Raw genomic sequence first — 144179 nt, 5'->3', positions numbered from 1 at the left:
CACCTGAGCTGCTTAGCTGGAGTTAATTTGTCAGGCTGTTGTAGCCCAAATTTATGATTAGTTGGTTGTTGTACAATCAAACACTTTCAAGTTGTACATCATGTCTCCTCTAAATCTGGGTAACAGTTTTGAGAAATAAATAATTTAAAAGAAGACCTAATTTCAGCCACCCTACACTAGCCTGTTTCTCTTCATGTAATTGGTCACATGCGTAAGTATTTCTTTAGTGATTGACAACATCCTGTATCAAAATATTTGGCAAAAAAAGAAGGATGAGGTATTTTGATTCAAATTGTATTTCTTGTACAAAATGCACAAACTTAACAGTTCTTCCTGGGAGGTGATATTGTCACATGAGGGGCAGCGGATACTGCTGTGAAGAACACTCATTGGCTGGCTTGTGTGGGGTTTTAAGCAAAATATTAAAATTTTTTTACCTTAGCTGCCTCATCAATAAAATGGGTAGTGTAAGCACTGTCTTTGACACATAGTTAAAGCTCAGGAACAGTAAAGAAACAACTTTTGAAAGAAATTTTTTTTTCTTTTTTAATCCTCACCTGAGGATATTTTTCCACTGCTTTTTCAGAGAGACTGGAAGGGAGAGAAGGGAGAGAAAAACATTGATGTGAGAGAGACACATCAATTGTTTGCCTCCCGCACGTGCCCCTCTTGCACATGCTCACCGGAGATCGAGCCTACAATTGAGGTTCGTGCCCTTGGCCGGAACCAAACCTGGGACCCTTTAGTCTGCAGTACTGTGCTCTAGCCACTGACCCAAACTGGCTAGGCCCTGAAAGAAATTTAAAGTTGCATGAGACATAGGCATGAACATAGCATCCATTTCACTAATATTCCGTTACCAAATGAGGTGCAGTGATATAATGAAAAGACACAACAGCAGCTGTTTTTTCATTGAGATGGGAAACATGGTTTGTTTTTTCCATCACATAGCTATGGGTTGGTTAGAAGAAAGAATGGGGAGATTTCAGCAAATAATAATCCAAATGTCTGAATAAAATTTGCAAAAACAATTGAATTTTCTTCCTGAGCACTGGAAGTGGTGTGGGCAGTTGGGCACTAAGGAGCAGCCGTGATTTTCTGCTCTGTTACTACAACAGCAACAAAACACGATGGTGGAAGGCAATGCCAAGTGACAATCCTCATTTCCTTCCTCGGGGACACAAAAAAACATCCATTTATTAAGTCTTTAAAAACTGTAACCACAGATTGCAGCAATAAGACACTACAGAGAAAAGATTTGTTGGGTTGAGCCAACCGTATGTGGCAACCCAATGAAAGATGGTTCCCGTATGGAGGAGTGACAGGCCAGTCCCTGGGAAAAGCCAGATGAACAAAGAGCTCTCATTTACCTCGGAAATGCTGACATGAGTGAGTTCTCCTCAGCCGACTGGCAAGTGCCCTGAAAAGGGAAGATTAATACAAGTAGGGAATATGAACTCTCTCTAGCAAGCTATATCCATTTTCTGCCTGGGGAGAGCTCTGAGTAATGGCTGGCCACTGACCTTGGATTAGGAGGACGGGGGTGAGTTCTGCCCCAGTTCCTACCCCTGCTTCCCAATTCTTTCCATCTTGGCTTAACATAAAGTGAAGTCTCTTTTGTGCAACATCCCTGGGCAAGAGCTAGTTCACCTAAATTCATTTTACCAAAAACTGAGTCTTGCCCATTTAAATTTCAAGCATTTATTGATGTCAAGTTTAACAATTTTTTAGGTAGAAATCTTTTCAAAATGATTGTCCGACCTCCCTGCCTTCTCAGCATGTACTGAACCTCAGTAGGTGGCAGGGAGACGAGTGCGGAGCACACCATGAGCACTGCAGCACCCCATGCTTATTGCTTCATTCATTCATTTCTGTTTATAATTCAAGGACCTCGATGTGAATATTACCGACAAAGGGATGAGTGCAGAGTCAGGTAAGGTGGAAGATAAAGTTGGGGAAATACAAAGGGCTGTGCTTTTTTAGTATCTGTGGCTGTGATTTCTGTCCCCCCCCCCCCCCTTTCACCATTGGCTATTAATGGTCATTTCTTGGCCCTGTTCTCTACACGACATGGCTCATTCAGGCTCCACGTGCTCCCTCAATGACAGACTTGTGCATACAACTTGTGCAGACTTGTGCATACTAGAAAGCTCCACAAAGATATTGAATCCTTAACTCAACCAAACACTCCCAGACACAGCACTCGCTCTAATTACCAACCCTCTTCCTCCCTCTCTGCCTTCTGTCAACAAAGGAAACCCATCATCTAGTTGCTGAAGCCTCAAACCTTGGAGTCACCCTTGACAGCCTTCTCTCCTCACTCCCTGTAAGCGCTACCTTCAAATTTATACAGCAGCTGGCCACTTCTTACCTCCACTGACTGCTGCCACCTTGGTCCAACACACTCCTCTCTCCTAGGCAACTGGAAAGCTTCCTCCCCAGCCGCCCATTCCTGTCTTTGTCTTCCTGTTCTCAACACGTAAGCCAGAGCAACCCTTCTCATCATGTTACTCTTCACAGTCAAACACCCTTCAGTGACCTGTAAGGCCCAAGAAATCTAGATCCCCATGACCTCTCTGACCTTGTCTCCTTATATTCTTCCTCCTGTTCTTTCAGCTTCACCCACCACCCAAGGCCCCTTGCTGTTCCTCATACAAGCCTGACACATTTCTGCCTTGCGGCCTTCGCACTTGCTATTTCTTCTGTCTAGAATGCTATTCGCCTAGATATGCACAAACCCTTACTCAGGTCCTCAGTCTCAGATCCTTCCTCAGATACTACTTTCTAGCAAAGGTCTACTCTCTTTCTCTCCTTAATCGCCTTTATTTTAAATTTATTACTAATATAAGGTATATTTTGCTTCCATGTTTTTTGTGTGTTTTTTTATTCCAACTAGAACGTTAGCTCTATGGGAACAGGAACATTTTTTCTATCTGGTGCACTAATATATTCCTAGCACTCCCCAACCCCTGAAAGTACCTGGAACATAGTTAAGCATAAATAAATATTTGTTAAATGAAGATGTATTTTTTTACTGTAGTCATTGAGCCTACTTCTAGAAATATAGTGTAGTGATTATGAGCATGGATTTCAAAGTCAAACTAATAAAGATTCAAAACCCTGTGCTAACCCAATTTTTAGCTCTGTGTCCTTGGGCAAAGTATTAAGTGTGGTATAGATAAAAACTGTTCTAAATGCAGTTTTATCATCTGTAAGATGGGTATTTACAAAAGGGTGTGTAACACAGTGTGCCATAAATCAGCAAACTGCAATCACTCAGTGCACTTGAGCTTTGAGAGTTATCCCACAGCTGCCATCTCCAAGCAGGCCTCTGTCTTCTGTTATCTGTGCACATTCCCAGTCCTCTCCCTAACTCCAGTCTTACCCTAACTCCAGTGTCTTCTACACATTAGGGCCAGGGTAGTCTTCAAATTATAAATCTGTTAAGAACTTCCCAAAATTCTCTCCTGCAAAAATGTAAGAAGCAAACCGGCAATCGATGGTCAAAATCTGCTTTGCCAGAACTCTGGAAATTCACCCAAGGCTTGCAGTAATCAGGAAATTTTTCATTCACTGTAAATGGCTAACTCGGTAAGAACAGTGAGCTCTATGATGTTCTAACTCACTCTGTTCCATCTCCACACCTTCAGTCCCATGGTTGCTCTTTGCACCAAGCTCTGTACAGAAAGCTCTAGTTGTACCAATTCATGTAACCCTCATGCCCACTAAGGTAAAATCTTATTTTACAGGTTTTTTAAAATAAGTCTCAGTGAGGTTAAGTAACTTGTTGTGGTCACACAGCCTGGAAGTGGCAGGGAAGGCAGGACGTGGCCCCAGGGAGTCTGATTCCAATACCTCCACCTTCCCCATTAGACAAATCTGTGTGGAGACCACTCACTGTGTGTGCCTTTATAATACCTGTGAGCTGTATGAAGTGTTCATTAGCTACATAAATGCCTTTTCAGCAAACGATAAGAATTACATTAATTATAACAATAATAGGGGTCATCATGTATTATGTGCTACGTATGTCTCTGTCCTTCACACACTCACAGTTGTACAGGTGGGCAAAAGTAGGTTTACAGTTGTAAGCAAAAGAGCTTATTCTTGTATTATTTACTAATTATTGTATTATTTATTTGTATTACAACTATAAACCTCTTTTTGCCAATCCCTGTATAACATAGTCTTCCAGCCACAGTGGATAATTCATTAAACTTATCCAATTGAAAAGTCCTGTGGCCCCTTAAAAAGTCATTAGAGAGAAGTTATCAGAGTCCACGCGCTGTCATGCATCATTTCCAGTTTTCCATTTGTGGGTGGCATGACTCCCATCACCCTCTGTCCTCATTCACCAACGGGCCACAGGTAGCTTTTAATGGACCTGTTTAATGCCACACCAATAGGTGGCGCCCAAGTAGCCATTTAAAAAAATGGATCATCTGTGAGTTGGCAGATTTGTCGTGTGTTCAGTAACTTTTAAAAACCCGAATATGTTATATAAACATATCCCTGTAGCCGTACAGGGCTGAGAGGTCCCTCCCTTACTAAGAAGTCATATGGTGTTAGAGTCCATTGTGTTTCCTAACCTTGGTGTGGCATTCTGGAACAGACTTAAAACTTTGGAACAGACTTAAAACAGTATTTCACAAGAAGAAACAATTCTATTATATCCTAAATTTTAAGAGCTTTTAACTTTGCCTTTTTTCTCCTCTTGTAATGGGTCGTGTCGTTGGGCATGGAAATTAACTGGGGGGAAGGATAGTGCCCTTTGTTTGCTAATGTTCTTTCCTTTTACTCATTATTGGGAAACGTAATTCTTTAATAGATGATGTTTACTGTTCTATGTTAACCTCTCTTAAGGCTCTGGTGAGCATGACAAATGTGTGGATTAGGACTTTTCAGTTTTCATTGAAAAGATAAAACATTCATATATTAAATTTGTATTTTAATCAAGTTTTCCCACATGAGGCCTTTAATCTTTTAGTGTTGTCATTGACAAATATGAATCTCCCGTTTTCCCGCAGTGCTGCCAGTCCCCTCTATGATGCCCTGTGCAATAGAGCTGGTGTGCGTGCATCCCAGCAGTGCCCACTTCTAATGCAGTGACCTTCATAGTTCAGAAAAGCAAGGGGTGCTGCTCCTGAATCAGACTCCTCTCCAGAAGGAACTACTCGGGACACGTCAAGGATTGCAAATGGACTTCCTGTCTCAGTAATATGTCATGGAAAGTTCTGAGCTGTGAAACAGCCTGTCCTTTTATCTTCAAAGCTTGAAAGCTCTTGGATCTAAGAAGGAAATAGCTTATTTGGGTTGAAAAAGACAATTTGATTTTAAGATGGTTAAACAAGGGGTTACCAAAAATTAAAACCAAACAACTTTAAACCTAATAAGAAACCCACGTGTTTATAAATCTGTTGGTAACTCATTGATGTCACCTAAAAACCAGGCATCCTATTGTTGGAAATTGCCATACTGAGGTGCAAAATGGGTGAGGCCAGAGGGAGCCTTATTAGAGGTTCTGATAAAACAAGTTGGGAAAATATATTTTGGAATCGGACTATAAACCATGAGAGAACAGCAGCATGGTCCAAAGTTATCTTATAAGCACACACAGCCCACAAACCCACCAGTGTCTTTCCAGGTTACTGCCTACAAAGCCAACAGGCATTTCACTAATCACCATCGTCTGACAGGACTCTGACAGATAGGTTTAACCATAGTGATTTAAAATATTATTATTATTTGGTTATTAAGTGACTAATTGTGTGACCTTAGGCAAGATGCCCAAACTTTCTAAGCCTCAGTTTCTTAATATGGGAAATAGGTTAAATAATTCTTTTTATGCAGGGTTGTTGATAGAGGTTAGCAATAACACAGGTGAAGTACCTAGCACAGTACCTGGTACACAGCGAGCACCCAACACACAGAACTAATTGCTATGACTTTTTCTTATTTGTAATTAGGGTGTGAAGATAAGGAATTTGAGGAAAATGAATATCAATGGTCCTTTTAAAAGGAATGCCCCACAGCTGAGGTAGTTTCTCTCTAAAATGCTGCTCACAGTATCCTATCTTTTTAGATTCTGAGACTATACAAGAGTGTGCATATGTGTGCTATATCACTGTCTTTTAAAATGTGTTGGAATCACATGTTTAAAGGAAAAGCTAGCTCTACTGGTTTCCAGATCCGAATGTAAGGAGCTTCGAAGTCGCCACTCCATCCTAACAAGTAAAAAGCTGAACAGACTGAAAATCAACAATTCTTCTCGGATCCATAGGAGAGGCGGGGACACAGGGTAAACTGCTACCCCTCAAGACTGGAGAGACAGACAGGCAGGTACCAGATGGGGGACTAGAGCAGAGACTTGAGGGCAGAAAGCTCTGTAAAGACCTGAAGTATGATTGACTAATTGCTGGGGGTTCAGTACAGACAAGTGTGAGAGTTAAATATCCAGGGGATCCAGTAGTGGGGGCCTCCACAATGTGAGATTTACCTCCAGGAACTTGACCAGGTTCTACAATAAATATTAGAGAAAAATTTCCATGGGCTTCCAGCAGGAGAGGGAAAAGAGGACCATTTTGAAATATTCCACAGCACTCTGTTCTTCTTAACAAGACTGCCCTCAGGGAAGACTCCTTACCAGAGCCTAACTTGCTACGGTTTATCAGAGCCTAACTGACCTGGGAAAGGAATATACCCGACTCCAGCACACTCTTGCGATCCTTTCCCACCTAAAGGAAGAGAAAAAATCTGAGAAACACTTGTGAAGCTCACAGTTCAGAGGCACAAGCTCACTAAAGGCAGACACCTGGTCAGGATAGTGGGATGCTTCCTCTCCCCCACAACCTCACAGCCACATCACTAAAGGTCTACTTACAGCAGTTTCTCTTACCTGGTACATCATGTTTAGCTATCAAGAAAAAATTCCATGGCATACCAAAAGGTCAAAAACACAATTTGAAGAGACAGAGCAAGCATCACACATGGCAGGAATGTTGCAATTCTCAGAACAGGAAATTAAAACAACTATGGTTAATATGCTAACGGCTCTAATAGATAAAGTAGACAGCATACAAGAACAGATGGGCAATGTCAGCAAAGAGAAAGAAATACTGAGAAAGGAACCAAAAAGAAAGGCTAGAGATAAACACTGTAACAGAATAAAGAGTGCTTTTGATGGGCTTATTAGTAGACTGGACATGGCTGAGGACACATCAATAAAAATCTCTGAGCCCGGCCGGGCGTGGCTCAGCGGTTAAGCGTCGACCTAGGATCCAGGCGATCGGGGTTAGATTCCCGGTCAGGGCACATGCCCGGGTTGCAGGCTGCAGCCAATCAATGACTCTCTCATCACTGATGTTTCTGTCTCTCTCTCTCCCTCTCCTTTCCACTCTCTGAAATCAATAAAGATATATTAAAAAAAAAAAAGTCTCTGAAACTGAAAAGCAAAGAGAACAAAGGCTAAACATAGAAGACTACCCTACATGTAACAGGAATTCCAAAAGGAGAAGAAGAGAGAAAGAAACAGAAGAAATATTTGAAACAATGATTTAGTTTCCCCAAAATTAATGTCAGACACCAAATCACAGATCCAGGAAGTTCAGAGAATACCAAGCAGGATAAATGCCCAAAAAACGATCTCGGTATATCATTTTCAAATTACAGAAAATCAAAGATAAAGAAAAAGCCCTGAAAGAAGCCAGAGGGAAAAAACACCATACCTATAGAAAAACAAAGAATTACATCAAACTTCTCAGACCCAAGAAGAGAGTGGAGTGAAATATTTAAAGTATCAAGAGAAAAAGCCACCCAAATTCAAATGGTACAGCCACCTAGGAAAACAGTTTGGTAATTTCTTACAAGACTAAACATACTGTTACCATAAGATCCAGCAATCATGCTCCTTGGTATTTACCCAAATGAGTCGAAAATTTATGTCCACACAAACACCTGCACATGGATGCTTACAGAAGCTTTATTTATAATCACCAAAACTTGGGAGCAACCAGATGTCCTTCAGGAGGTGAATGGACAATTAAACTGTGGTACATCCAGACAATGGAACATTATTCAGCGCTAAAAAGAAATGAGCTATCAAGCTATGAATAAACAAGGAGGAAACGTAAATGCATATCACTAAGTGAAAGAAGCCAATCTGAAAAGGCTACATACTGTATTGATTCCAAGTATAGGAAATTCTGGAAAAGGTAAAACTATGGAGATAGTAAAAAGATCAGGCGTTACCAGGGGTTGGTAGAGAGGGATAAATAGGCTAAGCACAGATGATTTTTAGGACGGTGAAAATATTCTGTGTGACACTATAATGATAGAAGCATTTCATTATACATTTGTCTAAACCCACTAGGATGTACACTAGGAGTGAACCCTAAGGTAAACTATGGATTTGGGGTGATAACAACGTACCAATGTAGTTCATTTTTGGTAAAAAAAAAAAAAAAAAGTGAACAGAAAGCACCTCTCTGTTGAGTGATGTTGATAATGGGGGGGGAGGCAGGAAGTATATGGGAAATCTCTGTACCTCCCTCTCAGTTTTATTGTAAAACTAAAACTGCTTTCATTTAAAATAAATAAATAAAAATAATTTTTTAAAAAAAGGAAAGGATACCTTTAGATAAGACAGTTTGTAATTGAAGCCACTGTGTGAAATTATTTCTGGAGAACTGTCAATACGATATGCCATCTATTTCTACAAATAAAAGACGTAGGCAGTGAAAGTGAATAGTCAAAAAATACGTAAGAATCTATTTTAAAAGGTTTAAAAAAACAACTACAAAGCAATGAAGTCTGGGAGAAAGCTTGGTCCAAAGACATGCTTAGACCAAGACATGCTGTTGTGGCTGAGCGCAACCCTTAGCTAAGATGAAGGCAAAATGAGAAACATCACCAGCTGCACAGCTTCCATTACTAAGTAAAAGGATCCCCGTGGACATATGAGAACTGAACCCTGAAAGGAACCAATCATATACAGGTCTTTATAGAAGAGTGATTTAAATTTTTTTTTCCTTTTTACTGAATTTATTGGGGCGACACTGGTTAACAAAATTATACAGGTTTTGTTACCAGGGGGAGAAGGCCTCATCTCCCCCAGTTGCTAGTGGGAGTGGGGTTCTTGGGGTACCACTGGAATAAGCATTTCCAGAGGCCCCCACAGGAGGATGAGATATGGTAGAACACTTTATTTCCATGGACTTATATCCCTGATTTTCCAAAGTCCCATTTCCGTTTGTCCAGTCATAGAAGAAGTGTAGTTGGGGCTTCAGTAGAGCTAAAATCAGAGCCAATGTCCAGAGTTTCCTTTCCATGTTGCAGCGGGTCCAGTTCAGCATCAGGCTAGCTGTAGTCCATTAGTCCATTGTGTGTGGGGGTCCACATAGCCATGGGCCAAATGGGCAAATGCAAGAGAATGAAGAGAGTGTGCCCAGAGCAAAAAGAGTCCCAAAAGCACAAGAGATCGAGCTCCTTTGTTCAGGGGATTATGTATTTAAAATCTTCAAGTACTTGCAGTGGCCATACCCATTCTGGCCAATCATCTCTGTGCCCAGGTGTGACTGACAGGCAAGTATCTTCCCTATGTCACCCCAACTTTATGAGGCATGCATCTATCTTCCCTTTCTTGGGTCCCTCCCCCAGTGTTTTGCAGGGAACATGTCTATAATGTCTGGCCTTCCATGCTCCTTTCCTGTTATTAATAACTAGTTAATTACAACAGTATCAGTTTCAGGTGCACACTCCACAACACATAATCTGTACACTGTACTGTGTGTTCACCACCCCAAGTCAAGTCTCCTTCCATCATTATTTATTCCCCCTTTACTCTCCTCTACCTCCTGCCAACCCTGCCAATCACCACACTGTCCGTGGCATGGACCATCTTTAAAAGCCAAGGGTACAATGGATTTGTAGTTCTTCGATGGGATTTCTGGGGGGAACTAATGCAATATAGCCTGGATTTGACCTGATATATGAGATATCTATAAAAAGGGCTGATAAATTAGAAGTTTAGTTCTTGGCTTGTCTGCCCTGGGCTCAGGAAGTAGGGAATGGCTTGATGTGCTGTGAATGAATGATTCTCTACTAGACATGCTCCCATTATACCACGGTTTTCATAACTTTATGCCTTTGAAAATGCTGTTGCAACTGCCTAGAAGGTTCTTTCCCACTCTGTCTACCAATTAAACTCCCTCTCATCCTTAAGACTCTAGCCCATTGCTAGTCAAGTTAGTGTCTTCCTCTCTATGTGGCTGTAGCTGTGATTATACGCACATAACACAGATATTGGTGGTGTGTGTTTATGAATCCACCTCCCCCCGTGGAGGGCAGGGAACATGTTCCACTCTTCTTTGCATCCCCTGGGGGATGTGCAGAACGGTATAGATACCGTTCAATAAGTGCTTGATTAATTAACTGAATGCCTAGCTAATTAACCATAATGGAAAACTTCGTTACTACAGGATCTGTCCAGGACGCCGCTTTGGAATCCCTGCCCCAAGTGAGGATGAAGTTACTTTAGTCTGGCTCATCCTAGAGGCGGGTCAGCATGATTCATAGACCCGTGTTATGCCTTTTCCAACACCTGTCTGTAGAATGAAGTTTCCCCTAAGGGTTCTTCAGATTCCTTCTGGGCACAGAGGCCACCGGCCGAACAATGCTGGCCAGTGTCAGGCAGCGAAAGTGTCAGAGATTAGACACTAGACCCAAAAGAGGGAGACTGCATAACCTTTTATAGGCATGAAAGGGCTGTTTGACCAGCCAGCATGAATGACTTTTAGTATAAAGCTGAGCTGGCTTCTGGGTCAGGGCTTCATCCAGAGTGAGCCCAGGACTCTGGGTGCACTTTGCCATCTCACCTCTCCCTGCACTCTCCCTTTCACAGAGCCACCCTGCCTCTTCACCTGTGCTCGAGGGGTTTCCTCTATCTGGAATTATCTGCTCCACTCCTACCCACTCCACAATCTACTGGTGAACATCTACTCATCTTTTAAAAGGCAGATCAGGCATCACCTTCCAAAGAAAGCCTCTTCTGACCCCCACCACTCCCAGGCCCCAGGAGGCACTGACTCTTCCATGCCCTCCTATCACAGCACCTATCACACCATCGCTGCATTTGTGGGATGAATCTGCAGAGATCCCTGCTGTGAGCCCGGGGCAATTAGGGACAAAGAGCCAGGTCCTCCCATCATCACAGAGAATAGTCTCAGGCCAAGCTGGAGACAAGAGCCTCAGATGCAGCACAGACGGTCTGCGTGTACACAGCAAACAGGGTTCTGAAGGTGGGTTGTGCGATCCTGCTGAGTGTGGACCCTCAAAGGCCCATGTGTGAGCCAGCGTGGCTGGCAGCCAGGGAGGCAGGCTCTCTGAGGGGGGTGATGCAGCCACCCTGTGGTTTTCAGGCCTTGCTCAGGAATTTGTCTGCTCTCAATGGTGACATACAGCTTTGAAGTACATCTTTCTTCCCTTTTCTGCTAGAGAAAGGAAACTAACTTGGAACAGGAGAACGCTGCAAATTAAACTGTCTTCCCTGCAAGGAATGCAAACATCCTTGGCAGGGTGCAGAGGCCACCTGTGGTTAAGAAGGAGCGATGATGGCTCAACCCTGAGAGATCCGGAGCCACAAGGAGCCACAGGAAAACTCCTCAGATCCTGAGTCAGTTCACAAAAGAGATTAAGAATTAGAGAAAATGGTACCAACTGTTTCTTTCATTTCTTCTATTAAAACTTGTTCTTCAAAAGTCAGTCATCTGCTCCAGGAGTTGATATTCAGTTCCACATTTTAAGGGAAGAGAACCCTTTTAAAAAATTAGTCAGAAAAGCCTCTGGAATTCCCTCCCTCTCCCTGAAACCTGGTTTTGATTTTAGCTTTCCTGTTCAGGCTGGGTGGCCAGGCACGCTAAGCACAACACAACAGCACACTTCTACAATTACAGAACCCAGTTTTTAAAAGCTGGCTTAGCTTTTAAAGATCAATTTAGCAAAATAATAAATACATAGCACTTACTAAGGGCTAGACTCTGTTCATATGCTATATATGAATTAATTCATTTAATCTTCCCAACAATGCTGAAGGACTCTTATGATGTCCGTTTTCTAGATAAGGACCTGAGGCTGAGAGGGTCACCACTTGCCCTGGGTCCCACAGCTAGAGACTGAACGCTGGGGTTTCCAGCCAAGCAGCAGCTGGGCTCCAGAACGTACGCTTTTAACCACTAGGCTCCCCCACCCTCAGCTAAAGGCCACATGGTGAGGTGTGCAGGACATAAAGGATGGTCACTGACCATAGTGGGCTTATAGAAAAGCTAAATTGGGTTTCTGGAGGGAGTATCTATGGGCACAGATGAATGAGGGCAAAGAAGGAGAAGCTGAAGCACCCAGTGGGGACTCAAAGAGGCTGCTGCATGGATGGGCGATGACTGAGAGCAGCCAGAGGGCCATATGGATGGGTCCAAGAGAACAACGAGGGTAAAAACTAAAGAGAGCCATAAGGCAAGCAAATACCTAGATGTATGGTAGGCAGTTAGATAGGCACGCACAGAGCAAGGACAATGGGCCAGGTACAGAGGGTCACCAGGGCGGAAAGCCCCAGGTGCCTAGCAATGGACAATTGTAGGAAGGGTCTTCATTCCCAGGGTGACCTTTCCTCCCCTAGTATATTACTGGTCATGCAGTTTGGACCCCTTGACCTTTCATATCGCTGGTCATTCGGTTTGGGCCCACTGACCTCTCCTCCCTAGAGATAACATCGAGGCCTCGGTTGTATTTCAGGTTCATGCCCAAAAGCAGCAAAACCAGACCAGTGACACTAAGGCTGATCTCAGGACCAGTTGCATTGAATAATGACTCCCTGCCCTGGCGCTGACCAATTAATAAGTGGAGACCTAGACCCTGAAAGGACACACGTAGAAATTTGCTGAATATTCTATTGAGGTTACCCTGAAACCTCCCCTAAAATCTCCACCCTTAAAACCCTTAGGACAGGATCCAGAGTGCTCTCTTTCTTGGGAGCACATCCTCACTTTTCCCTTCCCCCCTCCCCCTCCCCCTTCCTCCAGGCCTGTTACCTTGACTTTTCTCACTTTTAAGCTCCAAGGCCCTTCCTTTGCCTCTATAACTTGTTTTCTAAGCCCATTTCTTCTACAAATCACTTCTACCTCTGTGATTTTCTAAATAAATGTTCTCTTATAGTTTGAGTCTTGGCTCTAAATTCTTTCCTGGCCAGAACTCAAGTACTGAGGTTGCTGATCCCAGGTCCTGTCTGACCCCACTGGTCTAACACCTGGTGCCGTTCCCACAGCCACCAAGAGATGCATCCAAAACTGAGGATACGGACAAGTGCAGAAGCCAATGAGGGGCCGGGAGACCAACGTGGACAAGGAACAAGGGCTAAGGTCCCATGGGGACAGGCAGTGGGGTGGCCCAGCTGAGCCTCCTGGTATGTGGTTGATGCAGATACCTGAAGGCCACAGGGCTGTGAGGAAGAGGCCTGTGTTAGGGAGTGTCCTGGTAAAATGACCACAGACATTTGAAGCTGGCTTACTAGCAGTAAAAATGGCACTGCAGATGAACCAGAATGGACTCATCAGGAAACGTTTGGCTGGACCCCACAGCTCCCTTGGGTGGGAGGCGACAATTCTGTTTCTCCCTAAAAGGCACCAGGGGGAAATTTCCCTTCAGTAATCACAGTCTCACTTGCTCAGAGACCTTCTTCCCTGAGGGTACGGATGGCTTAGAGCAAGCCTGCCACCATGTCACACCCTATAAATTTTGAACACTAAGTAAAAACTAAGCTACAGAATGAAAGCACAGAGGTCATTAGCAAAGTAGCAATGATCTTGTCATGTCACTGTGGAGATTTGCCAAGTAAATAATTTCCTTTCCAGCCACCAAGTATCATGATACAACCAAGATTTCAATTTCTTCCTGACTGGTCTCTCAGATTTATGTTCAATCATGTGATGGGCCCTCTTACTGCTTTTCTCTGCATTACTTAATCAAATGGCGTGCAGGTTGACCCTGGCATGTCTTAAAGTTGGGGTTATTTATTGCTATGGTTGCTTGTGTAGGGTCATTCTGGGGCCTAATCTGCATACGTTTCTCAGGAAAGCTGAGAAGTGATTTGCACACAAACCCCCAGGTTTCTTGGGAGGGGCTGTGAAGAGGACAGTGGAGCAGCTGAAGGACAGATTCCCCACATTTAGGGCCCAGCTACCCAAGGGGAGACTCTAGTCAAATCCCAAAAGAGGGCACTCTGGGAAAGTGAGTTCCCACACCCCCTCAAGTCAGGAGTGAGCCAGTCAACATGTGCTCTGCTTCAGAGGGTATCTCGGTTGGTTTGGTCTATCCTGGTGCCATGAGTTGCCATAGTCCCCCAGCTCCTGTGAGGTCCTTCCTAGAGAGGTGTACTTGAGAGCCAGACTGCAACTCCAATGGACTTCCACAACACTCCTTTAACCCCTCTTGGGGTCACCACTTGCCCTGGGTCTCACAGCTAGAGAGACAGAAAGCTGGGGAGTGCAGTCAGGCAGGAGCTGGGCTCCAGAATGCATACTTTTAGATTTTTAAAATATAATTCTCTTATCTATCTTTTCCACATATACTGAGCACTATATAATTTTTGCTTCAACCATCAAAAATGTTTTAAGAAACTCATGAGAAGTAGGATAGTCTATTTGCCCCTATTTTTACCCATTCTGATGTTTTTTTCCTTTTTGAAATTCCAAGCCTCCTTTATTATCATTTCCTTTATGTATAGAGAACTTTTTTTAGCCATGCTAAAAGGACAGGTTTACTAGCAACAAAATCTCTTAGTTTCAAGGAAATCTATTTTAATGTCCTATAAAAAGTCACAACTTCCATATTATTTTAGTTCTTATAGTTTTCCTTTGTTTGTATGTACAATTTTATTGCTAGAAATGTGCACATATCCAGCAAAATGTATGTTTCTTGTGCTACTCTTAAAAAGAGTATTTTGTATTGTCTTCTTTTAATAAACTTTTACCTAAGACCTAAAAAATGAAAAAGCTCTTAATTTTTCTTTGTCTGAGAATGTCTTTATTTCCCCTTCATTATTTTCTTATTTATTTTTATTTTCTTATTTTTTTTAATCCTCACTGGAGGATATTTTTTCCATTGCTTTTTCAGAGAGAGTGGAAGGGAGAAAGAGAGAGAAACATCGATTGGTTGCCTCTTGCATGTGCCCTGACAGGGGCCAGGGATCGAGCCTGCAACCAAGGTACATGCCCTTGGCCAGGTACTGAACCCGGAACCCTTCAGTACGCGGGCCGATGCTCTAACCACTGAGCTAAACCATCCAGGGCTCTCCTTTATTCTTGAAAGATATTTTTGCTGGCTATGGATTGGTGGTTGACAATTTTGTTCTTTCAAAACTTCAAAAATGTTATGCCACGTTCCTCTGGCCTCCATGGTTTCGGATGAGAAACCTGTCATTTGAATTGGTGTTTGCCTATAAACTGCGTTATTTTCCTCTGGCTGCTTTCAAGATTTATTTTGGGGGGGGGGCAGGGAGGAGTATCTTTTAGCTTTTAAAAGTTTAATTATGCTATGTCTTTGCATGGGCTTCAGACCACTTGGGTTTATCAGACCACTTAGCCTCTTGAGCCTATAGATGTGTGGCTCAATCCCACTGATACCTTCCCTACAAAAGTACAGACCACCTCCCACTGCCTCATTGCCTCCCAGGGTGAGTGTGATCTCTGTTTCCTACAGGAGGGAAGTGGAGGGCTGACTCACACTGCACTGCAGGGTTGGTGCAGAGGCTCAGCCCCTTGCTGGGCCCTGCTGGCACCAGGAAAAAGGAGGAGAGGAACCAGCATGCTAGTTAGCCCTGCCCGCTACTCCATTCTGCCTCTTTGATCCCAGTTAAGTGTGAGGCTCAACTAGCTACTGGACTCCACTGACACTACCCTGACAGGAAAATTGAAGCACTGCCTGCTCCCACTGCACAGAAGATGTGAGATCAACTACCCACTCGGACCACAACCACCACCCAGTGGGGGAGTTAGAGCACCACCTGCCTCCACCAAGTTGATGAGGGAAGATTAGGCCTTGCTCTACGGAGCAGAGAAACTGGAGTCCTACCTCTGGCTGCTGCAGAGTGGAGGGCTGTGGTAGGGCATCAGCCCCTTGTTCAGCCCCACCAAAACTCCAGGGTGGGGATGTGGTATTTCCACTGGTGTTTGGTGGAAGTAGGGTGAGTATTGTCAAAAAGATTTCTGTTGTTAGATCATCCCTTTCTCAGTTTTTTTGGCTATAGGGAGCAGGCTTATGTTGAAGATATTTTTGGGTCTCTGCCTGCTGGCAATCGCAGGTTGGAGGCTCATGTAGAACCCTGTCTAAAATATACAGAGGCAATAAAGAAACCCAGGGGACCTACCAGTGTATTGTTCCTCTAGCCGAAGACTCTGGGGAGTCTGCCTTCTTTCTGCCTTTCAGAATCTCCTTTGGAGTGTGTGCTGTGTTATGTCCATGGTCTTTTCATTTTAAGAGGGAAGAGCAGGGAGGAACTGGAAGTCTGATTATGTCTGGCATGTTTAGGAGAGCTCAGGAATGTTCCAAAGGACTATGTTTCCTTTTGGGGTGACAGGCAATCTCAGAGTTTCCTCATGATCAACTGAGTGAAGAAGCTGCTGAGAGACAGAGCAGCGAGCTTGCCAAAAGGTTGCAGTGACACGGAAGAGAAAGTTTTTATTGCTTTAAACATAATGCCTTTCCCACAGATTAAAACCCTGCAAACTGAGCCAGCTTCACAACGCAAACTACAACTTTACAGGGCACAGTTCGCTTCCCATGTTGGACAGGTACGTTTGCTCATTATATTTATTACTCAGTAGGCTGCCCAAGGTACTTAATAAAACCCACCATGAGCACCGTACTTAAGCCAACATTTCTAGAACCTAAATTCTAACATTTCCTAACTGTGGCTTTTTAAGACATTGTCTTCAAAGGCCCTTTATGAAGCATAGCGTACACAAGGCAGGATGGCTGCACCCAGGCAGGCTGGAGCAGCGTGCGTGGTGAACTGAAATGGGCTTTCCAGGGAATGTGGTGAGAAGACACCAAATCAATAAGATGCCCATTGAAAGGAAGACTTTGATATGCTGCAAGGAACAGTGACTTTTATCCCCAATTTCTGACATCTCTTTTGACGTGAAGTTTTTAAACATCTGTTTCTGAAGCAGAGCAGGAAATCGCTAAGCAGCCACAATTCTTTGGTTGTGTCTCATGGCAACTACAGGCTGTCTGCACTTTTTTAAATCCTACCAGGAAATCTTTCTTTTTCCTTTTAAACTAGTTCAAAGCAGAGCATTTAATGGGCATTTCTATGTAGGGAGAGTTGGAGAGGCCACTCTTACAAATGGTGTCATGAGATGAGTCATAGTCAAGGATGTGATTCTGTTCTCGGCAGGGTTATGAATGGGGCTGCTTTATTAGCAAACCTGGGGTGGGGTGGAGAACCACCTGACTCTGCACCAGTCTCATAGAAAAAGCAAACTGCAAATGTATTTCTCAGGTACCTCCCTTCTGGGCACCTCTTTGAAACAAGAATAACTGTTCTGGCCCTTTGTTTGATTGAATGGCTTTTGGAACTGTTTCCAATGGCTGTTGTGTGCTTCAGTGGCCATGGATTAGACAGAGAGGGCATGGGGGGTGCATGCCTGTGCAGTAGAGGGAGGTCAAGATAGGCTCTTTTTTCTTGATGAAATATATGAGGTGTCATACGGTGGAGCAAACTGAGAATACCAGGTATGCCCACATCAGAATCTAATGTGCTGTTACCATGGAGACCAGAGCTCCCCCAGCAATGTAGGGCCTCTATTTCCCTTTCTGAGGAGCTTACGTCTCCAACAGGAACAAGTGTTTTGACACACAAAGGAAGTAAGTCTTGAAGGCAAGACTTCAGCAATTTCTAGTTTCTTTCACCTTGATTTTTCCTGGAGAGTTTTCTCCCTCTCTACTATGGCTCCTATCTGAGCTAAGGCCTTGATGAACTAATAACAACAGGGGCATCTATTCAGATGGTACTTTGTGTTACACATACCGCATCCACCCTTTGGAGTGCTTTATCTACACTTTACAAATGAGGAAAACAAGGCTTCAAGACAACAGAACACTTTCCCGAAGTCGTGAATCTCATGAACATCTGCCACGCTGGAGCCCGAGCCCAGGCCCCTCTGAGTTCAGCCTGCACACTTAACTTCCCACCGAAGGGCGATGAACTCACTGCATCTGGAGCATGTCTTTTCAAAGGATCATCAAAGATTTTTGTCCTCTCTGGGCTTTTCTGAACAAATCCACAGTGTAATCAGAGATGGGACTGGATTAAACTGAGAAGCGAAAGGAAAAGGATGTGAAGTTCCTGCTTTAAAACAGCCAAGTAGTGACTTCCGGGCAGGATGTGCCACGGCCAGAGAGGACGAATGGCTATGGCTCACCGAGCATCTGCCTGCGTCGCTTATTCTTCTGTCCAGTGTGTATTTAGGCCTACTATATGTCAAGCACCGCTGCAAGTCCCATGGATAGACAAAATGAACCAAGCACACAAAAGTCCCTGACTGTGGGGGCTCCCCAAACTCCCCAGTTTGTGTCTGTGTCAGGCACTTGGCCCTGTGAACTCAGAAAAGAATAAAACATGGTCCTTACTCTGGAGTTTACAATTAAGGCACCAAGACAGATGCACAAATAACCTAACTGTAATGCAGTGATAATCCTCGACTCCGGAGACACATGAAGTACTGTGGATGGGAGATTATTGGGTGAGCATGAGGGTCCCAAGGTTTCTCTCACTAGCCTTAGACAACTATAGCCCCCCTCAAGACATCCCAGCTCCACTGACCTGCCTGGGGGTCCCCCAAGAGCCTCATGACAATCTTCTGATAAGCTGGAACCCCTTGCGCAGCACATATTAGCATAGGCCTGTGCCATGTAGTGACTGTTACACCAGGCCTCCCTGACATGTGCATCAGGCACTTGGTACTAGGTACAGGACTTCGCACCTGTCCTGACATTTCACTTCTTTACATTTCATTTTGCTCATCCCAGCTCTTCCTTCCACCTACTGAGCTCTTTTTAAATGTTGTTTCAATAATCTTAAATATAACCTGTCCTCCTCAGCTTTGAGTCATCTAGAAATTTGTCATCTTTCTCTTCACCTTCTATGAAAGCACTTGGAGAGCAGGGTCAAGTACAAGGCCCTCTAGTGTGGTATTAAAGCCCTTCCCAGTCCAGCATAGGTTCACTAATAAATACCCTCTTCTGTAGTCACTCAACCAGCCAACGACCCACATAACCACCATCCAGGTTACATTTCTCTACTCTGTCCATCAGGGCATCATGGCAGATGCTGTCAAATGTCTTGGCAAAGATTCTTCTTCTATCCCCAAGGTGGATGGATAGATGCCTGTGCATTCCCACGTCCCCCCCCCATCCCCTCCCCCCCCACACACACCCCTATCTTGGTAGAGGTTGGAGTGATTGCAATTGCTTTGAAATTGAACATGTAAGATGAGAATATCGAACTGTCTTGCTCTAGCCATGCCAGTAAACTCAAGCTCAAATCTGCTGTTTACACCTGGGTCTTGCTGCAACGGTGCCAAGCTGTCAGTCAAACACGAACTAAACCTTACAACTTCTCCACTTTGCTTTATTAATCTTTGAGTAGAGGTGCATGGTATCAGAGCAACACATGAACAGAAGTCAGTTGCAGCATTAAATAAAATGTATAGCAAAGTAAATCTAGTACATTTTAATAAAATATATGGCTATGATTGTGCTATATGATAATTAAATAGGAAGGATAAGACATTCACAACAATTTAAATACCTTTCTTACACAGTAAAAAAAAAAAAAAAAATCCCTGTGAGTGAGGACTCAGTAAAGAGAGGTCCTAAAAAAAAGGAAGGAATATGACGGAAATAGGGCCATCTAATAAGATTGGGTTGGGGTGGGGGGGTTGCTCTCCTTTAAGCCAAGAATCTCCAAGGACTGCAGTCCTTCCAATCCCTGCCTGTGGCTGGAGATACGAGCTAGGAATTTGGGCAGGGAGAACAAAGTCTGAGAATATTTGTTCAGTTCTTCTAAGAGAACAGATACTAAAGAATTCTAAAACTCAAAAATCAACTCCACCAGGGTCTAGGGAGTATCACTAAGTTGAAAGGTCGTGTCTCCTTCCCACACAGCAAGTGGCAGGGGGAGAGCTGGCTTTCCTACGCAAGTGCTATTTACCAGAAGGCAAAGAGCTAGATGACTGGATTTGAATTATCTAGGAAGCTTACTGAAAATTCAGACACCTAGATCACTCCAAAACCTACCAAACAGTGGGTCTCCAGGGAGGGGTTTAGGCATGTGTATTTTTAAAAGCTCCGTAAGTGGCCCGCTAATCACCCTAGTTGATTATCTAGAAACTTTATGTACATAAACCTTGTACCTTAGGGTCATGAGAAATTGCAGCCAAAGAGAGAGGAAGGATTGGGGAAAGCAAGCTGAAGAAATGTTACAGTGTCTGCATGTATGATAAAATTCAATAGATTTCTTTCCTAACTCTATCTCTTAGGGAACAGGCACTCTGATGGAGCTGGTGGGTGGAGGATTATTTTGATGCAATATGAAGGCTAGTGGGATATTAAAACATGACATTGTAGAAAAACAAAGGGAACTGGGCACTTGATGTGCAGGAAGATGTTTTAGGAGGCGAGAGGAGATGAAAAAACAGAAAGAGGCCTTTTCAAAATTTAGTTGGACTGATTTTGCCTCCAGTCACCAAATACAAAACAGTTTTCAATAAACTCCTTTTAGGTGTGTCCTTCCCTCCTTTCTTCCCCTTTCATTGCCATAGGCTAACAGTGGAAACTGTCCAGGGAGGGGGTGCTTTCTCCCCTATGGCACCACCATACATGCCACCTCACCTCAACCATACTGGCAGCCCTATGAGAAATCGTCTACTTGTATGACCAATGTTGTCTCAGACAATGACAAATGCAAACAAGTATTTAAATTGCTGTGGTCACAGATGTAAGAGATCATAGAATGTAAAATCTGACTGTTAACCAAGAATTGTACAGTCACCCATAGGTGCTTGCCTGTGAGCTCCCCTCGGAGAAGGATTACACTGCACATTTGGGGCTTGCCAGGGCACAGTGGTCATCCCACCTCTGTCCTTTTGGATCTCATTTGTAAGCCTCTCATGCAATAAGCTAACCATCTTCTCCCTAAAGTAGTGGCGGCTCCTATTTTGCCTCTTCCTATTGTCACCCAGCCACAGTCCCCAACATGGGAGCTCTTCCAGTAACTTCCATCTATTTTATCACTTGTTTCATTGGTCATGACCTTGGGATCTGAAATCTCTGAAAAGCAGAAGTGAAGTGCTGGTAAAGTCAGTGGCTGAATAAAGGTTGCCCACATTTCCCACGAAGTGCTATGTTTTGTTATTTTTATCAGTTGAGCATTGTGAGGACATCGGAAGCCCACTGAATATCAAGTACCTACTGTCCCCAAACAAAGGCCAAAAGAAACAGACCACATACTATATACAGGTGTTTTTTAAAATCAAATTAGCACAAGGTTCAGACTGTTTATAAAACAGACACCATCTGCCTTGGCAGGTACTGGGACTTACTCTAGTACTAACCAGCTCTCAGTGTTCTACTGTTACTATATGATGAACTTAAATCCATTGCCTCTAATACATATGTGGCTTGTAAGAAACTGATAAAAACTGAGCCAGTTTTGCTTCAAAGACTGACCACTCAGGTTCTGCTTTATTTCTATCTCCCAGAAGGGGTATAACTTCACTAACAGTAAAAGTGTTTTCTTTTGCAATGAGCAAAGCAGTAATTCTGCTCTAACAATTTCACACATGGACGTTGTAGAGACTGGAGTGGAATCCTGTTTTATGACCGTGGCAAATCACCTCTCTATATCTCAGTTCCTCTACTAGAAAAGTAAGACCCTAAATGTCTGCCCAGCCCTAAAGCTTTCCAGCCTTCCAATTCTAAAACTTATAAATAAGAAAAAATGAAAATTAAAAACAGAAAGCCAAACCCAGTCAGCCAGAGTGATGAGTGCGTATGAGATACACAGTTGCATGGGTGGAGGCTACTGTGGTAGTATATTACTGTTCCCAATATTACTGAACCCCCTCCCTGGGAGAGGATTCTACATTTCTACCCACTGCCATGTGACATCTTGCAGAGGAAGAATATTTCCCAGTTCTACTGACAATGGGTTTGGCTATATGACTTCTTTTGGCCAATAGAATACAACAGAAATGATGTGTGAGACATCTGAAGAGGCATTTTAAGGGCCTTTGAATGCTCCCGAGCCCTCTTGCTCCTTTCCCTATGCCATGAGAACAGAGGCTAATGAAGGTAACAGGAATCTCAAAATGATACAGTGCAGGGAGTAGAATCACAGCCAAAGCACATGTACACAACAGATACACCTTTGCTATTATTGCAAGGCACTGAAATGCTGGGGTTATTTCATTATCCCAGTCTTACCTAGAGAAAGGTGACTAATCCACCACTCTCCATATATGATAAACACTCAAAGAATGACAAGGATGGCTTGGCTATTGTGTGCTCTTAGAGTGAAAGCTCCCAGTGGCAGCAGCCTTATAATTCAGACAGTACCGAAAAGAACAGAAATACACAACTATTCAAATACGTGGAACCAGCTGCCTCCCACAGGAATTTGGAGCTGATATGACACTGCCACTATGGTCATGTCCTCAATACACCATATAACTCAATGGAGTTCAAGGTGGTGAAGAGGGACCTGGACTTGTCATCCAGAGGCCCCAGGCTGCACCCTGCCTGCTGAATCCTTTGGGTCTGCAGGAAACTTTGATCCGAGTCCTGGAGTCAAGTCATGTGATCTATGAAATCTCATAGTTCTCCATTCAGAGAGGTCATCCTCCAGCCCAGACTGTGCATATATATACACATGTACATATATATATGTGAATGTTCATCTAAATGAAAACACAGTATTTAAAAATTCCTCATAGAGCCCTAGCAGGTTTTGCTCAGTGGTTGGAGTGTCGGCCCTCGGACTGAAGGATTCCAGGTTTGATTCTGGAAAAGGGCATGTACCTCGTTGCAGGCTGGATCGCTGGCCCCGGTCAGGGCATGTGCGGGAGGCAACCAATCGATGTGTCTCTCTCACGTCAATGTTTCTCTGTCTCCTCTCTCTCTTTCTTCCCCCCTCCCACTCTCTCTGAAAAGCAATGCAAAAAATATCCTCAGGTGAGGATTAAAAAAAAATTCCTCATAGAACACATGGATTCTCTAGCTCAAGATGAGAAATACTGGATTACGTGATCTATAAGGTTCCCTCCAGCTCTGAAATAGATCCGTCTTAAAGCGTTACCTAATCTGGACACAATTTCCCTCACCATTAGATGGCACATATCAACTTGATGCAGAAAATTAGGGCAGAAAAACAGATGAATTTTCCAAGGGAACTGACAGGATAATTTAGGTAGGATGAACATGGTTATAAGGCAAACCTGTCCCTACTTATCAGTCTTTGTTCAGAGTGATGTATGTATATGCCACTTTAAGAGAAAAAAATCAGAGATTAGATTTACAGTCTGTGAACATAGTGAAAATAAAGAGCTCAGATCTATTTTTTCATCTTTCTATAGCCTGAGGGCAATAGCTAAAGGAAATTACTATAAAGTGTAATGCAAAATAGGCTGTATGAATTTCAATCTGAAATGTGAAGTTAATATTCAACTGCAAATGAAGAAGCGCCTTTGATTTATGAAGTAGGCTTGTTCATAGGAGGAAAAACGCAATCCTATAGACACTTGTAGGAGGGCTAACGGACCGCAGGAGGACCTGGAAGATGGAGGGGTTCACGCACTGAGGAGACACTATGGGGGCAGAGCCACACCACCAGCCAGTGTGTGGAAATGACACAACTGAGGGGAGCGAGCCATTGAGTCTGGTAGCCACATCCCTCCTGAGAAAGCAGGCAAAGCAGCTTATCCACAGCTCAATAACCAGTCATCACAATGAGGTAACTTTAAGGTATGAAAAAGGAAAAGGAAGTGAGGTTTTGCATTTATTTAGACCACGGCCACAGACCAGACATCCAATTTTGCTCTGGGCTTTCTGCTTCGAAGCTGATTTCAAACGCAAGTGTGGCCATCATCCAGTAGTGGATCTGCGTCCTCACGTTAGTGTTCTTCAGAACAGCTTCGCTTAAAGGGTCACAAAGAAGAAATGAGACCAGTGTGATTCAGTCTTACTGCCTACTGGTCTGTGGGCACCTACAGTATGAATGCAAAGCCCTGTGGAGGAGGCAATGATGAGGGTGCTCTCTGCCCTCGCAGGGCTCGCGATCTGGTGAAGAAACAGCTGTAAGAGAACTCATTCCAATAAAAGGCAACCACAACTCTAATACAAGTCACCCGGATGGTGGTGACTGCTGCCTCCACCTGAACTAGCATTCCCTCTCTCGCCACCTGGTGAGCGCCTCTTCATGCTTCAGAACACAGCTGACACCACCTCTTCTGTGAAGTCCTCTTTGTCCTTCCCTCCTCCACACCACTTCTCAGCTACACACCCACTGCTACCAATTCACATACAGGCCCTGGCAAAAGTAGGTTTATAGTTGTCCATATGGAAAATGATACAACAATAAATAAATAATAAGACAAGAATAAACTCTGTGTTTCACACACACACAACTGTAAACCTACAGTGGCCTGTTTCAGGGCTCTCTCTACCAGGATGAGGTCTCAAGGCAGGGGCTAGGCCTAGAATCTGCTGAGCAGTCAATACGTTAAACTGAGTTTACAAAGGTCTAAATGAGAGACCCACATTAATGAATATTTGTGTAAGATTCAAATTAGAATAGATGGAAAAATGAGTCCTGGCTAGCCCTTCCAGACCCCGTCCTGCACAACACGCCATGGATTACACAGAAAACCCTGGGGCCTCTCCTCTGTGGAACCGGAGACCCTGATACCATGCACAGCTTTCTCTTTCTTGTGAAAAGTAAATGGGACTGACAAATATAACCCTGGTCTGTGCTTCTGAATGAAGGTACACAAAGCTGCGTGACCCTCTCTAGATGTACACGTTTCTGCAATGAGGAAAGACAGTGTGCGGTTTGTAAATTCCCTATTTAAAGTGCATAGTTTTTGAGAAATTATGCTGCTTTCTTGTTTCTATTGTAAATAGGGAGACATTTGATCCTTAGTGTGCCAAATAAGGCAAGAACGTTCCAATTGCAGGCTACCACCAAGCTCCATGTTTTTGGTTCAGGGAAGGTACTAAAAGAAGTGAGAACATAGGCCCTCCTCCTCCTGCCGCTCCTACCTGGGCTGAACAACGCCACACAGCCCTCACTGGCACTGGGCAGAACACTGTGCGCACGTCTCTGCCATGCCCGCCAGGAGAGTCATGCCAGTTCTGAGAATCAGATCTTCTGGGTGACTGAAGAACCTCCCCTTTGGCAAAGGCTGAAAGCTGTGTGGGTACTGCCTACATATAGTTCAGACTGTATCTGTCATGGACTAAAGTGTACAGACACTTTGATCTATTTCTGGGGTCCTAAGATTTGTCACATTGCAATAAAAGAGTGGTCCCTAATTTGGGAGGTCCAAAACCCCTAGAGTCAAAAATGGATCACTGCAAATCAAACTGACCCTATTCATATGCCTGGAAAGGGTTAGAAATACTACCCATCACTGCATCTAATTCCAGAGGGACTGACAAGGAGCCGGGGTAGGCATCCAGAGCTGCTTTATTTGCAGAAAGAAAGGGGAAAACCCACACAAGGTTGAAATACCTAACCTGCAATGAGTTGGTAACTGGCTTTCCAAGGTGTCTGGGTAAAGGAGGAAGCCTTGATGTGTAGTGTGTTCTGAGTCCAGGTGTATATACTCTCATCATGGCCCATTTCAAGCTATCTACAGTTCAAAGACTGGCAACACTCTTGAGTGTTCAACCTGGCTGTGGAAAAGCCCATTAGGTACCAGCTCAAGCACCCATTGCAGCTACCACTTACTGAGCATTATTGTGGAACCAGAAAGTGATGAGCGCTTTCAACTCAGTATCTCATTTCATCTTCCCAAGAGTTCTATAAGGAAGATACTATTATTTATTTGCCTGTCCATTTTAAGGTGAGATAACAGAGGCATAGAAAGGGTAAGTAACAGCCAAAGTCACCCAGTTTGGACGTGGTGGAGCTGGAGCTAGAATCCAGGTTTCTGACTATGGAGCAGAAGTTCTCACAAAACCGTAACACCTCTTATGACCCAATAAACAGATCACTTATTTAAATAGCTACAGATCTCAAGCCAAAGAGCAGGAATGGCCTGGCAGGGCGTGGCTCAGTGGTTGAGCGTCGACCTAGGATCCAGGCGATCGGGGTTCGATTCCCAGTCAGGGCACATGCCCGGGTTGCGGGCTCAATCCCCAGACGGGGGCATGCAGGAGGCAGCTGATCAATGACGACTCTCTCATAATTGATGTTTCTATCTCTCTCTCTCTCCCTCTCCTTTCCTCTCTCTGAAATCAATAAAGATATATTTTTAAAATAAAGGAAAAAAAGAGCAGGAATTATGCTTTGACCAGAGTACACACAGTCCAAATAAGACCAAACACTGGTTCATGTCCATCCTCTCCAGTCAGTCACACAATATCCCCCTTCCAAGCTGACGCTCATACCTGTTAATAACTGAGGGTCTCTATTCCACTCTTGTTCCTCCCTTAAGAGTTCCACTCATCTAACTGAAGGACTTTACTTCTCCATGAACACGGAGATGCCAGCAAGCAGCAGTACCACCTTAGGTGGCTGACAGCTGTCTGAAGGTCCCACCCAATGCCAGGAGAACGACACGACCTGGTCCTCCCCAGGGCATGTTCTGATAAGCTGGAGAGACTGTTGTGGACACTGGTACAGGAATCACTGAAAACTGAGGAGGAAGAAAAGAACAGTGACATATTCCTATCATATCTAAAAGTCGGGATTTTAAGACTGAGGAGAAATGAAAACTCACAAGAGGAATTAAACTAGTCCTATGTGATTCAAGACTAGCACATCCAGACTCAACAGAACCAGGGAACAACCAGGAAGGACTGAGAATTGGAGCTCGGGGCATATGAAGCTCAGGGAGGCAGGAGGAGGGCAGGCTCTGTCTCTGACCTGAGGGTTCATTCCCATTTTCCCCTCATTTTGTTGCGCAAAATGAGTCTCATTAAAAAGTCCAATATGTGCAACTTAAACTCGAAACCATTTTTCTATGTGTTTAAAATTTTCTAAATGAAGAGGTCCAGTTGGTTTTGAAACTATTCATATAAAATGCACCTTCCAATTAATCTGCAAGAATTGACATCAGGGAAGATGCAAATTTAACAAAGTTAAATGAAAACTTCTATAGAATTAGTGAGAATGATTAAAAATGAATTATAATTGCACCAATGATTTCTTTCTTCTACTTGGATCTACATACCTTTATAAAGTAACTTTTTCACCTACAACAGTCATTAAAACTAAGCTAAACCGCCATCCCTTAGCCCAAAGTTTGAAAGCATATTTAATCTCAAAACAAATAGGATGCATACTTTTTTGAGGGCATTTCGTACCAATGAAATTTTTCAGTGTTTTCACATTACCAGTCTTTACATTTTCTAATTTTGTGAATATTTTTATAAATGACATACAAATACGACTGTAAATTACAAATATTCTGTAAACTATCAATATAGTAACAGTGTAAAACTCACAAACATGATGGAGTGGCACCATTACAGAAGTCTGTGGAGCACTGTCCCAAGCTGTAGTACAACCAACGCAGTCCTGCCCTATAAGTGGAGAGACATGAAGTCGAGAGCCATGATGGACTTTTAGGCCAAGGGCTTTTGGGAGACAGATGTTAAGAGGAGGCATTGATTTGATTTCTATAAATACTACTTTTTTAAAATGACCTTACATAATTTTGTGAGCATATACTACTTTTTTAAAATGATCTTACATAATTTTGTGAGCATATTTCCTTTGTAAAGTAATTATTATATGGAAAAATACAAAGTAAAGGGTTAAAAGTCTCCCTCATGGAAGAGGTTTTTCTATTTGGTTTAAATTTAAAAAATTTAGCTGCTAATTTTTATTTTTATTTTTTCTAAGAAGTGCTGCATTAGTTTTGTTTACATAATTTTTTTAGGTCTGTGGTCACATAGTCAAAGTATAAAGTGCTCTGAAAATATATATTTTAAAATGTATTAACTAAATCTGTTAGTTCTGGAACTCCTACTTCATAAAATACACTTGAAAAGTAGGTATTTCCGAAGTAGAAACAAATTTCAAATGCTTAATCCAGTTTGTTACAGTCATCTACTGTCACAGGCACATACTAAGTGACACTGTCACTTATTAGAATGCTTTGCTCTTGTTCAGGGGCTTTGCTCAATTTAACCCTGATACATTTATTATTGAAATGTTCATCCTGGTTAAAAAAAAAAATGCTAAAAATTGTTTTAATACGATTCATAGTTTTCTTCTGTAGATATCATTAGGTAAATATTTTTCCATTTAGAAGATAATTGGTGAGAAAAAAAAATGTGCACAGAGTTTATGACTACATGACCTTGATTTCTCCACAATATTTATGGCAATACTTCCAATATTCTAATATTTATGGTATAAATTTCATAATCACCTCAAATTCAACATCATTAGAATTTGAAGACCATGATTACAAAAATATATGTTATCAGAAATCAGTTAATCTATACTTTCTGCTGATTTATCATCCTTCATAAAATGGAACTGTTGGTGGCAGCAAGAACGGCCCCAGGTGTTAGGCAGGTGGGGTCAGACTAGACCTCTGTTTAGCAACCTTCATACTTGAGTTCTGGCTAAGAAAGAATTCAGAGCCAAGACTCAAACTATAAGAGAAAGTTTACTGAGAAAGTCACAGAGATAGAAGAAGTGAACTATAGAATAAATGGGCTCAGGAAACAAGTTACAGAGGCAAAAGAAGGGCCCTTAGAGCTTAGGGGACAGAAGGTAAAAGTAACACACCTGAGGGGAAGCAAGAGAGGGGAAAGGCGCTGGTGTGTTCCCAGGAGAAAGAGCTGCTAGCTGTTAATTTTTAAAAGGAATTCATGCCCGGGCCGGGCATGGCTCAGCGGTTGAGCGTCGACCTAGGATCCAGGCAATCGGGGTTCGATTCCTGGTCAGGGCACATGCCCGGGTTGCGGGCTCGATCAATGACTCTCTCATCATTGATGTTTCTATCTCTCTCTTTCCCTCGCCTTTCCTCTCTCTGAAATCAATAAAGATATATTTTTTAAAAAAAAAGAAAAAGGAATTCATCTATCATAAAAGCTCTTTCTAAAATATTGAGTTTATAGCACTGACAAAATCTATAAAAATTGGTATACCTTGAAAAGTACAGAAAAGATGTTTTCATTGCTTAATAACCCCACACGAAAATTGAAGGGAAAAAATGATTGTTTCCATCAAGAATAGGAACTGAACAGGTTATTTCTTGTGATTAGCAAATACGTATTTCACACAATTCCCTAATGAGAATCCAAGAAAAATATTCATGTCCTTCTAATGTGAATATTTCTGAATGCAGTTTCTAGCTGCCCTGAGCAAACTCCATTCTTTTGTTGTTATGCTCCTGCAAATCCTTTCCAGAGTCTCTGTGGTGTGTGACACTCTGTCCAATTAGTTGTCAGCATATTTCCTTTTACCTTCATTGAAATGACCTTACTTTTTCTAAGGAGATTTCATACAATCAACCTGTTCAATTAAAATTTTAAAAAGCTGTTCTCAAAACCTACTGCTAACCAACAGAAACCTACTAAACTAAATCTCAGGTGAAAAACATTTCTGAAGAGAGATGAGAACAATTATAGCCATTTCACAATAAATTAATTAAATCCAGAATACAGTAATATCGTTAGAATTAATAAGTAGAGGTAAAAACAACAAAGATAACCTATAAGAATTTAAACATTTTTATGAGTGTATACATCTATATCTGAATGTGTACAAAAATATGTAAATATATTTCACATACATGACAGATCCCCAATAAGTAATTTAGTTTAATATGTTTGATCAACCCACATTTGTCACCTGTGCTATGAATGTGGGAGGACAGTATTACATGTCAGTGCACTGTTTTCAAGAGAGCACACTTATTACAAGCTCTTAGCCTTGAAGAAAAACAAATGAAGCTAGTTCTTACAGTAAATGGAGAATAATTTATTATAGTACATTCAAAAATAGATTAGCTTTTGAAATATGGGCTCTGCATTGTAAACTGAACTAAAACATTTTATTCACATTTATCTTTGGGGGGAAAAGTTTTGATTGGGAAAAAGGCTTTTAAAGGCTGGCAGAATTCATGAGAAGGGTTCCTACGGCTTTTTGGAAACCAAACTGTTCTTAAAAAATAACTTTGATAAGTTTTGTGCAAATGAATCAGGAACATATGGATTAAGTTCTCCTTAAAATACACAAGGGTTTAAAAATTAGAGAAAATATGCTTGGTATAAAGTATGTTTGAAAGATGTTACTAAATATATTTCAAAATGTTTGAAAAATAGCTTAAAATCGTTTGCAAATCCCAAGTGAAGCTTGATTCACCCATCTCTAATTTCATAATAATCACTAACACTATAGTTTAGGATTTATGTTATAGAATACAGGAGTCATCCCAAATTTAGTTATTTGTTTAAAGAAGGTGCTAATTGAAAGCATTTTGACATTGTAAACTATACTCCACTCTGGGGTAGTGCTTCAAATACAGACATCAAACCCAGGGCCAAGAATACTGGGGCTACTCTCCTGGTAATTGATGGTGACTATACACATAGCTCTGGACCTGTCACCAGTGGACAGAGACTATAGAGAATCTTACTAATAAAAATAACTGTTAGAGCTCTATGTCACTTAAGTTGGTGGTGGAAACTCTCAGAATGACTGGCTCATTCCATAAAGCCTGCCCTGGAAATAAGTGTGTATTTACACTCAAACACAGCAAATGGCAGCAATACCCCCAACTTCACTTTAATCCCAGAATACAAGAAATACTATTTTTTCCCTATCATTATGACCATAAATACTGTAACCGAATATATCATAGTCATCTGCTAAAAGATTCCTGGTAAAAAGGCATTTCAGGAAAGGGAAGGTAAAGAGTGATTAATAACCTCAGAAAAATGAGTGAATATAACATATTTCAAGAACTGAGTACTTTTGCACTTAACATTGTTGAAAGTAATCTTGGAATATGCAAAGGAAGAGGCTCGGGAACAAAACTGACCTAGGTTCCATTCCTTCTTCCACGTCTTAAGAGTAAAATGACTAGAGCAAGTCACTCTCTAAGTCTCAGTTTTCTCTTCTGCAAAAAGAGAAAACAGTAAATACATCTTAGAGCTAACATATGAATTTAATAAAACAAAATAAAGTCTCTAGCACACAGCAATCATTATAAATGTTAGTTCAAACACTATGTGTCAATTTATCTTATTACTTCTTATCCCTAACTATCATCAACTTGGGTAGTCTGCATTATGCTTCAAAGGCTTAAAGTTCCATAATAAGCATTTTGCCCCCTGGCTCGCTTTCCTTACACCTTATCTGTAGCATTCTTCAAGATCAGAAATAGATTTAAGTCCTGTTTCCCAGTTCAGAATGTGATCTTAAACACACACCTTAAAATCTACCTGGGTTCAGTCCCTTCACCTACAAGATGAGGGGCCTGAACCAAGTCATTTGCTCCCAATTTCAGGTCTCAATACCCTGAAGCTCTCAAAACTTACATGAAAGGTCCTGAGAAGATCTTAGAAAAATTAAAATTAGGGAAGAGTTGGCTATAACCCTTTTCTGATCATAAACATAAGCAGCAGGGACTGAACACGTCTGTTCCTCTCCTTTGATGCCCTTTCCTGCCTGTTCTGGTATCACAGGCGCTATGGCTGCGAACAAGAAGCTGGGAGATCCCAGGTGAATCCCCTCGTCTGTCCAGATGCAGCTGACTGTTGATAGTCGGGAGGAAGGAAAGCCATTGGCACCGGCCTCCAGCATCTGAGCCTGCGCTGATTGAATTAGCCAGCTGAGACGTGAGTCCACCCAGCCTTTGACTGTCCATTTGAAAGGCAGCAGCTGCTGCTGGCCAGGCAAATCTCTTATCTCATAATTTCCAACTAAATACCTGGATTCTCTGGGCAAATACTCAACACTCAAGTATGTTCTGCCACAGGAGCCAGTGACCATGTCACATTACTAGGAAGCACTGGCCATATGCATTGGAGAAAGGAGAAAGGACTGGAGAGTAGGAAAGCTCTAGCCACAAATGTTTCCTATTTTTGTACCTAATAAATTTTGTACGTAATTCTTTTCCTTTATACCTATAAGTCATCAAGTCTTCATTAATGGTCACAGCAAGAAAAAAAGGGTAGGGCAATGAAATTATTGTCAGGTGTCTTCAAGCAATAAATATTATACAACTACATGACAACATAATTATGCATAAATCTCTACTTCATACTTGGTCTACCTGGAACACTTCGGGAAACCAAAAATAAAGCTAACAGGCCACAGAAAGCCTAGAGAAATGACACAAAGCACTAAAACTCAAACAATAAACTTCCCAAGCACTCCACATCCCCAAACAGTTGTACTCCTAATTTACTCATAATTCTAACAAGTATTTTCACAATGAAGACTGGAGGTAGGAACCCAGCTTGTGTGGTTGAGCGCTGACCCATGAACCAGGAGGTCACGGTTCAATTCAGAGTCAGGGCACATGCCAGGGTTGTGGGCTCTCTCCCCTGTTGGGGGCCTGCAGGAGGCAGCCAATCAATGACTCTCTTTCATCATTGATGTTTCTCTCTCTCTCTCTCCCTCTCCCTTCCTCTCTCTGAAATCAATAAAAACATTTTTTAAAAAAGACTGGAGGTAGGAAATTGGAAAAGATATAAAGGTTAAACAGCCCAATAAAGAAGAGTAAAAATATAAAAGCAAACACCAAAACTCAAAGACCATTTAGTGACACGCAGAAAAGCCCTGCTACCCTCCACTAGCTGCTGAGGGTGGCATATCATGGGGGTTACTCTGAATCAGAAAGAAAAGGTTAAGTTCAAACTATTTTACAAAGTCAGGGGAAAAGTGTGATACATTTTCTCAGGGTTTCAATAAAAATAAATTAAAAATAGATAAGCATACGAAAATATGCTCAACATTAGCTCATTAGAGACCTGGAAATTAAAACAGCAATGAGATGCCACTGCACACCTATCAGAATGGAAAACCAGAACACCAAGAGCACCAAATGCTGGGGAGGACGTGGAGCAGCAGGAACTCTCCCTCATTGCTGCTGGCAGTGGAAATGGTACAGCCACTATGGGAGACAGTTTGGCATTTTCTTAAAAATTTTACACATTCTTACCATACATCCCAGCAACTGCACTACTGAGTATTACTGAAATTGAGAAGGTCCACACAAAAACCTGCACATGAATGTTCGTAGCAGTTTTATTCCTGATTGCTAAAACTTGAAAGCAACCAAGATATCCTTTAGTAGGTGAACAAATAAACAAACTAGCACACTCTTGTGATGGAATATTTTCCATGGTAAAAAGAATGGACTATCAAGCTGCAAAAAGCAATGAAAAAACCTAAAATGCATATTGCTAAGTGAAAGAAGCCTATCTAAAAGGGCTATTTACCATATGATTCCAACTATATGACATTCTGGAAAAGGCAAATTATAGAGACAGTAAAAGATCAGTGGTTGCCATAGGTTAGGAGGAGGGGGGAAAATGAATGGGCAAGCACAGGATTTTAAGGCAGTGAAACTGTTCTATGTGACACTATAATGGTTGATATGTGACACTATGCTTTTGTTAAAGCCCACTGAGCTTTGACAACAAAGAGTGAACCTTAATGTAAACTATGAACTTTAGTAATAACCATGTGTCAATATGGATTCAATATGTAGTAGAAATGTACCACACCAAAGCAAGATATAACAAAAGGGGAAACTAGAGGGGTGACTGGAGGGGTGGCGGGGAAAAGTGTACAAGAACTCTCTTCACTGTTTAATTTTTCTGTAAACCTAAAATTGCTCAAAAATAAACAAATAAAGTCTGCAAATTTAAAAAACAGTTTTGGGGACTCATAAAATCGGAGAGTCATCTGGAAAATTCACCATATGGGACATCCATTTTGCAATGGTGTTACACAAATAACATAAGTATATTTATTAGACCAGTCAGAATAGCTGAAAAGCCATTCATCTTACCTGCATCGACCTTGAAATTAGGTGTATAATATGTGGCAAATATAAAATATAAGATTTATAATATGTGATTTTATAAAAACTAAAATTTGGGGAGTCATGGTTTACTAGGGCAGGATTTATTACTCCCACTGGTGACCAGTTAAGTGGGCCAGTAACTGTACATCAAATATGAACCACAAATAAAACACCAACAAGCAACACTCTAAAAATTTATTAACAAATTACAATCTGTGCACAAACACAACTAAGCTCATGAAACTAGCAAAGTAGCAGCACAAAATGTAAGGAAAATCACATATAATAAATACAATTTAGAAACAACTTTTTCTTTAAATTAAATTCAAAATACTGGGAAACAAACACTGAAACAAAAATCTCAAACACTTACAAACCATCATAACATGTAGTGAAGCGATCTCACTGGACACAGTCCATATCATGAGCACTGAAGGGACTCTGCTCCGTCCACCATCTGAATGTGTGTGTTCGAGAAGTGCTTAGGTTCTTAGAGAATGGAAACAAGTTAGGTTCCTAGACTTAATGTTGCATGTTAGCTTGTTTATGAAGCTGTGAGAAACTAGGGGATGTGACGAGGCTGGCCGTAACAAAGATGGGAAGGATAATTCAAACATTTCACAGAAGCTTAATTTGGAATATGTGGCTTTGCCAGAGAAAGAAAAACAAATATTTTAAATAAAAATTTCAGGGTAAAAAAAAAAGTTAATAGGAGGAGGGAAAGAAGAGAAACAAAGAAACGCTTAAACACACAAATCTGTGTGGAGGATGAAATGAATTTAAATAGTTTCCATTCCTTCCCACCTAAAACTAAGTAAGCCTGGTTAACTGAGGTAGACTCTGGAAATAACATGTGCAAAGACTCAGGTTTTCCAAAGGGCAATATTTAGTCATTTCAGAGGTTGTAAAACAAAAGTGCATTTTATAGTTTTAAACATAAAATCAAATGAGAGCCCTTTTACTGGAGGAAAACCTCTATTAATTTCCTACATGTTGTGCCAAATTTCCAAATGTACAAAACCTATACACTGCTCAAGACAAAGCAGTATCCAGGTTATTTATACACATATATAAAATAAGGTCAATCAATAAATGAGAAAGGTAAAATAAAAAGAATAAATTTTATGACATTACCTTAATATTTCTTCTGTTTTATTAATGAGTCACCTGGAAATTTAGAAATGTTTAAGCTAAAGAGTTGTCTGGAACCTAATAAAAATTCAAAGAATTATTGTTAATTTGTGAATGTTTAAAAACATATTATCTTAGGAATTTCATTTTTAAAATATTAATATAGTTCCCACATAAAGAAACAATATTAAAAGTAAATGTCCTTAAAAAGTAAATATGTATGAAAAACCTAATTAAAAGTATAAATAAGTAAACATAGTCATTATAACAGAGTTTTTAGTTTTTCCTGAAAAAATAATTATTGGAGATGAGAACAAAACATTTGGAGTTTATTTTTATCTCCTAACATTCCTCCAACTGTAACTCCTACTTCTTTTCTATTGTGACAGATTCTGAGATTCACATAAATATTATGTGCATCACAAATTAAGTGGTATGCAAAAAATACTATACAATGAAAAAGTTAAGGAACAAAAGATACAAAAATATTAAAATTAATTACTATTGTTTCCTCATACAAGTTAACATGGCCATTTCTTGGAAAAGGCCAGCAAATATCCTTAATGCTTTATGCCTATCATATAGGTCATATCCTAAGGTATTTATCATCAATAAGATCAAAGGAAGAGTGGAAATCTACTATTATGCAAAAAAGATTCAATAATCAAGACAATACTGAAGGAGCCAGAGCCTGCACCACATGAAATACCTGCCTAAGTCCTTTACTGATCTCAAGTTAGGGTGGGGAAGTGAAGCATAACCATTGTCAACTGGTTCCTTTTTTATGACTCACACCATGAATTCAACAGTGTACATAGAAACTCCCTAGGAAGGAATTCAAACTCAAGCTGCTCCAAACCTAAAGACTATCAATAATTTCATATTCAATAGAGTCAGACCACATGTAGCAAAGTGACAATTATATTGTACAATTGGGCTGTGTACACACATTTTTCCTGAGGTATCTGTATGTTCGTTCATAGTAGATTCACCAGATACTTGCCTGCTCACTTTTTGAGTAATTAGTGATTTTAGCATATTTCTTTTCTTTAAATCCTCACCCAAGGATATGGATTTTTTTATTATTATTATTGATTTTTAGAGATGGGGGCGGAGAGAGAGAGAAACATTGATGTGAGAAAGAAACATCAATCGGTTGCCTCCTGAATGCACCTTGACCAGGTATTGAATCTGCAATATTTTTAGTGTAAAGAATGACGCTCCAACTAACTGAGCCACCTGGCCAGGGCCAGCCAACTTTTTGACAGTCAAATATTACATCATAAAAACTAAAATCTCGGAAATTCAGATAAAGCCCCTCATTATGCAGCTAGACCACATGTGCATTGTCTTCCAAGCTGTCCTGGTATTTCTAGAGACTGAGGTCAGAGCCCAGGTGAGTCTGGTCACTCTACAATGCCTATGCTGCTACTGACCAGAAGACAAAGTCTGTGATGTCATTATCTATTGTCTACTTGCATTACTAGAAGGTTTCAGCCTCCATTAAAGAGCTACTTGTCTAGTATATGTCATCAATAATAATTCCTTTAAAAAATAAGAAATTATGCCTGGCTGGCATAACTCAGTGGTTGAGTATCGACCTAGGATCCAGAAGATCGAGGTTTGATTCCCGGTCAGGGCACATGTCCAGGTAGCAGGCTTGATCCCCAGTCGGGGGCATGCAGGAAGCAGATCAATGACTCTCTCACCATTGATGTTTTTTCTCTCACCCTCTCCCTTCCTCTCTCTGAAATCAATAAAGATATATTTAAAAAAAAGAAATTTTGAGAGTAAAATGTTTACAGACAACATATAACATGTTCACATGTCTACCATAATTACATGTGTACATGTTTATAATAAACATGTAGCTTAGAAAATGACAAAAATGATTAATAAAAATAGCCAGATCTGTAAATTATATTATTCTAATAAATGGGTATCAGTTCTAACTTTAAAACAGATTTAAAGAAAGAAAAAGAGAAAACCTTTTACCTATTATCTTTCCAAAGCACACCCAGATTACTGTGCCTCTCCATTTATGATCCGAATTAGTTTCATTAGCTGGAGCCAAAAGCTATACTGTGTAGCTATGGGAAGTACTCAGAAGGATCTGTGCTGCCTGGTTCAACTCTGTAAACACAGAGCCCCCACCTGGGCTCTTGTACACGCCCAAAGCAAGTCTGCTGAATGCAGGAACTATCTGATCAGGTGTCTGCAAGACAGAAGTGCACAAACTGAGTCCTAACAATGTAGTGCTCCAGAACCCAAAATACTCATGCTTTCAGATGAATTAAAGGATCAAAACTTTCTAATTTGATAATGCAGCATAGGAAAAAATAAAACACAACAATGCTCTCATTCTGGGTAAGGCAACACTGTCTGGCAATAAAGATGGTATGCACACAATGTATTGCCAAGGCCAGAGAGAACACCTGAGGGGTCTCTTCAGGGTGGTTCAAGGAGTTGAAGATATTCACATCCACTGACGGAGCAAAATGAGAAACAAAGAAAATAACAAAGCACACCTGACTCACTTAACCTGGTAAAGATAAGTTTCTGGGAAACTTAAGTTTCCAAATACTGCTTAACTAATAATTTTTTTTAAATCACAATTACCATGAAGAATTTCTTTAAAAGTGAAATCTATGCCAAGACAAGTAACACAAAATCTAGAAAAATGCAGTAGCTAATCAACTAAAGTATACAAACAAGTTCTAGCAATCAAAACAATAATGTTTTAATGAATGCCCCTAGGACTGTAGGAAAAAAAAGTTACTGGATGGCTATAGTTTGCAAGATTATCTTAGTGGGATTATTTCTTTAATTAAAAACAAAAGAAACATGTCCCAAATAAAAGAACAGAACTCCAGAAAAAGAACTAAACAAAATGGAGACAAGTAATCTACTACATGCAAGAGTTCAAAACACTGGTTATAAGGATGCTCAATGAACTTAGGGGAAGAGTAGATGAAATAAAGAATAATTTACAGGGAATTAACAGTAGAATAGATGAAGCCAAAAATCAAATCAGTGACTTGGAGTATAAAGACGCAAAGAAACACCCAGTCAGAACAGCAAAAAGATAAAAGAATCCAAAAAAATGTGACAGTGTAAGGAGCCTCTGGGACAACTTCAAGCGTACCAACATTCACATCATGGTGAGGCAAAACAAGAGAGAGAGCAAGAAACTGAAAACCAATTAATGACATAAAGCTTCCCTAACCTGGTGAAGAAAATAGACATACAAGTCCAGGAAGCAGAGAGAATCTCAAACAAGATGAACCCAAAGAGACCCATACAAAACCCATCATAATTAAAATGCAAAAGGTTAAAGACAAAGGGAAAATCTTAAAAGAAGAGAAAATCACTTAGTTAACTACAAGGGAGCTCCCATAAGACTGTCAAGATGATTTCTCAACAGAAACTTTGCAGGCCAGAAGAAAGTGGCAAGAAATATTCAAAGTAATGAAAACCAAGGATCTACAACCAAGAATACTCCACCCAACAAAGGTATCATTTAGAATAGGACATATAAAGAGCTTCCCAGACAAGAAAAAGCTAAAGAAGTTCACCACCACCAAACCATTATTACATGAAATGTTAAAGGGACACGGAGGGAGAGAGGGAGGGAGAAAGGATGGGGGAGGGGAGGGAGAGGGGAAAAAGAGGAAGGAATGGGGGAGGGGGTGGGGAGAGGGAGGGGGAAGGGGGAGGAGGAGGAAAAGAAAGAAGAAGGAAGAAGATCAAAAATATGAACAATAAAATGGCAATAAATATATATCTATCAACAATCAAATCTAAAAAACAAAATAAACAAGCAGAATAGAAAGATACTCATAGATACAGAGAACAAACTGATGGTTGCCAGATGGGAGGGGGGTTGGAGGGATGGGTGGAAAAGGTGAAGGGATTAAGAAATACAGATTGGTAGTTACAAAATAGTCCTGTACAACATAGGGAATATAGTCAATAATATTCTAATTACTATGTATGGTGTCAGATGGGTACAAGATTTATCAAGATGATCACTAAGTTATATAAAGTCTAATCACTGTGGTGTACACCTGAAACTAATATAATATTGCATGTCAACTGTAACTGAAAAATAAAAATGACTTAAAATAAATAAAAAGAAAAAAAATAGAAAGAAAAAAATGAATGAAAGGAAACTTCTCTCATCTCAAATTTTAAAATTAAATTCAATTAAAATAAAATCACAATTTTAAAATCTTAAAAAATTTATGATTTTAACTCATAATCTATGCCTCAGAGGAAAGGGGGTAACTTACAGCATCAGATGAATACTGGAGTTTAGAGTCAGACTTACATTACCTGAAAATTACATCGTTCTTAGTAGGGAAAAAAAAATTCAAGATACTAAGAGGCTTTTTTTTTAAAGTGTCTAATGAGTTGTATTATTTTTAGTTTTAAACCAGTAGGTGCTCCTCAAAATTGGGAATTCAGGATATTATCAAATACAAATTTTAAAAGCTTGACCATCAAACCATAGACTGCCCAATCAAACTAGGATAAATGCAATTTTAAACAAAAGTAATTTTAATTTTTAACATCAGGAAACTCACTCTACTTGTGATTAGATATATGTCACCTACTTTTTCTGGATTCCTTCTGTCTAATTTCTGCTGAACTGAATGAGCATGGCAGATTTCTATCCTAATCTTCTTACCATGTGTACAAGTTCTCAACCTTGACAAAGAACAATTTCAAAATTTTCAAATGAACATCATTCATTATGCACAATGTTATTTTGTTAAATAAGCTGTCTGGAAAACTATAAATTTTGTTTTGTTTGTTTTGCACTAGCCACAAGAGATGAATACAAAAGTCAAATTATGAAAGTCAGAATATAAAAGCAAAATTCAACAAAAATCAAACAGTTTTGAAGCTGAAAAAAATAACAGGCTTCTCTGTTTGACCACATTGAAAGAAAAGTGAAAACAAACTTAAAGGTCTAGAATGAAGAAATGCATCATATCATAATATTCTCCCCACCCTTCCAATATGAAATATGAGAAGTGCCAGCCAAAAATACTAAAGACCAGAGAAACAACCTGGCAAAATGACTCAAAAACCAAAAGCATGAGATATTCTTGCCCAGAGCTGAAGAAATGACTAAGTAGCTAGTAGAAGAAATGGTGGGAGAAGGAAGGTTAAAATTCAAACCATGTGATAGACTCTAACAGTAAATAGCTGAATCACAGAGGTTTAACTAGCAAATTCATTATTTAATCCAAAACTATCATTCCTAACAACAAATAATGAATATGACACAAACTCAGTTTTGATGTTAAAAGTCAACGTATGTAGGTCAACAAATGCAAGTGAGAAACAGAGGTCTTTCTAAATCTTTTGTAAACAAGTCTCCACAATAGCACACTGATCCCTTTCCTCTGCGGCCCTGACACCCTGGTTTTGGGGTGCAATATAATGCATGAGGCTCTCTATGTAAGCTTCTTATTTTCCAACTACATTTATACTCTTGGTTTTAGATTGTTTGCCTTTAAGTGAAAATCTCTCCAATGAAAAGTTCCAAACCTATTTTTTTTAAATGCAGAAATGTCTTCACATTTTATAAACAAAAATACCAGAAATGGAAGAGCTGACAGAAATTCAAGCGGATCCAAATTCTACCATCCATTTTTCATACTTCTCCAAGTCTGCAGCAGAGACAGACTTGGCAATTTTCTTAAGAGCCAACTCAAAGTCTCCTTTGGTAACAGGCATCTGAAGCTCCTCCTTAGAAAGTGCACGGATCTCTTCTGGACTTAAGCCATTGATGCGCCGTCTCATTGCCATTAAGGATGCATCCCTAAAAATGTGCCAAAGTCAGTGAATACTTAGTGTTGCAAATGCTGTAAACACTTTCAGTAATAACAAAGTGAAATGGAAGTATTCGAAAGATCATGTTGTATGATTTTATGATGCTGCATAGAATTTTCTATCTCAGAGACATCCTGAAAGTTCAGGAAAGATTAAAACAGGATGCAAAGGACTTAAACATAAAATGTATTGTTATGTACCCTAAGAGTCCACGTTGTACTCAGGTAATACTGAATTTTATTTTCCCTACTTGCTCCTCAAAGACAGGCAAGAAGTTTAGAAAACTGAAGCAGAATTTTGAAATACTGAATTGTACACTTGGAAATGAACATATGGCTAAATATTAAGATAATTCAAATCTTATACCAATTTGTCTACAATCTAATCAGAGGAGGTAAAGCCAGGAACCTCTCTCTCTAGAATATGAATTTATCTGCATATAGTGGATATGGAATTCCCTTCTTGGATAATTTGTAGGCCACTAAAAGGATAACAAATCTGCCCAGCTGGTATGGCTCAGTGGTTGAGCATCAACCCATGAACCAGGAGGTCACAGTTCCATTCCTGGTCAGGGTACATGCTGGGGTTGTAGGTTCAGTCCCCAGTAGGGGGAGTGCATGAGGCAGCTGATAGATGATTCTCTCTCATCATTAATGTTTCTATTTCTCTCTCCCTCTCCCTTCCTCTCTCTGAAATTAAAAAACAAACAAACATTAAAAGAATAACAAATCTGACTTCTCCAGATAGTATGTTTAGCTCCATTCTGATCACTTGTAAATCACTATGAAGGTTTTGAAAAAAAACAGACAATTAGTGCTCATGAAAAAGCTATTAGAATGTCAAGCCAACCAAAACTTCAAATTCTTATATATTTTACTATAGTGATAATAGAAACTATTGTGAGTTTACTGTGTGCCACTAAACTTAGATGCACACAGGAAAAATACTAGTAGAAAAAGTCAGAAACACAGATGTGGTTTTAAAAAAAGGCCACTGATGTCAATTTAAGTATCATTAGGAAAGTAAGAACTAAAAGAAAAAATCCTCTTCATTGAGTGATGTAGATTGTCTAAAAATTATATCACTAAATTGAAAGGGAAATTTTAATATATATGTATCTTTCACAGCTTAAACTGGTCAACTTTGTTCATCTGCATATGATAAAATTATGCCAACCAAAACTAAGTGATACGATTTTACGGAGATGCAGCAAGGCTCCAATTCAGGGCTAAATTAACCTTAGATTGTCAAAGTTATTATTAGGTTGTCAAAGTCATTATTAGGTTGTCAAAGTCACTATTAAGTTAGACACAACAATTTCTTAAAAATCACAGGATAGAAAAGGTGACCATATTGTTATATAATTATTCATCTAACAATGAACAATGAAGTTATGTAGGAAAAAAAACAAGACAAGTGGGAGATCATTTCAAGGAAATGGGTGGCTGCTTTCATGTCAAGGGCTAATAACTATACTAACTTTCAGATCAGTCCTCCTGCCAAATCTATAACTAATCTCCAAAGTCGCAGATAATTTTTTAAAAAATACCTGCAAACATTAGTTATATCAGCACCAGAATAGCCCTCGATCTTCTCTGCTATATCCTCCAGTTGAATATCAGGATCCAATTCAACCTCACGAAGATTGATCTTTAGAAGCTCGGTTCTTCCTTTTGCTGTTAGAAAATATTTTGTTATTGTTAGATATTTTTCTTTATATATCATTTTGATGAGAAATCACATATAAGAGAGTCAGTAACTGTGAGTCCACTAGTATTCCCAATTCACTGTATGACTCCTGGAATCATCTAACTTCCTATGTGCCTTGGTTGAAATAACTAAAATTAGAAAGAGCCTGGCCGGGCGTGGCTCAGCGGTTGAGCATCAACCTAGGATCCAGGCGATTGGGGTTCAATTCCTGGTCAGGGCACATGCCCGGATTGCAGGCTCGATCCCCAGTTGGGGGCGTGCAGGAGGCAGCCAATCAATGACTCTCTCATCACTGATGTTTCTATTTCTCTCTCCCTCTCTTTTCGTCTCTCTGAATCAATAAAGATATATTTAAAAAATAAATAAATAAAATTAGAAAGAAACTCAGCATTTTCCTTAAAGATTGTGAAGACACTTGCCATAAGAACAATGGGTCTGAGATCCTTTTACGAAAAATAAAAACATTAGTATTCAAGCACCAAAAATGCTTTCATTAAAAAAAAATAATAGAAAAAAAAAAACATTTGGCCTAAGTTTTATAAAACTAGACTGCATGGAGTATAACTCCTATAAATTACTTTGCTCACCTCTTTAATATGATACAGGAAAAGAGTTCTACAACTCTAGTCAGCAGTTTTTAAAAAATCCAATTTTCTTTTTCTGGAAAGCAGCAATTGGCACAAAATGCTTATTAATGTATGTTTTACTTGGAGAACCAGCCCACAGACATTTGCTGTTCCAGTATGATTGAAATGTGGACTGAGTAAACTCAAACAAACCACACAATTTTTAAAAACCTCATCATGCTTACTATCAGTTTTAGTGGCAAATCTGCTTAATCAGCAAATTAAGATAATGCATAATTAGTTGGATCTGGCTCTCTACTATTTCTTGATATATAAAATAAAATTTAATTTTCCCCAACTTTCATTTTAAAAAATTTTGAATCTACAAGTAAAAAACTCAATGAACACCTATTTACTTTTCCTCTAGATTCACCAATTGTTAACATACTGCCATTATCACTCCCTTCTCCTCTCCTCCCCACCCTTTTAGAATTGAGAGCTAGCTGTAAGCATCACAACACTTCATCTTAAATTCTTCAGTACTTATCTCCTAAGAACAGAGGTTTCCCTGCAATTATTACACTTATCCGGAAATTTTTTTTAATCCCCACCCAAGGATATGTTTAGAGAGAGGAAGGGGGAGAGGGAAGGATGGGGGGGGAGAGAGAGAGAGGGAGAGAAAGAGAGAGAAACATTGATCAGTTGCCTCGCATATGTGCCCCAACCAGGGATGGAAACCCGAAACCTAGGTATGTGCCCTGACTGATAATCGAACCACCACCTTTTGGTGTGTGGGATGACACTCCAACCAACAGAGCCACCTGGCCAGAGCTAAACTGAGTAGTTTAATCTATGTTTCTGTATCTGAGTAATATTTTTCACATACACACACACACACACCCATTCGTAGGCACACAAAGTAAGGCAAGGCAAAGCAAAGAGCAACCACAGTGGAAAAAGAAGCAACCAGGTATTATCTGGGGCTGCCACACAAAAAAAGGGTGTGACTAGAAAATCTTTATTTCTAGAATTCTTTAATCTTGGGAGCTCCCTATCCTTGGTCATCCCTGGCCAATAGCCCACCTTATAGTTCACCAGGGTACACTGCAGCAAATAACTCCTCCTCTCAGGTGGTCAGCAGGAGTGTGGGAAGAAAGAGGAAAGGGGAGGAGGCTCCTGGGTCCCTGCTACAGAAGGTAGCTGTGCTCCTGATGGCCCAGTAAGAACTCTGAACTTAAGAGAATAACTCATTTCATAGTGCCTCACATGGAGCAGGTGGCTGTTAGTGAACGAATATCACTTTGCTCATTTGTCCCAATATTAGACCACTACTGTAATTGTAAAGCAAATGATTTACTGTGGCCTGCCCTAAGAACTTAAACACCAAGTTTAATGAAATGTTTTCTCCCCAAGAAAGGAAGTTCTACACAGCCAACTTAAATGAACCTGTTCAGACCTGGTGGTCTAAAGATTAGTTGGAAGTGTCCCCCTTTTCCCTAATAACTATGCTTTAGGAAAAATTAACTTTTAATACTGGTTGTATCGGTGATTTGTTAGGAGATTCTAAATGGGGTTTATCAGCTCCATAAAACTGAATTGATGATATGTAATGACCTTTTAAAAGGATTTAACGAGGGATTAATGTGTTAATAATAATATAAAGACTGCTACATAGCCAAGTTAAGACACATTCTAAATATAAATAAATGCTGTGATAACAATTCTACTTCAGCACGCTAGGCAGTTCAGTGAAGTGGATAACCAGTGTGTGTGCTGGGGCCAGATTGTGCTCACATCCCTTTTCTGCTGCCCTGGGCAAGATACTTAACCTCTCAGTGCCTCAGCTTCCTCATAAGGAAAATAAAGATCAGGCTCTACCTCATAAGAATATTGTGAAAGTTAAAGGAGCTAATATAAGACAATGAAAGACTGGCCCACAGTCAGCACTCAGTAAATGTCCCATCACCACCACCATTAGTGAACAAACAGGAGTAAAGGGAAATTGAAAATGCAGATGAGACACCCAGGGACATGGAGTCCACACAGGGAGATAGACCAGGGCAAAGAAAGCCTCAGAATTAAATGCTTTAATGTCGACTTTGAAAATTTAAATGGAAGGGGAAAAAATGAACAATCTAGGAAATGGGAGCATCATAAATAATGACATGGAAGTAGAAAGAAGCACACATGTACCAGAGTGAAAAAAGGTCAGTAGGAAAAGTACAACAGAGCACTATAAAAGGTAAATGACACAAACAGGAGAGAGAGAGAAGGTATGAACTTGGGGTAAAACAACAACAACAAGAAAACCTCTGACACTGATGTGATAGAAAATGAGAGTCACTCGGAGTCTACAAGATTCAATGATGCCTTGGTGGTTATAGAGCAAAACAGAATTACATGAAGGGGGCTGGAGGACGGGGGCTGGAGAAAGGAGTCCATTAGGCTGACCAGGTGGACACTGCCATATTTAGATGCAAGAACTAAGAGGAGACTGAGTATAAGGCCAAGCTCCACCTGTCCTGTTACTTGACTTCTTGCCTTTCATTGACCAGAGAAGATTGAATTGAACAAGATGACTGCAAGAGTTTCTCTTATCCCACATGATCCTACAATGGGGCCTTGCCACTCTCCCACCCAACAGCAGTCTAATTCCCCTCCTCCTGAAAATGGCTGGGCTTGAAAATACTTCCACCCAGAGCAATCAGAAGTGATGATATATGACCTCTAAGGCTAGTTCCTAATAATGTATTTTGCACCTTTTCCAGTGGAACAATCACACCTGGAGCCCTGAGATACCATGTATGAAATCTGACTGTCCTGGAGCCACATGCAATAGCCAAGGTAGCATGGAGGTACTCCAGCTGAGGCCCCAGGCCTCAACCACTAGGCATGTGGGTGGAGACATTCCAGATTATTCCAAGCTCCAGATGTGGGGTCACCCTCAGCCACTGAACCTTCCCATTTGTGACCGCAGGCATCATGAAGGAGAAAATCTTTGCCCCTTGGAGTAAACAAAGACTTCTTAAGACACAAAAAGCACTATCCATAAAGAAAAACTTGACAAGAAGACGTCATCAAAATTAAAACTACTGCTTATCAAAGGACACCATAAAGAAAATTGAAAGGGAAACCACAAAATGGAAGAATATATTAACAATGCCTGTATATGATAAAGAACTACACAGGATTAGACAGCAAATAAACCAATTGAAAACTGCACAAAAGACTTGAAAAGACACTGTACAAAAGAAATACCAATGAAAAATAGGCACCTGGAAAGGTGCTCTACATCATTAGTCACCAGAAAAATGCAAATTAAAACCGTAAGATGACATTTCACACTTAACTAAAATGACTAAAATTAAAATACCAACAATACTAAACTTTGACAAGGATGTGGAAGTACTGGAATTTCATTTGTTGATGATGAAAGTATAAAATGGTACAACCACTACGGAAATCAGTTTGGGTGTTACAAAATCAAACATATACCTGCACTATGATCCACCGATTCCATTCTAATCTATGTCACCCAAAAGAACTAAAAACATTCATATATAAAAAGATTTGTAGGAGAATATTTATAGCTTCATTCATAATAGCCAAAATCTAGAAATAATCCAAATGTCCTTCAAAAAGAAAACAAATTGTAGTATAATGATATCACAAATAAACCACTGATACATGTAAGCGCATGGATAAATCTCAAGAACATTATAATGAGTAGTAACTACACTCACAAGTACATGTCATGATTCCATTTATATGGAGTTTAATCATAGGTAAAACTAATCTATGGTGATAAAAATCAGGAAAGTAAAAGGGGTTTGAATTAATTGGTAGGAGGTACACAGAAACTTTCTGAGGTAAAAGAAATGTCCTACATCTTGAGTAGCATAATAACTAAACAGGAATATTCTCTTGTCAAAACTCATCAAATTATACACTAAAAGTTTATACATTTCATTGATTATCTCAATATAAAAAGAAAAGTTCACGTAAGAAAATTTCAAGATTCATCAACAGGATAAAATGGTATTTTTCTAAAGCAGTATATTTTGAAAATGATATCAAGAAAACTTTATTTTTAAAGACTTAAGGTTTAAAAGTAAAAACTTAGATGTCCTACCCAATTTATTAACCTGAATACTGCTCTAAGTGTAAGAGCTGCTCTGAAACGTAGGGAACTTCAAGAGAGTACAGTGGCCTCTATTCCATCTACTACAAATAGGTTTTGTGATGCTGTCAACATCTTTTAGCAGAATGTCAATGGAATAAAGATAAGGGGGGAAAAAGATAACAGGAAGAAAAAAAATTTTGAAACACTGTAAAGGGAATGCATTGTACCTGTTGGGAGAGGTATATAAATCCTTTTTTCTAATCTCCTTCGCAAGGCTTCATCAATATCCCACGGGAAATTAGTAGCAGCCAATACCATCACCATTTTGGAAGGGTCATCATTCTCTAAAGCTCCTCCAACTCCTGCACACAGTAAGAGGAAAAAATCCATTATTCTTTCATTCAACTAACACTTCTAAGCATCAGTCATAGGCTAGGTGTTAGGCTCGATGATAAAAATAACAGTCCTGACCTCTGGATGGTGGCAGACCAGGCACATCAACAGATAATTATAAAAAAGGAGGTAGAAAAATTCACATAATCTATTGCAGGATTCTAATCCAATAAAAAAAACTTTTTTTTTCTGTAAGAAAATGTATATTCCTCTGAAAAGTCATGAAAGATTCTGCTGTTTTATTCCTAATTTTTTTTAATCATAAAGTTCCTCAAAATTTTTTGTGTTCTTTTTTTTAATCTTTTTAAATTTTTCAATCACAATTTACATTCAATATTATTTTGTATTAGTTGGAAGAGCCTCCATTCTATTTTCCATAGTGGCTGCACCAGTCTGCATTCCCACCAACACTGAACCAGGATTCCCTTTCCTCCACATCCTCTCCAACACTTGTTTGCTGATTTGTTGATGGTAGCCATTCTGACAGGTGTGAAGTGATATCTCACTGTGGTTTTAACTTGAATTTCTCTGATGATTAGTGATGTTGAGCATCATTTCATACGTCTGTTGGCCATCTGTATGTCCTCTTCAGAGAAGTGTCTACTCAAGTCCTCTGCACATTTTTTTAACTGGGTTGTTTGGGGGGTATTTTGCTGTTGAACTGTATGAGTTCCTTATAAAATTTGGATACTTAACCCCTCATCAGATGTATCATTTGCAAATATCTTCTCCTATTCAGAAGGTTGTCTTTTCATTTTGATGATGGTTTCTTTTGCTGTGCAAAACTTTTTATTTTGATGAACTCCCTGAACTTTTTCTTTTGATTTCCTTGCCCAAAAAGATATATCAGAAAAAATATTGCTAAGAGAAATATCAAAGAATTTACTGCCTGTTCTTTTTCTTTTCTTTTTTTTCTTTCTTTTCTTTTCTTTTCTTTTTTCTTTTCTTTTCTTTTCTTTTCTTTTCCTTTTCCTTTTCTTTTCTTTTTTCTTTTCCTTTCCTTTCCTTTCCCTTTCTTTCTTATTTATTTATTATTTATTTATTTACTTATTTATTTATTTTTATCTTTATTGTTGAAAGTATTACAGATATACCCTTTTTCCCCCATGGATCCCCTCCACCCACATCTGCCTCCTCTGTCCCCCAGGTCTTGATCACACTATTGTCTGTGTCCTTGGGTCGTGCATATATGCATATAAGTTCTTTGATTAATCTCTCCCCACCCACCCATCACCCTCCAAGATTCATCAGTCTGTTCCATGCTTCTATGTCTCTGGATCTATTTTGTTCCTCAGTCTGTTTTGCTTATTAGATTCCACATAGAAGTGAGATCATGTAAAACTGAATCAGGAAGAATCAGAAAACCTGAATAGGCCAATAACAACTGATGAAATTGAAGCACTAATCAAAAAATTCCCAGCAAACAAAAGCCCTGGTCCGAGCAGGTTCACAGGAGAGCTTTCTAATTCTTTAAGTTGTAGGGTTAGACAGTTTACTAAAAATTTTTCTTGCTTTTTGAGGTAAGCCTCTAGTGCTATGAATTTCCCTCTCAGGACTGCTTTCACTATGTCCCATAGATTTTGGGTTGTGTGATCATTTTCATTTGTTTCCAGGAAGTTTTTGATTTCTTTCTTGATCTTTCTGGTAATCCATTCATTGTTTAATAACATGCTATTTAGCCTCCATGTGTTTGAATGTTTTCGAGTGTTTTTACTGTAGTTGATTTCTAATTTCATGCCATTGTGATCCAAGACGCTTGATATGATCTCAGTCTTCTTGAACTTGTAGAGACTTGTTTTGTATCGTAACATGTGGTCTATCTTTGAGAATGTCCCATCTGCACTTGACAGGAAAATATATTCTGCAGCTTTGGGGTGAAATAAATGTCAATTAAATCCATCTGTTCTAGTGTGTGATTTAGAGTCACTGTTTCTGTGTTGATTTTTTTGTCTGGAAGATCTATCCAGTGAAGCCAGGGGAGTGGTCAAGTCCCTGACTATGACTGTATTGCTGTCAATCTCTCATTTAAAGTTCTTAAGGTTATTATTAATAGGTCATTATTTATTGCCATTTTAATTCTTCATGCCTATGTTTCTCTTTTGATTTCTTACTATTATTACAGCAGTCCCTTTAACACTTCTTGCAATGCTAGTTTAGTGGTGATAAACTCGTTTAGCCTTTTTTTTTTGGGGGGGGGGGGGCTGGGAAGTTCTTTATTTCACCATCTGTTTTGAATGATAGCCTTGCTGCATAAAGTAGTCTTGGTTTCAGATCCTTGCTTTTCATTACCTTGAATACTTCATGCCATTCCCTTCTGGCCTGTGAGTTTCTGATGAGAAATCAGCTGACAGCCTTATGAGAGCTCCTTCACAGGTAACAAATTGCTTCTCTCTTGCTGCCTTTAAGATTCTCTCTTAAACAGAGGGTTTTGGCATTTTAATTATGATGTGTCTGGGTGTGGGCCTCTTTGGGTCCTTCTTGCTTGGGACTCTCTGTGCCTCCTGAAGTTGTGTGACTTTTTCCTTGACCAGTTTAGGAAAGTTTTCTGCCATTATTTCTTCAAATTCTCTACCCCTTGCTTATTCTCTTCCCCTCTGGAACTCATATAATGTGAATATTGTTAAGTTTCATGTTGCCCCCACAGCTCCCTTAGACTGTCCTCCTGTTTTTTAATTGTTTTTCTTTTTGGATCTCTGATTGAGTGATTTTTTTCTACACTGACTTCTAATTTGCTGATCTGATCCTCAGCTGCCTCTAATCTGCTGTTTATTCCTTCCAATGTATTCTTTATTTCTGCTATGTCATTCTTAACTTCCTTCATAGTTTCCATATCTTTTCTCACGCTGTTGAGCATCCTTACAATCAGTATTTTGAACTCTATATCTAAGAGATTGCTTATCTCGATTTCATTTAGCTCTTTTTCTGGACATTTCTCTTGTTCTTTCATTTGGGGCTTGTTGTGTGTTTTTTTGTCTCCCCACTTTGGCTGCCTATTTGAGTTTGTTTCTATGTATTTGATGGATCTGCTAGGACTCTCAGTCTTTTTGGAGGATCTCTGGTGCAGGCCAATGTCAGATACTGTTTGCGACTGGCACTGAGTACCCTGTTTGGAGCTATCACCAACTCAAGGCTTATGGTCTCCTCCGCTGGGCTGGCTTGTTGATCCCTCTGCTGGGCCTGGGTGCATTTGGACAGGACCAAGATGCAGACTAAAGTCTGCTTTTCCAAGCCCCGGTCTAGGAACAGGTCAGGCAAAGATTCAAAGCTCCCAGAGGTCCGCCTCTGCCTGCAGGCTAATTGATCTTAGTCTCTTAATGAGCCTCAGGCTGTAGACCACAGCAAGGAGGAAACTCCACAGGGTGGGGCAAGAGGTATTCCAGTGGATGGGGTAATTGCTTCTCCCTCCGGCAAAAGCTGCCTGGCTGGCAAAGGTCTGCCTGAGAAAAATGTCCTCTGTAGTATGGGGGGAATGACTCAGCACAGAAATCCAGATGGCCGCCCTTTGAGAGGCCATTTGGATTCCTGTGCCCAAAACGCCAGGTTCTTCTCCAGAGCTCAAAACCCCAAAACCACAGCCCAAAACCCCAGGTTCTTCACACACAGCTCTAGTCCACTCTGCCCTCCCCCTGCTGGAGCTCAAGGTAAGTGGCTGCACACAAAACTTTGTGCACTGGCCCTTTAAGAAGGTGCCTACATTTCCAGCTGTCTCTTACTGGGAGACAGAAACCTTGCTGCTTTTCACAGCCAGATGTTATGTGGGTACCTTTCTCAGTTCTGGTGCTCTGGGCTGGGGAGCCCAGCTTCATGTTTAGGCCCTAGAGCCCTCAGTGGGAAACCCCCACAACTGAGGTATCCCTCTGCACCTTCAGGTGCTTTCTGTGGGAGCCCAGCCAACCCTCTCTTGCCTCCAAGCTTCCTACCAGTCTCTATGCGGTGTCCCCTTTAGGTCCTCGGTTATGAGGGCGCTCTCCAGCTAGTGTTTAGTTGATGCTTCAGGATGTTTTTTCTCTATTTTAGTTGTAATTCCAGTTTGGTCCTGGGAGAGTGTCAGTGTAGCTTCCACTCAATCTGCAACTATCTTGAGTCCACTGCCAATGTTTTCTTCTAGGAGGTTTATGACTTCACGTCTCACATTTAAATCTTTAATCAATTTTGAATTTTTTCTCATATATGGTGTAAGAAGGTGGGTTAGTCTCATTTTTCTGCATGTATCTGTCCAATTTCCCCAACACCATTTATTAAATAGACTGTCTTTATCCCACTGTATGTTCTTGCCTCCTTTATCATATATTAATTGACGATCTAGGTGTGGGTTTATTTCTGGGCTCTATTCCATACCATTGGCTTACGTATCTGTTTTTATGCCAGTATCATGCTATTTTGATTACCCTAGCCTTGTAGTATAGTTTGATATCAGGTATTGTGATACTTGAGACTTTGTTTTTCTTTCTCAAGGTTGCTGTGTCTATTCAAAATCTTTTGTGGTTCCATATAAATTTTTGGATTATTTGTTTTAGTTCTGTGTAAAACACCATTGGAATTTTGATAGGAATTGCATTGAATTTATAGATTGCTTTGGGTAGTAGGGACATTTTAATGATGTTAATTTTCCAGTCCATGAACATGGTATACACTTCCACTTATTTGTATCTTCTTCAGTTTTTTTCTTCAGTGTCTTATAATTTCCTGAGTACAGGTTTTTTACATCCTTGGTTAAATTTATTCCCGGATATTTTTCATGCAATTGCAAATGGGATTGTTTTCTTAATTTTCCCTTTTTGATATTTCATTATTGGTGCATAAAAATATAACCAATTTCTGAATACTTATTTTGTATCCTGCTACTCCAATGAATTCATTTATCACTTCTAGTAGTTTTTTGGTGGAATATTTAGGGTTCTCTGTATAAGTATCATGCCATCTGCAAATAATGACAGTTTTACTTCTTTCTATCCTATGTGGATGTTTTTTATTTCTTCTTATCTGATTGCTGTAGCTAGGACTTCCAGAACTAAGTTGAATAGGAGTGGTAAAAGTGAACATCTCTGTCTTTTCCCTGATCTTAAGGGAAACACTTTTAGTTTTTCTCCATTGAGTATGTTAGCTGTTAGTTTGTCGTATATGACCTATATTATGTTGAGGTACGTTCCCTTTATTCCCTCTATTTGCTGAAAGTTGTTATCATAAATGGGTGCTGGATTTTGTCAAATGCTTTTCTGCATCTATTGATATGATCATGTATTTTTATACTTCATTTTGTTTATGCATATCACATTGAATGATTTGCGAAAATTGTACCAACCTTGCATCCCAGGAATAAATCCCACTTGATCGTGGTGTATAATCTTTTTAATGCATTGCTGAATTCAGTTTGCTAATATTTTGTTGAGAATTTTTGCATCTGTTCATCAAAAATATTGGCCTATAATTTTCTTTCTTTTCACTGTTTTTATCTGGTTTTGGAATTAGGATAATGCTGGCCTTGTGAAATAAGCTTGGAAGTCTTCCTTCTTCTTGAATTTTATGGAATAGTTTGAGGACAGGTGTTAGATCTTTGAACGCTTGGTAAAATTCACCTGTGAAGCCATCCAGTCCAGGGCTTTTGTTTGTTAGGAGTTTTTTAAATTACTGCTTTGATTTTGTTGGTTGTAATTGTTTTGTTCAGATTTTTTATTTCTTCTTGATTCAGTCTTGGGAGATTTTATGTTTCTAGGAATTTATCCATTTCTTCCAGGTTGTCCAATTAGTTAGCATATAGTTGTTTGTATGTACAAATACAAAGGGTATTTCTGAGGTGTCAGTTGTTATTTCTGAGGTGTCAGTTGTTATTTCTCTTTCATTTCTAATTTTATTTATTGGGGCCCTTTTTCTTTTTTTCTTGATTAGTCTGTTTCAAGGTTTATCAGTCTTGTTTATCTTTTCAAACAAGCAGCTGTTGGTTTCATTGATTTTTTGTATTTTTTTAGACTATTTCATTTATTTCCACTCTGATCTTTATTATTTCCTTTCTTTTATTCACTTTGGGCTTTGTTTGTTGTTTTTCTAGTTCCCCTAAATGTAAGGTTAGATTGTTTATTTGAGATTTTTCTTGTTTCTTGAGATAGGTCTATAATACTATGAATTTCCCTCTCAGAACTGCCTTCACTGTGTCCCATAGATTTGGGGTTGTTATGTTCTCATTTTCTTTTGTCTCAAGGTATCTTCTGATTTCTTCCTTGATCTCATTGTTAAGCCATTCATTGTTTAGAAAGATGTTATTTAGTATCCATGTGTTGATGTGTTTTTCAGTTATTTTCTTGTAAATGATTTCTAGTTTCATACCAGTGTGGTCAGAAAAGATCTTGATATGATTTCAATCTTCTTAAATTTATTGAAATTTGTTTTCTGTCCTAACTCTTGGTTTATCCTAAAAAATGTTCTATGTGCACTTGAAAAGAATGTATATTCTGCTGCTTTGGGGTTAAATGCTCTTGAAAACATCAATTAAATCTATCCGATCTAGTGTCATTTAAGGCTGCTGTCTCCTTGTTGATTTTCTGTCTGGAAGATCTATCCATTGATGTCAATGGGGTATTACTTTGACTGCATTACTGTCAACCTCTCCATTTACATCCATCAAGGTTTCCCCTTTATATATTTAGGTGCTCCTTTGTGGGATGCATAAATGTTTACAAGGGTTGTATCTTCTTGTTGCATAGATCCTTTTACCATTATGTAATGTCCTTCTTTGTATCTTATTATAACCTTTGTTTTAAAGTCTATTTTGTCTGCTATAAGAATTGCTTCCCTAGTGTCTTTCTGGTTTCCATTTGCATGAAATATCTTTACTTTTAGTCTATGTGTTTTTCATTCTGAGGTGGGTCTCATGTAAACAGTATATGTACAGGTCTTGTTTTCTTACCCATTCAGCTACCCTTTGTCTTTTGATTGGAGTATTTAATCCATTTACATTTAAAGTGGTCATCCATACAAACATATTTATTGCCATTTTATTATACATATTTATGTTCCTTCTTCTTAAAGAAGTCCTTTTAACATTTCTTTGTAATATTGGTTTGGTGGTAATAAATGCCTTCAGCATTTTGTCAGGGAAGCTCTTTATTTCTCCTTCAATTTTAAATGATAGCCTTTCTGGGTAGAGTTATCTTGGTTGTAGGTCCTTGCTTTTCATCACTTTGAACACTTCATGCAATTCCTTCTGCTCTGAAATGTCTCTGTTGAGAAATCACCTGACAGTCTTATGGGAGCTCCCTTGCAGATAACTGTCTTTCTCTTGCTGCTTTTAAGATTTTTTGTCTTTAACCTTTGCCATTTTGATTATGTGTCTTGGTGTAGGCCTCTTCGGGTTCATCTTGTGTTCCAAATTGCTGATTTGATCCTCTGATTCATCTAGTCTGCTATTGATTCCTTCTAGTATATTCTTCATTTCTGACTAGTTCTTTTTTATGGTTTCTATGTCCTTTTTTATACTTGCTATTTCTTTGTTGAAGTTCTCACTAAGTTCCTGAGCATCCTTATAACCATAATTTTGAACTCTATATCTGGTAAACTGTCTGCCTCCATTTCATTTAGTTCTTTCTCTGGGGATTTCTCTTGTTCTTTCATTTGTCTCCTCATTTTGGCTGACTCTTTATATTTGTTTCTGGGTATTAGGCAGATCTGCTATTTCTCCCAATCTTGGTAGGGTGGCCTTATGTAGTAGGTGCCCTGTGGGCTCAGTGATGCAGTCTCCCCCTAATTAACTGAGCTAGGTGCTCCAGGAATGTCCCTTGTGAGGGATATGTGAGCCCTACTGGTATAGTTTAGTCATGACTGCTGTTTGCCATCCATTGGCCCTGAGGCTGGCTGACTGTGAGGATTGACCCCAACCACAGTATATGAACTGCTGTGTGAAGACTGACCTCACAAAGCAGAATTTGCCCCAGCATGTCTGGTGCCTACCAAGATCTCCCTTCAGATATGCCACTTATGGAACTGGTAGGATGATATTCTCATGTGGTCCAAAGCCAGCCACCAGGTGTGTTGGTTCTGAGGCCTCTTGGGATGAACTCTGGTGCAGGTCAATGTGAGACACTATGACCAGCCATGGGCTACCTTCTTGAGAGCCATCCAAGAAAGACTGCACACTGGTGCAGACTGGTAACAGCCAGCAGAATCCCCTGCTCATTGCAATCTTGGCAGGGTGAGGTCACAGTGAGTTGGGAGAATGGGGCTAGTGCATCTCCTCAGGCTGATGTCAAGGGGGGGGGGGGTGATGGATGTTGCCAGTTGAACACATGGAAAAATCAGACCTTGCCCTAATGCCACTCCACTCAGACTCCCTGTGCATCTCATTTCTGATACCCCAAGTCTCCCTCAACTTCCTCAATACTCTGTAAGGTGAGAGTTTGGCAGGGTGGCACCACAGGGAGTCAGGAGTGTGGGGCTAGTGCATTCCCCCAGGCTGATGCCACATGGAGGGGAGAACTCAATCCAGGAAAGATGGTATCTGTGAGCAGCATGGGACAGAGACTCAAGATAGGGACACTGGCAGCTGTCCCTCCAGCCTTCTCCCCAAACTCACAGAACCCAATCTCTCCCTGTATGACTTGTCTTCTCTGAGCTGTCATTCCTCTGCCAGAGCTCAGGGTGAGTGCCTGCAGACGAGATTTTGTGCACTGGCCCTTTAAGAGGGCACCTGGGTTTCTAGCAGCCTACTACCTCACTCTGGTGGACAGAATCCCCACTGATTTTCACAGCCAGATGTTATGCAGGCTCTTTTTCCCGGCACTTGTGCTCCGGGCTGGGGAGCCAGGCAGAGGGTTCAGAGCTCTCACTCCTCAGGGGGGGACCTCTGCAGCTGAGATATCCCTCTAGATTCTCAACTGCACATGGATGCAGCCATTTGAGTCTCTGCCCTTCCTACGAGTCTCAGCATGGCTTCTTATGTAAATCTGTAGTTATAGGACTTCTGTTCAGCTAGGTTTCAGTTGGTTATTCAGGTTTATTGTCCTATAATTGAGTTATAATTCTAATTTGATCCTGGGAGGAGGTGATTGTAACTTCTACCTACTCTGCTGCCATCTTGGATCTCCCTCCTGAAAAATGTTATTTTAGTTGTTAATTTTTTTATTTTTTTCAAGAAGAGAGAACAGAAGGGGGTTCACATTTACTTAATATACTAGCATGCAATCATAATTTTGAAAGGCAGTTTATACTGTAATAGTTTTGTCCTTCAAACTTATAAGTAACTCTTTAAAAAAACCCTTATAAGTAACTCTTAAATAAGAAATTTAAAAATAAACCTAATACTCAATTGCTACTGAAAATACCATTTCTTTTTATACCAAACCAAACATGTATACAGACAGCCTACTTTTTCTAGAATTAACATTTTAGAACAAATAACTTCAGGTAATACAATGAAAACTCTGGAAAATATGCAAAGAAAAAATAAATATATCAACAACTCACAACAGTCAGAGTTTCTAGACTGGCATAACAAAGTAGTGGATTTAAAGCAAACCAGTTCAATATGGTATTTTCTTAATAAATGATTACTAAACTACCATTTGACTCCATACTACTATTATCAGAAAGAATCAAGCTATCCAACTAATAATCAGCAACAGTCACAAATACCCCTAAATGAAATTCAGCTGACTAAGTTCGTATTCAGTGATATTTTTAAAACATATAATGTGTTTTCCTCCATATCCATTCCCCCACAATGCAACATAGTCACTTCTTTCTCTTACACGTCAGCAGAAGTTAAAATGGCAAAATCTTTGAGAGAAGGGACTTGTAGTACATTATTTTATTTATCTTACAGTCACTGGCAGTGTATACAATACCCCTTGTAAGTGTTCAGTAAATATACATGGTTGGTGGATAACCACAGCTGTTTTAAAACAACACACTCTAAATATTTGTTTTAACAGTTTTTATGTTTTCTCATAGTTTGCTTAAATAGCCTCCTGTTTACCACACAACCACCAGAGTACTATATCTCTAAAAAGCAGCTCAGGGCTTGTCATTCTCATCCTTCAATGGCTCCCCAGTGCCTTTTCTTCTTTGTCTGACTTACTTATGCTAATGCTTCAAAGCCTAACTTGGCTATTCCCTTCCATGACTCCCTAAGTCTGGGTGGCACCTCTCCTACAATGTTTTCACTACGCCCAGAGTTTAATTACCACAGAAATTATAATATATTGTAATGTCTGTTAAGTTGCCTGATTCCCATCTAGGTCAGTGGTTGTCAAACTTTCTGGTCTCAGGATCTTCATATACCCTTAAAAATTATGTAACTCCAAAGATCTTTTGTGTGTGTGGAGTACAGCTATCAATATTTATCATCAGAAATTAAAACTGAGAATTTTAAAAAATATTAATGCATTTTAAAGTGACAATATATACATTATTTGTTAATGTAAATAACATTATTATGAAAAATAACTATGATTTTCAAAATAAAATAAAAATTAGTAAGAATAGTACATTTCTTTTTACATTTTTACAAATCTCTTTAATGTCTGACTCCACATGGAGAACAGCTAGATCCTCACATCTGCTTCTGCTTCCCATCTATTTATTATATTCTACATGTCTCGTAGCCTCTGAAAAACTCTACTGTACACTTATTAAGAGAATGAGAGTGAAAAAGGTAAATAATGTCTTGATATTATTATGAAAATAGTTTAGCCCTTACAGACCTTTTGAAAGAATCTTAAAGACCCCTCGGACCTCTAAAATCTTTGCTCAAAGTAATTAATTCCTTGAAGGCCATGGCATTCCTTTTCTTTGTATCCTCACAACCTGAAATGGTACAAGATTCCTAACAAGTATACAGTAAGTGCTTGTTGAGTGCATAAACAAATGAACAAATAAATGGATAAACAGATGATTACAAATAAATTCAGGCTGCCTTCGAGTCCATTCACTCAGAATTTCCAAAGTATTAATCTACACAAAGCTCAAAAAGTAAATATAACAGTTTTGAGACAATTAAACATCAATTACCATCCATCTGAATGAGTAGCTCAGACTTGACTCTGCGACTAGCTTCATGCTCATCAGAGGTCCCCCTTCGACTGCAGATAGAATCTATCTCATCAATGAAGATCGTGGTAGGGGCGTAAAATCTAGCCTTTGGAAATATTTTAAAGGAATCATTCGATTATCTCATAAAACAATATGAATTTTTTAAAATGCCATTTCCTCCTTCTAAAATCATGGTTAAATCATGGTTAAAGAAGAGCAGAAGTTTCTCACTGCTTTAGTCACCATTTTTGGTTATTGACAGAGGTTAAATCAACCATTCATATCAAAAAAGTAAATTTCTAAAAAATAAAAGATAAGTTATATGGTTGGCGAAGCTCAGGGACAAGTATGTGGGGATAGTACTATTCTTTCTCCTATAATGTTTGAAAATTTCCAAACTACAAAATATTTTTTAAAAGATAAACCAACAATCTCTTTACTCAAATATGCATTCTTAACTATTGCAAACCTCTTATGAAAAGGAACCGACTTAAATGATAGATCAATTTCTAACTGATTTTTAAAATATTTATTAAAATAGACTTCTGCTCAACCAGTTCATTAGAGATCCAGAAATGTCAGTCGCACCAAACACATTTAAAGTCTTTTACCCTCACTGGATAGGATGCCAAAGGGCCTTCTTCTACCTCAGAGAGGAAGATACATCAAAAACACATCAACAATTCCAGAAACCCTAAATCCCATATTTTATTAGTATGTCAAGAACTATTAAACTACAACAATACTTGCCCTAGATGAATGGATTTAGATTATAGGGATATCACTGTTTACACCAACAGTACTTTGAAATCTAAATATATCATCACTCACCATTTCAAACAACAGACGGACTAATTTCTCAGATTCACCTCTATATTTAGATGTCAATGTAGAGGAGGAAACATTGAAGAATGTTGTGCCACATTCAGTGGCAACAGCTTTAGCTAGCATGGTCTTACCAGTGCCTGGTGGTCCAACCATCAGCACACCCTGAAATTTCAAAAAAGGTAGTAAATGATTTATCAGATTAAAATGATTTCTTATAAAATATTAGCTATTAAAGTTCAAGAAAATTTTCCCATATCATTTTATAGATACAAAAAAATGAAAAGTGCTCTAGCTGGTTTGGCTCAGTGGTTAGAGTGGTGGCCCTCGGACTAAAGGGTCCCAGGTTCAATTCCAGCCAAGGGCAAGTACCTCAGTTGCAGGCTCAATCTCGGTCAGGGCGCATGAGGAAAGCAACCAATTGATGTGTTTCTGTCACATCAATGTCTCCCTCTCTCCCTCTCCCTTCCACTCTCTGAAAAGCAATGGAAAAATATCCCCAGGTGAGGATTTAAAAAAAAAAAAAAAGAAGTGATTTCATAAAATGTCTCAAATCAGAGATACTCAGAGATGGGCTAACAAAGAGCCTAGACAACAAGGAATCTTCTGATACACTTAGAAAGAACCTACCCAATTTTCCTAAACCTGGCAGAAGATAAATATGCATAGTCTTAAATACCACTTAAGAGTGACTGCTCTGTGTAAGCAAAATGAAAATAAGATGAGAAACTTATCTTCCATAACACACTTATAATATATACCTTTTAATCAAAAATAAAGATCCGTTTATCAGTTAACACAGTAACTAAAATCTAGTGGTGATTCAAACATAATCAAGTTAGCTAGCATTTTATCAGTTTAATGTGCTAGATAATAGTTTACATAAAATACTGTTACTGATGGAAGAACCACTAAATATGAACTAAAAACTAAATTGTAGTTACTCCTCACCTTTGAAAATAAATAAGCAGGAAAGTATTCTATAAAAATAAAGTAATGAGGAGTAAAAATTATTTGAAAACACTAGTTCTCTAGCCTTGAAGGCTAATAGATTCTTAAACACTTACTTCACTATCCACTTCTATTGGGAGCTCAGATCATAGTTAACACTATGATCTCATTTCTTTTGCATAATAGTTGGTGATCTAAAAAGGAATTCTGACCCATTTGTTAATTTAGTTTAATAAGCTGAGGATTTAAACTTTGAAAGCTATGTGCACATCAAAGTTTCACAACTAAATTCAGAAACCAGCTGTAGAACAGACCAACCAGGGATCACCAGGATTTAAAACACTAATTTTAGTAAAAATTTTGTGCTTTGCCAGGAGCCTTTAACTGTGCATGAGACTGCTATTTTGAAAACTACAAAAGAACTAAAGTATAGGCACAGCTATAGCCAAGTTCATTCTTCTCTTTCTAATGGCCCCTCCCTTTTCCAACCTTAAATATAGTACAATATTTTTACTTCTGACCTCCTCATGGCATTACTCCTTTGAGTACCTATTCTATTTCCTATATTTCTTTCTCTACTGGCCCTTTCTCCTTGGTATATGAACATACTTAAATCTGTCCCATTTTTTAATAATCCTTTGCTTAACTCTATAAATCCTCTAGCTACTTTCTACCTCTCCCTTCCCTTCTCAGCTAACCTTCTTAAAGAAATGGTTTAAGTTTACTATTGCTTCTTCATGAGCTACAATCTGGCTTCTGCCTCCACTACTTCACTAAAAATACCAAATTCACTAATCTACTGCCACTTTTCAGCTCACATGTTCCTTCTTTCTCTCTGACCTCTGATGTTGCTGATACTTGGTATTCAGTCCCTTCTTCCTGAAACCCTTCCTCCCTGGGTTGGTTGTAACACTGCTCTTTTTTGACACTTCTCCATCATGACTATCTTCAGTGTCTTCAGGTCTACTCTTTATCCTGCCCTTTACATTCCCAAAGCTATTCTAAGTCTTTTGTGTTCTTTTATAAACTCCTTGAACAATTTCATCTACGTGCATATTATCAACCACCACTTATATCTCACAATTTTAACTTAAACCCTATTCCAAGCTCCAGACCTCTAATTACCTGTTGAACATTTACTAAACATATTTTGTTTCTACTTAAACCTGTTCCTTTTTTCAATTTCCAACATCAGCTCATTGTACCCTATATAATAAAAAATTTGGCTGGCCAGTTCCTGGGAGGAAGACTCTAAATTCTTGGACTTTCCCAACTGACAGGAGTGTCTTTGTTGTCCATGTTGAGCCCTGAAATTTTATGCTAATGAGGTGGCTCATGGTGGGGCCCTATATAGTTTACGCTAATAAATTACTCAGGATGGGGGCTGCCCTTCCTAAAAAAAACCCAACCATGTAATTAGAGGGTTGGGGCTCTGGGGAGAGGAAGGTGAGACTGGAGATTGAGACATGGACAATGATTCAATCAATCATGACCATGTAATGAAACCCCAACAAAAACTGGAAGCTGAATCGTGGGCGAGCTTCCCTGTTAGTAACACTCTATGCACTGTCACACATCTTTGTGCTAGGAGGGTAAAGCAACCTGACTCCACAGGGAGAGGACACAGAAGCTTTACTTTCAGCATCCTCCCAGATCTCGCCCTATGTATTTCTTCCTTTGACTAATTCTGAATAACTTCCTTTTTCTATAATAAAACTGCAATCTTAAGCATAATGCTTTCCTAAGTTCTGTGAGTCTTTATAGAGAATTACTGAACCTGAGGGGGTAGTAAGAAGCCCCAAATTTATAGCTAGCGGATCAGAAGTGAGGGCGACCTGGGGAACACAAGTTTGCAGCTCGCATCTCAAGCAGGGTAGTCTTGTGGGAAACTGCCCTTAACTTGTACCAATTTGGGGTAGTGGGTGTCAGAAGTAACTGCATATTCCTTCGATTCAAGCCTGGAATTATCAAGTCATAAAACTTGCCCAGCCGGGCATGGCTCAGTGGTTAAGCATCGACCTAGGATCCAAGCGATCGGGGTTCGATTCCCAGTCAGGGCACATGCCCGGGTTGTGGGCTCAATCAGTGACTCTCATCATTGATGTTTCTATCTCTCTCTCTCCCTCTCCTTTCCTCTCTCTGAAGTCAATAAAGATATATTTTAAAAAAAACAAAAACGAAAAACTTGTCCCTCTCCCTTGTCCCTATAAATTATCATATACCTCAAAGCATCTCTCATAAATCTACCCATTTGTTCATTAACCAAATAACAGATGCCTTAGTGCAGGTCCTCATCATTGGCTAGACTGTTGCAACAGCCTCCCGATCAGACTCCTCATCTATATGCAATCTATGCCAACTCCAATCTATCCTCCATACTGCGGTCACAGCGATCTTCCACATTTGCAAATCACCCTTCTGCTAAAAACTTACAGGGCTCCTCATGAAGGTAGATTACACCTACCTCCACAGCGACTTTAAAAGTCCTTTAAACACCTATTTTAAGACCTTATTCTCTCTTTAAAATATTGTTTTAGATGTTATAATAAAGGGAAAATGTATGGTAATATGTTCCCCAAATTAGGTAAATCTATAACAGTCTATAAAAGTACTTGAGTCCTAGACAGTGTGTTCAGCGGTTAGAGCATCAGCCTGCACACCAAAAGGTCATGGGTTCGATTCCTGGTCAAGAGCACGTACCTGGGTTGTGGGTTCACTCCCTGCCCCTAGTCAGGGCCCGTGTGGGAGGCAACCAGTCTATGTGTCTCTCTCACATCAATGTTTCTCTCTCTCTTTTTCTCCCTTACTCCCTTTCACTCTCTCTGAAAAGCAATGGAAAAACTATCCTCTGGTGAGGATTAACAAAACAAAAAAAAGTATTTAAGTTGTGAGACCAAATCAAAATGCCATGGTGCCCCAACTACTTGTGTAAACAAAAAGGAGAAGGGATTGAGAAGAGGAAACAGACCTTCCCAGCTAATTCAGGAGGGCAAAGTAAAACCACTCTTTTATTGCACTCTTACCAGTTAAAGTAAAGGAAGGCTCTGCCTCTGCTAAGACCAAAGTACATTTCAGGCAGCAGCTGTTGGAAGGGTTTTTCAGTATGCTAACAGGAAAACACTAGAGTTAGGAGGAACTAGTTCTAGGAAGGTTTTAAATTCTAAAGCAGATGGCAAGCTAAAAGGAAACACATATTCTGATTATGTCTGAGATTTATATGAAGTCTAGATGAAGTGATCAAAATAATTAGTGAAAAATAGGCTAATTTTTAGAAAGGTATTTATTTGACCAAACTTATTCTATAAGACTATGTCTGATTACTGTTTAATTTGCTTGCTTTTTATTTACAGAAAGGGACATCTAGAAAATTCTTAAAATGAATCTCTAGCTGAGCAGCCCTGAGTGAAATAACATAACTAAAGACTATAGTTTCAACACTCCAAGCCCCTCTCCTGCCATGCAGAGGCTGCATAACTCAACTACAAATTCAAATCCAGGAATTTGGGGTACATAAAAACCTCTCTCAACCTTTACAAACTGTGTTAATAAACACATATAGAAACTACAATGCTGTCTTTCATTATCACGCAAGCAGCATTTTTACACCTATATTATTTTAATAAATTCTCACCTTCCAGGGCCTTCTAATCCCTTTGAAGAAGTCAGGCATCCACATCGGAAGAACAACAGCTTCCCTTAGCAACTTCTTAGCTTCTTCCAGATCTGCTATGTCATCCCTTTGCAAGAACAGCAAAGTTTCATGGGTATTCAAGAATGCTTCTGACTGATGGTCAATACTAATTCTTTTTTTTTACTTGTGAAATTATTCTTATATTAAGAACATTATTCTAATTCTTACTGCATAAAATGTGATCAGTGATCAGATAACATTCCAGTTATTAATTAGAACATGTTACTCAATTAACAACCTCTTTCAGTTATGTCAATATCAAATTAAAGTGTCCTTGTTATATTCTGAGAAAAGGACTGTCCTGTCGATTCAATACACTCATATTATGGATCAAGTCATAAACAAAAGATTAATTGCTAAAAGAGAAGACTCACGCCGAGCCAACCCATAACTTGTCTTCTCTGCTACTTTAATTCAAGAACTTAAAAGACACTAACCAATGAATGCTAAGATTCCTGGACACAATATCTCTCTCAAGGGCTTCCACCAGATCCTTATCATATCCAGCACCATCAAATTTTGGAATTTCACCATCACTCACACCATCTTGTATATTTTTCCTTCCCTGGACACAGGTATAAAAAATGCACTGGTCAATAACAACATAGTTTTAATTAGCATCATTAAGCTATAAAAAATGTAACGTAATCACTTTAAAAATAATTTTTTATTATTTTAAGAAAGTGTTTTCTGATTACCCAAATGCTATCCTCTCCTCAGAAACAGATGAACTGGCCTGCTTTACTATACACTTCTTCAAATTTACATTCTGGGGGGAAGAGCTACAGGTAAACTAAAATGATCCTTGCAAAATACCTCTGAATTGGTGGGTGCAGGGGATTTCCACCAGAAAGTATTGAAAATATTAATGCAGAGAAAAAAAGAAAATTTATTTACTGAAAACCTACTACATAGCAAATAATCTCACATATATTACCTCATTTAATACTCACAACTACAAGGTAGGTAATACTATCCTTATTTTTACAGATAAGGAACTGGGACTGAAAAAGATTAAACAACTTGATCAAGTTCACAATTATGAAATGTCAGAGTAGAGATTTTAACTCAGGTCTTCCTAACTTCCCAAACCCATGCATGCCTCTTCAGATCACCGCATCAGATCACCTCCTGCCTGGCAGAGCCAGCTTAAAGCTTAAGAGTGGGTTGTGTATGGCCAAACTATCACATCCTCCAAAGCATCCGAAAAAGCGGCTGCTGACAAGGAACAGCTGGGTCTCAATTATATCTCACAAAGCCTTTTCCCTGTCGCTTTAAGTACCCCTCAAAGTTCAGTTTCTTCTTAGTAAAGTCCTTGGGCCACATCATAAAGTCACTGTAATGACAATGGTAAAAGAACCTTTTTAAATAGTATTATTAAGACCACTGAAGCAATATACCTACTCAAATTCTTTATCTAAAAATATGGTAGCTTTGAAAAAGAATTTTATGCTATAGTTTCTATGTCAAGACTTATTGAACTACGAAGAGCTTTAAATGAAACATGCTCAGCCGTTACTGGTGTGGCTCAGTTGGTTGGGTGTCACCCTTTGCACCAAAAGGTTGCCGGTTCAATTCCCGGTCAGGGCGCATGCCTGGGTTGTGGACCCAATCCCTGATAGGGGGCGTGCAGGAGGCAGCCAATAGATGTTTCACTCTCACATTGACGTTTCTCTCTCTCTCTCCCTCTCCATTTCTCTCTCTCTCTAAAAATCAATAAAAATATTTTTATAAAAGAAAAAAAAACATGCTCAGTTGCTAGAGACAGTTCAACGACTGGACTGCTTCTGCAAACAGAACGAAGTACTTCCCCAGAGCTTCAGCCTCACCATTACTGTCTCATACAAAAATAAAAGGGGCAAACAATAAAAAACTGAGTCAATTTCCTAAACTTAATCTGAAGAGAGAATAGGATGAATCTATTCTACTATACATACTTCATCAGAGATAAACCAAAGCTGAGATGGCTCCCTTTGACAAATGCTCTAATTCTTTAAGCTACCAGGTAAATCACCAAACAGTAATTTAGTGACTTGACCAAAGAAAATGAGTAACTTATTGTTTCTGGGTAGCATCATGGGTACAGTATTAAACTAAATTTTCAGAAAGATTCTTCTGTTTCAGCTGACACCAATATTGACATTATTAAAAGGAGTAAATTTCTGGCATACCTATACAGCAAATGTAACATTAACAAATTTAAAATGATCAGCCTAGAATCATATTTTATAATACACACAGGCCAAGGCTATAAGGTCATATTTAAATAAATCACTGGGAACACTCTGTAATCATTTTAAAGCTTTCTAGAAATAAATCAACTAAAGAATGCAAAAGAAACTGATATATCTGGGACTTAACCAGCCTTCATTTGGCACTGTAACTTGAGATTTACCAAAAAATTACTATTAAAAAAATGTAAGCACACAGCCATTTTGATATAAATATTCAAGTGGTAGGGAGGAGTTGTAAACATTGCCACAGGAAAAGAAGAGCTGGACATTTATCTGAAAGTAGGAGGAATCATAGGATTTTAAGAACAATAAATACCTAAGTATCTATGTCAGCACATTTTATTGATCATTAAGTTTTAAATCAGTGAATAAAAACACCATATCTGCTCTCATCGAGCATCCATCTTTTGGGTGAAACAAGTAATAAGTAAACAAATCCAAATCACACAGAATTATAAACTGTGAAGTGCTATGAAAGCAGAGTGATCAATGTGGCTAAAAGGAACAGGTTGGAAAGACAGGCAGAGGCCAGCTCACCCAGACCCCTGTTCGCCATAGGAAGGAGTGTGGATTTATTCTGAGTGCATGGGGAAATTTTTGAAATGAGATAAGCAAGGAATAACAGGACCTGCTCTACATATTTACATGACCCTCTGGCTGCTGTGTAGAAAGATGGGTGGACAGAAAAGTAGAAGCGAAGAAATAAAAGCCTGTTGCTGTATTCAAGGCCAGGCGTCTCCATCCACAGAACAGGATACTTGGGAATAAGCCAGTCAATTGACTAGCCCAAGAATCCAAAGTTCCTCAGTTGTAGAGATGAGACATGAATACAAATTAAGTCCAAAGAAGATTCAAAGGACTTTTTCAAATCAAAATGGTGAGGTTATTTAAATAAACAAATTTAGAAAAATTAAAAATAATTTGCTTACATTGGGAAATCAACAAAATGAGTGACAGTTATCTTTCATAACAAATACTCAGATAAACTAGAATAGGGATCTCAAATATAAGTAACCGAGGTTGCAGTTAACCAACTGGAGTAACCGCAATACCTAAAAGAAACATTTTTCAGGCAATAAAGCTAACCTCACTCAAGATATTACCTGTACAATTTATACTAATAATACTAACTGCATTGTCACTGAAATGATCTTAGAATTCTTTGTTTAGATTTTCACATTAATTGACAATAAGGTCAACATTGGCAAGAATTTGATATTTAGCATGAAGACTGGTGTACTTTTTTTCTCATTAAAACAAAATATTTTAGCTTCTTTTTACTAGTATCTAAATTACTCATGTCAAGAAATATTTAATGATTATCCATTGCTATTTAATCATTCTATTTGAGGAAAATGATGCTAAATTTAGTGACTAACACGATATTATAATCAATGACACAGTTGGCCTAAAATGCGAGTGGTTTTTGCATTTTATTGAGGAAATTTAGGAAAACTAAATTTGCAGATGAAGTGCAACATAGCCAGTCACTAGTTCAAGTCTTACATTTCAAGAGAAATAATGACAAATGAATTATACCCAGAGAAGGATGGAGGATGATAAAAGGTTCAAAGCCATGTCATATGCAGAAGGACCAAAGATACCAGAGATATTTAAGCTGAAGTAGAACATGCTAATGAAGCAACACAAACAACTAACCTATTTACCTCTATTTATTCTATATTCTTCCAAAGGAAAGAACCAGAACCAATATAAAGCAACAGAAGAAGTAAATCTGAGATCAACAAAAGAAATAATTTTCTAACAATTTTCTGTCCAACAAAAGTCATCTCTCTTGTTAGGTAGTGAGCTACACAACATCAGAATTTCAAGCTAGTCAGTAATAAAAACCACTGACCCACAGTGGTCTTGTTCCTAAGTAGGGATGTGTAACCTTAATTATAGCTTACTTTTGGTTCCTTCTATAAAGCTACTGCCTCTACTTATCGACTTATCCATCTGTTTTCTGAATTCAATAGCCCAAAGCACGTGCAAAATTTCTTGAAAATCTCTTTTTTTGTTTAAAGTGATCTGTATTCGTATCATGTCTGTGTTAGTTCCCCACTTTCCTGTTACCTTATAGTTAACACTTGTACACTGCCTACTCTGTGCTAGGCACTGTTCTCAGCACCTGACATAGCCTTCTTAAAGGTCCTATGAAGTAAGTACTCTTATTATTTCCATCTTATAGCTGAGAAAACTGAGGTACAGAAAGGATAAGTGAATTGCTCCAGCACACACAGCTACATCCTAGGCAGTCTGGCTCCAGAATCAGTGCTTTCAACCACCTGGTACACAATGATATCCTGCTGCACACTGAGCTACTCCAAACCCAGTGTGAGAAGCACATGCAGGAAAAGTCAGATAACATCTCTGAACTGCATCCTACTCTAAGACTTTATTACTTTAAAAAAAAACACAACAGGTTAATAAATGCAGAGTGGTGCTTCCTAATTTCAGTGTTGTGCCCTGCACTGAAGTGTTAATACAAAATACATTTATACTGAAATAATGAATCCATAGCACTCTGGATACTTATCAATATATATGGTCTTTCAACAATATTTACAAATGCTTTCTATGTGCCAGGCACTATTCTAAGTACTAGGAATAACTATGACCCAGACAGACAAAAATCCTTGCCCTCACTGAGGCACACATCCACATTAGGGAACTCAATATATAAATAAGTAAAACAATTAGGGACAGAACAGCAAGTAACTACTATTACAATCTAATACAATAAGGTAAAAAACAAAGTAAAGCAAAAACCAACACTATAAATTACCTGCTATCAGAGAAAGAATTTGTGGAGTGATTTAATATCCAAAGGACAGAACAAGGTATTTCTTAAAAACAAGTCACTGAAAATACAAATGGCCAATAATCATATGAAAGAACTTTCAACCTCATAAGTTATCAGGTAAATACACAATAACAGTTATTATGCTTGTAAAATCACAATGAGATAGAATTACACCCACAAGAGAGACAACATCAAGTGTTGGTGAGGATGTAGAGCAACTAGAAGTTTCATACTCTGCAGACGGGAATGGAAATTTGTATAATCACTTTGGAAAACTACCTGGTGTTACCTACCAAAGTTTAACATACACATATCCTGTAAGCCCATCTATTCTACTTGTAGGTGTATGCTCACTAGAAATGCTCATACATATGCTCCAAAGTAAAAACATAAAACTATCTAAAGCGCCCAGCCAGGCGTGGCTCAGTGGTTGAGCGTCGACCTAGGATCCAAGCGATCGGGGTTCGATTCCTGGTCAGGGCACATGCGCCGGTTGCGGGCTCGATCCCCAGTCGGGGGCGTGCAGGAGGCAACTGATTAATGACTCTCTCATCATTGATGTTTCTCTCTCTCTCTCTCCCTCTCCTTTCCTCTCTCTGAAATCAATAAAGATATATTTTTTTAAAAACTATCTAAAGCAACATTACTAATAATAGTTCCAAACTAAAAGCAATCCAAATATCCATTAACAGTGAAACAGATTTAACTGTGGCATAATACTGTATATTAATGAAAATAAACAAACTTCAGATACATGCAACAGCATGGAAGAATCTCATCAACATATGTTGTGAAAAAAACCAGACCCCCCAAAAAACATACTTTACACCAAGTTTCAAAATAGGCACAACTAATTTATGGTATCAGAAATCAGCACAGTGGTTACCTTTGGGAAGGAAATGGCAGAACAGTAGTTACTTTGGGGAAGGAAGTGGCAGGGATCTGAAGGGATCATGACTATGGCTTCTGAGGAGCTAAGTCCTCTGTCCTTCCCTCTGAGTGATAGTTACATGGATTACGCAATAGTTACAGGGGTTACATGCACTGGTGTGCTCAAACGTAGCCATTAATAAAAATTAAATTACACCAACTTAGAATAAATTATATTAAAAACAAAGGTAATAAATACTCAAAACTCTTCACTTCTCATTATTTAACTATTACCTATATACATGAGGTTACTTTGGTCTACTGTATCATTATGGTGGAAACACTACAGAATGGTAGGCTAGTGCCCATCTCATCTCTATCAAGTTCAGTGACATCATGTGGGTAGCCTGAAATGAGTCAGAGTTGAAGTATTTATACCATAGAAATCAGCAAATGCTACAAATCAGGGTTTGATTTATTGTTAACTATCTAGACTTAAGAAAGTAATTAAGGAAAATGTTAATAATGCAGATGAACTTAAAAGTGCCTCATTTCTATAGCTGTTACATTGTAAATAGCACACAAAAATTAAGGAAGTATTTTTCCAGTATTTGAAAATTATCTGACTCATCAAAATTGTTGAAGTGATTGATGTATGAGTGAAGTTCCAACATGTGTCTGTTATTTTACTTTCATCTTACCCTTTAACAAAAACAAATTATTGCCCGACCGGTGTTGCCCAGTGGTTGAGCGTCAACCCATGAACCAAGAGGTCACCAGTTCGATTCCTGTTCAGGGTACATGCACTGGTTGCAGGCTTGATGCCTGGAGGGGGCATGCAGGAGGCAGCCAATCCATGTTTCTTTCTCACTGATATTTCTCTCTCTATTCCTCTCCCTTTCTCTCTCTCAAATCAATAAAAACATATTTTAAAAAACAAAAATTATCAACCAACATTCATGTGAGAACTATATTCCTATTCATCTTTCCAGGCTGGCTACAGATACAAGTGTTGAGCAAAGGCATTCTGTAATAGTCCACTGACACTATAAAATTTACAATAAAGAGTACTGTACATTTTATTATTTGTAAATTACATGCTACATATCCTTTGTTCCAGTCAAATTTATAATAAACTTGTGTGTGAATATGTATTTGTGTGCATGTGCACACATAAACACACACACACTTTTTTTCAGAAAAGCAGTTATTAAACATTTCCCAGTACACTGATAGCTGGATGATCATCATTCATCAAATAAGTACCCTTATAATTTATGTACTTTCCTTAATAAAAAAAAAATTTTAAAGTCACTGTTTATGTGTATAATCACCAACAGCTCTCAAAGAATACTCCAATTCAGTCTGCAACACCCCTCCATTTCAGACACCCCTAGACTTAGTTGTAAGAAGTATTCGAAAATGGCTTTTTGTTATATGTAATTCAATGAAATGAAGTTCTGGAAGTTTGATAACTTTAAATTAAGTCTATCAATATAATTTATCAAACTTTAATCTGAATTCTATTTAAAAAACACATACAGCTTTAATCATAAGATCATAATGGAAGCACAGCTCATTTCACTAAGAGTTAATTAACCATAAAGCCATAGTCTTAAAAATACTTGAGAATCAAAGTTGAACGAATTAAATTTAATTTTGGTAATAATACAAAAACATTTCTTCTGCCACCTAATATTTCATAGTCTATCCTTTTTAAATAAAAAATGCATGTTACTTCTATGTAAAATAATAATATATACAAATTTCTCAGTTCAAATAAGACTGAAAAATATAGCTGTAAAGGTTAATTTATTTATGACTACCTCTAGTCAGTAAGAAAATAATCAGCTTGCATCACACTCTATTAAATAAAGTTTATATTCCTAGATCCTAGAAATATGACTTACACAAAGCATGCACTTTAGGTGTGTTAAGTAAATGGGGTAACTAACTGGCCTTTGGTGACTCTGTGGACATCAAGGGGGGGAAACTGTGAGGACAGAAAAACAGATCACTATACAACATGATTCTTACTTACTGAAAAACAGTATTTTTAAGCTTGGACCTAATTTGAAGCCTGTCAGTAGTTTAAAAAACAGAAGAAAAAAGATTTGATTTAATCACTCTCAGAAAATGAAATGGTATTATTATAAGAAATAAGCATTCGTGAGACACGAAAATAAGATAGTAAGCCTTTTCAAACACGAGGCTGTATAGCATAAGAATTAAAAACTCAGATATTATACTTCAAATCCTAGTTCTACCATGTGCTTCAGTCAGGACTTTGGTGCTTCAATTTCTTTAGACGTAGGACAGGGAAATTAATGATGAGATCAAAGTTATTTACAGGAATTCAATAAGCCAATATATGTAAAAAGCTTTAAAAAGGGTTCAGTGTGCTCAAAGAAGGGTGCCATCTGTTGCTACTGCTCCATCACAAAGCTCGCAACACAAAACTAAAAATCCTAAGATACTGAGAATGTTGGGCAAGATCTATAATTTTTCTTGTCCTTTTTTTTTTTAAATTCTATAAAGGTAAGTGGTAGGAGTACAACAGCATCTTTCAGACTTTGGGCCATGACACAAAGTAATAAATGCATTTTAGATCATGAGCTAGTATACACAAGCATATAATTACACACAAGCATTTTTATATGTTCATATGACTACTTTTTTTCTCAATATAATAGTGTCCTTACTATGGGCAATGCACTCTAAATTTTCTAGTCTATGCTACTTCATTTTTTACAAAAGCTGGTTGCAACACACGAAACTGATTTTGAAAAACCAACAACACTGGGGACTACAATATCTTTGAGGATCTTTCCAATACTCATTTTCAAATTAGCTTTCAATGGCAGTGAATATCTGTTTCACCTAGATTGCTTCAAACCCTCTCAAAGCCTTCAGTGAGTTTTAGGGACTCTAGAATTCTAATGAATATTTTAGTGCTTAAGATAATCATAACTGAACCAAGTACACCTTTCAAATTCTAATAAAGTTTCCATGAGTTTTTAAAAATTTTAGTCCCTTTGTTTCCAGAGTGATTCAGAAAATATCTTTTATCTTCAATCAAATGAAGTTTTTTAAATAATAAAGGGCTTACTTTCCCAAGACATTCTGAGTACTTAGCTGTCTATGAAAAAATAGCTAAGATTTAGAAAATTATTTGGAACTTTTTATGGGAAAAACAATTTACAATCTCCAGAAAAAGTTATTTGATATTCAACAAATGCTGCCTGATCATTTTGTTCTTTGCTTAAGAATCACATTTTAAAATCAACATTTACTTAATTATTTGGGACTCTTTAAAATCCAATCCATACTTTTAATTTAGTTTAGTAGGGATACCGCATAATATGAAAAGTCCTAAAATAAAGAGGAAAAAGATCTGTGACTTCACAAATTCCACTCTAAGTTCCATTCCTTACTCTATGGCTCTGGGCAAGTTACTTAGCTCTCTGGGCCTCATTCTCTTCATTTGTAAAATAGGGGTAAGACAACCCCTGACTTCATGGGGCTGTTTTGATGAATTATTGTCTAATCACTCTAAATGGTGCCTAGCAGGGAAGTACCCACAACCAAGGTTCTACTCTTGTGTTATGTGAAATTAAGATGAAGACTAAAAATTCCTCACCCAGTTCTAAAAGTTCACCTAAAAGCTACTAGCTGAGTGAAGGAAAGACTTTAGCGCCCATTTTATCCTCTAAAATACAAACCAAGGTTAGCTGCAGAAAAATAAAGAACAAAGGAAGGAAAAAGATGATACATAAGATACAGATTTTTAAGTATCCATTTATGTGGCTTTTGATAATGAGGGAGAATCAGTTCAATTTCATCAGCAGGAAATTTTTATTTATTTATTAGTATCCCTCACTAATCCCAAAAAGGATCTGAGATTAAATCATTCACTGTTTTATAGCATAATAGCTCCAACAAATAACACACACAAAAAAATCTAATTCATTTTCTCTGTCTTAGTGAGGTAGAGGGACAAAATATATCTTGAATCTATTTCATGAATAGAAATACTCAGAAAACACCAGTTTTATTCTATCATGGTCTAAACATCCATAAGGCTGTATAGAGTCCTTATCAACTAACTGAATATATAGTAAAAATGTTCAAATATATTATATAATTTTAAAGGGTAACCACCTGTTATGGGTTGTATTTTCATTATAAATAGCAAGGCATAAATGTGGTGACATATCCTGAATGCCTAATAAAATTTCTTTGTGGCAAATTCAATATCATCATTTATGACATCACAATGAAAATGGGAAATGCTATCACTAAAGATTTATTTTTGTCTTTTCATTAAAATTAAGGCTAAGAGATGTGTTGGGTCATTGTGATTCACTCCTTACTCTGTAGGATTATCTTCAGCCCATTTTTCTGAAGTCCATTTTAAGAGCAATACAGAATTTCCACCCAGCACTATTTTTATCCACTGATCAATCTCCCAGATAAAGTAAATGTATACAGTGAACCCTAGTCAAGGGAAATTTTCTCATTTAAAAAAAATTTACAGTTAATTCAAAGATGTTTTATATTTTTAGCCATAATAAATCATATCCATCATCTTATTCTGTGAACAGAGTGGGCAAAAGTAGGTTTACAGTTGTGAGTACACAAAACATTCAGTTTATTCTTGTATTATTATTTATTAATTATTGTATTATTTTCCATATGAGCAACTGTAAACCTCCTTTTGCTACACCCTGTATATACAGCCACTTCTTTTTAAGTCTTTCCCCTACAATTGTTTTCATTTAATGTTCATTTTAATTCAGAATAATTGTTTAAATATATTTTTAAGTTTTAAAACTTTATTTTGAATATTTCTACAAAAGATCCATTTTATTAAATATTTGTGTACGTGCGTGTGTGTGTGTGTGTGTTTAAATATACCTCTGAGGTTACTGGCATTGCAGAATGGCCTTCGAAGTACAAAGACTATTTAGGTTTTTAATTCAGGCCTTTTTTAAAATCTCTTGTATATCAAAACCAGGGTACTCTGAAAAACTAACAAAAATTTTACTATGCACCAAAAGTCATGAACTTCAAGTGAGTGAGTTACAAACAGATAGTCTTGCCTTGTCATCTCTCCCTCTTGCTCTACAATCCTTGTCCCTACTTGTGGAGGGCTTCTCACTCTTCGATATAGGATGTGCTCGACCTACAGGTCCCCGGCCTCCTGCTCCTGGCATTTCTTTCCTCAAAGGTTTTACTTCTCGATTGGGACGCCTTATCTGAGGTGGAGCTCTGACAAAAAAATAAAAAATAAAAATTAATCAAAGGCAAAAGTATTTCAATACTACCTTAGTCAATAAAACTATTAAATCAAGATGGCCAAAATCTCCACTCTTCCCCCATTTGCTAATTCATGGCCACATCAATTAGGTCAATGTCTAAAAGTGTTCTTTAAAATATACTGGTTGATACAATTATTAAATACATATAAATAACATATATAGCAGCAATTATTTTGTCAAAAATAGCTATCAATCACCAACAGAGGGCAATACAGACTATTCCCGTCTGATAATCTTAACAGTGTAATGGAAAGGCCATTACTTTACTCAGTACTGTCCTAAACCAAGAATAAGTAACTTAAAAAAACACAGCATAAAAACTGAAAGGACAAGAATTCAAAATATGCCTATCTATACTTTACTAATTTATTTTTTACAACAAAATTATTTTCTCTGATTCTGTATTGGAAAAAAATCCAACATTTCATTTGTAAATTACAAATGGCAGGACTCAACAGCCAAATCTTATAAACATTATCTTTTAAAATATTATTCAATCTTTGGGAGGGTCAAAAATCACAGGATCCTTCAGATTATACAGTCCCCAAATGTGAATCAAGAATTTTGATAACTATGAATAGTGATGGATGTTAATGAGACTTACTGTGATCATTTTGCAATATATACAAATACTGAATCATTATATTGTACACCTGAAACCAATATAAGATTATGTCAATTATACCACGTTTTTAAAGAAAAGAATTTTGATAGCTATATAAATGTAACAATGCACACAAAATGGCATATTTCATTTCACGTAATGTGAAACATGTCTTCTTCAAATAGCAAAATTTTGAGATTACTAGGAACAGTATTTACCAGTTTCCTGGGTGTTGCAAGGACTCATCACTATGTGTGTAATCGCTTACTTCTTCCTTTAACTGTCTCTGCCTCGATTTCCCCACCTTTTCTATTTACAGCTCTGCCTATACTGGTATAGCCCTTCAGATCCCATATGTATATTCATTTTTCACCAATATGCCATATCTACTATTATCCCCTTTCTAGCTTCATGCTTTTAATTCATCTAACTCATCGTGCAGCTTCTCTTCCTGGATTCAGAAAAAGTGGCACATGTATGTACATAACTCAATGAACCCAGCAAAACAGGAAAATGCAGGCAAAGCCAGGAAGGTTGCAAACTCCAGGCAAAAAAAAAAAAAGGTAAGAAACTGACAACATATTGCAGATCTAACAGAGCATCTTCAGTTTGTTGGGATTAGACTACTACATGAACCTGCTAAGGACAGAAAGGCTGGTGGAAATTGTACGTCTATCTACGAGGTTCCCACACACTGTTGAACACCCATTAGGAGCCATTTGGCCTCTGCTGTGCTAGGCCCTCGGAGGAGACAAAGATGAACACATAATCGTGTGAAAGAAACACACAGAGAAGGAACTGGAAAATGGTACACAATAAACTGGTTATAAGGCATTTTCAAATTTAAGATACAATTCTATTATTGGTTCTAGTGCATTATTAGTCTTTTAAGCATTCTGCAAGAAAAGAAAAATGTGATGACACTGGTAAAGAATAGGAAACTAAAAATATTACATTGCTTTATTTATTTATTTATTTATTTATTTATTTAAATCCTCATCTGAGGATATATTTATTGATAAAGGAGGGAGGGAAGGAGAGAGAGAAACATCAATATGAGAGAGAAACACTGATAGCCTGCCTCATGAACATGGCCCAACAGGAGCTCAAACCTGCAACCTAGGTATATGCTCTGACCGGAATCAAACCCACAACCTTTTTGATATATGGGATGACGCCCTAAGCAACTGAATCACCAGGCTGGAGACATGGCTCTATTCTTAGTATTTTGTTGTGACCGCTATTTTCTGACTGAACTTTGTTTTAATGAGGGGAAGATTATTTTTATGTATCTGCATATGTATAAATGCCTTTCCAGAACCCAATTCATGCGTCTGGCCAAAGACAATGAAAACCATCTCCTCCACACAGAACACATGGCAAGTCTGCTCTGTCAGCAGCCATGCCTGTTTAAATAGTCTTCATTGTTTATGGTCCTACTCTTTGGACATAGCCAGGCTGAAGCCTATGCTCACCAGCAGCAGGCCTCGCCACATAGCTGCACCCCGGCCTCGTGCTCAGGGGTGAATGAAAGTGGATCCTGAAGCATGGCCACCACCTCTCCAGACCGTGCTGCCCCTCAGCATGCTCTACCAGGGTACACCACAGTCTCAGGGAAGCTGTGCTGTCAGAAGACTTATTTAAACGCTTGTGCACAGGCTGCATGCCCAGGGTTTTCTACTGCTGACCTGCCCTGCCACTCAATACTCGGATGGGCTCATACAAGGTCTGAGTCAAACTGCTCAAGAAGTCACATGTGCCATTTGTGGTCAGTTCCATCTCACAAAAAGTGGGCCTATGCTCGGTGAGTCTTCAGTTCCATCTCACTGCAGCTGAATGTTACATTTGTAACAGATTCTGTCAGTTTCCCAAAGGACATCCTTGATTCTGTTCTTTACTTCCCCCTCCAGGAACACACCACTGCACAGTGTCATGCTTCAAATTAAGGACTCGGTGACAGCTTCCAGACTGCAACATATATGCCTCAAGGCTTCTTTTACTGGTTTCCTTTTAAAAGGCTTTAGTATGGTTACAGAACACCATCAACCTCCGTCTGAATGGTCAAACAGAGACTGACACTGTATCAGCTTACACTATTTCAAATATAGAGAATAACTCGTAAACCTGCAGATAAAAGACTAGATTGTCTACACTGTGCTTAGTTCTCCTACTTGAGGACATTTCCCCATAGGAATAGAAAGAAATATTCCCTATTCCATCATATTCAAATATGCCTGATTTCCTCCCAAATCCAATACTTCCTCTTTCTAAGCTGTACAATTAAGTGTCAATATTATATGTAAATGTTCTTATCAGCATTGCTTGTGATAACAAGCACCTGGAAACAATCCAAATGTCCAGTATCAGAACAGATACATAAATTACTGCATGTTCACATAATGGGATCCTATATTCACACAAACATGGATTACAGCTACACACAATGACAAAGCATGAATCTCAGACCCACCACACTGAGTGAAAATGTAGGTTCAAAGAATACAATGTAATTACAAGTAAAACAGGATGCTGTTTGGGGATATAAATGTACATATTAAAGTATAAAGAAAGGCAAGGAATGATAAATCCCAAATCCAGGGCAGTGTCCAACTGTGAAAGGGAAGAGAAGGGACTAGGATGCAGAGGAGCCCATAGGGGGAATTCAAAGTTATCAGCAAAGTCCTTAACCTTAAACTCCATGGTGAATGCACAGATGCTACTGTACTGCGATTCCTTATACGTTACATAAATTTTAATTACTCATATTATCTACTGAGTAGTTAATAAAACTGAAATATGATACTACAATGCTAATTAAGACATCTGAGTCCTTAAAAAAGAAGTTATAGGGTTGCTACAAAGTTTGTGTCATGTTCTAGTGATGTGGAATCACGAGTACCCAGCCTCAGTCGGACCTACTGCACCACTATCTGGCAAATCTCCAGAGAAGTCTGGGCTACAGAAATAGGACTGTCTTGTCTCATAGCACTACTCCACCACAACTCCTGAAGTCAAAGCTAAAGGGATCTTTGTGAGGATGTCTTCATTCTATGCCATGTTAAGAAATAGGGTATATGCCACAATTTTCTCTAATTGCTATATAAGCTCTTTCCTAAAATTCCCATCTATTGAGCTCTTTTATTTCTTCTAGCCTTCTGCTTAATGATTACTCTAATTCTTTGATTTTACGGATTTGTTCACACAAGGTTAGAATTCTGATATAAGTAATGTGGAACAGGTCATCTATATGCCCAAGAACATAAGCCAGGATTAGTTAAGGTTAACTTCTGGGGAAAAAAGGAAAATAATCTTACTTTGCTATCACATTAATATACATAATTCCAGAATTAAACAAACAGGAAAATGTCTCTCTCCATAGTTAATGAAAAGGTAAAAAAATAAGTTCCAAGTAATTCATACTGGTATTTTTACTGTAAGGACTTGGAGTCAATTTATCAGACTTCTGAGTCAAAAAAAATTACTTGGTAGGAAGTCAGGCAGCAAAAAACAGCTGGTGTGGCTCAGTTTGTTGGGCATTGTCCTGTGCACCAAAAGGTTGCTGGGTTCAATTCCTGGTCAGGGCACATGCATGCCCGAGTTGCAGCTCAATCCCTGGTAAGGGAAATACAGGAGGCAGTGATCGATGTCTTTTATATCAATGTCTCTCTCTTTCTCCCTCTTCCTTCCTCTCTCTCTAAAAAAAAAAAAATCAATAAAAATATTTTTTTTTAAAGCTTGAATAGAAATTAAAGGGCCTATGATTTGAAATTAGACAATTAAGAATTTTACTGTCCACTCTCATCAAATATATAACTATTTTTTCAACTAAGTAAATACTTACATTTTACCTAATTAGTACAAGAACTATGCTGGATGTTATAGCGACATTAAAATGTTGTAAGCAGCCCTGGCTGACGTGGCTCAGTTGGTTAGGCACCATCCAGTGCACCACAAGATTGCTGGTTCAATTCACCGTCAGGGCACATGCTCAAGCTGCGGGCTCAATCCCTGGTGAGATCACTCTCACATCGATGTTTCTCTCTCTCTCTCTCCTTTCCTCTCTCTAAAAATAAAATTTTTAAAAATGTTGTAAACACTACCCCTACTTTCATAGAGAAAGAGTATGGAGACCAGGAGTCAGTATTAGATTTATAACCCTAAGATCTGGGTACCTTTTTACTCCCAGGGCCAGCAATTACCTATTACATAAGCATATCACATACCACCTACGAGTCACGTGCTTCCTCTGTAAATGGAGCTAATACTTCATAGAATTAAAAAGATTTTTTCTTTTTTTCTTACATCATCTGATTATTGCATTGTGTGTTCACCACCCCAAGTCACACCTCTTTCCATCACCATTTATCTCCCCATTACCCTCTCCTACCTTTTCTCACCCTCCTTTCCTTCTCATAATCACCATACTGTTGTGTCTATGAGGTTTATTTATTTGCTTAATCTCTTCACCTTTTCCACCCAGCTCCCAACCTGCTTTTTTATTTTTCACTGAAATATAACATATATACAGTAAAATGCACATATATTAAATACACAACTTAGTAAAATTTCACACCATAAATCCACAAGTAGATCAAGATGGGACATTTCCCAATATCCCAGAAAGCTTTTCATGGCCCCTCTTAGTCAATCATCAGCCCCGAAAGATAATCACTATTCTGGCCTTATTATCATAGATTAGGTTTGCCTGTTCTAGTTTCATGTAAGTGTAATTCTATAGTACATATTCTGTGTCTGCATTCTTTCTTTCAACATTACCTGTGAAATTCATCCATTTTCCTGCAGATAGCATTAGTTCATCTTTCTTCATAGCTCTGCAGTATTCTAGGACATAGGTAGTATACTACAACTTACCTAGTCTACTGTTGAAAGAAATTTCAATTGTTTTCTGTTTGAGATTATTGTTAAAGCTTCTATGAATATGGGGATTATGTTCACGGAAAACATAAACATTCACTTTTGGGGGTATGTACTCAGGACTGGAAATGCTGGATCATACGATATATGGAAGATTAGCTTTTGTATATACAGCCAGTTTTCCTAAGTGGTGATGCCATTATACACTGCCATCAACGATGTATGAGTGCCACCTGTTCCATCTTAGCCATTCTGGAGGGAGGGTAAGATATCTCCTTGTGGCGCTGCTTTGCCTTTCCTGAATGACTATGGATGTTGAGGCCCTTTCCAACAATACGCTTATTAGCCATGTGAATATATTCTTTTGTGGAGGATCTATTCCAGTCTTTAGTCCACTTTTTTTTTCATTAAGGTTGTCTGATTTTGAATTCATTTATATTGATTGCCGTTCCTTGAAGGCTTATGACAGAGATATTGCAGGTTTGATTCCAGACCGCTGCAATACAGTGAATATCACAATAAAGGAAGGCACATGAAGTTTTTGGTTTCCCAGTGCATATAAAAGTTATGTTTAGAGGATTCCAAGATGGCGGCAGGTTGAGTGGAAGCTACACTGACACCCTCCAGGACCAAACTGGAATTACAACTGAAATAGAGAAAAACTACCCTGAATAATCAACTGAAAAATAGCTGGAGAGCACCCTCATAACCAAGGACCTAAAGGGGAGACTGCATAGAGACTGGTAGGAAGCGCAGAGGCAAGAGAGGGCTGGCTGGGCTCCCAAAGACAGGAGCTAAAGGTGCAGAGGGATATCTCAGCTGGGGGGGTTCCCACTGAGGACTCTGGGGCCGAAACACCAAGCTGGGCTCCCCAGCTCAGAGCACCAGAACTGAGAAAGGTACCCACATAACATCTAGCTGTGAAAAGAAGCAGAGTTTCTGTCTCCCAGGGAGAGAGGACTGGAAATGCAGGCACCCTCTTAAAGGGCCAATGCACAAAGTTTTGTGTGCAGCCACTCACATTGGGCTTCAGCAGGGAGAGGGCAGAGTGGACTGGATTGGTGTGGGGAGAGACATGGTTATAGCTCTGAAGGTGGACCAGAAAGAGTAGCCATCTGGATTCCTGTACAAAGTCATTCCCCCAAACTGCAGAGAACATCTTTCTCAGGCAGATCTGTGCAGCCAGATAGCTTTTGCCTTAGGGGGAAGCAATTGCCCCACCTACCGGAAAACCTCTCACCCCACCCTGTGGAGTTTCCTTCTTGCTGTGGTCTACAGCCTGAGGTTCATTAAGAGAATCAGGTTAATCAGCCTGCATGCGAAGGCTGACCTCTGGGTGCTTTGAGTCTTTGCCTGATCTGCTTCTGGACCCTAGCCTTGAAAAGCAGACTATGGGGTGCATCTTGGTCCTGTCCAAATGCACTCAGCAACAGCAGCAATAACAACAAGCCAGCCAGCAGAGGGAATCACAAGCCATGGATCAATGAGAGCTCCAAACAGGGTACTCAAGGCCAGTCACAAACAGCATCTGACACCGGCCTGAAAGAAAAACCCTCCAAAAAGGCTGAGAGTCTAGCAGATCCACCTAATACATAGAAACAAACCCAAATAGGCAGTCAAATGGGGAGACAAAAAACAAGCCACAAATGAAAGAACAACAGAAGTCTCCAGAAAAAGAGCTAAATGAAATCGAGATAAGCAATCTCTCAGATATAGAGTTCAGAATACTGATTGTAAGGATGCTCAACAGCATGGGAAAAGATATGGAAACTATGAAGGAAATTAAGAACAACAGAGCAGAAATAAAGAATACACTGGAAGGAATAAACAGTGGATTAGAGGAAGCTGAGGATCAGATCAGCGAATCAGAAGACAGAGTATAAAAAAAATCCACAATCAGAGACCCAAAAAGAAAAAAACAATTAAAAAACAGGAGGACAGTCTAAGGGAGCTGTGGAGCAACATGAAGTGTAACAATATTCACATTATATGAGTAACAGAAAGGGAAGAGAATAAGCAAGGGATAGAGAATTTGTTTGAAGAAATAATGGCAGAAAACTTTCCTAACCAGGTCAAGGAAAAAGTCACACAAGTTCAGGACGCACAGAGAGTCCCAAGCAAGAAGAACCCAAAGAGACTCATGCCCAGATACATCATAATTACAATGCCAAAAATTCAAGACAAAGAGAAAATCCTAAAGGCAGCAAGAGAAAAGCAATCTGTTACCTACAAAGGAGCTTCCATAAAGCTGTCAGCTGATTTCTCATCAGAAACTCTACAAGCCAGAAGGGAATGGCATGAAGTACTCACGGTAATAAAAAGCAAGGATCTGAAAACAAGACTACTCTATCCGGCAAGGCTATCATTAAAAAAGATAATGAAATAAAGAGCTTCCTAGACAAAAAATGACCAAAGGACTTTATCACCACCAAGCCAGCATTGTAAGAAATGTTAAAGGGACTGCTGTAATAAGAAATAGAAATAGAGAGAGACATAGGCATAAAGAATTAAAATAGCAATAGACAAATTCCTATCAATAATAACCTTAAAATAAGTTGATTAAATGCTCCAATAAAAAGGCATAGGGTAGCTAAGTGGATAAGAAAACATGACCTAAATGTATGTTGTCTACAAGAGACCCACCTCAGAACAAAAGACTCACATAGGATGAGAGTGAAGGGATAGAAAAATTTTTTCCATGCAAATGGAAATGGAAAAAAAGGCTGGGGTAGCAATGCTCATGTCTAACAAAATAGACTTCAAAATAAAGACCATAATGAGAAACAAGAAAGGTTACTACATAATACTAAAGGGATTGATCCAACAAGATATAATCCTGATAAACATACAGGCATTCAATATAGGAGCACCTAAATTAATTTTTAAAAAAATTCTTGAGGACTTTAAGGGGGAGATCAACAGCAATATAGTTACAGTAGGGGACTTTAACACCCCATTGACTTCACTGGATAGGTCTTCCAGAAAAAAAATCAGCAAAGAAACAGTGATCCTAAATGAGATACTAGATCAGAGGGATTTAATTGACAGTTACAGAACATTCCACCCCAAAGTTGCAGAATATACATTCTTCTCAAGTGCACATGAGATATTCTCAAAAACAGACCACATGTTAGGGCAAAAAACAAGTTTTACAAGTTCATTAATGTTAAAATCATATCAAGCATCCTCTCATCATAATGGCATGAAGTTAGAAATCAACTACAATAAAAACACTAAAATCATTCAAACACATGGAGATTAAATAGCATGTTATTAAGCAATGAATGGGTTACCAAAGAGATCAAGAAAGAAAGAAAAAAGTTCCTGGAAACAAATGAAAATGCACACACAACAACCCAAAATCTATGGGACACAATGAAAGCAGTCCTGAGAGGGAAGTTCAGAGCACTACAGGCCTACCTTAAAAACCAAGAAAAACTTCTAATAAACCATCTAACCCTACAACTTAAAGACTTAGAAAGAGAACAAGAAAAGCCCAGAGTAAGTAGAAGGAAGGGAATAATAAAGAACAGAGTGGAAATAAATGACAAAGAGACTAAAAAAACAATATGAAAGATCAATGAAACCAAGAGCTGGTTCTTTGAAAAGATAAACAAGATTGATAAACCTTTAGCCAGACTCATCAAGAAACAAAGAGAGAGGACCCAAATAAACAAAATCAGAAACAAAAGAGTTGAAATAACAACTAACCCAACAGAAATACAAAGGATTGTAAGAAAATACTATGAATAACTATATACCACCAAGCTGGATAACCTGGATGAAATGGACAAATTCCTAGAAAAATACAACCCTCCAAAACTCAATCAGAAGAGTCAGAAAGCCTGAATAAGCCTATAACTACTGTTGAAGCACTAATCAAAAAAACTCCCAGCACACAAAAGCCCTGGCCCAGATGGCTTCACAGGGGAGTTTTACCAAATATTAAAAGATGAACTAACACCCTATCCTCCCTCAAACGACTTCAAAAAATCCAAGAGGAAGGAACACTTCCAAGCTCTTTTTACGAAGCCAGCATTAGCCTAATTCCAAAACCAGATAAAGACATTACAAAGAAAGAGAATTACAGGCCAATATCCCTGATGAACAATGGTGCTAAAATCCTCAACACAATACTAGCAAGTTGGATCCAGCGATACATTAAAAAGATCATACATCATGACCAAGTGGGATTTATTCCAGGGATGCAAGGCTGGTACAATATTTGCAAATCAATAAATGTTATACATCACATAAACAAACTGAAAGACAAAAAACACATGATCATGTTAATAAATGCAGAGAAAGCATTCAACAAAATTCAACACCCTTTTTTTTATTGATTTCAGAGAGAGAAGAAGGGAGAGGGAGAAAGAGATAGAAACATCAATGATGAGAAAGGATCAATGATCGGCTGCCCCCGCATGCCCCCTACTGGGGATCGAGCCCGTAACCCAGGCATGTGCCCTGACCAAGAATTGAACTGTGATCACCTGGATCACTGGTTGATGCTCAACCTCTGAGCCACACCAGATGGGCAACACCCATTTTTTGATAAAAACTCTCAGCAAAGTGGCAATAAAGGGATCATACCTCAACATAATAAAGACCATATATGAAAAACCTACAGCCAACATCATACTCAAAGGTGAAAAACTAAAACCATTTCCCCTAAGAACAGGAACAGGACAGGGGTGTCCACTCTTATTCAGCATAGTACTGGAAGTCCTAAACACAGTGATCAGACAAGAAGAAAACATAAAAGGCGTCCAAATTGGAAAGCAGGAAATAAAACTGTCTTTATTTTCAGATGACATGATACTGTACACAGAAAATCCTAAAGACTCCACCAAAAACACTACTAGATTTAATTAATGAATTCGGCAAGGAAACAGGATACAAAATCAACACCAATAAATCAATGGCATTTTTATACACCAATAATGAACTCTTAGAAAGAAAAATTTAAAAAAATTTACCATTGCAACAAAAAAATTAAGATATTTAGGAATAAACTTAACCAAGGAGGTAAAAGATCTGTACTCAGAAAACTACAGGATAGTGCAAAAAGACATAGAGGAAGATATAAACAAGTGGAAGAATATACCATGTTCATGGACTGGAAGAATTAACATCATTAAAATGTCCATACTACCCAAAGCAATCTATAAATTCAATGCACTCCCTATTAAAATACCAATGGCATATTTCACAGATCTAAAACAAGCACCTCAAAAATTTATATGGAACCAAAAGGACCCTGAATAGCCATGGCAATCTTGAGAAAGAAGAATAAAGTTGGAGGGATCACAATACCAGATATCAAGTTACACTACAAAGCCACTGAAATCTAAACAGCCTGGTATTGGCACAAGAATAGACATATAGATCAGTGGAACAGAACAGAGAACCCAGAATCCAACCCAAGCCATTATGTTTAATTAATATTTGACAAAGGAGGCAAGAACATACAACGGAGTAAAGACAGTCTCTTTAATAAATGGTGTTGGGAAAATTGGATACATGCAAAAAAATGAAACTAGACCACCAACTTACAACATACACAAAAATAAACTCAAAATGGATAAAAGACTTAAATGTAAGATGTGAAACCATAAAAATCCTAGAAGAAACCATAGGCAGCAAAATCTCAGACATCTCTCATAGCAATATGTTTGCTGATACATTTCTAAGGCAAGAGAAACAAAGTAGAAAATAAACAAATGGGACTATACATCAAAATAAAAAGCTTCTGCAAAGCAAAAGAAACCATCAACAAAACAAATAGGGAGCCCACTGTATGGGAGAACATATCTGCCAATGACACATTTGATAAAGGGTTAATATCCAAAACATATAAGGAACTCACACAACTTAACAAAAGGTAGACAAACAACCCAATTAAAAAATGGGCAAAGGACCTAAATAGACACTTCTCCAAAGAAGCCATACAGATGGCCAAGGGACATATGAAAAAATGCTCAGTCACTAATCATCAGAGAGATGCAAATTAAAATGACAATGAGATGGATATCACTTCACACCTGTCAGAATGGCTACCATCAACAAATGACATGTGCTGGTGAGGGTGTAGAGAAAAGGGAACCCTAGTACACTGCTGGTGGGAATGCAGACTGGTGCAGCCACTATGAAAAACTGTATGGAGTTTCCCCAAAAAATTAAATATGGAACTGCCATTTAACCCAATGATCCCACTTCTAGGAATATATCCTAAGAAACCCATAACACCAATCAGAAAGAACTTATGCACCCCTATGTTCACAGCAGTGCAATTTACAATAGCTAAGATCTGGAGACAGCCCAAGTGCCCATCAGTAGATGAGTGGATAAAAAAGTTGTGATATATTTACACCATGGAATACTATGCAGCTGTAAAAATGAAGGGCCTCTTATCCTTTGGGACAACATGGTGAGACATGGAGAGTATTATGCTAAGCAAAATAAGTCAGTCAGAGAAAAACAAGTGTCACATGATCTTACATGCGGAATCTAATGAACAAAATAAACCAATGAACAAAATAGATCCAGAAACATAGAAGCATGGAACGGACCGAGGAATCTCAGAGGGAAGGCAGGGATGGGGGAGTGGGTGTGGAGAGATTAATCAAAGAACTTATATGCATAAATGCATAACCCATGGACACCGACAACAGTATGGGGAAGGCCTGGGGGTGGGGCAGACTTGGGGTGGAGGGGATCAATGGTGGGAAGGGGACATCTGTAATACATTCAACAATAAAGATAAAGTTTTTTTAAAGTTATATTTACACTATACAATAGTCTATTAAGTGTACAATAGCATTATGTCTAAAAAAACTATGTATATAACATATCTTAATTAAGAAATACTTTATTGCTAAGAACTCCAACCATCTGAGCCTTCAGTGAGTCATAATCTTTTTGCTTATGGAGGCCCTTCTCTCAATGTTGATGGCCTCTGAATGATCAGGGTGGTGGTTGCTGAAGGGCAGGAGGTGTGTAAAAATTTCTTAAAATAAGACAACGATGAAGTTTGCCACTTCAACTGACTCTTCCTTTCATAAACAATTTCTCTGTAGTATGCAATGCTCTTTGATGGCAATTTTACCCACATTCAGGCTCTGCTGCTGTTTAATCAACTAAGTTTATGTAATATTCTAAATCATTTGTTGTCATTTCAACAATCTTCTCAGCATCTTCACCAGGAGTAGATTCCATCTCAAGAAACCACTCTTTGCTCATCCTTAAGAAGCAACTCCTCATCCTTTAATGTTTTATCATGAATTTGCAGCATTCAGTCACATCTTGAGGCTCCACTTCTAATTCTGGTTCTCTTGCTATTTCCACATCTGCAATTACTTCCTCCACTGAAGTCTGGAACCCCTCAAAATCATCCATGAGGGTTGGAATGAAGTTCTTCTAAACTCCTGTTAATGTTGATATCTTGACCTCTTCTCATGAATCACAAATGTTCTTAATAGCATCTAGAATGGTAAATCCTTTCCAGAAGGTTTTCGATTTCCTAGGTCCAGATCCATAAGAAGAGGCACTATCTATGCCAGCTATAGCCTTACAAAATGTACTTTTTAAATAAGACTTGAAAGTCGAAACTACTCCTTGATCCACGGACAGAATGAATGTTGTGTTGGTAGGCATTAAAGCAACATTACTCCCATTAATGCCATCAGAACTCTAGAATGACCAGGTACACTGTCAGTGAGCAGTAATATTTTCAAAGTAATCTTTCTGAGCAGTAGGTCTCAACAGTGGGCTTAAAATATTCAGTAAACCATATTATAAACAATTGTGTGCTGTCACCACCCAGGCTCTGCCCTTCCATTTATAGAGCACAGGTAGAGTAGATTTTGCATAATTCTTAAGGACCCCAGGATTGTCAGAATGGAAAATGAGCACTGCTTCAACTTCAAGTCACCAGCTGCATTAGTTCCTAACAGGAGAGTAAGCCTGTCCTTTGGAGCTCTGAAACCAGACGTTGACTTCTCCTCTCTAACTATGAAGTCTTATATAACATCTTCTTCCAATGAGGCTGTTACATCCACATTGAAAACCTGAGTTGGGACTCCAGTCAAGATGGTGGTGTAGATAAACACAGTACTCGCCTCCTCACACAACCACATCAAAATTATAGCTAAACTACAGAACCACCATCATTCAAAATCACCTGAAATCGAGCTGAATGGAAGTCCTACAACTAAGGAATTAAAGAAGTAGCACATCAAGCCTGGTAGGAGGGGCAGAGACACAGAAAGGGCTGTTCCCACACGCACCTGTGGCAGATAAAAATCAGGAGGGATACCTCGACTGCAGAGGTTTCCCTTGAGGAACGAGGGGAGCCAGTCCCACAGCCCAGCGTTCCACTGCCAGAAAGGGAAGTGCCCATAACTTCTGGCTATAAAAACCAGCAGGAATTGAGGGAAATGGAGAGCTGCTGAAGTCCCAGGGAGTTTTTCTTAAAGGGCCCACACATGGACTTACTTAGATTCACTCCATCTGAACTCCAGCACAGGTGGGGACAGCAATTTGAAAGACACCAGAGAAATACGGGGAAGAACTGACTTGCTTGGCATCAGAGCGAGAGCTGAAGGGGCAACTTTCTCCCAGACAGAAGTGCTGGCAGAGGACACTGATGCTTTGATGAAATCTTCTACCACAGAGCCAGCAGGCAGGCACAACATCTGAGACTCCATCAACCTGGCTCACACTGTTTGCCCCACCCTGGTGATTCCCTGAGGCCCCAAGCTACCCAATTTCCAGGCCTACCCAAGCTGTTTCCAGTGGTTCTTACACACAAATGGCCTGTGATGGCTCATGCTTCAGATTTTAACTATATATATATACACACTCACACTTGACAGAACTACATGCTTCATATTTTCCTAAAGCCTCTCAAACAAGCAGCATCTGGCCTCAGTAAGCCCCATACCTCTAGCTAAGTGGCCCCAGGCCCAGCATTAGCAGCAGCCAGCCTGGGTTCGCAGCTTGGTCTCACCTAGGCACCTCCAAGCCCAGCATAAACAGCAGTCATCTGCAGATTGCTTTGTAGCTTATGTAAGGTGGCCCCAGGCAAAACACAGGTGGTGGTTGACCTTGGCTTGCACCTCCCAGGAGACCCCAGAGCCAGAGAGCCCAGTAGACAGCTTCAGACCACATCGAAGCAATACCACTCAACCACCTCCATAAGTGACATATTCAAGGAGTAGACTCAGTGGGCACCAGAACCCTGCTAAAGTAAGTCCTGCTCTGTGCAGTGGACGCCAACACAGCTGATCCTCCATGGTGGTTCAAGGTCAGCGGTCAGAGGTCACAGGCAGTCCTTGCAGCTGATTAGACTAGGTAAACCCCTCCCATTGATGTGCCAACAGCAATCAAGACTCAACTGCAAGAAAAGGGTGTACACAGCCCACACAGGGGGCACAACTTGAGTACCCAGCTTGGGTGATAGGGGAGGCTGTGCCACTAGACCCTACAGGACATCTACTATATTAGGCCACTCTACCAAGCCTGGGGGATGTAGCAGCTCTACCTAATACATTGAAACAAACACAGGGAGGCTGCCAAAATGATGAGACAAAGGGCAGAACAAAACTCCAAAATAAGAACTAAACAATAATGGAGATAAGCAATCTGCTAGATGCAGAGTTCATAACATTAGTTATAAGGATGCTCAATGAATTTAGTGAGAACCTCAGCCACATAAAAAATGACTAGTCAGAAATGAAAGATACATTAATTGAAATGAAGAATAATTTACAGGGAATCAATAGTAGAGTAGATAAAGCCGAGAATCAACTCGGCTATTTGGAATATAAGGAAGCAAAAAACACCCAATCAGAACAGCAAAAAGATAAAAGAATCCAAAAAAATGAGGATAGCATAAGGAGCCTCTGGGACAACTTCAAGCGTACCAACATTTGCATCATGGATGTGCCAGAAGAAGAGAGCAAGCAAGAAATTGAAAACCTATTAATGAGAGAAAACTTCCCTAACCTGGTGAGGAAATAGACATACAAGTCCAGGAAGCACAAAGAGTCCCAAACAAGGTGAATCCAAAGAGGCCCACACCAAGATACGTCATAATTAAAATGCAAAAGGTTAAAGACAAACAGAGAATCTTAAAAGCAGCAAGAGAAAAGCACTTAGTTAACCTACAAGGGAGCTCCCATAAGACTGTCAACTAATTTCTTAATAGAAACATTTCAGGCCAGCAGGGATTGGCAAGAAATATTCAAAGTGATGAAAGCAAGGACCTACACTGTGATTACTCTACCCAGCAAAGCTATCATTTGGAATCAAAGGACACATAAAGAGCTTCCCAGACAAGAAAAAGCTAAAGGAGTTCATCACCACCAAACCAGCAGTATATGAAAAGTTAAAGGGTCTTTTTTATGAAAATGATCAAAAATATGAACAATAAAATGTCAATAAATACGTATCTATCAACAATTGAATCTACAGAAACAAAATAAACTAACAAGCAGAACAGAAACAGACTCACAGACACAGGGAACATGTTGACAGTTGCCAGATGGGAGGGGAGTAGGAGGGATAGGTGAAAGAGGTGAAGGGATTAAGTAGTACAAATTGGTTATTACAGAATAGTCATGGGGATGTAAAGTACAGCACAGGGAATATAGTCAGTATTAATCTAATAACTATGTATGGTGTCTGAGGGGTGCAAGATTTATCGGAATGATCACTTATTAAATTATGTAAGGTCTTGCCCTAGCAGGCGTTGCTCAGTGGTTAGAGTGTCAGTCTGCACACCAGAGTGTCGCGGTTTCAATTCCAGTCAAGTGCTTGTACCTGGTTGCAGGTTTGATCCCCTCCCCTGGTTGGGGCACATGCAGGAGGCAACCAATCCATGTGTCTCTCTCACATCGATGTTTCTCTCTCTCTCTCCGCCTTCCACTCTCTCTAAAAATCAATGGAAAAAATATCCTCACTCCTTGGATGAGGATAAAAAAAATTATGTAATATCTACCACTGGGGTGTACACTGAAACTAATATAAAATGTATGTCAACTGCAATTGAAAATAAAAAATGATAAAAAAGAAAAATCTGTTGTTGATGCAGCCACCTTCATTAATTATCTCAGCTAGATCTTCTTGATAATTTGCTGACACTTCTACATCAGCAGTTGCTGCTTCACCTTGCACTTTTATGTTATGGAGATGGCTTCTTCCCTTAAGCCACATGAAACAACTTCTGCTAGCTTCTTCTGCAGCTCCCTCACCTCTCTCGCACTTAACAGAATTGAAGAGACTTAGGGCCTTACTCTGGATTAGACTTTGGGTTAAGTAAATGTAGTTGGTTTGATCTTCTATCCAGGTTCCTATCCAGACACATCAGCAATAAGGCCATTTCACTTGCTTGTCATTTGTGTGTTCACTGGAGTAGCACTTTTACTTTCCTTCAAGGACTTTTCTTTTGCATTCACAACTTGGCTATTTGGCACAAGAGGACTAGCTTTCGGCTTATTTCAGCTTTCAATATGCCTTCCTCACTAAGCTTAATCATGTCTAGCTTCTGGTTTAAAGTGAACCAAAACACTTTTCACTAGAACACTTACCAGCCATTGTAGGGTTATTAATTGTCCTAATTTCAATATTGTTGTGTGTCAGAATAGGGAGGCCCAAGCAGGGTACAAGGATAGGGGTTGGTGGAGCAGTCAGAATACAAACATTTATCGATTAAATTCACTGTCTATATACCCACAGTTCATGAAGCCCCAAAACAACTACAATAGTAACATCAAAGATCAACTGATCACAGATCACAATAACAAATATAGTAATAATAAAAAAACTCTGAAATATTATGAGAATTACCAAAATGTGACAGACACCCGAAGTGAGCAAATGCTGTTGGAAAAATGGCACTGACAGATATGCTCAACATGGAGTCGCCACAAACCTTGGATTTATAAAAAATGTAATATCTGCTAAGCGCTATAAAGAAAAGCACAATATAATGAGATGTGCCTGTATATATTGGGGATACAAGCCCCCTGTCAGATATACACATTGCAAGTATCTTCTCCCAGTATATGGCTTGCTTTTTTACTCTTATGGTATGTCTCCTGATGAAGAAAAGTTCATAATTTTAGAATTCTGACTTACCAATCTTTTATCTTTAATGCTTTAGTGTCCAGTTTTTAATAAATCTTTGCTACCCCAAGATCATGATGACATTCTTCTGTTACCTTCTGGAAGATTTATTTTATTACCTTTTACATTTAGGTAGTAATCTATTTTGAATTAATTTTTTTATATGGTGTGGGGTAGGGGTTGAAGATTACACACACACATGGATGAATATTCAATTAACCCAGAAGCCTTTACTGATAAAGGCTTTTCCCACTGAACTGTAGTGCCTTCTTCATAAATCAAGTGACTTCACAGAATTTAATCTTTAATGATAAGTTCTAGTTCTAAAAATAACTTTAGAAGCTTCAGTAGTTTGCTATCAGAAGATTACAAACAAATATTTTATTCTGATATATTCAGGAGTCAGTCTGTTCAAAATATTAACTTTTTCAACAAATATCTAAACTCTTGATGAATGCAAGACACTATGCTACACAATATGAGAGGCCACATTAAGTCTTCCCTCATTATCTAACAAGCAAATCAATCATTTTCAGAAACACACTGAGTACTATTGTAGTACTATAGTACAACAACTCTGAGATGAGTTGTTTTGTGTCCTCAAGGGTGCTATTTATGCAGAAAATACTCTTCAAAGTCTTACTTTCCTTTTTTAAATAGTCAACTTATAAAAGTTAAAATGCAAAAACTCAGTTACTCCTTAAAGCTTTTAAATTCAGCTTACAAATACTTTTCTATATACGAGAGTAGCATATTTTAGAAATCACTTTTAAGAGGCCTTTGAATAATGTTTAATTCCATTTGCAAACCTGGTTAATTAAGTGGCACCAAAATTTTTTACCTACGTTTATAAATTTAATACATTTTACTTCCTTCTTAGTTCTTCAATTGTCTTACTTAATAAAGCATAAATTACATATAAATACATTTATAAACCTAGTAAATTAAACTTATAAATAAGGTAAGCATATATTTCTCTAAAATGTTCCCCAAAAGTAGTTAACATAATTTTTTTTGTAAAACAAAAATCATAGATCTAAATTATCCCATAATACATTTTAAATTGCAATTGCATGGCTTATTAGTGGTATTTTCTTAAATTACAAGTACATAAAAATAAGTAAATATGTACTAATGCACATATCCCTTAACAGAAAGATATTATTATTATAGTTCTGATTCTCTTAGACATTTTTATTTTTAATTCTAAACCTTCCTGGAGTTGAAGGATACTTACCAATTATACAAGTTAACCAAAGTAAAAATTAACCAGAAATTTCATCTGGTATAAAACCTAAAGCTGCAGACATACTTTTCACACCAAATGTTATACAATTCCATTTAACATCATGGAGGTTGCCTTCTTAGCATTTTTGTTACCTACAACCAGATTATTTCAGCTAGGATAGTTACTGGATTCCTGTCAGTGATTCTGATGGGACATACTAAGCCTGATTTAAAGTTGCAAAGCCGGTCATTCTGTCACTTCAAAGGTGAGAGAAAGAGGATGATAACATTACTAATTCTTTAGTGTAATGGTAGAATTCTACCACTCCCCGGGAGGTTAATTACTTGATTGTACCTTGCTCTTCTTTGGCATTAAATATATGGTGACAGTAGAAAATGTGATGTAGTGGGCAAAAATGCAATATACAGATGGTATATCATAGAATTGTATGTACAACTGAAACCTATATAATCTTATTAACCAATGCCATCCCAATAAATTTAATTCAAAAAAATAAATTTTTTAAAGATTTTTTAAAAGGTAGGCCCTTGTCTTTTCCATTTAACTCTAAAGACTTTTGAACCTAAAAATCTTAAAATATTTAATTTATTTTCTGCCAAACCCTAAAGACCTTAAAACTAGATAGACAATGGCATTTCTTCAGATTATAAGGACTACAAAACTTTTACAGATATTAAAATATCAGTTGAACTTAATCTTACAGTTCTTTGTTTAGCTTATAGTCAAGTTCTGAGATTATTCTACTAATTTTCCAAACATTCAATAAGCTTATATTATAGCTAAAAATATACACACATATTTTAAATATTTGTAGCTCAGTTGGTTAGAGCTTCAAGCCAATATGCTAAGGTTGTGGGTTCAATCCCCAGTCAGGGCACATACAAGAAGCACCAATGAATGCATAAATGGGTAAAATAACTGATGTTTCTCTCTCTCTCTCTCTGTCTTTTCCTCTCTCCCTCCCTCTTTCTCTCTCTCAAATTAATTAATAAGAAAAAAAAATTTTTTTTAATTATACTGGACATCCCTTTCTGTGTATACATAAATCCTACAACTAAAGCCTTGCTGAAGCAGAGTTCCAACTAACCCCTAAACAAGAGTCCTCAAAAACAACAAACTGTAGAATAACACCCACAAGAACTTATAATAACAGAAGTACAAAAATAATAAATATATGGTTACAACAAAAATAAGCTGAAAACCTTCCTACTATAAAACATACAGGAATTCTGGATAAATTATAACAAATATCCTGTTATGTACACAGGTGATCTTACCAGAAAGCCAAATGACAATGGTCAAAAAATAAATAAAAGAAAGGAACCGGCAGTTCTTTGGGGTTCCCGAGTCTCAGACACTTAAGAGCTTGAGATGTAATGACAGCACAGTGAAACCTGAGACAAGGCCTTTGGCCCTCCCAAGTCAAAGAAGTTGAACTGAGACTACCATGTAAAGCCAGGACTCTCAAATGGCTACAACCTCAGTGAAAGGATAGAATTTAACACACACACACAAAAAGAGAAACAAGTATGCCTTTCTATCTACTCTGTATTTGTAGAATGAGCAAGTCTTCCCTAGAAATAATAACCAAGGGCCTGCTCTCATGTGATTTGGGATTCAGTTTTACATTACCTTGAGCAAAGAAATTTACCTAAAAGTGGTCCTAAACAGGTAATATCCCCAAGGCACCTGGATGAAACAAAACATAGGAGTACCATCCCTCTAAAGAAGCCCCACATTAGGATAACTAAAACCTCGAGGAGACATTCTCAACTTTACCACAAACAAGAGCCATCAGAAATGAAAAAGATTAGACTTCCAATAATGTCTGACAATAGAACTATCAGTTATAGCTATAAAATGAATATTTAAAGTGGTTAAAAGCATAACAAAGAATTTAAAACAAAAGAAGCACAAGTTTTAAGTGCTATAAATAAAAACAAATCTGCACTTAGATAATTCCTGGTGAAACTATTTAATACCAAAGATGAAAAATAAAATCATAAAAACAATGAGAGAGACTAAAGTTATCTATAAACAAACAACAATTAGACTGATACTGTAAGCCAGAGACAAAATAACACTATTACTAATGTGATCTTCAAGGCACAGAGAATAAATAACTCCCAATCTAGTATTCTATACTAAACTATCATTTAAAAGTGACAGGAGCCTTGGCCGGTTCTGCTCAGTGGATAGAGCATCGGCCCTTGGGCTGAAGGGTCCCAGGTTCGATTCCAGTCAATGGCAGGGCGTACCTCGGTTGCAGGCTCAATCCCCAGCCCATTGGGGCACATGCAGAAGGTGGCCAGTCGATGTGTCTCTCTCACATCGATGTTTCTTTCTCTCTCTCTCTCCCTTCCACTCTCTCTGAAAAGCAATGGAAAGAGTATCCTGGGGTGAGGATTAAAAAAAAAATGAAAAAGTAAAAGTGACGGGAAAATAAAGATATTTCTAGACCAAAACTGAGGGTTTACCATAATAGGGACCTTTGTAAGAACTATTAAAGAATATGCCTCAGCAAAGAAGAAACTGAATCTAGAAAGAGTGAAATGCAAGGAAAGGTAAACAACAATTAGTAAACACATGGATAAATCTAAATAAGCACTTTATTTATTCATTCACTGAAAAAACATTTAAGTGCCTACATTACGTCAGACACTATTCTTGGTGCTGAGGAGACAGCACTGAAAAATGCAAAGGCTCTGACCTTACAGATCTTACAATGTAATGGGAGCAATAGACAATGAACACAATATAATATCAGGTAGCAATAAGTACTATAAAGAAAAATAAAGCAGAGTAAAGGCACAGAGTGATGACAAGTAAGGGGGTAAATATTTTTTTAAAAGGTGGTCAGGGTAAAACTCTCCAGGTGACATATGAACAAAGATATAAATGAGGTAAGGGCATTAGCCATCTGAATGTCAAATGGGGCAGGGGTCAGGGGAACAGGGAAGTGAGTAATAAAAACTACAAATATTTCTTGAGCACTTCCTATGTGCCAGACGTTTCTTTACACTTTACTTGTATTTAATCATTTACTTCTCAAAATAACCCCATGAGGTAACTGTAGAACTGATCCCCAATTTATAAAAGAGGAAAATAAGGAAGAGGTTGAATGCGTGGTTCTCACAGACACTAAAGGGCAGAGTCGGGATGACAACCCCACAGCCTGATTAATCATCCAGCTCTGGGCAAAGGAAACAGCCTTCCTAGAACCTGAGTTCCTGGAGGGCAGGAACCAGCCTCCTGTTCTGTGCATCCATAGTGCCTAGTACATAGTAGATACTGAATATATTGAGCTGAACTGAATACAGTAGGAGCAGCAGCATAAGGACTAGGGACAAGAGGAGGCGGTAAGACAAGGAGCAGAGGCCACAGTCAGAAAAAAGAAAAAGAAAATAGTGTAACATCACAGAAGCCATAAGAAGAGAGTTCCAAAGAAGAAAGATGATAAACATCAAATGTTACAAAAGTTAAACAAAGTAAGTCTTAAGAACAGACATTCCACAATTAAATCAGGAGGTGACCTTCAAGAATTCACTCCCAATACTGCAATGAATGGAGATCCAGGATTGTCAGTTATTAAGGAAAAAGGGGCAGTGAAAGGCAACAGATGTACAGTGTACATTTTAGCAGACAGCAAAGGAACAAAGAAGGGAAACAGCAGTGGCTAACATGCAGCAAGGCAAAGGTTTTTTTCAATGAACATTTAAAATAATGTGTTAAGATTTCATTCTGACTTACCACTATCTTGTTCCCATTTCTTAGTTTATCTCTAATGAATTAAAATTTCTATCTTTCGGTTGTGTTTTCTGTAACATAAAAAAAAATGACAGAAATACCAAGTGTTTAGGCACTTGCTTAGAATTCCAAAATGAAGATTTCAAATGAGTACTGAATCCTATAAAATAAGACAAATACTTCCTGGAGAAAACATAAAAGATAGCAAAATGGAATGACCTAGAACTCTTGGCATACCTCAGATCAGAATTTAGACTCTGGGAAACATCTGCCTCCTGCCCTCATTCTCAGACAATCTTGCCTGCTTTCCTCCCTCACTGAAATAATCAGAAGAGACCTTCCACAGGTGCTCATCTGCAAATCTACCTACTTGTCTTAACCGCCTTCCCTCCTATTACTCTGAATCAGATGTCCACGCACCCCTCCACTGGAGCACTAGGTTCCATCTCCTCTTGTCTATCCAAGGACATCGCTCCATAGTTGTCCATTTTCTCCCACATATTTTCAATGTTCTCCGTCCTTCTGTGGCATTCTCATCAGCATACAAACATCCTGTTAGTCCTTTCCCTCCAAAACAACAAATCTTGACTACATGTATTCCCCAACTACTACTCAATTTCTCTGTTCCCTTTCAGCAAGACTCTGAGGAACTGCAGACATTCATTCTTTTCAATTCCTCTGGTTCCATTCTCTGAACCCACTCTGTTATTCTCCACCACCATTCCACCCAAAATGTTCATCAAGGCACCAATGAGCTCCATGATGCAAAATCCATCTCAATTCTCAATCCTACCTTATTTGACCTACACACAGAATTTGATAAAGTTGCTAAGAATCTTTAAATTTCAATGTTTTCCAAAAAAATAGGGATAAAAAAATAGTACTTATTTTAGAGGGTGGTTGTGAAGATTAAGAAATAAACCATGTAAAGAGCTTATTAGCACAGTAACTGGTTCACAGTCAAGAATTCAGTAAATGTCAGTTATCATGGTTAATCAGCACTGCTACCTACATTCTATCCAGAGTCTAAAAATAGAGTCCCTCCCATTCTCCACAAACAGGATTTCAAAAGAGAATATGACTCCAGAATGCTAAAAAATGAGTTTAATCTCAACCTGTGAATAATATTAGGCAAATAACTTCTCCATCACATAAAGAATGACCTTAAATTTTCTTTCTTAAAATCCCTTGCTTACTGGTGATTCCTAAATAACCACCACTAATCTCAATCTCTCTTAAACTCTGGTTCTCATTTCCATTTCCTATTCAACATTCCTGGAAATTTCCTATTCCTGGAAATTTCATTATCTGCTCCAATTTTTCTCTCACTCTCTCTATCTCATTAATCACCAGATCCAGTACATTCTATCTCAGTAATGGCTCTCACACCCACTTTTACTCTAAGGCTACACGCTTAAGAGGGCAGGGATGGAGTCTGTTCCTGCATCCCAGCATAGTACTGGCACAGTACTTGACATATAATAGGTGCCAGCATCCCCGCGAAAATTTCCCAGGATGTCTGGATTATTTTCCAATGTGTGTGTGTGTTTGGGGGTGGGTGTAGAGGGTAGGAAGATTATTACCTTTATACTTTCCACAGGGCCAGAGATAATGGCTAGCATATGATGAATGTTCATAAAACACATGTTGGATAGATCAATGATACTGTATTTTTCTTCCTAAGACTTCAAAACAATTTTACAAAACAATTTCATCACAACATACATTTTACAGAGGAAAAAAATAAGACACAGAAAAGTAAACTAAACTTGGAGGACCACTCAATTAGTGGCAGAACTGACAGAAATTTGCTCTCTTGCCTCCTAATCCCAGGAAAATAACTGAGCCAGAGCCTGGGTGAAATACCTATAAGGATGAGATAGTTTATTGTCTACCAGTACTTGACCTTGGCCTTAACTGATCTTTTTCCACTGCAAATTAAATGCTAGCAGTTACTTAATCTATTTGGATACCCAAAGAAACATAAAGCAATAACTTTAATACCAAGTAAGTAAGAATTTTCCCTTGGCTGAGATCCTACAGAATAACACAAATTCGATACAAATCAACCTTCCTATCTGTATGAACATAGAGACACATTATGCTGTTTTCCCTGGTTCCAGATGAAACAGCATTGAAAAGCCTATTCGAGTTCTAATTTACCTACACAGAATAAGCCAAAGATTTAACTTCAGGCTTGTGTCCCCTATTCTTACTGCCATCTCTCCCAAAATATGTAACTTTAAATATTTACTTAAATTTATTTTTTAAGTTAAATCAAGAATAGTTTATTGAATATATGCTATGTCAAATAATGCTCCAATTCAGAAAATCTTAGCTTTGTGGCCTCAGGTCTCACTGGGAGAGACCATTTTAAAATGGTTTTGTCCTGCCCTGGCCAGAGTTCCCAATGGTTAGAGCATTGACCAGGCACCAAAGAGTCTCGGGTTTGATTCCCAGTCAAGGGCATGTATCTGGGTTGCTGGTTCGATCCCCAGCCATGGTCAGGGCATGTGTGGGAGGCAACCAATTCATGTGTCTCACAGTGATGCTTCTCTCTCTCCCTCCCTCTCTCTCTGTCTCCCTCCCTCCTTTCTACTCTCTCTAAAAATCAATGGAAAAAAATATCTCAGGTGAGGATCAACAAAAAAGTAAAATAAAATAAAAAAGAAAGAAGAAAAGAAAACGAGAAGAGAAAGAGAAGAGGAAGAGAAGAGGAAGAGAAGAGGAAGAGGAAGAGGAAGAGGAGAAGAAGAGAAGAGAAGAGAAGAGAAGAGAAGAGAAGAGAAGAGAAGAGAAGAGAAGAGAAGAGAAGAGAAGAGAAGAGAAGAGAAGAGAAGAGAAGAGAAGAGAAGAGAAGAGAAGAGAAGAGAAGAGAAGAGGGAGAAAGGAGGGGAGGGGAGGGGAGGGGAGGGGAGGGGAGGGGAGGGGAGGGGAGGGGAGGGGAGGGGAGGGGAGGGGAGGGGAGGGGAGGGGAGGGGAGGGAAAAGGTCTCGTCCAGGCCAGGTATTCAATTGGTTAGCACATCGTTTCAATAAACCAAGATTGCAGGTTTAATCCTCGGTCAGGGCACATGCAAGAATCAACCAATGAATGCATAAATAAGTGGAACAACAAAAATCAATGTTTCCCTCTCTCTCCCTTCCTCTCTCTCTAAAAAAAATAAAAAATTAAAAAATAAAATGGTCTCATTAAAGAGAATGTGTTTAATAAACTTGTATGAAAAATATTATAACTTAATTAATACAAGATAGCTTTTAACTTAGGACACTAAGAATGACCTGGAGACTTCATCTCTTTGAAGTTTAATGCTAATATTGCCACTACCTCCCATCAAAATCCTACTTTTGTAGTTTAGTTTCAAGTTTAAAGCAATGAATCTAACTCATTTTAAAAGATTGTTTTGATTTATCCCAGCAGCTGCTGGTGATTGAAAACAGAATCATGACTGAACTCAGCAGAATCATGACATATAAGGTATTAACTTCCAAAAACATGGCATACCACCACTGGGACCCACAGTATACAGATACCTTGGTGTCCAGCCACAGGGATGATGGAGAAGTTTTATGTTAAAAGTCCATGAAGTGAAAAGGACAGAGCCATGAACCAGGCTACCAAATTCGTGCCTAATGCCAAACACATCAGATGCATCCTGGAAACATTTTGTGCAAAATAAGGTAAAGTGAATTCTATTTTCCTATGGACTTCCACTGCAATTTCAGTGTGATGCTCCCATAGAGAAAACTTGAAAGTACATTTAAAATATCAACATTTATTTAATTTAGCATTTTCAGCATCTTTATTCTCCTATCACCTCTAATAAGAATTTCATCAAGTGGATGTATCAGGATATACAGATGATATCAAAACATACCCACAGACACCACTGAGTGTGTGTAGGAAAATAACACTGCAGAATGGATATAAATAAGATACCTCAACTTGAGGAGATCTGGGTTCAAATCCTGGCTCTCCCACTTTCTTGTTCAGATAACTTTGGGAAAATGACAAACTCTATAAGCTTCAATTTCCTCAGCTATAAATGGGGTTCATAATAATAAATTAGCAATAGTAATATGGGTACACAATAACAGAAGCTATTTCATGAGGTCATTGGAGGTTTAAATAAGATAATACTTGTAAAACATTCAGTAAGTGATAATTAGTTATCATTCTTTCCCTGAAAATGATCACCAATTTCATGAGACCTGGATATGTAAAAAACCATATTCTCTCTGCCAGAATTATTCAAAATGGTTCAGAGAACTGCCCTGGCCAATGTGGCTTAGTGGTTAGAACGTCATCCTGAGCACCAAAGGGTTGCTGGTTGGATTCCGGGTCAAGGACACATACCTTGGTTGTGGGCTCACTCCCTGTCCTGGGTCAGGGCACATGCAGGAGGCAACCAATCAATTTGTCTCTCTCACATTGATGTTTCTCTCTCTCTCTCTTCCCCTCGCCTTCCCTCCCTTCTACTCTCTCTGAAAAGCAATGGAAAAAAATATCCTCAGGTGAGGATTAACAGAAAAAAACATTTCAGAGAACTAAGGATTTATGTAGACTGTTCTGGGGAAAAAATAATTTCCTTGAGGAATCTTATGAATGAGGCTATCTTTTTTTTTTTCATGTCAAACTGCTTTATTGCATTTTAAATAACAGTACAGTTTAATATGGGGTCTACCTAGCGTCCAGCTTCCTTGCAGTACACTGACTGGAAATTCAATACAAAAGGGGAGGGCAGGTGCAGATGGGCTCTACAGGTGTTGATAGGAGGGGTTCCACTCAGTTAGGCTATCATTTTTTAATTCTGTTATTTGCTTATTTATCTGAAAGAACATTGTGCTACTTTCTTTCAAAACTGACTATTCATTTTAATTACTTGACCGTTACTGTCTTAGATATTAAATTCTCTTAATTCCATGAGGTAAAGATCCCAGTTTTACAGATAGTGAAGCTAATATTTGGAGAGGCTAAATAACCTGCTCAAGGTCATAAAGCAAGACGGGATCAGAGGTAGACTTCACACTCATGGACTCAAGTCAAGTGTCTTCCCACTAAACCAAGACTATCTAATGACTATATCCACTATTCACTCTTTCTAAGGAAAATTTTATTATGTTTGTTTTATATAACCTATAGAAGAAAAAACTGCGAAAGGAGAAAAATATTTTATTACTCTAACTTCCCATAACTTTTAACCCTAAACTTAAAATCTTAATATTTACTTATTTTATCAGCTCATGAACACACACTGTGCTACAAACCTGTGTAAATTTTACTTCATTAACATCTGCCTTACATATATGTCACTATGATATTATTATTTGATGAAGTATCTTCATCAAATGTGGCTTTGCTTATGTAAAGGTTTTATTCATAAAGTTTATGTAGTATTCAAGGTATTAAACAGATTTTCTTCACTAGTAGAACCTTCTAGAGTTGTATTATTCTATTGTTGTTGATGATATACATGGGAATAAAAATGTTTCCCCTGGGCAATATGCAGTCTTAGATTTGTTTTTATTAAGGGTTTCTGGCCCACAGAAGGGAAAAATACAATGGCTACATACAAAGAAAACTTTATTTTTTAATTTAGCATAGAGAATGGAGGTTCGGAGAAATACATTCTGGTCCATTCATCTTTCATTAGGAGTAAAGATTAAAGCACAAGTATGAAAATAAATCAGATCTATATTTTGGGAAGTTTAGAGAGTACCAAAAAAAAAAAAGGAAATACCAGGGCTAGTATTTTTCAAAAGAGGAAAAGTTTCAGGTAAGTGTTCATCAATGGGAAAATGCCAACCACACTTTTTATTCAGTTTGAGCCACGAATATTACAGTTATTATCTGTGGCCACTGTTTTCTGAAATACATCATGGTGCTCTAGCAATTCAGAACAGGTATTTCCTATACTAAAAGTTATTCCCAGGACCAGATGGCTGCACTGGTAAAATCTACCAAATATTTGAAGATGAGTTAACACCAATCCTTCTCAAACTCTCAAAAAATTGAAGAGGGAACACTTTCAAACTCATTTTAGGAGGCCACATTACCCTGATACCAAGCTCGACAAGAATACAACAATAGAAGAAAACTATAGACCAATATCCCTAATGAACACAGAGGCAAAAACTCTCAACAAAATATTAGGAAACCAAATTCAATAACATAGTAAAAGAATTATACACCATTACCAAGTGAGATTTATCCCTGGCATGCCAGGGTGGTTCTCATATGCAAATAAATAAATACATCCACCACATTAATAGGATGAAAGATACAAATCATATGATCATCTCGATAGATGTGGGAAAAGCAGCTGACAAAATACAACATTTTTTCATGATTAAAAACCCTCAACAAATTGGATACAGAAAGAAAATACCTCAACATAATGAAGGCCATATATGACAAACCCACAGCTAACACACTCAACAGTGAAAAACTGAAACCTTCTTTAAGATCAGGAACAGGACAAAGATGCTCACTCTGGCCACTTTTATTCAACGTTGAACTTGAAGTCCTAGCCAGAGCAAGTAGGCAAGACAAAGAACTAAAAGGCGTCCAAATCAAAGAGGAAGAAGCAAAAATTGGCATTATATGCTGGTAATATTATATCAAAAATAGAAAAGACTAAACCAAAAAAACTGTTGGAACTAATCAACGAATTCAGTAAAGTTGCAGGATATAAAATCAACATACAGATATCAATGTGTTTCTATACACTAACAATGAAACATCTGAAAAAGAAATAAAGAAAACTTTCCATTCACAATAGCATCAAAACAATAATATAAGAAGTGAAAAACAAGTACAATGAAAACTACAAAACTTAAATGAAAGAAATTAAAGCAAACATAAACAAATGGAAATATATCCTGTGTTCATGGATCAAAGATTAATATTGTCAAAATGTCCGTTCTACTCAAAGCTATCTACAGAATCAACACAATCTCTAATAAAATTCCAATGGCATTTTTCACAGAAATAGAAAAAATAATCCTCAAATTTCTATGAAACTACAAAAGACCCTAAATAACCAAAGCAATCATGAGAAAAAAGAATAATGCCAGAGGTCTCACATCATATTCCTGATATCAAATTGTACTGCAAAGCTATAGTAATTAAAACAGTATAGTACTGACATAAAAGTAGACAGACACACAGACCACTGGAACAAAATAAAGAGCTGAGAAATAAACCCCTAAATTTACAGTTAATTAATTAATTGGCAAGCGGGCCAAGAACACTCAGTGGGGAAAGAACAGACTCTTCAACAAACAGTGTTGAGAAAACTGAATAACCACCAGCAGAAAAATAAAACTGGACCCCTACACCACTCACAAAAATAAACTTGAAATGAATTTAAAAGACTTAAACATAATATCTGATACCTTAAAACTCCTAGAAGAAAACATAGTAAAGAAGCTCCTTGGTATTATCTTGGCAGTGATTTTTTGTTTGACACCGAAAGCAAACGCAACAAAAATGAGAATCAACAAATGGGAGTACATCAAACTAAAAAAGTTTCATCACAGCAAAAGAATCCAAAAAATGAAAAGACAAACTATCAAATGGGAGAAAATATTTGCAAACTGTATACTGACTAAGGGGTTAATATCCAAAATATATTAAAAAAATCCATACAGCCCTGGCCAGTAACTCAGTGGTTAGAGCATCAGCCTGCACACCAAAGGGTTGCAGGTTCAATTCCCCGTCAAGGGCATGTACCTGGGATGCATGTACCAGTCGGGGCTTATGCAGGAAGCAACCAATCTACATGTCTCTCTCACATCGATGTTTCTCTTTCTCTCTGTCTCTCTCTCCCTTCCTCCCTCTCTCCCTTCTACTTTCTCTAAAAATCAATGAAAAATATATCCTTGAGTGAAGATTAACAAAAATAAAATAATAAAACTTCATATAACTCATTTTTAAAAAAGATAAACGATCTGACTAAAAAATCGGCAGGACATTTTTCCAAAGAAGACTTCCAAATGGCCAAGAAGTACATGAAAAGATGCTCAATATCACTAGTAATCAGGGAAATGCAAATTAAAACCACAATGAGATATCACCTCACACCTGTTAGAATGGCTATTAGCAAGAATAGGAGATAAGTGTTCCTCTTAGCAAGAATAGGCAAGGATGTGGAAAAAAGGGAACCCTTGTGCACTGTTGGTGGGAATGTAAACTGGTTCCACTATTATGGAAAACAGTGTGGAAGTTCCTCAAAAAAATTAGAGTTACCCTATGATCCAGCAATTCCACTCCTGGGTCTATATCCAAAGGAAATGAAAACAGGATACTGAAGAGCTATCTTCACCCCCATGTTCACTGCAACATTATTCACAATAGCCAAGATATGGAAACAACCTAAAAACCCATGAACAGATGAATGGATAAAGAAGATGTGGTACATATGTACAATGGAATATATTCAGCCATGAGAAAGAAAAAAATCCTGCCATCTGCAGCACTATGGATAAACCTTGAGGGCATTATGCTAGGTGAGATAAGTCAGACAAAGACAAATACTGATTGATATCACTTATACCTGAAATCTAAAAAAGCCAAACTCATAAAAACAGAGAGTAGAATGGTAGTTACCAGGGACTGGGGGTGGTTAAGGGAACGAGGGAAATGCTGTTTAAGGGAACACACTTGCAACCAGTAGAAAAATAAGTCCTGGAAATTTAATGCATAGCATAGTGATTATAGTCAACGTTACTGTATTATAAACTTCGAAGTTACTAAGAGACTAGATCTTAACTGTTCCCTCCAGAAAAAAGAAATAATAATTATGTGATATGCCCTGGCTAATTTGGCTCAGTGGTTAGAACGTCGGCCCTTGGACTGAAGGGTACTGGGTTTGATTCTGGCCAAGGCCACGTACCTCAGGTGCAGGCTCAATCCCCAGCCCCAGTCGGGGTGTGTGGGGAAGGCAACCAATCAATGTGTCTCTATCACATTGGTGTTTCTGTCTCTCTCTCTCCCCTCCCCTTTCCACTCTCTCTGAAAAGCAATGGAAAAATATCCTCTAGTGAGGATTAAAAAAATTATTATTATTATAATTATGTATGTGATAGAGGTGTCTGCTATGATACAGTGATAATCATATTGCAATATATTGTATAAATGTATCAAATTAACACATTCTACACCTTAAATTACACAACGCTTATGTCAATTATTATCATCTTTTGGCTTTAAACAAAATATATTTCTAAATTAATGACTCAGGAAAAAAACAAGGTATTTTATTATATATACATACACAAAATTTTCAAGTTCTGATAGATCAAAATGAAATTATTTCTTTTTCTCAGTATTTACTTTGGTACTTCCATGGTAACAATCCTATGACTCTTGAAACATTGCCTTCTGAGGGATAAAGGTTACCTCAATCCAAAACACGTGAAGGTGGTTATATCTGAGGAAAGCACTATTTTGTTATAGACCTTAGGAAAAGATCATCATCTAGTGGTGTGTTTTTTTTAAATATGTCTTTATTGATTTCAGAGAGAGAAAGGAAGAGGGAGAGAGAGAGAGAAACATCAATAATGAGAGAGTCATTGATCAGCTGTCTCCTGCACTCCCCCTACTGGGGGGGACTGAGCCCGAAACTGGGGCATGTGCCCTGACTGGGAATCAAATTGTGATCTCCTGGATCATAGGTTGATGCTCAACTGTTGAGCCATTCTGGCCGGGCATCATACAGTGTTTTTATAGTGGAAATCATAAAATTATCTGTAACTCGGGATAAATTAACCACTTTTCACAGTTCTTTAAATGCTTTTAGGAAACTTCAAGAGATCAACACGTTCAGGATCACAGCTACTGGCCAAAGGGAAACTTATTTTCTGTGATACAACACTCTGGCCACAATACCACTTCACAATCTAGGTGAATGAAAACCAGAAAGACCTAAACTCAGATCCTGATCTAGCCTAACTTACAGGTCAGGGTCTCTCAGGCCTTACTTTCTTCACTTATGGAATTAATTTAGTTATTCTTTCAGTACTGGTTGAATGCCTATGTGCCAAACCCTGTGTTAACAATGGAAGTTTGTTATTTTTGTTTTGAGTAAATAAAAATTATGGTCCTGCCCAACCAGAGTAGCTCAAAGGTTGAGCATCGACCCATGAACCACGAGGTCATTGGATTGATTCCTGGTCAGGGCACATGGCCGGGTTTCGAACTTGATTCCCAGCAGGGGGCGTGCAGGAGGCAGACAATTGATGGATGTTTCCATCTCTTTATCCCTCCCCCTTCCTCTCTCTCTAAAATCAATTTAAAAATATATAATAAAAAAAAATTATGGTCCTGACTTTGCAAAACTCCTAATCTTGTGTAGAAACCAAAAAATGCAACTTAGCTACTATGACAAACCGTCACACCTGGGCAAATTAGAAAAGGCTGCAGAGAGGAGGAAATACATTTAAGCTGATACTTAACGAATATAAGTTGCTTAGATGGGAACTATGGGTATTCCTTGAAGAAAGAACAGACTGTGCAAAGGCAAGACAACAGTAAAGAATAAGAAGAGAGAGGTTTGTGTAGATGATGCGTAGGCTGGGCATTAGGGAGATAAACTTAGATCTTTATATGCCACACTAGGGAATCTGACCTTTAACCTTTAAGAAACAGTAAAAACTAAGACTGGAAATCGGCTGTAGGTCCAACCAGGTGAGTCCAATTTGTCTACCATTTCATCTAAATTTAAGAGTCTTTCAAAGCAAAAATGTTTTAAAGCAAAGCCATCCAAGTTTTGATATGGATATTATGAAATCTGAAAGACCTCACCTAACTCACAAATTTTAGGACTAGTAGATTTCTATTATTATAAATAAGTACAGTAGTAAACAATCTAAAAGCAAGATATATGACAAGTGACTCACTTCTGTTCTTTATCCAATACAAATTCTATAAACCTATAGGTGTGAAAATTATACACAGATATTATATTTACATGCTCCCCCAAAAGACTTTTTCATCCTTTGTTCAAATAAAGCTTCTCTCTCTCCACTCTGAATATTGATTAGCTACAGAAGTACCTAAAGAAAACATGAAGTCTCATTTACCTGTGCTCTGCAGGTACAGGGGGTGGCCAAACAGCAGGATCTCTAAATGGTTCATCTTGACAGGACACAGGGAAATCTGGGGGCTTGTCGATTTTAAAACTTTCCAAAGTGTTGACAATACTTTTAACTTGTTCATATTCTTCCAATAATTCCTGCCGAACCTTAAAAAACATATATAGCTTTTATGCCAGAAACTGTTTCAAGTTTATATAAATTGCTATAGAATGTAAGTTTTCTTAATGTTTTTCAAAGTATGCAAAATGAGTCATTAAAACATTCAAAAACAAAGAACTACTTAGATAGAAGGGCAGAAATTGGTTTGAAAAAAGACATAATTAAATACCTTTTCACCGGGGAACTAGTAATATCTTTTATAATGGAACTTTACTTCTACCAAGGAATGTAATGACCATGAACATAATTTAAAACAAGCAACTAATTCAGTTAGCCATTCCCAGAAAGCTATAATATTAATACTAAATCATTTTAATATAGTTGGAAACAGCTTCCAAAAAAACTTTTTTATTTATTGATTTTAGAGAGAGAAGGAAACAGAGAGAGAGAGAATCATCTATTTGTTGTTCCACTTATTAATGCATGCATTGGATGATTCATGTATGTGCCCTGACTGAGGATGGAACCCACAACCTTGGCACATCAGGATGACCCTCTAACCAATTGAGCTACCCGGCAAGGGCTAGCTTCCAAAAAATTATCAGCCAAAATTCTGACCAGCAGTTCTTATCTTCAATCTCATTAAATATGAAATGCCTGCCTGTCATGAGCATATGAAAGCCTGAAGTGATAAAATACTATATGAATTATCCACTTCTATTTTTATTTAAATTCTCCTTCACTTAAAATCTGAATTCTTTGGGGCCTCGTTAAATTCTTTCAAGTTCTGGGTAAAGTTTTTGGGGGCTCAGAGGCAAGATTTTTCCTATATATAAAAAAAACCTCACTAAGCACCTATTATGTGGAAATGCTTATGTTTTGAAACACTGAGCCGAATCGAATTTTCAAAGGCAAATAGATAATAGATTGAAAATTACATTTATAAATTCAGTTTAACAATTCTTTTTTAATCAGAAAGCATACTTTACTGTAAAGCAGGGCATAAGAAATGTTCCCTTAACTTTATCTTGAATAAAATATAGAAAGAAACATATAAAGGAGATGCAGAACCAAAGAAAAACCTATGTAAAATTCAACTGCTCATATGTGCAATTATGTGATATACTTGGAGAAATAAAATTTCAGAACCTAATGGAAAGAAACAGTAGAAATATCTGAATCAAAATGGCAACTATTTAACAAAATTAAGGACGTGTCAAAAATATTTCCGTACTAGATTAATAAACCACTCTTATCTGTGGCTAGTATGCGGGATAGACGAAAACAACTAAAAATTTCTGCTTGACTTAGAGCAAGCCTATTGTTCTCACTCAACATAATCTGGTTACACTTAAGTTGGAAAATAAGCCAAATTCACCCTGCAAATTTAGTAAAACATCAATTTCTGACTAGTGGAAAAATTAGAAGAAACACTTAAAAGACATTAGTATGTAAAATGGAAACTTCAAAGAAATGCTTGACTTTGTACTTTTAATTTTAAAAGGATTTTAAGTTTTAAGAATAAGTGGGGAAATTATAATTCAAGGTTTTATTAACTGTACTATTATAAAATCAAGTTGTATAGTCAAGAGACAGCAAATATATTAGTGTTTTTTATTAAATTACTGACTCCTTTGTATTTGTAAGGAGTCTTTCAAAAAAAGAAGAAACTTTCTAAAGGAAAAGTTTATGAAATGGGTCAAAACTACAAGTAGAACTGAAAGGGGAAAGGGCAAGTAGCAATACCTTATTTCAAAAATTGGTACTCACAAGTAGGGAACTAATCATGAAAATTTTTAAAAATTAAAAATAGATTCAATTAGAATCTTTGAAGTATGTCTTATGAAATAATCAAAAATATATATAAAATATTACCTAGGCAAGAAAATTTTTCAGAGTACATTTTAAATATATTTCTGTATTCAGACAAATAAAAACTATTTACATCTCAAGCTCTAATCTTTCAAGTACATAGACTACTGCCCTGACTCACTGAATAATGTGACCTTACCTGTTGCCATTTGCCTTTGATAGCTGGGTCTCTGACTGACTGGCAATGTCTCTGAATCTGCTGGATCACCCCTTGGTAATACACCATTGATGAGTCGTAATTTCCAAGAAGTGCATATTCTCTTCCTTTCTTTGCATTGTCACAGATCTCAGCCAAGTTCATCTTCTTTCAGAGACCTAAACATTAAATATAATGACTTTTTATTAAGTTTTCAGCACTGACTTTAAAATATTTTTTATTAGTCTTTAAAATATCAGCTTAAAACTACTTGGAAGTCAAAATGGTTCTCTCCTTCTCTGAGGTTATCTGAATGCATCTTATAATACTGAACAAAGTTTCTAATTTTGGCAGCACAAAGGCGATCACAAAAGAATACCCAAGGAGATAATGAGAAATTACACAGCTCTGAACTACTGATTCATGTTACAGGTGCTGGTTTTCCTTCCTCATTTACAATGACTACAAGCTGCAATAACAGTAAAGATGATCTTGCTTAATTTCTTTCCATTTATTCTTGACAATGTATTTTCCACTTGTATCAATTAAAACTGCAGAATTTCTCACTAAAATTTTTTGACCCAAGAACAAAAAGTCATACTGAAGAAACACATTTTAAAGGAACAGCCTATAGTTGTCCATGCATCATTTATATGCACTTAATGTCATACAACCTAAATCTAAGCAAAATCCTATGAATTAAACTACCTGAGCCCATCTTGTTCCTCAACTGTAATCACCCATGATCCTGTCATTCTCTATAGCTTTTTTTTTTTTGTCTGTGCAAACAACTATTGCTAATCTTTTCCATTCTATAAGATGCTAGAAGATCATCATCTGAACCTCTGGTTTCCACCAAAGCCCCCCAAGCCCATCATTCTGGCTTTTCTTCCCAGCTTTCCAAACATCTCCTAGAATCATTCCAGACTTCTATGCAGAAATACTTTCTACCCAAGACTACAAAGAGTAGGAAGCCCAGAAATACAGAAGAATGGCATCCCAGGAAGAAGTACAAATTGCCCTACTCTCATTTCCTGAACAGTAAACCAATGAATACGCTTAGAAGAGAAAATCATAGTATTTTTCCATGCTTTCCTGAGAGAATCAGAGTTTGGTGTGAGTAGATTGGCTCTTCCTCTCTGCCTCTTATCTATTCTTAAGGCGCTCTAACACTCTGCCTCAAAATTAAACACATCTAGTTTTAGGCATTGTAAGTGACTACAGTACATTCTTGAAAATAAAGCTGTTTCCTTTATGTGTTTTGGCATGTTACATTTGCCCCTTTTTCAAGCACAGGTTCACTGAAGGCATCATCTATGTTACTTGAGAATTACACTGCAGCAAATTGCATACTACTTTTACACAGTAAGAAATTCCAATATTCCATAAATCTATCACAGAATATAGAACAATCACAGAAAGCCTCTTCTTCAAGTTAGAATATTAACACAAAACAGTAAGGTCTTTTTACAGTGAATAACCTGCAATTAATCCAGTAGAAACAAAACTGTTCCATATATTATTTTCTTTTAAGTAACTGTGAGGCTAAGCACTAATTCTGCTAATATGTGCAGGTACACAACTGTGCAGAATAAAAATACTTTGATGTAAAGCAGCAGTCAGCAAACTTTTTCTGTGAAGGACCACACAGCAAATATTTTAGGTTTCAGGACTAACAGGGAATATTAAGGATAGTATTTAAGTAATAAATACTTAAAGTTTATTAAGTTTTTAGCACAGACTTTACATAATGAGACAAAATTTTCCACAATTTTTATTGATGAAATTCCAAATATTATAGTGATAATAGTTGAGTATAATGTTTGTAAGACAGATCTACGAATAAAAATGAAACTTTTTGGGAGAAGATGAATATTTCACTTACTTGGGATTCAAAGTTACTGTTCCCTAAGATCAAATTCAAACGCAGTCCTGGCCGGTGTATCTCAGTTGGTTGGAGTGTCATCCCATAAACCAAAAGGTTGTGGGTTCGATTCCCAGTCAGAGCACATACCTAGGTTTCAGGCTTAAACCCCTGTCAAGGCTCATACAGGAGGCAATCAATTGATGTTTCTCTCTTCCTTCCTCTCTCTCTAAAATCAGTAAACATATCCTCTGGTGAGGGTTAAAAAAAAAATTGAATGCAAATGTTCATACATTAATGCTGATTTTTAATAAGATTTTATGTATTTCATGTTTGAAAATGTCTTTTTACCCAGATAGATACTGTCACATACTGATATCAAATCACAAGCATACGGGCAGTACGGGTGAATGCCTCAGGCCAGGAGTCCTGATGGCCGCCCTTTGAGCTCCATCTCCAGAGCCCGAAACCCTGGATTCTTCTCACACCGCTCCAGTCCACTCTGTCTTCCACTCTGCCGGAACCCAAGGTAACAACAGAGCCATTTTCTTCTGCGGAACACCTAGCAACCAGTGGGAATGATCTGGTAATACCAATACAATGGAAGAATAGAGTATGGCAAAACAGAACAAACGAGACATAAAGTGACATTTTCAGAAGACATTACTTCTCTTTCAAAATATGTTCCACCCATTCTCTTGGTTATGGAAAGCAAGTAAAGCTTTCAGAGTGTGGGAAAAAAATCAAAAGCATACAATTTCATACAGCATAATCATTGTTTGGAAGGCATTTAAAGAATCTATTCTCCTCTTGATATTGTCTTCTGCATGTCATTACTCTGCAGACTAATCTCTTCCAACTGAGTTAGGAGGAAGTGCCTCATCTGCACAGTAAAATGAATTTTGTGATATGAAAATGTATTCTTTGCACTTGCATCAAAGTCTGAAAAATTATGCTAAAACTGTAGTTTGATCTCAGAAAACACATGTACTGCAAATCCAGTGGGGGGTAATGAAGATCTCACTTCTTTAACTTTTGACTGCATGGAAAGCTACATAACATAGTTTCATATCACTTGTCAGTCAAACATTAGTTGGCATTGAAATGACTTTTAACTTTGCATATAAGCACTGTTTTGTCTTGTAATTTTGGGTTGAATTCCTTAAAAAACATTATCAAGTCTACAGCAAAAAACTGATTTCCAAAGTCATTCAGTGTTCAGTAATAGTGGTTGACAACAGATCCTCTCATTCAGAAAAACTGCAAATCAGCCCTAAGTTCAAAATATTGTAATATAACTGTACCACTGCTAAGCCACTGACTGAACAACAGTGTGGTACAGCAAGTCAGGATATTTAGCTTCTATTTCTGACAAAAATATGGGACAAACAATGGCTAAGTCCGCAAGAGCAATACTTTTGAGACACTACTGGTTCCATATTGCATGATAGATTCAAATATTCTCTGCAAAATACCTGCTGATAAATAATACAATGAATAACCATAGACCTTAACCACATTACATTTCCACAGCTTTGTAAATTTGTTCACATAAGCCTTTGTGTTCTACACCATTAGCTGTCACACATCTGAGCAGTTTCCACTTCAGGTTGTACAGAATTAGTGTTTTCTCAACTTTTTGTAAATATTCTTGTCTGTAGTTATTCCATGAACACTATTCATTAAAACTAATTCTTCAGTAACTTCAAACTCAGTGCTGACTTCTCAAATAAACAACAATTGAGCTGTATTGGTAACATCTGTCAATTCGTCAAGAGCCAAGGAAAACCACTCAGAATCATGACTTAGTTTTTAATTGGTCATTGATGTCCTCAACTCTTCCAGCTACTGTTCCTACCAAAAGGCTAATAGTCTTAAACAAATTTATTTTCTCCTAACACATTTCTTTGCCTGCTATAATTGAACACAATTTAGTTAATTCACTTGCTTGACTAACAAATGAGATACTCAAACTTAATCTGAGTGCAGCCTGATTTTTGTTTTTTAATTTGGTAAAGAAATTCTGCTGTGATAAGATATTCCTTTTTAAGTTTTCTGATTTTTCTGACCTTTGTTTCCTTATGAGTTGGGAATATTATATGAGTGATTAGTCTGGTAATGTCAGTGTATACTGAATTTCTTTAGCACTACACAATAATCACAATGCTTTGTGATCTAATTCAATAGTCTACACTCCATTGTGCTTTAAAGTGTAACATTTCAAGTTCATTTTTCTCACCTTTTCTTGTTTTGATGTGATGTGTATGTGCTAATAGTAAAAAAAGTAAAACATCACAGTACTGTGAAATCATGGCATTTGAAACACTGATTATAGTGCACCATGTAACAGTGCAGAGAAATGAGAATATAACAGAAGTCTCAGTCACAACTGCTGAATTCTGTTACTGTAACACAAAAGCAACTATAGAAAATACATAAACAAATGAGTGTGGCTGTGTTCTAATAAAACTTTATTTATGGACACTGATAACTGAATTTCACTTAATTTTCACATGTCACCAAATAGTATTCTTCTTCTGACTTTTTTAACCATTAAAAAAATGCAAAAACCATTCTTAGTTCATGAGTCATTCAAAAACAAGTGGCCTCAAATTGTTCTTTACCAACTCCTACTTTCAGCTTGTCATAAGGATGTGGGAAAACAAAAGTAAATTAAAACCCAAAAGAAATAAAACAACATAATAAAGTTAGGAGCAGAAATCAATAAAACAGAAACAGACAAACAACCGAAAATTTCAAGGCAGCCAAAAGCTGGTTGTTTGAAAAAATCATTAAAATTGATAAACCTCTAGTGACACTGACAGGGAAATGGAGAGAGAAAACATAAGTTACCAAAATCAGAATAAGGAAGGGGCTACTACTACAAACTTTAGAGATATTAAAAGGCAAAATGGGACTTAATGAAACTGACAAATTCTATGAAGGTCACAACATACTAAATTTACTCAAGAAGAAACAGAATAATTAATCTTAATAGTCCTATAGCAATCAATGAAATTTAATTTATAATATAAGATCTATCTGAAAATACAAAAACAAAAAAAACACTAGATCCAAATGGCTTCACTAGTGAATTCTCCCAATCATTTAAGGAAAAAAAAAAAAAATCTAAACAACATTCTCTCAAAAAAGAAGAGGTGGAAAACATCCAACTCATACTTTTTTTTTTTTTTAAATATATCTTTATTGATTTCAGAGAGAGGAAATGAGAGGGAGAGAGAGATCGAAACATCGATGATGAGAGAGTCATTGATTGGCTGCCTCCTGCACGCCCCTGACTAGGGATCGAGCCCGAAACCTGGGCATGTGCCCTGACCGGAAATCGAACCCTGATCGCCTGGATCCTAGATCGATGCTCAACCACTGAGCCACGCCCGGCCGGGCCAACGCATACTTTAAAGTCCAACATTACCTTGATACAAAACCAGACATTGTAAGAAATTTACATACCAATATCCCTCAGGAACTCAGGTACAAAAACCTCTAAATTTTAGCTAATCAAATCCAGTAACATATAAAAAAGATAATGCATTATGCCCAACTGGGGTTTATACCAAAAATGTAAGGTGTTTTATTATATTTAAAACCAATCAATATACTTTTTTAAATTTTTAACAATTTACATTCAATTATTACTTTGTATGTTTCAGGAATATAGCATAGTGGTTAGACAATCATATACTTTACAAAGCGGTATTTCCAGTACCCACCTGGCACCACAGATGGTTATTACAATATTATTGACTATATTCACTATGCTGTACTTTACATCCCCATGATTATTTGTAACTACCAAACTATGCTTCTCAACAGCTTCACCTTTTTCACCCAGCCCTCCAACATCCCCCCCCCGCAGGAACCATCAGTGCGTTCTCTGTATCTGAGTGTTTCTGTTTTGCTTGTTCATTTATATTGTTCTTTAGATTCCACATATAAGTGAAATCATATGGTATTTGTCTTCTCTGACTGATTCATCTCACCCAGCACAATACCCTCCATCAAAGCTATTGCAAACGGTAAGATTTCATTCTTTTTTATAGCCGAGGAATATTCCATTGTATATCACCACTACTTTTTTATCCACTTGTCTATGGGCACTTGGGTTGCCCTTATATCCGGCCGACCATAAACAACACTGCAAGAAACATAGGGGTGCACATATTATTTTGAATTAGTGTTTTTGGTTTCTTCAGATACATACTCAGAAGTGGAATTGCTGGATCACAAGGTAGTTCCATTTTTAATTTTTTGTGTGTCCTCCATACTGTTTTCACATAGTGGCTGCACCAATCTACATTCCCACCAACAGTGCATGAGGGTTCCCCACTCTTCACATCCTCATCAACAGTTGTTGTCTGTTAATTTATTGATAGCCATTCTGACAGGTGTGAGATGATATCTCACTGCAGTCTCAATCTGAAATTCTCTGATGACAAGTCACACTGAGGATCCCCTCATGTCTATCGGCCATCTGTATGTCCTCTGGAAAAGAGTCTATTCAGGTCCTTTGCTCATTTTTTAATTGGATTTTTTTTGGGGGGGGGGTATTGAGTTGTATGAGTTTTTAATAAATTTTGGATATTAACCCTTTATTGGATGTATCATTGGAAAGTATCTTCTCCCATTCAGTAGGTTATCTTTTCATTTTGTCTATAGTTTCCTTTGCTGTGCAAAACCTTTTCAGTTTGATGTAGTCCCATTTGTTTATTTTGTTTGTTTCCCTTGCTGGAGGATATATATCAGAAAAAATATTGCTGAGAGAAATGTCAGAAACTTTAATGCCTATTTTTCCTTCTAGAAACTTTTTGGTTTCAAGTCTTACATTTAAGTCTTTAATCCACTTTGAGTTTTTTCTTGTATATGGTGTAAGAAAATTGTCTAGTTTCATATTTTTTTTTTGCATGTGTCCAATTTCCCCAAGACCATTTATTGAATAGACAATCTTTACCCCAATGTATGTTCTTGCCTCCTTTGTCAAATATTAATCGACCACATAGGCATGGGTTTATTTCTGGCCCCGTGAGGGGGGGCAGCACCAAACAGGCACCATAGGTTGGGGTGGGGATGGGAGGGATGAGCCACACAACTCAGTTTCTGATACCCCCTCAGACTGCTCAGACCTCTACACCACCAGCCCAGGCTACACCACCAGCCCAGGCAGCTGACTCCTCCGCAGGGCATAAGCTGGGCAGGGCAGAACAACAGGGAGGCGGCTGATGCCACATGGAGGGGAGTGCTTGCCCTAAGAAAAACGGTGCCTCTGGGCAGTGTGGGAGAGGGACTCACCACACAGACCCTGGCAGCTGCCCATTTAGCTCTCTCTGCTCCGAGCCATGCCCCCCGCCAGGATGTGTGGTTGTGAATAAGATTTGGTGCACTGGCCATTTAGTAGGGAACCTGGGTTTCTAGCCAACTACAGTCTCTGCCTGGTGAGCAAAATTTTCATAGCCAGATATTATGTGGGCTCCTCTTCCTGGCTCTGCTACTCTGGGCTGGGAACCCTGGCATAGGGTTGTGATCTCATGCTCCTCAGGGAGAACTTTGCAGATGAGATATCCCTCTGAATTCTCAGAGTGCGGGGCCAGCACTTTTCGCATCTCTGCCCTTCCTACCTCTCTCGATGTTGCTTCTTCTGTAATTCTTTGTTCATAAGACTTCTGTTCAACTAATCGTCACTTGGTTATTCAGGTTGACTGTTCTATATTTTAGCTTGGTCCTGGGAGGAGGTAAGTGTAACTTCCACCTACTCTGACACCCAATCAATATAATTTTGAGACTAGAAACATACCATCTCAATAGATGCAGAAAAAGCATTTGACAAAACTCAACACCATTCCTAAGAACTCAGGAAATTAAGAACAGAAGAGAACTTCCTCAACTTAAAGAGCATCTATGAAATTCCTATGGTTAACATCGTATTTATTGTAAAAGACTGAATACCCTCCCTCAAGACCAGGACAGAACATGGCCATTATATTTGCTCTCACCCCTTCTATTCAAAATTAGAATTAGAGAGTCTAACCAGTGCAATGCAGAAGAAAAACTAGAAGGCACGCAGATTGGAAAAAAAGAAGTAAAACTGGTTTTATTCACTACACCATGGTTGTTAATGGAGAAAATCCTAGGGAATCTACAATAGCAACTAGAACTAACAAGTGAGTTTTATAAGGTTACAGAATATAATGTCAACATACAAAAATCAACTGTATTTCTACATACTAACAGTAACTAATTCAAAACTAAAATCAAAACAATAAAATCATTCAAAAATATTAAATATTTGGATAAATTTAACAAAATATGTGCAAAATCTGAACACTAAAAACAACCAAAAACTGCTAAGAGAAATTAAAAATGACCTAAATTAATGGATATAACTATGTGTGTGCACACATGGGCATTTATGAATTAAAACACTCAATACGGGTAAGATGTCAGTTCTCTTGAAAGTGAACCATAGCCCAGCCAGTGTGGCTCATTGGTTGAGCATCGACCTAGGAACCAAGATGTCACTGGGCTGATGCCCAATCGGGGCACATGCCTGGGTTGTAGGCTCGATCCCTGGTAGGGGGCCTGCAGGGATGATGTTTCTCTCTCACCAATATTTCTATCTCTCTATCCCTCTCCCTTCCTCTGTAAAAATCAATAAAAACATATTTCTTTTAAAAAAAGAAAGTGAGCCATTGAGTCAATGCAATCCCAATCAAAATCCCAGCAGCCTTTCTTGCAGAAACTGACAAGCTGATTCTAAATGTATATGGAAATGGAAAGGACACAGAATAGCCAAAAAGGTTTTGAAAGAGAGTAAAGTAGAAGAAATTATACTAATTCTAAGATTTACTGTAAGTTAGTAATCAAGAAAGTGTGGGACTGGCATAAAGATAGACACACAGACCAATGGAACAAATTTGAAAGTTCAGAAACAGATCAGGCATACAGTATATGGCCAATTAATTCTCAACAAAGATGTCATGGTAAGGCAATGAGTAAAGGACAATATTCTTTTCAAAAAAGGGTGCTGAAACTACTGGATATCCATATGCAAAATACCCTGAACTCTTACCTCACACCTCATGTACTAAAATTAACTCAAAATGAATCATTGACCAAAACATGAGTTAAAACTATAAAACTTCCAAAGACAACCTAACCCAAGATTTTGTTTTTGGTTTTTTTGCACCAGTTTCCCAAGCCCCAATTTGCACAGGTCAACACATACTGGGCCAGATAACATCTACCTATGAAGTAGGTTATATTACAGAAGAGAAACCCCTAAGTTTAGGGAACCCAAATCTATTACATTGATCAGTATGCATGCCTACCCTTTGTTCCAAAGGAAGCTTCTTTTTCTTCCAAGGCCATAAGCAATCTTAAACTTTGCTCGGAGGAAAACACTAACTCTACCTTCCAAGGTTCTTCAACTTGGTATCTCCTCTCATCTTGGGGAGCCCTTCTGCCTCTTCTATGTTGAGTTCTTTTTTGTCTATCACATCTTTCTCTTTTTTTGGTTTACTCCATCTCCTATGGAGCACATTTTCCATAGATGGGAGGTAAAAATTTCTGAGACTATCCATGTCTGAAAATGCCTGTATTCTACCCTCACACTTCAGTGATAGCTTGGCTAGCCCCTGAAACCTAGTTTGGAAATTATTTTCATTCAGAATTTTGAAGGTATTTCTCCATTACCTTCTAGGTTTCAATATGAAGTTAAAAAGACCTAAGTCATTCAAATTCCTGATCTTTTATATATCATCTGTTTTTTGCCCTTTCTGCAAGTTTGTAGCAACTTCTCTTTGACACATGGTTTCTAAAATTGATGATGTGCTTTGGAAAGGGTCTATTTGAAACTCTTTCAACCTAGAAATTAATGTCAATTTTCGGAAAATTTCTGGATTATTTCATTGGTGATTTCTCTCCATTTTTTCTCTTCTCGCTTTATGGACCACTTTTTATTCAGACATTGGAATTCCTAGCTTGGCCCTCTAATTTTCTTACCTTTTCTCTCCTATTTTCCATCTATTTATCCTTTTGCTCTACTTTCTTCACAATTTTATCAACTTTGCATTCTAAACTTCTGTATTTTTCCTTTTATATTTTATTATAGTATATAACACAATGGACATCAATGTGCCTGGTGTGCCCATGGAGAGAGGCTGAGGTGGCCCAGCTCGGGCCTAAGGCACCAAGGCACCGGGAGGGCAAGGATGTCAACTTAGTCTGGGCCACTGTCTGAGCTGTGAGCAAGAGGAAGCTGCAGCCCATCCACCCTCACCCTGACACCTTCAGTAGTAAACACGATAAAGCAACTTAAAGATAAGCCTGAATATGTAGGTGTGAAAGTTGGTGCCTGAACCAGGGGTTGTAATGGCCTTTCTTATACTCTAGAATATATAAAGACAAAAGGAGATTCCGATGAAGAAATTGTTCAAGATGGAGTTAGTGTTCATCAACAGGAAGGCCCAGCTTACACTTTTAGGAATAGAAATGGACTATGTTGAGGACAAATTATCAAAGGCACATGTGGCTGTGGCTTTAATTTGGGTTCTCAGGACTGTTCTGGCTATAAGCTCTAGGAAAGCCTATGGAAGCCCTGAGTTTACTGAAGAAATCATGTGACTGTCACATGCTTAAGGTTTATAATACACTGCTGCCTTATGAGGAAAATAAAGTGATGCATTTTGAAAATGAAGCCAGTGTGTTAGATTTCAGAAGTGATATTTGCATTCTTCTTAGGGGACAGAATTTGAGAAGCCTCCACTCTCTTTGGGTCATTTTCCTGATCTGTAAAGAAAAAAAATCCTACCGTACACTAAATTCTCTTGCATCCTGTTAGAACCAGTTTTACAGAAGGTGCCTGCCTGGGAGGATTTCGGTAAACACATCCTTAATAAGTGCACACTACAGATCTCTGCTGAATGGCTTGAATGTGTATCTCTCCAGGCCAGGCTGATGGTTCTTAAAATTTAGAGGCAGAAAGTCCTGACTGCTGGGTTGAGAAAGATCGTGCCAAGTTTGGGTAGAAAAATGATTTTTTTCTACCCAAACTAAGAAAGGTCATGCCAAGTTTGGGAGGCCTTTCTACATTTTTATCCAAAATTTCATTGCCATATGCCTTATTTGATTACCCTTTAGCAGTAACAGCCATTAGATGAAAGTATCAAAGATTTCCTTGAACTGCAGTACAGAACAGTTTTGAGTGATGGCATCAAAAGGTAAGAAATACTTCACCCAGCATTTTTCATCCATTTCCTTTGCCACTCTAAACATCTGCTCAAGGTGGGATCTCAAGCTGACTTAGATCCTTTTATTTAAAAGGTCTCTTACAAGCCATCTAGCTCACCCCCTCAATGCTATACCTGAGGAAGCAAAACCCTGGGGAAGCAGAAGGGCTTCTGTCCACCCATACACTGCAGAGTGGGGACTACTCACATCTCCCCTTCTGTGTAGGTGACAAGCCAGCCTGGCACTCTGACGCTGGCACTCTGAGGCAGTCAGTGAAGGTAAACAGGTGGTCTGGCTTCTCTATCTGATTGACATTTCGATAAGATTTCTGTATAATTTGATGAAGATCATATTTTTGAGTGAGAAAAATTTTATTTTAAAACCCCTTTATGTGAATTACCATGTTGTTTCTTTTGAAGTATGAAGCAGTGGTTGATTCTAACAGGGAAGACATTGTAGCAACCCAGAAATACCCTTTTGGAATGTAATAGTGATTGTGAAGTAGAGCATAGGGGTCTTCCCCTAAAATTTCCAATATGCATACACTTTCTGGATCCTAAGTCCAACTGCTAAAATTTTTAAATCTAATATTTTAACATTTTTATCACCAATTTTTCTTTTTAACAATGTTCCTTTTGTAATTCAATTATTGATTTCCCTGGGTTTGACATATTGAGTGTTTTAAGAGATGACATATGCTTTTTTTTTGAAAGCCCAGTCTTATGAACTGAAGTCTCTGAGTTCCTTTTTGTTTGTCGTATTTACTGAAGTACCTGTCACAAAATGCACCAAAACCTAGAGCAGTAGCTTTATGCTCATGAGTTTATTAACATGATTTCAACCCATTTATAATTTGTGCAATACTGAATATATGTAGTGACTGAGTTGGCATTTAAAAAATGTGGCCTCTTGCCCAGCCAGGCGTGGCTCAGCGGTTAAGCGTCGGCCTAGGATCCAGGCGATCAGGGTTCGATTCCCGGTCAGGGCACATGCCCAGTTGCGGGCTTGATCAATGACTCTCTCCTCACTGATGTTTCTGGCTCTCTCTCTCCCTCTCCTTTCCTCTCTCTGAAATCAATAAAGATATATTTAAAAAAAAAAAAAAATGCGGCCTCTTTAAAAAACACACAACTCAATGGACTGAGGAAATAGGAGGTCAGACACAGATGAAAGGAGAATCAAGCAACCAGAATATAAGAGCTGTAGAAATTTGCTAATGCAGCATAACAATAGAATAAGCAGGCAAAAATAAGAAATGCAGAATATAGAAAGAGATGGCCGATCATATATCCATTATGAATTCTAGAAGGAAAAAGGAGAAGCAGTATTGACCCATATAGTGGTTAAGGAACTACAGAAGACATGTAACACTCTACTTCAGAATAAATGTAAATAAGTGTATACCTAGAGACAATATAGTAAAAATAAAGAATGCTAAAAGCAAGAGAGAAATGGTACATTATCTACAAAGGGAAGGTAATAAATTGACAGCTAACTCTTCAAAAGGAACATTGGAAGCCTGGAAACAGTAGAGTATCTCCCAAGTACTAAAGGGTGGGGCAGGGGGAGAAAGCCAACCTAGAATTATATATAAAACTAAGCTATTTAAGTGTGAAAGCAATATAAAAATTTCAGACAGAAAAACCTGAATATGAATCCAGGTACCACAAATTTTTAGTTGTGACCACAGGCAAATCATGTAATTTCTCTGCCCTGGCCAGTGTGACTCAGTTGGTTGGGAGTCATTCCAGGCTCCAGGAGGTTGCCAGTTGGATTCCCAGTCAAGGGCATATGCCCAGGTTGAGGGTTTCAGGCTGGATCCCCAGCAGGAGGTAGACAATCAATGCGCTCTCACAGTGATGTTTCTCTCTCTCTCCCTTTTCCTTCTCTCTTTAAAAATCAATAAACTGTTCTTTAAAAATAAAAACGTTATTGCTTTTAAAAAATCATACAATTTCTCTAGGCCTCAGTTCTACATCTATAAAATAAGGAAAATATTTAATATCATAAGGTTATTGTAAAAATAAAATGTGATAATATGTTAACATCATTGTTAGCATATAAGCAGCACTGAATCGATGTAAACTACTTTTTTATCCTACACTCAACATTAACATAGAGGTTTGGAGCAGCTTAAAATTTTCCTGAAAAATAACAAGAAATGAATTGACCCAGTTATCACTATAAATTCCTAGATGCTATTCCATAGCTTTAATTACTTTCAAACATAATCTTTAAATATAGAGGGGTTTTTAAATCTCATTTAATATAAATGAGAAGAGTTTCTAGGACTTTTAAAAGGTCAGGTTACCTCTAAAGAAGGCATGAAAGATTTTAGCAATGTCTGATATTTGACAATATTTCTCTTATTTTGAGTTTATCGTGTATTCAAAAATGAATTCAGCATCTTCTTGCAATATTTATTGCCAAACTGATACAGTAATGTTGCCTTATACAGAATTACCCAAGTAATATCTTCAAGGAGAGTTCTATGCTCAGAATAAAAAGCAGAACTCAGTTCAAGTTCATATTCAGACCAAGAAGGACTATTGCTTATTTGGTCCTAGATAATTATGACTTGTCTTTTCTAAGACTCAGATCTAAATTTAACAAATAAAGCCCTGGTTCCAACCTATTTCTCCAAACATACTCTTCTCTCCTTTAAATCTACCATCCCCCCACCACACACACACACACACACACACACACACACACACACATACACACACAAGCTTTCTCTCATATCAAGACTAAGACATATATTTGAGAAAACTAAAAACTAGCTTATGTCCAGAACCCAAAACCTCTTAGGATGTCACTAATAATTCTTTTTTTTAATGTAATCATAATATTTATAATTCTTTTGTCTCCAGAGTCTAATGGTTTTTAAATAGGAAAGAAAACATTTTTTCAAACTAAATTTTTATAAGTGATATTTAATTCAATTATAATAATATAGGATTTAAGAAAAAAATTCTGCTTTAAACAATTTTCAATCTCACACTTTCATATTCCTCTCATATTGCTTCTTGTCTTCCTGAGTTGTAAATTCCTGAACATAGATATTTATTCTAGAAATATTGAAGCAGCCACCACTACAGCAAATGAACAAAATAACATAACAAGTCAAGTCTGGTTTTCAGCATTTTGTTCCACACTGAATTCTATCAATGTCCAGGCTCTACATATATATATATATACACACACACACATATATACTACCTATACTTTAATGCTTTCCACATCACTAAATTCCAGTTTATTTCATGCAATGACTACTATAAATACAATGAGCAATTTAAAAAACACATAACCATAACTTTTAACATTAATGCATCTTGAAATGTTTTAACAGCAATAAATTAGCCTACTGTGTGAGTACTCATCACCAAAATAGTTAACTTTGAAAGTCACAACGCCTCCCATCTCTTAGTGTTGGGTTATATTCTCAATGACTGTAGCCTGCCATAAATAATGGAGAATATAACTTAATCACAAACCCAGAGATAACAGGAGAATGTCTGTAGCAATTAAGCCTTTTCATTTGTTTCCTTACCTGAGTTCACTTCTCAAATACTTGAGAAACAGAAGAATAACTATTGGTGCAACATAGAAGATGATAGATAGATGATAGATGATAGATAGATGATGATAGATGATAGATAGATGATAGATAGATAGATAGATAGATAGATAGATAGATAGATAGATAGATAGATAGATGATAGATAGATGATAGATGATAGATAGATAGATAGATGATAGATAGATAGATAGATAGATAGATGATAGATAGATAGATAGATAGATAGATAGATAGATAGATAGATAGATAGATAGATAGATGATAGATAGATGATAGATGATAGATAGATAGATAGATGATAGATAGATAGATAGATAGATAGATAGATAGATAGATAGATAGATAGATAGATAGATAGATAGATAGATGATAGATAGATGATAGATGATAGATAGATAGATAGATGATAGATAGATGATAGATAGATAGATAGATGATAGATAGATAGATAGATAGATAGATAGATAGATAGATAGATAGATGATAGATAGATAGATGATAGATAGATGATAGATAGATGATAGATGATAGATGATAGATAGATGATAGATAGATAGATAGATAGATAGATAGATAGATAGATAGATAGATGATAGATAGATAGATGATGACAGATAGATAGATGATAGATGATAGATAGATGATAGATAGATAGATAGATAGATGATAGATAGATAGATGATAGATAGATAATTCTATCTAGAATGTTTCCCAATAGTAACCATCACAATAATTTCTGCCCACGTGCTAAATTCCACTGGCATCTTTAAAACATTACAGAAGATTAAAAAAAAATGTTTATCATCTGCCACTCTATCTCAAGATGGCAGCTTAAACTATAAATCTGAAGTGCAAAATTACCTTTTAGCATGAAAATAATAGTGACAACATTTACAGACTGTGTAATCCCCATCAGGCAATGTGATGAAAATGGCTTGCTAGTCATTATCTCATTTAATCCTCACCACACTACTAAATAAAAATGATTACCCCCATTTAATGGAAGAGGAGGCTAAGGCTTTAAAGAATTTGCACCCGGATATGTCGAACCCAGAGCCTACCACTGGCCCATTATACTCAACTGCCTCAAATGTCTTCAAAATATATCCACTCCTTCAGTTATACAGCTAATCAAAAAATAAAAATAAAAAAGCTAATTAGTAGAGATAAAATAATGTATTTTGTTCAGGTTGCCTATATAATTAAATACTATCGTTCCTTAATTTCTGTTTTTTTGAATAATATAACATCAAACCTTTCAAAACCCTGTCTGCTTTGTATTACTTTTATCAAGTACTCTTTAAACAAGTTATTTTCTTATCATACTCACTCACTCATCATTCAATCCACACTATTTAGTAAGCACCTATCCCATTTAGCAAATACCTGTGACTATGTAAGAAACTATGTAAGGCCACATGGAGTTACTAACATAATTCTTGACTTCAAAGAATACATAATAATGCAGAGGCAATAAGAGGAGTATTAAAAAGCCGATAATCATATCAAGAAGTATGTGTTAAATACCACTTCCATCCATATTCTCCCATAAGTAGAAAAGAAAAAGAAAATACAACCCACTGATCCCCTTATTCACTTCCTCTTCCTACCTCCTAATGGCAAAGAAAAATGAAAAGAAGGGGAAACCATCAGAAAAGAAAGGACATAAGTATAAAGACATTCATGGGGTCAGAGAAATAAAAGAACAAGATATTGACATGCAACAAATAAAGTTATATTGTTTGTCCCTGAAACATATGAAAGTTAGAAATAAAATACATTGTTCTTTAGAGACTATCTCCTTAAGAAACACCAGAGTGAGTATACTACAACTAAAGACAGCACTAACTAGCTAGTAAGCCCCTTTGAAAGAGGGGCCAGATCTTATTTGTGTATTGCCAGGTTTGGTGCAACCTTTAACACAGAGGTGCATAATGTTTCTTGAACCAAAACGCAAGGCACATGTGCTTAATAAATATCCATATAACTCTCATTCTAAAGAGTGCCAAAATACCTTGGGAAATAAATGATTGGTGGTCAGTAACTAAGCACAAAACACAAAACAATACTGACATGTTATAAACTATAAAAGTGTTTACCAAAAAAATCTTCCTAACAAAAGAATGTTAGAAAGAATTAAAATTTGTAACTAGGACTCACTAAGAGAGGTTTAGTAGGAGCTTTTGATCAATAATTACTAATTTAGAATTACAAAGTTACAAAGGGACTTAAAAGATCATTTATTCCACCTCCATACCTTCAAATAGGACCACAATCAAACTATCTCTACCAAAAAACACCTAGTGGAGATTAAACAACTCACCTTAGAAAAATACTCCATTTTTTAAACTACTCTCACAAATCTATGCCTTAACTTTATCTAGCAAGACTTTTACCAGGTATTCTAAGGCATACTTTCATTAGGGCTACCATACAGAAGTATGGTTATTTAGGAAAGTATTTAAAATGCTGAGTACATTAAAATATACATGTATTTTCATTTACAAATAGATGCTTAAATATTAGTGAAATCATAATACAAATCAGCCCAAAAATGAGATGTAGTCATAGAATCAAAGAATTTTAGAGCTATTGGGATCTAAATTACATAGTGGAACCTTGTTTCTTTGAGAATGAAACCAAGTCAAAGATCTTACTGCTATTAATGGACTTTATAGTGTTTAAGGAAGCCTCATTAAAAATAATAATTGATGATACCCAGCTGGCATGGCTCAGTGGTTGAATATCGACCTATGATCCAGGAGACTGCAGTTTGATTCCCAGTCAGGGCACATGCTTGGGTTTTGGGCTCAATCCCCAGCAAGGGGCATGCAGGAGGCAGCTGATCAATTACTCTCATCACTGATGTTTCTCTCTCTCTCCCTTCCTCTCTCTGAAATCGATAAAAATATTTTTTTTTAAAAAAAGGAAAAATTGATAAATCTCTTATAGATCATTTTATAATATAACTACTACCTGATCTACCTGCCTCATATGAACAGGTAATGTCCTAGAATGTGGCCTTTTGTCCAACAGAAATGACAATCTTGCCATGTTGTTGGTAAGGAGGGGGAGATGGGGAAGAGAAAGGTCTTCAGTTACTGAGCACTGTGGGTTTACCTTCATAAAACTGTCTAATCTTCCCAACAATCTTATAAAATAGACAGTATTTACATCTTTTTGAGTATGGGTACAGGTTTGAAAACTTGCCCATGATCACAGAAAATAAGCTGTAGTTCCAGAACTGGACAATAGATCTGACCCCTTCCACACCACTCAACAACTGACCCCTGGAGAATGTCCTCTATAAAAGAATACAATTAAACATGTTGAGGAAATAAAGTACAAAGTACAACCTCGTGTTTTGCTGTCATTGAAAATTATTGATTTCTGCCCTGACCAGTGTGGCTCAGTTGGTTGGAGAGTCATCCCGTGCACCAAAAGGTCACTGGTTCAATTCCCGGCCAGATTGCACACCCAGGTTGCAGGCTCAATCCCTGGTCGGGGTGCGTGCAGTAAGCAGACAATTGAAGTTTCTCTCTCCCTTCCTCTCTTTCTAAAAAAATCAATAAAAACATATTTATAAAAATAAAAAAAAAATTACTGAATTCTACTCTCGGCTCAGTGAAACAATTCTCACTTGTCCTAGCTCAGTCCCCTTTCTACTATGGCTATGCCAAATCCCCAACACTCTCCTTTCCAAACCCTTATCTCTTCCCTCATCAGTTGACCTTTATTCCCATCCACCTCTTGAAAACCATAAGCTTTGAACTTGCTCACCTTTCACCAATCTATAAATATCCTGTATATTCTCACTTCTCTTCTTCCTTTTCAGTGCACCTCTCCTCCTGTCAACACTAGCACTCTGCCTAGGAACACAGCACTTAGTGGGTACTTATAAAATGCAACACATTAGTTCTTTCACCCTGCTCACCCTGTCCTTTCCTACATTTTGGGGAACCACTATCAGCTCTCTCCTCTCTCCTCATCCCCTACATCTTCAAACATTTCCTCTTTATTGGCTTTATCCCTAATAGCTTGTTATCAATCTTAAACAAAATAACTCTATAAACCCTTTTTGGTTACTGCCTCATTGCTTTCTTTTCTACACAGTCATGTTTCATTTAAAAAAATAAAAAAGTTTGGGTGGAGCTCTCCTTCCCAGGTGCACCCCTTACCCCTTTCTTCCCTCTCAGGTGAGCATCTCCTAAAGTCTAAGGGTCCCCTGGAGACTTGAAACCAGGGGAGCAACGGGCAGCTTGCCCTGGGCTAACCCCCTGAACCTGTTTCCAAGGACCCCTTTTCTCTGACTTTTCAGTAAGCTAACAGCAGCTCCGCCTTGGCTTACTCCTGTCCTATAACATTTCTAGAGAGCCAAAGGAGCCCCACCTAGGCTCTTCCCTGTTGCTTCTTCTATCCTAAGCCCTTCCTTGTTTCACTGTCCCCAGCTTTAATAAATGTACTCTCAAAATCACGTAAATAAATAAATAGTGCGACTAGAAATTTTATATTAAAGAAGTACTGTCAATTTTTTGTTTCAAATGTTTTTATTGATTTCAGAGAGAAGGGAGAGGGAGAGATAGAAACATCAATGATGAGAAAGTCATTGATCAGCTGCCTCCTGCACACCCCAGACTGGGGATCGAGCCCGCCACCCGGGCATGTGCCCTGACCAGGAATCGAACTGCAACCTCCTAGTTCATGGGTTGACGCTCAACCACAAGCCATGCCAGCCCGGCAGTACTGTCAATTTTTTTAGTAAAATATCATTGTTACATATTTTTAAATAATCCTTAAAGATACATATTTAAATAATTACAGATAAAATATCTGAGTTTAGTTTTAAAATAATCCAGTTGGAAAACAGGGATTATAGATGAAACAAAACTGGTTGTGTGTTCATTCTTCAAGCTAGGTGATGGCTACATGGGGGCTCATTTATTTCCTTTTCTTTTTTATATGCATTATTATGGAAAATTTTAAACTTTTCTTTCAAGTAGCCTATGCTCAGATTCCTCTTCTTTATTATTGCAAAGTTTAGAAATGATTTGGAGCCACCAAATCCAATCTTCCATCTTTAATTTTACTTGCCCTCTCCGAGGAGCCTGATACTCTGGCCCACTCCCTGCTTACTTTCCTTCTCCTTTGTCGTTTGTTATGCATGCTCTCTGGGGTTCTTCTCTGCCTCCTACCCCAGTATCCTGCGTCAGCTTTTCTCCCACTTCCTCTCAAAAATGCCCAACACATACACCCTTAAATGCTGCTACTTTGCAAGAGTTCCATATTCAAATTTCTTATCCCTTTTTCATTTCTACACATTCCTCCACTGTGAGCTGGTCCATTCCCTTCTATAACTTCACTACTGATCTGCATGCAAACCTGGACCTCCAGCCCTGAGCTCTCTCCTGAACTCCAGATCCAAATGCATCCTTATCTGAATACCCCACAGGAACCTTGAACAAATACTCAAAACTGAACTGATTTATCTTTATCTTTCACCTCCACAAAAACCTGCTCCTTCTCACCTCAATCTATGGTTTCATGATCTGTCAGTCATTCTAGCCAGAAAACTAGGAATCAATTGTCTTAGGGTTCCAAATCTTTCTAGCCCCAACACCCAAACTCTTAAGTCGTATCAACTTTACCTTTTAAATATTTCTACAATCCATCTCTTTCTGTAACTCCAACTGCTTAGTTCAGACTCTCTTAATTTCTCTACTGGACTTTGTTGTTGTTCTACAATTGGTTTCCCTATGACCACTCTAACCTATCCTCTCCAAGGTCCATTCTCCACAATGGACCTGGAGTTTTCTTTCTAAAATACAAACCCAATAACACTATTCCACTTGAAATTCAGTGGTCACCCCAGGTTGAAGAAAAATTCTAAACTCTTTATCATGGTACCCAAGCACTTTAAGATCTGGCCTCACCCACTACACTGCATGTATTCTGGGATTCAATCATCAGAATGGACGAGAGTTCCCCAAACACAAAGCACTCAAATCTATCCAAAAAGCATGTTGTTCCATTTACCTAGAATGGCTCTCCTCATCCTCTCTCCAGTGAAAGTTTACTCAACTTTCTTAGTACAAGGTAAATGTCACATCATACTAGAGTCTTGCCCTGATCTCCTTAGACAGAGTCAGTATCTTCCTACAAATGTGTACAGAGAACGGCACTAGTGGTTGAAATCCTGACTTAGATGAGTCAGACCCATGTGGGTTGAACCCAGGTTCACACCTTATCAGCTATGACTTTAGATAAGGTCTCTAAATCTGTTTTCTCATTTCTAAATTGACAGTAGCTACTTCACAAAACTGTGGGGATTCAATAAGTGGCTACAGAGTAAGTATTCAGTAAGTGTTAGGGTTGTATTATGTATTCCCACTCTGGGCTCCTATAGCAACTTGTACCCATCTCCAGCCCACCATTGTGATGACATGACTCTTCCCAGTGCAGGACACACACCACCTTCTATCATCTCTATATTCCCACCACCTAGCATAATGCCTGGCACATAACAGGCTCTTAATAAATCCTGAATAAATAAATAAAATACTTCAAATACCTATACTATACAAAAAAAGGCTTCAACTTTTTTTCTAATACTCTTACTAAACCTACTTTCCATCTCCTTGTACAAAATTGCTACTTTAAGTAAAATTTACAGAGGCTAGCATCATTTTGAGATAAAAAGAATTTTATACTGGCCTTATGTTGATTTACTGTTTAAATACACACAAAAATAAGTATATAATACTACCAAAAATTTTCCAACATACTATATAAAATACCAAATTTCTAGGACGGTTATCTGTATACTAAAAAAAAAAAATTTTAAAGGTCGTCAAGGCAGGCTGCCTAAGTCTGTGTCAGCTTCCTTACCAGCAGAGGCTAAGCCAACTCTGGGGAATAAGGTGTACTCCAGAATAATAATAATAATAAAAATAATAATAGAATACGGCATTTTTCATCCTGAAAACATGCTCCTGAGATACTCTAAAAAACAACTGACTAATCAAAGAAAATATTACTACTCACTGCTAAAAAAAATACTACTGTAATTTAGAGTTGAACTAATTTTCAAAATAGAATCAAAATATGTGTAGGCACTGTTCACACTGCGGAAGGGGGGAGGGGACGACTCATTTTGCAATCCTGACCCTCAGTAAACAAAATGCAAGACGGTAAAAACTCCAGATACTACTATATAATAGCACGGTATCTTTTATCCACTTCCACACTTAACCATTAAACATCAATGCCCTTTGAGTAATTATTAATCAATGGGTTTAATATGCAAACGCCTCTGGGCCACTGCGGAATAAACAATGATTAAATGTCTAGAAATAAACGTATCAGGGAAAGGCGAGCCTGATAAAATGGGGCTCCTCGGGGTCTCACATCAAACGTATACCATACATACGGTTCTGCACCGAAAGGGAGCAACCTGGGCGGGTCAGAGGCTCCGCAGGCCCCGGGCCCCGCAGCGGGCGGCTCCTCCCCGAGCCTACGCCAGGCGCTGGCCCCGCGGGGAAGGGCCGAGCCCGGCACCCGGGGCGTGCCCCTTGGCCGGCAGGAAGTCAAGTCTCACCTCCACTTCCCTTTCCTAGCTCAAAGAGCCACGTTCCGCGACCACCCAAGAACCCCACACCACAAAGAGATTATTCTCTCTCACTGTCCGCTCAAAGTTTATCGGTCTCTCCCAGCCGTCGGGGCCGCTGGGCTTTGTAGTTCACCCTTCCAGGCCGCCCAGCCAAGGCCACAAGCCCGAGGAGCCACGGAACTACAATCCCCACAATGAACCGCGCCTCTCCCACTCATTGCGCTACGGCCGGCGCCTAAGGGCCGACGGCGGGGAACAGAGTGTGGTTGTCATCTTAGGCGCCCCAGTGCCTGCTCTCGCGCTCGCGCTCGCGCCGGTCTCCCTTGCACTCATTACCCAGGTGCCGCAGGTCCCTACTGTTGGCGATGCGGTCCCGTTTGGGTGGGCTTGGTTGGGGGTGGAGCCCTGGCCGCCCCGCGGCCGCAGAGTCCGTTAGTTCACGACGCGCGTGAAGAGGCGGTGGCGCGGCTCGGTTGCCATGGCTGCGCGGAAGCGCAGTGGTGGCGTTGAGGGGGGTCTCGGAGTCATCTTGGGGGAGGAGCCTGGGAACGCCGCCAGCTTGCGGGGGGAGGGCCGGCGTACGAGTGTGGGACAGAGGGAGACTGTGACATTGAGGACGGGTGACAAGTTGCGCTCTGGGGCTGCTTGGTAAGCCCGGCCAGCTGCCATCCCCGCGGTGGCAGGACGCCTGCCCTGTTCCGGGCGCTCAGCTCCTGGATGCGGCTGGATTCTGAGGGCGCCCGTGTCATCAGAGGAGGGAGTCCGAGCCCACTGGTCCCTGCCGCCGCCCGCTGAGCCAGTGTGTAGCCTGAGCTACCGGGGTCTGGGCTCGCACCGATGTAGGCACGTCTGCGACCTTTCACAGCTCCTTCCTGCCGTTTTCTGAGCAGTGGAGGGGAAGAGAATCTTTCAGTAAGGAGTAATGCGTAAGGCTTTTAGGACGATTCAGGAGGTGTGAGAACTTGCAAGTAGCGTGGGTATCCCTTGCATTTTGATCTGTAGTATTGTTTGTGGACTCCCCCTACCATCTCAGAGATGCTCTGGGCGAGGAGCAAAGTCTCCTCTGCGCTCAAGGTGCTTTCCACTAGTTTAATAGACGTGAGACAGATTCGGAAGAGAAAAATGACCAAATTTAATACATGAGAATCAGAGACCCCACCCCCACATGCCGGAGAGATAAAAAGGTCATTGCAAGAAGATAGGACAAGCGGATGTTTAGTAAATAAGTTTGTCCTCCCCTATAGATAGGTCAAAAGTGATAGGATAATCTCTTATTATAAGCAAGGCCCCTAACTCAAGTATTTCTAGGTAGTTAAGGGAGGGGCAGAACTTTCCTTTAACTCAAAACAATCTGCATACCAAAGGCACAGTTTGGGGTGAGTTGTTCTGAACCCCTACAATGCAGTGTGGTACAAACTGAGATTAGGAGCCCAGTCTTCTACCACTCTCTCATTCCTGTCCTGATGCTACACTGATGTACCTTGATAAGCAACCAGGGCTCATGCTCACCTTTTAATCCTTAATATATCTAGATAATATCCGTCTTACAGTACTCGTGAGAAATAAAAGCATTGATGCCAATGAAGCATTATGAAACAAAGCCTGCCATTTAACGATAACTTTTAATTAGTAGTTATTTAATCCATTATTTATTTAAGAGTCAGAAGATGGGTAGCCTGGAGGCAAGAGTGGGTTTGACTTAAGAGGGAATTTTCTGTAGTTTTGGAAAAGCTCTCTAACTCAAAGTTTGGATTACAGAGGTATATGCATTTGTAAAAACTCATCAAAAGGTATGCCTAAGATTTGTATTTCACTGTATGTAAACTTATATTAATATATATTTATATTAGTTTGGGTTTTTTTTTTAATCTACTCTCAGCAACGTCCAATATACAAAATAGTATTATTAACTATGGTCACCATGCTGTACATTACATCCCCAGGACTTATTTACCTTATAACTTGAAGTTTATACTTTTGACCCCCTTCACCCATTTCAGCCACCCTCCTCCACCCCCATCTCCAACCACCTGGTAGGCAGTTAGATAGACTTGAGCAGAGCAAGGATGATGGGACAGGTATAGAGGGTCACCAGGGCACAAAGCCCTGGGTGCCTAGCAAAGGACAATTTAGGATGCGACCTCACACCCAGGGTGACCTTTCCTCCCTAGCGATAACATTTAGACTTCAATTGTATTTCAGCTCCAGGCCCAGAAAAGCAATAAAACCAGACCAGCAAACCCATGGCTGATCTCAGGACCGGCTGAATAGGATAATGACCCCCTGCCCTGGTGCTCACCAATCCATCAATCAGTGGAGACCTAGACCCTGAAAGGACACACCTGGAAAACTGCTGAATATTCTGTTGAGATCTTCCGGTAAAATCACTACCCTTGAAATCCTTAGAACAAAGGACACAGTGAGCTCTCCCTCCTGGGAGCATGCCTGTCTTTCCCTTTCCCTTCCTTCTTTCTCTTCCCCCTTCCCCCCAAGTTTGTTACCATTACGTTCCTCACTCCCAAACTACTAGGGCCCTTTTATTGCCTCTATAACTTGTTTCCTAAGCCCATTTCTTCTACGAATTACTTCTCCCTCTGTGACTTTTTTTAAATGTTTTATTGTCAATTTTGTTCTTGTTATTTCTCACCTGAGGATATTTCCATTGATTCTAGAGAGAGTGGAAGGCCGGGGGGAGAGGGAAGGGAAAGAGGAGAGAGAAACATCAATGTGAGAGAGCCACATCAGTTGGTTGCCTCCCACACACACCCCAACTGGGAGTGGGGAACCTACAACACAGGTACATCCTTTGACCAAGAATTGAACCGGAAACCCTTCAGTACATGGGCTGAAGCTCTAACCATTTATCCACGATGGCCAGGGCTAACTCTGTGATTTTATAAATAAATAGCCTCTTATAGTTTGAGTCTTGGCTTTGAATTCTTTCCTGGCCAGAACTCAAATACCAGGGTTGCTGAACCCAGGTCCAGTCTGACCCCACCAGCCTAATGCCCAGTGCCGTTCCCACCACCTACAACATGCCAATCTGTTCTTTGAATTGTATCTCCAAGATTATTATTAGAGCTGTAAACTCTCATAGGAACCATAGAGATAGTTTAGGTCTAATTTCCAGATTTTGCTCATGAGGAAAATGAGGCCTGAGATTTAATAAATGGTGGGGAAGGGGGAGTACTAATCCTGTTGTTTTCTAGAAATAAATGTCTCTTGAGAAAGTATGACTGAAAATAGCAAGCTACTGTGTATGTCATCCCATTTCAGCTGGGGTCACCTTGTCCACAGAGATTTTGTTGAGATTGATAAAAGTCCCTTTTCCACCTCCTGTGGAGAGGCCAGTGTTTTCTCCAAGATCACGTATCCCCTGGGGCTGCAACTCTTCTTTCCTGCTGACACACAATTCAGATATCAAACCTTTTTCTTTGCTTATTTGTATAACAGACTCTTCTGAAAGTTTGGAGCAACTGGGGGTTTTGAGTGAAGGATACAAATAACCTAAAATTAGAATTCCCTGCTCTTAAAGTTCTTCTGTATCCCAATGGCATTGATATCCACCGCCCCCATCCTGTTTCAGTATAAACTGGAACTTCCCACTCCCCACCATCTCTGTGTTCCCATCGATCCTGTCACTCTGCCTCTCTTTATACAGTACTTTTAGTTATCTCTGTCTCCTAATCCTACTTTCAAGGCAACCTCCCACTCCTAAACTTTATCAAAGTATTTTCCTACACAAAGAAAATACCTACCCCACCAGGACTCTAGTGCCAGCTATTAAAATAATATTCTTCAGGCCAGTATATATCTGCATATTCTATCTGATTCAGCCCACAATATGGTTAATAAATATTAAGCAGGTACCTACCTAGTGGTTTCAATTATAAAAACTCTTCAGTATAAATGAGGAAGAAGTTGATAGTAGCTGGATGTGATGTCTAAGAGAAAGAAAAGAAACTAAAGTCTACATGATTATACCGTATATTGTACAGAAGAAATGACAACATGCAAGTAATAAAATCCAGAACAAAATCTGAGTATTAAGCAATAATGACATCCCTATAGAAGCAACACCCAGACCTGTCACCTCTGGCTATTTGGTCACAACTCTACATATATGATAAGCATTTAAATAGATTCTCCTTTATTCCCAGAGAAGATGATCCTGATCTGCTATCAGCTGAACACATGTTTTGTAGTAGGGGTGATAGGTTCACTTGATCCGTCCGTCCCTCATCTAGTTTCCCTTGTGACTGGTTGCTTACATTTGCAAGGCAGCTGGCCACAGGTACAGTGCCGTCTCCAAATGCAAGGTCCCAACACATCACCTCTTTGTGTTTTGAAGTCAGGATCCCAGAGAATCAGTTCAGTGAGACAAGCCACTTAAGGAGAATGGATGACAGCAGTGAAAGGAAACAGCTGCTTTGCAAGGAGCAAAAGTAGGGCAGTCATGGAAGGAAGACCCTAAAAACCTCATGTGGCACTGGACAGATGGGAAGGAATGAGGACTGACAATGAACTTTATTGTTTTCACTGAATAGTTTGGACAAGTCCATAAGATAGTTAAATGCAGTGCACAAATCCAAAAGATGGAGCTGAAAGTGATAACAGATTAATCCACTGAGATAGACAATATGGTCAAGAGCCACCACCCTTGTTAAAGAAACTTAGTACATCTGGCTCAAAGCCAGAGGTTTTTCCTCAGTACTCAGTTGCCTGGGACTCTGTAGCATTTGACTCTGCTGACCACCCTCCTTAATGGTCTATGACTTTGGTCCTTGTCAAAGCATACTTCATTGTGTTATTTACTGGTTCTTTGACCTGCTCCTTAAATGTGGGACTAATTCCCTATGCTCAGCCTGTACACCCTCTCCATGTCCAAGCTTCTGTATCTCAGCTCAGTTGGTGCTCAGATTTCCCTTGCTGGCTCTGATGCCCAAGTTCCAGGACCGCTCCGAGCATGCCGTGTGCCCCTTACTTGTTCTATTGCTCCTGGTGTTCTCTTCCCTGGGAATGCTACTGCCAATGCTAAATCCTGCCTATTCTGAAAGAACTAACCCAAGCCTTTACATGAAAACTTCCAGATTGTTCTTGCTCACAACTGTATCGTCCTGCTCTGTACCACAGTGCTTCCTGTCAATGTTACCCACGTAACATCTAACCATCCTGCCTAGTGGCAGTTCATGTGTTGTTTACTTATTGGCTTTTGTCTTCTCACTGGATTTCAAGCTCTTCTAACGTACACTTCCGGGTATTCCCCCAAACATCTTTATAATGCCTTTTATACAAGAAAGACACAATAAATACTTTTGATTGTGGTTCCTTAATTTTTCTCCTTAATAAAACCTCCACTCTGGGAGCTGTCCTCCTTCTAGTACAATACAGGACATTTGTAGCCTCTTAATAGAAATATTCTGAAGCCTGTGGAAGAGTGTGGGCCTCCATATGTATTCAGTGGATGGCTACCTTGGGAGGCAATTCCTTTAAGTCACTTTTGGTATGCAAGGAGATCAGGAGATAAATGGCACTGAATTCTAATACACAAAGTGACCACTATCCTTGAAAATGTCCTAGAGCAGCATTTAGTGGGTCATGAAATCAATTTGAAGAGTCCCATCCAGCTGTTTAATATTTAAAATGGTAGAGTAGGGTAAACTAACTTAGAACACAAAGCAATAGAAAATTAAATGCAGAGTGTGTGCTCATACTCTGGTAAAGTATTATATGGCAGTGTCAACATAAGAACATCCAGACCTGTAGAGAATTTTTGTAAGAGTTTGTTTGAACCTAAATGATGACATATGCAGGGGAGCAATACCTCAAATGCTCTGAATAACAGTTTTGCAGCTTCTTTTATGCATTTGAAATTAAGGGGGGACAGAAGATTACCTGGAGGTGGAAAAAGCAAGGTGGGGATTGGATTACAGGATAATTAACAAGATTATGTGCTCTCTTGAGGGCTGTTAAACTCATTTCAAAAACAATCAATGTACAGGGCTTTCTTAAAGCAAAGATAAACCTTTTACTAAAAAGTTATATGCCTGGGGCATGACTATCCACCATGACCTGCCCAGTTAGGAATTTATGATCAGATCACCCTGTGAGGTTACTTTCCTTAGAACCCCTCTTTTTGTCTACAACAGTTATTGGTCTATTGTCTTCCAGCTTCAGACCTACTCTCTATCTACTGCTTTGTGTTTCTAGAGCTGGATCTGTGCAAAGCACATTTCTCCATTGTCATCTGGCACCCGAGGCCCCTACAGGAAGAGCACAAGACTGGAAGAGGGAAAGGGGCTTGCTGACATGGTTGCTTCCTGTTGGTGTACTAGCTTGTCTGCATCACCTCAGCAATGGCCTTTTAGCCTGTGTTCACAAAATTTCCCCCATCAAGAGTTTAACAGAGGTGTGCCTTGGGCGGGGGCAAGACAAGTGGATATCTTCCAGGCTGTATGGCAGATGCTACAGAATTGCATAAAACAAGGCAGGATGGATGGGGGTACTGGTGTGTGACCCACCCCAGAAAAGGGAGAAATGCCTTACATGCTTGTCCAGAGCATGGTAATGGCCTGCTCCAGGAACCAGCATGCCTGCGGCATGAGGGAGGGATCTATCATACAGACTCTGAGGGTTTATAGGAAGCAATCTCTCTTCTGGCCAAGATCTAGCTTGTGGGTCTGGCAGCAGTCACATCCTGGGACAGTTTTTCCTCCACAGCCTGGTAGCAGTATTTCCTGTCTCCACTTTTTATTGCACTTCCAGAACCACCAGACCACCAGTGTCAGCCAGGCCTTGCCCCTCTTCAGAAGTCTGGGTGCCAGCTCCATGGCACCTCTCCTGGGAGCCTCTGGGTTCTGATAACCCAGACTTCTCTCTTTGGTCTCAGGCCCCAGAGGCAGTAGCTGCTTCTTGCAGTTAGTGCTTATGTGTTCCTCCAGTGTTTCTTTTTAAATTTTTCACTCCTCCCACACCTGTTTCACCATTTTTCTATGCTAAATTATCTCTGTTGAAATATTCTGGTTTCTTTTTTCCTGACTGGTGGACCCTGACAAATATGGATTGTGAAGTAAAATGTTTCCCACCGTGGATGTCAGTCAAAAAGGTTTAAGAAGCACTACCTGAGAGAAGTGGGGGAGTTCTTTTTTAATATATATATATATATATATATATATATATATATATATATATATATTATTGATTTCAGAGAGAGGAAGGGAGAGGGAGAGAGAGAGAAACATCAATGATGAGAGTCATTGATTGGTTGCCTCCTGCACACCCCCTACTGGGGATTGAGCCCACAACCCCAGGGATGTGCCCTGATGGGGAATCAAACCATAATCTCCTGGTTCATAGGTCAATGCTCAACTACTGAGCCACGCCGGCCAGGCAGTGGGAAGTTCTTAAGTAAACAGACAGATGCCCTAAGTGCTCAGGGCCCAGTGCTAGCATGTAAAGGGACTCTGCATTTCAGATCTGTGAGGAGCGAGGGCCTAATGCCACACAGCCGCTATCTCTATGGACGCCAGGCCTAACGTGGCCTGTATGGATCACTGCCCAGGAACCTACTGTGTTCTCCCAGAGTTTGGCTCAAACTGCAAGCTGCATCTGCAATCTGGCCTCTTTCAGACAGGTGGAAACTAAGCTTCTTAACTTGCCATCGGTCTACCCCTTACTGGCAAGTGGGAGAAAGCAAAAAGATAAACATGACAAAAGCCAGGAAGTGGTACCAGTGACCTCATAAAATGAAGTGGAACTTGGTAAGTGGAAGGAAAGGATTAAAAAGATAAATTTTCAGGGGTGGAAATTTTGTCTCTCCAATGCTGCCTTTTCTTACATGTAATAAGAGGAGATAATAGGAGAAGAAAACGAGGAACCTTATACTTAATGCCTTATTCAGTAAAAATGAGACTTTTGTTCTGTTTTATTTATGGACTACTATACTTCAGCCTCAGTGTTCCCATTAGAAGAGAGACTTTCCTTAAAAATCAGAATTATGAGGCCAGCCTCTCCTAATCACATACATACTCTTAATGAAAAAAGAACTCCACATTTTAAGAATTCAAAACATTTCTTATGAATGCTAAAATTAACATAAAACCTCTTGGCAGTAGCCTATGGGGATTCCCTTTGCTTATGATTTTGTATTTCTTGATGCTAATTTAGAAATATGAACAAGAAACTGTTAAGTGGATTTGTAACACTGGAGCATTGTGGGTATGTAACTCGATGAGTCTTCAGTGATAGCAGGAGTCATAGTGTTTTCACTGAGTCCTGCAGTAAGTCAGTGTGTATACTCTGCAAGATGCTAATACATTAGCAACATGTCTTTCTTCTGTTTTAGGATCTTCCATTTAGTAGAGGAATACATAACCAATGTGTATTGCTCGGGAAAATGTTGGCGGGAGTTGCTCCATTTGTGACATGCAGAGTCTCTTCTAGTGAATTGAAAAGCAGGTCACCTTCTGATTTAGCCACTAAAGCATGTTACAATGTAGGTGGCACGTCGTAGAGGAAAAGCAGCTTGTGATCAGGTTTTCTATTCATAGGAGGCAATGTTGTGCCAAGCAACCCCAACACAAAACATTTCAAGTCTGAATGAAAAAAGGAGCTGGCCAGCTGGGATACCATGTTCCCTTCAAAGAAGATATGAGCTACTCTGGAGGGCCCTTCCCATTCCTGGAATTCTTTCTTTTCCCGTCTGTGTACTCTTCTACTTCAGGCATAGACAATTGAGTGTGATGGCTTTGGGGAGGGGGGTAAAATTCCATTTCCTTTCTTCTCTCTTATTTTTCTGCTACATTTTAGGTCTTTTGAGTCATGTGCATAAGTGACACAAACTCATAAATGTTGGCTTGCATGAATCTTTCCTGAATGGTTAACGACTCAAGCAAACAGTTCAGCATCCCATTCTCCTTGGTATTTTCTCCGTGTGTTCATTGGGCTGCCTGACTCCCTTCTCAAATCACACCTCAAATTTCACGTTTCCCAAACCCTCGCTGACAGCTGTAATGAGTCCGAAAGCCCGCACTCAGCTTCATCTCTGTCCCTTTTCCCAGCTCACCAATTACCTGTTCTCACTCTGAAAGTGAAGTTATGATGAAATAAAGTAAGGACGGCAGTTATCTAAGTTTTGTAATGTCCCTTCCTTCTTGATCAGTGCCAGGATTTATGTCTTCATGACAGATGAGGATTTCAGTTTTTGTAACCTTTAAAACATACAAGAAGCCCAGCCGGGCATGGCTCAACGGTTGAACATCGACCTCGGATCCAGGGGATTGCGTGTTTGATTCCTGGTCAGGGCATACTCGGGGCCTGGCTTGCAGGAGGAGGCCGATCCATGATGACTGTCCCATCACTGATGTTTCTATCTCTCTCTCTCCCCCTCTGAAATCAATAAATATATTTTAATAAATAAATAAATAAATAAATAAATAAATAAATAAATAAATGTAAAACATACAAGAAAATGAGAGTTGCATAACAAAAACAAACAAACCTGGTACCATCACATCCTGATTTTGATTTTATTTTTGATTTTATTTAGTTATTTATTTTCTAAACCTCCCTAGAAAGGATTGGTCCCCCAGGCAGCGACTGCAACATGATTTTGTGGCTTAAAGGGACAGCCATACTTGCTGTCACTCGAGCAAGAGACAGGGAGGGTGGTTCCGGTGTAGTATAGAAGCAGCCCAGCTGTGCAGGGCGCTGTGAGGAATGGGTCCCAATTTCCTGGGGTTGGGGCAGAAACAATCCTGACATGAGCCCAGACCCAGTAGTACACTGCCCAGGCCGGAGGGCCTTTTTTTAGTTGTCATGGTTGCTTAGCTAACATATATGCATGTTATTTTTTAGATGCATTTTTTACTATTATTGTGTATCTCTATATTATAAGTATTATATGTTATATTGCTTTGCATGCTTTCAAGATTTATATAAATATTATTATACTATATTTATTTATTTTAAATTTATCTTTATTGTTGAAAGTATTACAGATGTCCCCCTTTTCCCCCCCCATTGACCCCTTCTATCCCCTCCCCAGGGCTTCACTACACTATTGTCTGTGTCCATGGGTTATGCATTTATGCATATAAATTTTTGGTTAATCTCGCCCCACCGACCCACCCACCCCTGCCTTCCCTCTGAGATTCCTCAGTCTGTTCCTTGCTTCTATGTCACTGGACCTATTTTGTTCATCAGTTTATATATAGAGAAAGAAACATAGATTTGTTGTTTCATTTTTTTTTATGCA

At 38.6% G+C, this 144179-nt stretch overlaps 1 protein-coding gene across 3 annotated transcripts; it reads right to left on the bottom strand.

Moving 5' to 3' along the window:
* Nucleotides 1-34516: 34516 nt before the first annotated feature.
* On the bottom strand, nt 34517-134397 carry KATNAL1 (katanin catalytic subunit A1 like 1). Of its 3 annotated transcripts, XM_081130357.1 has the most exons (12): nt 133913-134025; nt 111629-111804; nt 109504-109664; nt 75597-75765; nt 65022-65149; nt 64525-64630; nt 59949-60107; nt 59097-59223; nt 47933-48067; nt 42856-42982; nt 41072-41295; nt 34517-37677 (listed from the first exon to the last, which is right to left on the bottom strand). In XM_081130357.1, exons 2-11 carry the CDS (start codon nt 111788-111790, stop codon nt 41097-41099), a joined length of 1473 nt encoding a protein of 490 aa, XP_080986483.1. In that variant the 5' UTR covers nt 111791-111804; nt 133913-134025; the 3' UTR covers nt 34517-37677; nt 41072-41096. The 3 variants fall into 3 exon arrangements, with proteins under 3 accessions (XP_080986483.1, XP_080986482.1, XP_080986481.1); XM_081130356.1 differs by lacking the exon at nt 133913-134025 and adding an exon at nt 134261-134397 and having other exon boundaries at nt 34517-41295; XM_081130355.1 differs by having other exon boundaries at nt 34517-41295.
* Between the last annotated feature and the right edge of the window lie 9782 nt (nt 134398-144179).

This window comes from Miniopterus schreibersii (assembly GCF_964146895.1).
Source record: "Miniopterus schreibersii genome assembly, chromosome: 2".
Taxonomy (NCBI): domain Eukaryota; kingdom Metazoa; phylum Chordata; class Mammalia; order Chiroptera; family Miniopteridae; genus Miniopterus; species Miniopterus schreibersii.
Note: the sequence above shows the minus strand (reverse complement) of the source record. Positions and strands in the feature narration are given on the sequence as shown.

What these genes read in the sequence shown, in the direction of transcription:
- KATNAL1 (XM_081130356.1), bottom strand. Translation starts at nt 111,790, where the DNA reads ATGAACTTGGCTGAGATCTGTGACAATGCAAAGAAAGGAAGAGAATAT. An exon ending in CAAGAGGGAGAGATGACAAG is followed by an intron (nt 65,150 to 75,596) that starts GCAAGACTATCT and finishes ACCTGTGTCCAG; the next exon opens with GGAAGGAAAAATATACAAGA. An exon ending in GATATAACTAATGTTTGCAG is followed by an intron (nt 41,296 to 42,855) that starts GTATTTTTTAAA and finishes GCACATTTTTAG; the next exon opens with GGATGCATCCTTAATGGCAA.